This window comes from Argentina silus (genome assembly GCF_951799395.1).
Source record: "Argentina silus genome assembly, chromosome: X".
Taxonomy (NCBI): Eukaryota; Metazoa; Chordata; class Actinopteri; order Argentiniformes; family Argentinidae; genus Argentina; species Argentina silus.
Window position 1 is genome coordinate 10,265,313 of NC_139653.1, and position 144,179 is coordinate 10,409,491.

At 42.9% G+C, this 144,179-nt stretch overlaps 7 protein-coding genes across 13 annotated transcripts in view; 4 read left to right on the plus strand and 3 right to left on the minus strand.

Moving 5' to 3' along the window:
• The window catches only part of unc5b (unc-5 netrin receptor B), a 47,936-nt gene extending 41,033 nt beyond the window's left edge, over positions 1-6,903 (plus strand). Inside the window, exons 11-17 of the mRNA XM_083695446.1 lie at positions 630-717; positions 1,119-1,293; positions 1,486-1,725; positions 1,825-1,974; positions 2,245-2,409; positions 2,561-2,739; positions 3,137-6,903. Coding sequence (XP_083551572.1) covers positions 630-717; positions 1,119-1,293; positions 1,486-1,725; positions 1,825-1,974; positions 2,245-2,409; positions 2,561-2,739; positions 3,137-3,302 — 1,163 coding nt within the window. The 3' untranslated portion in view covers positions 3,303-6,903. The remainder of the gene's footprint in view (positions 1-629; positions 718-1,118; positions 1,294-1,485; positions 1,726-1,824; positions 1,975-2,244; positions 2,410-2,560; positions 2,740-3,136) is intronic.
• Positions 6,904-14,638: 7,735 nt separating this feature from the next.
• On the plus strand, positions 14,639-25,743 carry slc29a3 (solute carrier family 29 member 3). Of its 2 annotated transcripts, none has more exons than XM_083694535.1 (6): positions 14,639-14,688; positions 17,512-17,845; positions 18,648-18,730; positions 21,693-21,919; positions 22,130-22,292; positions 23,019-25,743. In XM_083694535.1, exons 2-6 carry the CDS (start codon positions 17,519-17,521, stop codon positions 23,677-23,679), a joined length of 1,461 nt encoding a protein of 486 aa, XP_083550661.1. In that variant the 5' UTR covers positions 14,639-14,688; positions 17,512-17,518; the 3' UTR covers positions 23,680-25,743. The 2 variants fall into 2 exon arrangements, with proteins under 2 accessions (XP_083550661.1, XP_083550660.1); XM_083694534.1 differs by lacking the exon at positions 14,639-14,688 and adding an exon at positions 14,709-14,979 and having other exon boundaries at positions 17,421-17,845.
• Positions 25,744-26,282: 539 nt separating this feature from the next.
• Positions 26,283-35,507, minus strand: psap (prosaposin). The gene is made up of 14 exons (XM_083695325.1): positions 35,394-35,507; positions 32,063-32,196; positions 31,769-31,843; positions 31,530-31,655; positions 30,956-31,150; positions 30,705-30,851; positions 29,816-29,872; positions 28,624-28,788; positions 28,391-28,483; positions 28,094-28,277; positions 27,826-27,989; positions 27,556-27,636; positions 27,294-27,401; positions 26,283-27,082 (listed from the first exon to the last, which is right to left on the minus strand). Exons 1-14 carry the CDS (start codon positions 35,425-35,427, stop codon positions 27,050-27,052), a joined length of 1,596 nt encoding a protein of 531 aa, XP_083551451.1. The 5' UTR covers positions 35,428-35,507; the 3' UTR covers positions 26,283-27,049.
• A 2,680-nt stretch (positions 35,508-38,187) lies between these two features.
• On the minus strand, positions 38,188-38,876 carry mrps6 (mitochondrial ribosomal protein S6). Its single transcript, XM_083695970.1, has 2 exons — positions 38,423-38,876; positions 38,188-38,307 (listed from the first exon to the last, which is right to left on the minus strand). Exon 1 carries the CDS (start codon positions 38,782-38,784, stop codon positions 38,425-38,427), a length of 360 nt encoding a protein of 119 aa, XP_083552096.1. The 5' UTR covers positions 38,785-38,876; the 3' UTR covers positions 38,188-38,307; positions 38,423-38,424.
• Positions 38,877-39,181: 305 nt separating this feature from the next.
• On the plus strand, positions 39,182-47,303 carry nolc1 (nucleolar and coiled-body phosphoprotein 1). Of its 3 annotated transcripts, none has more exons than XM_083695706.1 (14): positions 39,182-39,315; positions 39,603-39,658; positions 39,843-39,985; positions 40,129-40,238; positions 40,790-40,910; positions 41,133-41,254; positions 41,439-41,565; positions 41,659-41,796; positions 41,876-41,965; positions 43,404-44,030; positions 44,413-45,324; positions 45,500-45,627; positions 45,906-45,989; positions 46,134-47,303. In XM_083695706.1, exons 1-14 carry the CDS (start codon positions 39,205-39,207, stop codon positions 46,290-46,292), a joined length of 2,928 nt encoding a protein of 975 aa, XP_083551832.1. In that variant the 5' UTR covers positions 39,182-39,204; the 3' UTR covers positions 46,293-47,303. The 3 variants fall into 3 exon arrangements, with proteins under 3 accessions (XP_083551832.1, XP_083551833.1, XP_083551834.1); XM_083695707.1 differs by having other exon boundaries at positions 41,692-41,796; XM_083695708.1 differs by having other exon boundaries at positions 45,929-45,989; positions 46,134-46,271.
• A 1,936-nt stretch (positions 47,304-49,239) lies between these two features.
• micu1 (mitochondrial calcium uptake 1) lies at positions 49,240-90,844 on the minus strand. Its single transcript, XM_083695848.1, has 12 exons — positions 90,704-90,844; positions 80,942-81,106; positions 78,129-78,318; positions 75,434-75,596; positions 66,074-66,117; positions 56,640-56,754; positions 55,486-55,568; positions 54,712-54,912; positions 53,476-53,613; positions 51,824-51,932; positions 50,248-50,337; positions 49,240-50,127 (listed from the first exon to the last, which is right to left on the minus strand). The coding sequence occupies exons 2-12, from the start codon at positions 81,103-81,105 to the stop codon at positions 49,964-49,966; spliced, it is 1,461 nt and encodes a 486-aa protein (XP_083551974.1). The 5' UTR covers position 81,106; positions 90,704-90,844; the 3' UTR covers positions 49,240-49,963.
• A 5,525-nt stretch (positions 90,845-96,369) lies between these two features.
• Positions 96,370-144,179, plus strand: part of mcu (mitochondrial calcium uniporter) — a 48,844-nt gene continuing 1,034 nt past the window's right edge. The window contains exons 1-9 of one of the 4 annotated variants that reach the window (XM_083696349.1): positions 96,370-96,719; positions 119,354-119,467; positions 133,543-133,606; positions 135,010-135,180; positions 135,705-135,809; positions 135,956-136,116; positions 137,491-137,694; positions 140,410-140,526; positions 140,718-144,179. The exon at positions 140,718-144,179 is cut by the window's right edge and continues 1,034 nt beyond it. In XM_083696349.1, coding sequence (XP_083552475.1) covers positions 96,603-96,719; positions 119,354-119,467; positions 133,543-133,606; positions 135,010-135,180; positions 135,705-135,809; positions 135,956-136,116; positions 137,491-137,694; positions 140,410-140,526; positions 140,718-140,798 — 1,134 coding nt within the window. In that variant the 5' untranslated portion in view covers positions 96,370-96,602 and the 3' untranslated portion in view covers positions 140,799-144,179. Of the gene's footprint in view, positions 96,720-112,517; positions 113,187-119,353; positions 119,468-133,542; positions 133,607-135,009; positions 135,181-135,704; positions 135,810-135,955; positions 136,117-137,490; positions 137,695-140,409; positions 140,527-140,717 lie in introns of those variants that run through there. The other 3 variants (XM_083696350.1, XM_083696351.1, XM_083696352.1) reach the window with 3 other exon arrangements.

The window sequence follows — 144,179 nt, forward strand, 5'->3', positions numbered from 1 at the left end:
CCGCTCAAACACAGGCAACATCTTTTTACATTTTTTACATTTAGCAGACGCCTTTATCCAAAGCAACTTACAACAAATACATTTGTCTAAGTAAGTGAATCATCTTTCCATCAGTCATCATAAGAAAACAAATCTATGCTAGGACCAGGGGCTACTGGGAGTCACAATGCAAGAAGAAGGAAGAATTATTATTATTATTATTATTATTATTATTTATTTATTTATTTATTTATTTTTATTAACTGTAGTGTTGTCAAGATGAGTCCGGAGATGAATATCAAGTTTACCACTTTAATAACACTAAAATAATAATAGTACAAGATGACTTGCTAGTGTGACTCAACTTGACCTGACGCGGACTGACATGTAAACATACTGTGCACTGACGTCGCTAATGTATAAAAACACGGTACATTCAAAGGCAAGATCAACTAGGCGCATACAACACATTAACCACATACATTTAAATAAGTACTCGGATACTGGTAAGACAAGCACACCAAAGCTGTCATCTGATAACTAATATCTATCTCTCTTTCTCTCTCTCTCTCTCTCTCTCTCTCTCTCTCTCTCTCTCTCTCTCTCTCTCTCTCTCTCTCTCTTTCTCTCTCTCTCTCTCTCTCTCTAAGGTGTGAGTCTGTTAGTTCCCGCAGGAACCATTCCCCAGGGAAAGTTCTATGAGATGTACCTCATCATAAACAAATGGGAGAAAACCACGTAAGTCACTGTCCAAAGCCACATACCTTTCACCTCAATCAGAGCCAGGAGGTTGAATGAGAGAAGTAGTTGCTGTAGTTCAAAGATTCTACAGATCAGACTGGCACTAATTAAAATTCCTGTCTGCATTCAAGTCATTTAGCCACTGTGAATCATCTGTTGCTACCTTCACCTTCTTGGCACCTTTTTTAGTGCTAACTGTGAGTTAAAACTAGAGGGGGCCTTGATATACTTGGAGCTAATTGAAATTCCTGTTTGCATTCAAAACTTCAAACCACGTTGAATGCATAATTCAACAGACAACTTTGCTTCTCACAGTTTCATGTCTAGGTGCTAATGTTGAAATGTTGTGGTTTGGTAACTCAGGAAATAACAGGGAGTGTTGTCCCTGTGTGTCTCAGGTTGCCATCGGAGGGCAGTCAGACTGTCCTGAGCCCTGTGGTGAGCTGTGGTCCTTCTGGTATGCTGCTGAGTCGCCCTGTAGTCCTCACTCTGCCACACTGCGCCCAATTAGACACACCTACACCTGACTGGACCCTCACCCTTAAGACCCAGACCCACCAGGGTGCCTGGGAGGTGAGACACGCAACAGAGAGAGAGGGATGGTGGAATGGGGAGAGGAGTTGGGAAAGAGTGGAAGAGAGAAAATGTAAAAGGGCTATAGAGGGGGATGAAGATTAAATAAGTGTGGGGGACATGGAATGGACATATTGTGGAGGCTTGTGTGTGTCTGAGCCCCTGGTGTGCACTACCCTGCCTTGCCTGTAGGAGGTGCTGACGGTGGGAGAGGAGAGCCTGTCATCTCCTTGCTATCTACAGCTGGAGGAGGAGAGCTGCCATGTCCTGATGGAGCAGCTCGGGACCTACGGCCTGGTGGGCCAGTCTGCCCCCCCACAGCCCGCCTGTAAACGCTTGCAGCTGGCTCTGTTCGCCCCCCGTGCCCCCTGCCTCTCCCTGGACTACAGTCTGCGCATCTACTGCATTCACGACACCCCCCACGCACTCAAGGTATGTCTGTCTGTCTGCCTGCCTGGCTGACTGGCTGTCTCTTAGTCTGTCTGGCCACATTCTATGTCTCTGTCCTAATCCCCATGGTTGTGTCTGCAGGAGGTTTTGGAGTGTGAGCGGAGTCTTGGCGGGGTCTTGCTGGAGGACCCTAAGCCCCTCTATTTCAAGGACAGCTACCACAACCTGCGCCTATCCATACATGACATCCCTCACTCCCACTGGAGGAGCAAACTGCTGGCCAAATACCAGGTCAGACACTCACACAAGCCCAACTTGATGGAAGTAGTCATTATTTAAGTTGAGTAGTATCAACTGTCAAACTATTGAGAGCACATTTCATACATAGCTTTACAGGAACATAAAACAAACATAAATACAAATGAGGATAATAAAAGTATTACAGCTAGTATATACTGGAAAGTTTTCGCACATTCTATGGGCTTCCTCTGGATAATATTGCTAATAGTTTACAACCCCTCTAGCTCAGCTTCTCCATTGATGTGTTGGTTTGTGTGACAGGAGATCCCATTCTACCACATCTGGAGTGGCAGCCAGCGGCCTCTGCACTGCACCTTCAGTCTGGAAAGAGGCAGCTTGGCTGTGTCCCAGCTCACCTGCAAGATCTGTGTCCGGCAGGTGGAGGGAGAGGGACAGATTTTCCAGCTGCATACAGACATCCAGGAGGTACAGACATCAACTGCTACACACTAACATACTGACTGACACAAACAAGATGAAAGTAACAGAAACATTAAGTATGATGCCACAGCTGCTTGAAGATATACAGATGAAGGATATTGTTTTGTTTTCATTATTTTTCATTTTTGACCTTCAGACTCTACCGCCACACTCACCCATCCCCTCAGGGGGCACCTGCCTGCCCTCCTCCCAGGTGGGGCCCTATGCCTTCCGTTTGCCCATCTCCATCCGTCAGAAGATCTGTGCCAGTCTGGATGCCCCCAGTGCCCGTGGCTGTGACTGGAGACTACTGGCACACAGCCTGGGCTTTGACAGGTGAGCACTGCCACAGGGTATTTCTTACTGTGTGTGTTTTTTCAATTCAATTCAACTTTATTAATCCATAAAGGCCAAATTAAGATGGCATTGTCAGAGCAGAGACAAACAGCAATTACATTAATAAAACATATCAGCATACAGTACACAGAATACATTCAAGGGAATGGTGATTTGTCTTTCACATAGTGTGTGTGTGTGTGTGTGTGTGTGTGTGTGTGTGTGTGTGTGTGTGTATGTGCACACATCTGCATGTGTCTGTGTGCGTGCATGTGTGCGTGTGTATGTGGTTGGTTAAGGATGTGTGTAGTTGTGTAGCTGTCTGTTGATAAGGGCTTGATAATGTCCCTCTGTGCTTTTGGTATTCTGTAAAAAAATGTTTGACATTCTCCCTCAGGTATTTGAACTACTTTGCAACGAAACCCAGCCCCACAGGTGTTCTACTCGATCTATGGGAAGCCTGTCACCAAGGTGATGCAGACCTGGTCTCTCTGGCAACTGCACTAGAAGAGATGGGCAAAAGTGAGGTGCTGGTTGTCATGACGACAGACGGGGATTGTTGATTGGTGAAGTAAAAGAGAGCAAGCGAGAAACTCTGCCATCATGAAGAAAACACCGATACTTGCCTATGGATATGCACAAAGATACCACATCCTCTGCACAAACCTAACACCTATAGACCATTTAGGTTACTTCACCTGTATTACCTTTGCCCCATCACCTCTCAGCACCCAATCACCTATAGATAGATATTCACCATAGACCACTCCCACCCCATACCGTGGTAAATACTACCCAGCTCAGCATGAGGCCTACGTTCTGAGCAATGTTGCACCTTTTTTGAGGGTGAAAACAGAGTTGCAAAGTGTAAAATAGGTGTTAAAACATCCCAATGACATGTGTGAATTGTGTTCTTTTAACAGAAAAACAAAAAGTATTATTGGTTTATTTGTACATATTTGCTTGGGGAGATCCCACCCATGCATTGAAGCACATACACAAACACACACACAGACACAGACACACACACTCTCACTCAGATATACTTGAGGCCCAGTGAAAGTGTATGATTAAACACCATCTCACCTCATAGTAGGGGCTTTGTTTCCGAGTGACTGTTTGATGTTTTTAAGTCCCCATCGTCATGCTGTGCAGCGAGAGACAGGCAGTACAGAACTGTCTCAAACCCCCCAGGCTATGGACATGCAAACAAAGACAGACAGACAGACAGATAATCTTTGCTTCTCAATCCCCTCAGACTGAAGCAGGAGAGGATACATTGTTTATAATGTTTTGACTGATGAGTAATCATACCAGGAGGGATTCGCCAACTTTGATTTCACATGTATTTAATTTTATTTTGGGATTGGGGAAGATTGTTTGTGTTTTGATGCAGCAGAGGGTTTGATCTCTCTTGTTTTTTGGAGGGGTGGGTGACTGGACAGACTGATTCTTGATATTGTACCAACAAACGCCTCAAAGCCTTGGCATATCATTCAGATTCACAGGGGGTTCCTCTCCTCTGTTTCATTTCCATGCATTCCTCTATCTTTTTGCTGTGCTCTTATTTTAAACCCTTCAGAATAAACAGCTGGAGAGCTTTCTGGTCAATCCTTAAAAGTTTCCTTTAGGGAACGCTCTTTTTAAGTTATTATCCATATTTGTGGATTATTCTTTTTCACTGTTGTTGAACAGTCATTGTTGTTATGATCATGACTAGTTTTTTCATCTGTGCTTGATTCCTGAGCTACTGTGTTATGTTTGTGTTGATACTAGAGGAGGCCACATTGGAGAGGTAGGGGCACAAAGGATGGCTGAATTGTGGATAACAAAACAAATGTTTATACAATTTGTTATTTTCAATATTGTGTATGTACTCAAACTGTTAAATCTAATTTGTAATCCAAAATTAGTTATGGTGAAATGTCCGGTGAATATGAGCTCTAATTTTCAAAGTTGACATTCTGCTTGGCTGTAATTTAGCAGAGGCCAGTTTCTACTGGTATTATCATAAACCTTACCTCAAACGTTTTACAATGTTTTTTAACCCCCTACCCTAAATATGACTCTCTGTCTTTCTGTTTGTTTGTTTTATTGTTTGTTTGTATTCCTCTCGTTTTGCCTTTCTCTCCATCTTTCTCTGCCACATTATGCCTCCATCCTTCTTTGACAGTTGATAACAGATTGTTTAGCTTTGTGCTTAACTGCCTGCTTTGTGGTCAGGGTCCTCAAGCTACTTGCATTAATATAGTTATTTCAATTATTGTCACAGTCATAGACAGCTGGACATTTGAATGCTGTCATCATTAATGTTGTAATTGTCCCCCATCGATGAAATCTGAGAGATGACTATGATTCGGACTCTGTCAGTTCGTATGTCATAAGCTTTTTCTTCAATACCACTGGGACAATTTTGTAGAAACTTGGGGGAATGATGGGTGTTACCATACAGATGGGACATGTACAAAATTACACCGATTGGCCCAATTTTGACAAAACTACGGTGAAAGATGCGTCTTGCCATAGAGATTGTTTCCAGGTGACTCTGATTCATCATTAAACACATCATAATAGGGTGCAATGTGGAGAGCTAGGAGTGTAGCCTAATGCAATAGGCCTATAGCCTAACGAATTTGGGAATAATATTTTGGGAAATCAACGCAAAGCTGTAAGAATCAAGACTGATAAACAGATCAAATAAGTACTACAGGTTCCGGTGACTTTTCTGACTACAAATGCAACTGTAGGAATGTAGCCTAATGCAGAATTTGGGAATAATATTTTCTGAGTGAAGTCTGTTATGCAGCATAATTCAATACCGACACATGGCCTATATCAATACGAAAACCAGAGTTGTGTAACCTAGGTTTATAGCCAGTCGCATTTGTAACCAAATAATTTGGCTGTGTAAATATTTTCTCCTAGCCTATTGGTGAAATTTGTGTTTGAAGGGAAGGCGTCATATATCAATACAGTTAGTACGATAGTAGCCTAATGGCGCCCAAATATTTTTTCTCTCTTTCTTCAGAAGGTGATCATACCAAGAGAAAATCACTACCTGTGCTCAACTGAGACTCATAAAACAGAGACAGCCATATTGTCTTAGAAAAGAAGTTTATGAACAATAATGAAAAAATGTCTTGCTTCATTCAAAGGCTTCATTCCATCACTCTCTTTTTATAGAGGGGTGCTACATCATTCGTGGGTGACAACAAGTTTACTGTACACTTGTTAATTTATATTTTTATTTGAGTTGTTGGGTTTTCTATCACTTGAAGCAAAGTATTTAACTCTTTGAGACCGCATAAAGAAAACACAGGCAGTATCTCATCTTTCATCTTCAACAGTGAGCCATCTCTCTGTTTTTTTTTAATTTAACATACAAACATGAGGTTATGTGTTTGTGAGTTGCTCCTATCTCAAGAGTTGTGTGTCATTCATCATTGTAAGTACTATGCAAGTACAAAAGAACAGTGAATCATTGGATTTCCTTTATTCCCTGGAAGAGTTTGTATATTTTTTCAGTAAAAGTTGGGGGCATATAGGCGGGGTTGAATTTAAGTTTGTCACTCAAAGTGGTTGAACATGGTATAGAAACGAAAAACACCTGTTATTCTTATGTGGCTTTCTTTCTTTTTTGTGTGAAAAAAATGCCAACTTGATAACAAGAAATGTTGAACACACCCAACAACGAGTGCTATCACTACTAAAGCACACTGAGAAGGACTAAAGACACTGGGGTCATGATGACAACAACAAACATGGCCTGCAGGATCTTGCCCAACAGAAAAGATATCTAAACAGATTACCTTGGAACCCTTGAACACCGAGTACTATTCGCTCTCCCACAACCGTGAACTATTTGGTAAAGAGGTTTGTTAGCAGTAGAGGTTGAAGAGAACGGTATGATTAATCCAGACAAGATGTTTCGTCTATCCACTGGATCTTGGTCCACACCTCCCATGGGAGTGTACTCACTGTCTCCCCCTCAGGAGATACCTGGAACTGAATATGACTCACACTCCTGTCAATGTGAAGAATAGCCTTCAGTCCATGTTTTTACAAAAAACTGAATTCAGAGACATTGTTTCATTTAACTACGTAAACTATCAATTGTAAATAAATGTCTAGCCTTCTTACCTGTAACTAAATATAATTTTTATGCAATAAATTATATTTCCTAGTTTAACATGAACCCTGTGTGAGTGTGTGTGTCTTGTCTTGGGTTGGAGCATAAGATGATTTGTTTAATGAAAAGGCAAACCAACAGATGTGGGGGCTGATGTTTCTGTGGTACTTGAAGGGTCACACATTAGCTTCTATAGAACTCTCAAAGGGATTTGTACTACTTATGGCTGTCTTAATGATTTGCAGCCTGTTTCTCCAAATATTAGGCTATATAGAACTGTATGGGGCTGAGCTACTGAGCTTGCTCTCTTCACACCTGGATGGAAGATTCCCTTACAGTCCTTTGGGCTTTAAAGGTTTCTAACTGACATCAAAAGACTGTCTCAACCCTAAACTAACAAGACTTCAGAGAGTGCATGAAGCTGATTTGATTCAGGGTGTAGAACTTATCATCCCAGTCTTTATAGCCTTATCTTTTTCAAATTAATTTCCTCCATAAAGAACAAACGCCCCCAGAGATGAGAGAGGATAGGGAAAGAGTGAATGTTTTATAAGTATGACCAGCTTGGTTTAAGTTTGATAAAGGACAGCATCTCTCTCAGAAAGTGATTATTCAGGTCTGGTGGGGAGTCTGAGTCGACTTCAATTCTGAGAAGAATCTGTCACGATTCTGTGACTCCAAATTCCAACTGCTAATTCATGTCTGAGACAACAAAAACGGTAGAGAATGTCTTGTAGAGAATGCTAATCTTCTCCCAATGCATCGCTGGCTCAGTCAACTCATTTTTAAACATATGCACACACCTGGCATTGCAGTTTTAGTAATTTTCTGAAAGTTTGCTATTTTAGAGTCAAGAAAGAGTCAACTCCCTAAATGATGGAGTTGTACACCACTAGTCTGCAGAGCCTAGATGATAGTAAGTCCGGTAATCTAATATGATCCTCTCTCTGTGCATTGTTTCATTTCACTATAAGTGTACACAGTGAGTCAATCTTAGAGAACATCTGAATGAAATTAGATAATATCAATTGTAGTTTCTTTGCTGAGATTACATTTACTAAATCCTGTTGCATGCTATGAAAGTTTTTGTTTTTTTATCCTTTTGTTATGTCAGAGTAACAATGATGTAGCACAAACTCATGTTTCGAAGTTCACCTTTCAATGTAAAGTGAATTAAATCAGCTTTAATTCATTTATCGATTTTCCTCTGCTCAGACTGCTTCAAGACTGATTAGGTGTGTATTTTTGGTGGTTGACTGACAGTCCATCTAGCCAATCAATGTTACAGGTTGTTGCTAGCTAGTACAACCAACCCATTCAACAGTATGCTATTTCACAATTGACTCTACTTATTACAATTGTAGCATACCTGATATTGACTGGTCCACAACGTCTAGCAGCAGGGATATTACATTTATACTAACTATTGCTAGCTATTAGCTATGTCTACATGGTTGGGCAACGTTGTTTACAGTTGAGGAATTCACTAATGCCTTATCATGATTAGAGAATGCAACTGTTGTAATTCCTGATGTCAGAAGTCACAGCTATTTATAATGCTATAACATTGTACACGCTGCACATGCTGCGCCCAGGTGTCACTGTAAATGACAATGTCATCCAGGTAGGCAGCAGCATAGGAAGAGTGCGGCCGCAGAATGCGGTCCATGAGGCGCTGGAAAGTGTCTGGGGCTCCGAACAACCTGAAAGGGAGCACCGTGAACTGATATAACCCGAGCGGAGTGGAGAATGCAGTCTTCTCCCGGGATACCGGCGAGAGGGGAATCTGCCAATATCCCTTCGTGCAATCCAATGTCGTAAAAAATGTGGCTGTGCCAAGCCGGTCCAAGAGCTCATCAACCCGGGGCATCAGGTAGGCATCGAATTTGGAGACATCGAATTTTAGCTATTTATTTATATGTCAGAATTCCAAACTTGTACAAGGACCACTTTTGGAGAAGAAAATCACAGTCAGCAAGCTGTTAATCTGTAACCAACCCTCCAACAATGGATGCATTCAAACAGTCAAACAAAGCATTTATAGTATACAAAATGATTGTGATTGTCTATTTGGTTGGGGAGGAACCGCGGTTTAGACTTGGCATCCCTTGTTGTTCACGGGCTGGTCACACCATTCATCCCATCTGTGGAGTCAGCACCCTGTAAGAGATAAGATACCTACTCTGGTATGTCCTCCCTAGCACTGTCCTCCCTAGCCTGGTACTTTTCCACTATAGCTCTTTGTGTAAGTGTGTGTTGCAACATCTTTCTTGATGACCTGGCTTAACCTCTCCATGTATTAATCCAACGTACCATGAGAGGACTAATGCTTGATTCATCTCTCATTTATCAACAGGCCATCACATTAGTAAATTTAGTAATGTATTTTTATTATAGCAATAATAAACTGTTTTTATAAAAATAATTTCTAACAAAACCCTCCTTTCACACCTTTTAAGGTGTGAACCAAAAACATTTTTTTATAAAAAAAAATCCTCAACAAAACCCTCCTTTCACACCCCTTAAGGTGTGAATCAAACCTTTACCACAGGAGTCTTGGGTGTTGCGGTCTCGGGCTCTGCCTCCACCTGCCGTACCTGGTTAGACAAAACTCGGGACAAGTTAGTCAATGCATTCATGTAGTCATTGCAATTTATTTGCCAAATGTCTAAGGACGGCAGGTGGCCTCCATCTCTTGGAGGACCTGGCATTTGAGCGACCTGTCAACAACTCATGGGGCGTTAGATGTGTTTTGCTGTTTGGTGAGTTCCTCATCGACATCAGTGCTAGGGGAAGTGCATCTAGCCATTTGGCTGTCTCTTTTTTACAGGGAGTGGCTTCCACCCACTTAGTGAGCCTATCCACCATTACTAGTAGGTATCTGTAGCCTTTCACTCTGTTGTCTGCACCCATATCTGATGTCCTTGAATGGTGCGTCTGGTACTGGGAACTTTCCCATGGGACACTTGTAGACCATCTTTGGGTCGTGGTCATTGCATGTGTCACATTCTGTCACATAGTTTTCCACCATGCTGGTCATGTGTGGATGAATTTAGATTTTAATCAAATTAGTGTCAATCAGCGGCCTGTATAGATGGGGTCAAGCAGTGGTTCCAAAACCTGAACACTATATGGAGCTAATCAGTAATTTCTGAACTTAAACACTAAATGGAGCTAATCAATAATTGCTGAACTTGAACACTAAATGGAGCTAAACAGTAGTTACTGAACTTGAACACTAGATGAAGCCAAAACACTAGTTGCTCTGTTTTAAGGAAGTAACGAGACAAAGAAAACTTTTCAGGGTGGGGCCGGCCTCCCACTTACTGAACAACAAACAATAGAGCTCTTGCTCTCGCACAATTTTTATAACAGTTTACACCAATATGTTTTCATCAGTATGTCACTTTCTTTTACCTTCATACACAATTACTCTCCAAACGCTCTCACCTCCCTCAGCTTTAATGCTTTACTTATTCACACAACCTGGTCCCATAAGCTCTCCACTCACAACAAGATTAACTCTAACACACAACAACATTTACAGGACTTTAACCTGAAAGGATTTTACCCCAGAACAATAGAATTTATCAGGACTTTAACCCGAAAGGACTTGAACCTGAAAGGACTTGAACCTATTTATCAGGACTTGAACCTATTTATCAGGACTTGAACCTATTTATCAGGACTTGAACCTGAAAGGACTTGAACCTGAAAGGACTTGAACCTGAAAGGACTTGAACCTATTTATCAGGACTTGAACCTATTTATCAGGACTTGAACCTATTTATCAGGACTTGAACCTATTTATCAGGACTTGAACCTGAAAGGACTTGAACCTGAAAGGACTTGAACCTATTTATCAGGACTTGAACCTATTTATCAGGACTTGAACCTATTTATCAGGACTTTAACCTGAAAGGACTTTAACCTAGAACAATAGAATTCTGACATATATGGCTTTGATTGTTAAATTTTCATTAACGGTTTCATTACGTAAACATAGATTTATAAATTTGGTAGTTGGTTTACTCTTACCTCCTCCACACTCACAGTCTACAGTATTCAAAATTAACTATGCAGAATTTGGTTTATAACAACAGGTTTCTGCTTACCTTTTGTTTTTGGCGCCTCTATGAGTGGTGAGGGGTTACAAGAAAACAACTCCGTCTGGCTTCCGTCTCCCGGACTTCGCCATCGGTTCAATTCGGTCCAATTTCTTCTCTTCAAATCACGTCGGGACGTCACCAAATTTGTGAAAACGTGTTCTTTATTTGAAGGAGAAGACAAACTACTTCTTACTTTTAGCTATTTATTTATATGTCAGAATTCCAAACTTGTACAAGGACCACTTTTGGAGAAGAAAATCACAGTCAGCAAGCTGTTAATCTGTTACCAACCCTCCAAAAATGGATGCATTCAAACAGTCAAACAAAGCATTTACAGTATACAAAATGATTGTGATTGTCTATTTGGTTGGGGAGGAACCGCAGTTTAGACTTGGCATCCCTTGTTGTTCACAGGCTGGTCACACCATTCATCCCATCTGTGGAGTCAGCACCCTGTAAGAGATAAGATACCTACTCTGGTATGTCCTCCCTAGCCTGGTACTTTTACTTTTACCACTATAGCTCTTTGTGTAAGCGTGTGTTGCAACATCTTTCTTGATGACCTGGCTTAACCTCTCCATGTATTAATCCAACGTACCATGGGACTAATGCTTGATTCATCTCTCATTTATCAACAGGCCATCACATTAGTACATTTAGCACACTGCAGTAATGTATTTTTATTATAGCAATAATAAACTGTTTTTTATAAAAAAAACATGGTCGATAAACGTAGTCCGACCGGGCAGGGGAGAGAACACGTCAGCGAACCTAGCTTGCAAATCTGCAACGTCCGTGGCCTGGCTATCAGAGAGATGGTTATCAATACCGACCGGAGTGCTAACTTTTGATTTTGGGACTTCCGGTTCGAACTCATCTCTCTCTGGAATTATTGTAGCCAGAGCAACAGTGACCACGTCGTTTTTTAAGGAGATTTACGTGATACACCTGCAAGCTATCCCCCCGGTCCGAGCGTACTACCTCATAATCCACGTCCCCCATGCGTCGTGTGACCACAAACGGCCCTTGCCATTTAGCGAGTAATTTCGTGCTGGAGGTGGGTAACAGTACGAGCACCTCGTCTCCCGGTGTAAATTCTCGCAGGTTAGTTGCCCTGTCGTATAGGCGCTTTTGACGCTCCTGGGCTTGCTGCAAATGCTCGCGTGAGATAACCCCTAGGGCGTGGAGCTTTGTGCGCAAATCCAGAACGTACTGAATCTCATTTTTACTGTCGCTAGACCCTTCCTCCCAATTTTCTTTAAGAAGGTCAAAGACACCCCGGGGCTTACGCCCGTAGAGTAATTCAAACGGGGAAAACCCGGTGGAAGCTTGAGGAACTTCCCGTACCGCAAACAGCAGGGGATCTAGCCATTTATGCCAATTCCGACTATCCTCGTGCACAAACTTCCGGATCATTGATTTCAAGGTCCGATTGAACCGCTCACAAAGGCCATCAGTGGCCAGGTGGTAAACACTGGTTCGAATCGCCTTGATGTTCAACCCGTATAGTTCCTTGAGGGTGCGTGACATAAAATTGGTGCCCTGGTCGGTGAGAATCTCTTTCGGGATTCCCACACGGGAAATCACTTGAAACAATGCCTGCGCGACACTCCTGGCAGAAATATTGCGCAGCGGTATTACCTCGGGGTATCGGGTTGCGTAATCTATCAAAACCAACACAAATCGATATCCCTGTGTAGACCGATCAAATGGCCCGATAATATCCATGGCAATGCGGTCGAATGGGTTCTCGACCAATGGTAAGGGCCGCAAGGGGGCCCGTGGAATGGCTGGGGGATTTAACAATTGACATTTGCGACAGGAAGCGCACCACCTACGCACCTCTGCCCGAAATCCCGGCCAATAAAATCGAGCCATTATACGGTTTAGTGTCTTATCATATCCTAAATGGCCCGCCACCCCGAGATCCTCGCTGTCTCCTCGAACACTGCCAGGAACGCCTCCGGGTCGTCCAGGTCCCCCATTTTCTGGAGGTGGACCTTGGGGGGACCTTGTGCCGACCCGGGCGCCGGCCCCGCCTTGATGGCCCCGACGAGCTCCCGGAGGAGGGTACGGTCCTCAACCCTTGCCGTCACCATCTCCCCCACCGCGGCCTGGTGTTCCTGCTGGAGGTGGGGCTGCTGCTCCAGTACGAGGGCCATCCTTCCGATGGCCCTGCTTAACGCCTCCATTTTCCTCTGCCTTCACTCTGTGCCCCACGTTGGGTGCCACTGTAACAGGTTCCGTGACACAGAGGCGGACTCGAGGTTCCTGGTGTGGGAAAATCCCGTTTATTTTTATAAATGTTTGTTAGGACTTTCCAGTCCCCGCTTTCCAGCCGTTCCCCTCCAAAGCAGAGGCACACATATCTTAAACCATTTCGTCAACGAGGCTTCATTCGCAACAGGTGCGCAACGAAGCCTCGTTTTCGTAAACCCTGGCCACGGTCCTGTAGCTCCCTCTACAGGCCGAATGCTGCATGTCCCTCCACAAACATATAAAAAGGGGTGGCCTCATGTTTAGAATTTGGTGGACAATCCTTCACATTCATTGACCCCACCAGACGCTGGGTATCTGTTGTTTGTTTTGAGGTCTTTTTGGCTAAAATCTTATCATCAGGAAATGAAATGAATGTTCATTTGGATTTCAATCTGACAATTGACATGGCCAGTCAAGACCTTTCCACTTTTTGGCCCTAAAAAACTCCCTTGTTACTATGGCAGTATGATTTGGGTCATTGTTTTACTGTATGATGTAGCACCATCTAATGAATTTGGAGGCATTTGCTTGCACTCAAGCAGACAAATTGTTTCTGTACACTTCAGAACACATTCTGCTTCTGCCGTCTGTAGTTACAATCATCAATTCAAACAAGTTAGCAAGTAATAGTGGCATCATGTTTCACAGATGAGGTGGTATGCTGTACATCTTGGGCAGATCCTTTCTTTTTTTCCCCTCCTCTGCTCCATGGTAATATTCCTCTGGTGACCTATTCTGTGGATGGTATTCTCTGACACATTCACGCCTCCCTCCTGGAGAGTGTTCCTGAGTGTTTTTTTTCTCGATTTTTCAGCCAAATAATGGCTTTCTTGACTTTCATTGACCCCTCGTTGGTTCTCTCTTGTTGGTTCTCCTCATGTTGACAGACACCAATAGCAAACTCAAAAGGCAAATGCTTATATTTGTTAAATCATATTTTTTTTAAAAAGCATAATTGTTGATATGAGTGATTTTTTTCCAGAAATGTGTTATTTGGGGTCTCCTTTGGCAGTCCTAATTATTTTTTATGCAAGCAAGGAAAACTGGCTCCGGGTATCTAAAGGTTAACATTTTCGCGTGTCCTTCTTCGTAGACAACTTGGATGACACTTTGAAAGTCAAGAATTACAATGAAAAACGAGTTATGGAAGTTTAGTGATCATTAAACTCATCAATAATTTAGTGATTTCCATTTCAGTACAACATTAACGTTTCATCTGGTGTAGAAAAACAAGCAGACAATACTCTGTTATATAGTAACATTGCTACTATTCCATTACTAGCCACCAGGAGGCTGTAAGATCCACTAGTAGGTAGGTTACTGTTGTCGTATGGTATGTGCAGACGGCACTTGCTGCGGCTAGGCTTTCGGCAGGAGAGCCGCGTTATGTTGAGAAGAAATAGAAATATTACCGGTGCCTATAATGTATTGATATACCAGGATATCACAACGGTATGTGTAATGTTCTTTGTTTCTTTTTTGAGGTGAGGTGTTTTAACATCTATGCCCTCATTGGTGTATTGGAATGTCTGCGACGACTACTCTGCCTTGTGTGTTATGGCCTATGTAGTCAGGAAGTTGAGTAAACACAACGGGAGGGGCGAGTGAGTGCAAAAATAATAGAAGTCTATGAGCGAGTCTTGATTCGGGTCTTCTACAAACTAAAGCTACCGACATCAGTGGATGCGCGTTGGCGTAACAACAACGATGGGTCGCTTTTACAAAACACGTTTCGAATAGTGGGTGAGTAGCTGGTGACACAGGCTAGCAGGTTTACATTGTTGAGCAAACACCGCGCGCCCACTATAGTATACGTGCAAGGAACACTTGCTTTGAGATTGCTTTGATGTAGCTTCGTAAGTTCACTAGCATGTTCCACTTACTTGCCGACAGATATAAAGACACATTGAAACTCGTAATGATGACATTATAAGAAACGTCGTGCAAGTTTGATACATTGTTGTGGCTAACACGTTCCATAATGGATCCGATAAAATGATTACTACTGCTGCAAGGTTGCTGTGAAGGAACCACTTTGAAAGCTGCTGTGCCTTGTGGGATGTATAGTGATTGGTTGGCTCTGATGAAACATTTAGGCTACAGCAGTCTGATGAGTGCGTGTGTGTAATGCTTCCCTCATCAGTGTCAACATCTGCTAAGGGATGCAAGATCAGCTATTTACAAACCTGTCACAGTCGTTGCCGCCTTTGGCTTGCTCAAAAGGGGTAGCAAAAGTCGTATTGTGCAATAATAGCTGCATAATAAGCGTGATGTGACATCTGACCGTCTTTTTAAGGACAAGTTCTATGTCAGCTACTTGTTTTGTATGTACCTTGTTCCTATCACACACATGAATCAATCAATCGATCAATCATGAATGTCCATGGTGGATGTAGACATTCAAAACATATGAACAGTCTTAAGGTGCTTCAACATCAGCAACTGTGCCCGATTAGTATACTAGTCACAACGATGGGTGGAGAAATGACTCAGTCACAAGACTATAGCCAGTACATTCATCTTCATGGAATTTCTCATCCTGGTATGGCTGTCTCTGTCAGAGTCAAGGACAGATAAAGCCTTCCAACTATGGCAGGGAGTTCACATGCCACTAAAGAAAGGCTACATCCACAGCACATTTACAGTTGTAGTGCTAAGTAGAGGTCCATACACATGCTGCGGTAGAGGTAGAAAATAGGGATGTGTTGTTCACATTCCACCTAACTGAAACACAGGGACCTATTGTTTACCACACGTCCTGCTCTTGCCTCCTGCCTTACTGTGACATCTTTTTTTTCATGCTGTTGAAGAAACACACATGTACCAGACACATGATATACAACTATGTCATGTGTTTGATAGGGATGGGCATCGAGTTAAAAGTTGATCTTTAACCAGAGATCACAATTTTTCTGGTAACGGTCCCTCCTAAAGACCTCTTCGCCCCCACTACCCCCTTGTACAAGTTTCTCTCCTGTTAATAAAAATAACATTTAAAAATCCTTCTTCTAGCATTGTGACTGCCTATGGCCCTGGTCTGAGCATTGATTACTTTATCTTATGATGACTGATGGCTAGATGATTCACTTACTTAAACAAATGTATTTGGATAAAGGCGTCTGCTAAATGCCATTAATGTAAAAATGTAATGTAATGTAAATGTTCTGCATCCTACTGTAAATTTTAAATATGCTTGCTCTTGTTTTTTTTGCAATGTAGATAAGCTAGGTTGCTCTATGTATTGGTTGTGACTAGGGCTGCAATGAACGATTATTTTGTTATCGATTAATCTGTAGGTTATTTAATAGGTTATTTAATAGATTATTTAAAACGATTAATTTACCAAAAAAAACGTATTTTTGAATGTAGTTATATTGCTACATCTCTACAACGGTATACAGATTTGTCTGTATCCTTTTCTCAAAAGTCACTAGAAATTAGCATTTAAAGCTATTTTTCAAAACATTTAATCCCAGATATATGCCCCCAGACCCCCAAGCAAAATGCTAATTTTAATTTTCGGGAGTTAAGATGCCTCCTGTTTTCTTTTTTGATCACTGCTTGTCTCATATGTTTGGATTAAAATTTTGTGGGATATATATCCATATAATTTTCAATATAATTCAAACCCAAATCCAATTTGGACCAAAGTCCTACCTGATAATAGGAATCCAAAACATTGGTCAAAAGCTCCTTTTGAAGATTTGTTTTCTTTTTTCCAAACCCCTCCTTTACAAGATTTTATCAGCCAGTATGGAATATCAGTTCTCTATGTCTGACTATGCAATGTATATCTGGTTAATCTGGTAATCTGGAGGTTGCCCTGCCCAAAGGTATTACTCATTGAAGTTGTGTGTCTAATATACAGTGCGATAGTACCAGAGTACTGTATTGTACCAGATAGTACCAGAGTACTGTATTGTACCAGATAGTACCAGAGTACTGTATTGCCCTGTCTCTGCTATTATGAGCCAGATAGGGCTTGATCCTTCACTGGATCCTCCAAGAACACCCTCAATAATTTCTCCCCAGCAATTGATGAGGCCTATGTGTATAATGCATTACTTTTTTTTTTTTTTAATTTTGTATTTCTAGTATAAATGTGTGATGACTATTTATCCTGTCACCTCCAGCTAATCCCATCCTGTCCCTGTGTTTTCCTACCGTTCCCTCCCTTTACCCAGACTCCCCCTCTCCTTATCTCCCTCCCTTTCTCTGTTTGGTCTGTGTCTCTCTCCCTGTCTCTCGCTGTGTTCCCCCCTCTCTCTCCCTCAGCGTAAGGATGGATGGTACAGAGCCGCTGCAGGCCAGTGTGAACTCCTCCTACGTAACTGCTGTCCACTCCTACATGTCTGAGGAGGAGGAGGCTGAGGGCCAAGGCCCAGATGTCGACAGAGCCCCTCTCCTGCCCAAGCTCCCAGCGGGGCCCCTGGCAGCACGTCACTACCCGCAGGACTCCTACTGCATGGTGTACGCCATCTTTTTCCTGATGGGCATCGGCTCTCTGCTGCCCTGGAACTTCTTTATCACAGCCAAACACTACTGGATCTACAAGCTGAGCAATGGCACAGACCCTGCAGGCCATGAGGAGCCACGCTCAGACCTCAGTGTAAGTGGGGGCATTTGGTCAGAGTGTTTGTGTGCAGTCAGGGTCTATCATTCTGTGAGAGTGAGTGTGTATGCACGTGTCTGTGTCTGTGTGTGTGTTTGTGATCCCATGACAACTGTGAGAAGAACTGAGTGTCCTTTCACATCTCACACAGATCCAATGCAATACAATTATACTATTAGAGTGACTGAATGGGAGAGCTAGATAGAGAATGAAGGAGGGATCTTTATGGGTCTGAGGTCAATAAAGGTCAATAAAATCATTCTCACTGTCCTTTTTCTCTCTCTCTCTCTCTCTCTCTCTCTCTCTCACTTAATTGTCTGATTATGTACTCTAATACATATATATAGCATCTATATATATATAGTATATATAGCATCTAATACATCAGTCTTCTACTCATTACATCTAGATGCGATGTGTACATGCAAACTTAGGATGAGTATCAGTCCTGAAGGAGACTAAATAAAGGAGTGCTGTGTTACTGTGGATCATCTCAGGTGTCCCTCCTGGTCCAAGTCGCAAAAATCATGGATCTCCATGGATCCCTAATTTTATGTCTTATGTTTTTAAGGATAAACTTTGACCCACTGATCACAGTGAGGGTGTCGTTACACTTCTCTTATGTTCTCCCACTTCCCTTTCTCCCCCTTATGAACTAAGGTAGAAGACGAAAAATATGGTGTGTGAGTGTGACAGTGCTTATACTTTTGCAAAGCTTTTGTGCAAAGCTTTTATGTTTACTGTGTTATGTTGTACTTGTTGATACAGTGTAAAAGTATTCTCCCTATGATCCTCACAGGACTACTTTGAGAGTTACCTGGCCATCGCCTCCACTGTACCCTCTGTGCTGTGTCTGGTGCTCAACTACCTCTTGGTCAACAGGTCTGTGTCCTCCCTACCTGCCTCCTTGTCCCATCACACACCTCTTCTCTTCCTCACACACCCCTCCCCTCCCAGTCTCTCTCACTCTCTGTCACACACACACACACACACACACACACACACACACACTTCCCATTCCTCACACTGACTCACTCAGACACAAGACAATCAATTTGCCTTTGTTATGTTCTACTTTTATTGTTGAATCGCAAGAGATATGTTTTTACCACGCACACAAACTATCTAGTCTAGTGGTTGCTTTACAGGGAGTATAGAGTGTCTATTTAAGTAACATCTTCAGCACAGTGTAGAATGCCCTTGGTTCACTGACTCTAGCTAAAGATACTATTGGTGAAAATGAAAAAAATCTATGTGACCTCATGAACACACCAGTCTTTGTCCGCTAGATACAGGCCACAGACTCCCTAGAGAACATAACATGAGGGACTAGATTAAATCAGTCTGTCTATAAACATTGAAGCCTTTTTTTTTTACTAATCAGATGTCTTGAAGACAGGGAAAAAGTACAGCTGAGTAATAAAACTGTAAAGTTATACAAAGCGGACTCTACATACAGTGAAAGTGGTCACATAAAACTGACACAAGTTAACAATTAGATATATCTGACTTCAATGTAATAATATTTGATTGCAATTTAATTATATTAATCAGATTTATAATGACTTGCTCCTCCCTGCATGACAGAAACTTATACCTGAGCTGAGGTGATCAGACAAGATTATCAATATGCTATGGCGATAGGAAAAGTTGTGTACGGCACAAGATTAAGTCTGATAACTCTCAGGTATTACCAATTATACACAAACAATAATGTTAAATTGAATTGTAGGTGTACACCTGGCCACGAATATGTTGTGCTGTGGAGCAGTTACCATTAACCCACAATATTGACTTGAGGCAAATAGGAAGAATGAGGAAGCAATTGTATCAATACAAAATAATACCTTTAAAGTTACAAAGAAATATACAAGAAAAGACTGTTGTTAATGAATGGAAGTTTAACCTTAAAGGAGCAGGGCGTTAGTTTGTCAGAAATCTGCCACCTATGGCCATCGCAGCGAAATTCAGTTTGAAGTTCAAACAACAATATCCTCTCTAATAATAATATAATCCTCCGAAACGGACATTCAGTGTCGGACATTGGCTGTTGTGTTTCTGCACGCATGCACGATTCAAAGAAGCAGTCGCCAGAGACAGAAAGAGACAGAAAGGCGCAAAGCGGTGACTCCACTCCCATAGAACACCTGTTTATATGCAAACCAAGTGTTGGGTAGGACACTCCATTTTAGAAAGTGCTTTTTCCGGACCGAAACAGTATTCATAAATGAAATATTTCTTTCAAGGGATCTCATTCCATGATGATTATACATCGTCATTACAACCATTAGGGTGCTATTAGAAAACTTGAATGTCCTGCGACACACAAGTTGGTTCACTAGGCCTAAACCAAAACTCAACCAATGTATTTATGTTCCCTCATTATATACAGTACCTTCCTAGTAAACAACAAGTGTACATGTTGTCCCCCACGAATGATGTAGCGCCCCTCTATAAAAGGAGAGTGATGGAATGAAGCCTGTGAATGAAGCAAGAGGTTTATTTATACTCTTTTTACAATCACTTTCTGTGACCAAAGATAAAAATAATTTGGGCGCCATTAGGCTACGATCACACTAACTCTATTTATATAAGGCACCTTTACTTCAAACACAAATTTCACCAATAAGCCAAAGCCAAAATATTTTCTCACCCAAATTATTTGGTTACAAATGCTACTGGCTATACACCTAGGTTGCACAACTGGTTTCTGTATTGACAGGCCAACTGTCTGTGTTTATTCTGCATAACAGACTTCACTCACAAAATGCTATTCCCAAATTCATTAGGCTATAGGCCTACTGCATTAGGCTACACTCCTACAGCTGCATTCGTAGCCAGAATGAAAAGTCACTGGAACCTGTAGTGCTTATTCGATCAGTTGATCAGTTGCTTCTTAGAACTTTCTGTTGATTTCTCAAAATATTATTTCCAAATTCGTAAGGCTATATGCCTACTGCGATACATCTTTTAATATTATTATTATTATTATTATTATTATTATTATTATTATATAAACAAACAACACAAACATTGAACATTTAATGTCTCCTGTCTCCAAAACCCTCTAAACTCTACACAGTGAATATAGTAACTTCAGGGGAAGGGTATCAAGAAAAAAACATTTCTTTGCAGTTCTTCAGTATGTGGCTCTTCAGTATAAGCCTGAGACAAGGTAGTGGCCAAAGGAAGATGAATATGAAAATAGTTCAGTCAGAACAAAATGTCCTGTTATATCTGTAATAAGTTCAAGTAGCAGGTATGAATAACATCCTGTCTCGCTCATGTGTTGACCAGTGCAAAGTCTTAATTTAATCTGCCCAGAAGGCAATTGGACCTCTTACTCAGTGTGAACAACATGTTTTATACAAGCCTTGCCTTTGATTTAGTTGTTTTATTATACCAATCTCATCACATCACAAGTAGAGTTTCCGGGCACGCTTGGATGGTCCCCTATAGATGATCTACAGTGGCTCAAACTATCTTCTCTGTTGATATGCAACTGCTTGCTAGGCTTACAATTAAGGTTAGGTTTAGGGTAAGAGTAGAGGTTAGGGTAAAGGTTAAGTTCAGAGTTAAGATAAGGGATGAGGTTAGGGCTAGGGTTAGTGGATAGTTAGTTGAAATGTCTACTGAACATCTACAAACCATCTATTTGAGACTATACAAATAAAGTGTTACTCAGTTTACTTCTACACTACATCTAATGGCTCCAGTGGTATCTCCGATGGCAGTTTACTCTTCCATAAGGCAAATCTCTTACCCCTCAAAGATAGCTGCTAATGGTTACTGTATTACTGTAAGACACTATATGACGTGTGTGTGTGTGTGTGTGTGTTTCCAGGTTGTCCCCAGACGTGCGGATCCTTACCTCTCTGTTTGTGATCCTGGTGGTGTTTATACTGACCACAGTGATGGTGAAGGTGGACGTGTCTGGCTGTAGAGGCCAGTTCTTCTCTGGGACTCTGGCCAGTGTGGCCCTGGTCAGTGGGGCCTCCAACCTCTTCTCTGGCAGTGTGTTTGGTATCAGTGGACACTTCCCAATGAGGATCTCACAGGCCCTCATATCAGGTACTCCACAGATAGATCCATCTGTCTAGATAGTATACCAAAACAGTTCACTTCTCTTTTCAGATTCTTGTAACTTTATTACCTCACACGTATTAAGACTACTGAAGTTTGATAGTGTAATGCACATTGTGTTGACGCTCATTAACATCTGTCCTGTCATTGGTCAAACCCAAAGTGCAGCCTAATACACATGATACTGTTCCCTCACAGGCCAGGCCATGGGGGGCACTCTGAGTGCCGTGGCGTCAGTGGTGGATCTGGCAGCAGCCAAGGACGTGACAGACAGTGCACTGGCCTACTTCCTGACTGCAGATGTCTTCATCCTGCTATGCATTATCATGTATCTGATGCTGCCCAAACTGGCTTACTCACGGTGCGTATCAGCACAGCACATACCCATGTCAATGCACAGTAATAACACTCTTATAAAGTTACACATCCTAAGCACTGTAGGTCCTTGTAAACATCATTAATCCTCTGGTCAGTATTGTACCAATGTCAATACATTATGTTAAATCAACACACACAAGCAGAAAGAAATTGTTGTATTTATTTGTTTGTTTATCTATTAACATTTTATATCCACAAACAATACAAATGAAAAATAAGTTAATACAGACATTTGAAGATGAGGAACCCAAAAGGGCTTATATAAAAGAAATTAGCAATTCACAGTTATACATTTAATAATCAAAATTAAATAAAGGAGACAGAAAAGAAAATGGAAAGAAAAGATAAGAATGGGAAATAAGATGTAATGCACTACTATAGAAACAGTAAGACTCAGACTGAGAGTAGGGGAGAGAAGAGGAACTGTTGCACAGTGACTTGATGAGTCTGTTAGATGAAACTAATCTTAACACCAAGGAACCTGTCTCTATTGACACTGTGTATGGGAAGTTCCCTAAAAGGAATTTGGGGAATCTCAGGTTCTGTCAAAAACATTTATACAAACCTTTATTTTATCAGAATTTGTGTTTGCAAGATATTCAATTAACCTTTTGCCATAGCCTTATTTTGACCCCATTTCAGAATCCTAGCCCCAAGGTTTACTTGACTCAAAGGGCATCATTATCACCACTCTCTCTCTCTCTCTCAGGTACTACATGCTGGCAGCAACGTTTACCAGCCCAGGGGTTCTGACAGAGGGATCACTGCCCCGTGATGAGGCTGATGTGCAGGGAGCACCGGTGGGAACAGCAGGCACAACCTCTGTCCCACCGCTCCTGCCCATCCTGAGAAAGATGTGGGTGCTGGGCCTGTGTGTCTTCTACGTCTTCTTCATCTCCATCATGGTCTTCCCTGCTGTCTCCTCTGGTATCGAGTCTGTTGACAAGGACACAGGCAGTCCCTGGACCACCACCTACTTTGTGCCCCTCACCAGTTTCTTTCTCTACAACGTGGCAGACTTCTGTGGGCGGCAGGCCACGGCATGGCTGCAGGTCCCAGGCCCCACCAGCAGGCTCCTGCCTGCCCTGGTGCTGACCCGTACCATCCTGGTCCCCCTTCTCATATTCTGTAATTTCCAGCCAAGGGACCACCTCCACACGGTGCTGTTTACCCATGACCTCTACCCTGTGGTGTTCATCTGCCTGTTGGGCCTTTCTAACGGGTACCTGGGCACCCTGCCCATGATCTACGGGCCCAAGGTGGTACCGCGAGAGCTGGCAGAGCCAGCAGGAGTGGTTATGTCCTTTTTCCTCACACTGGGACTGGCTGTGGGCTCGGCCTTCTCTGTGCTCATTGTCCACTTTATCTGAGCACAGGATGAGGAGGAAGACTTCACTACAAACTTTCTCATGGGTTTCAAGACTGAATGTTATACTCCTCATATACCTACTCACTTGAGAGCTGTTTTGTGCAATATATTATGGGACATGACATGAAACAAGACAGTAAGGCACATAAGGGCATAGCCAGCAAAGCAGTCTTGAGTGTATGTGAGAGGCACATAAGAAGCATGTATTTTCATCATGCACTACAAAAGCCTTATCCTTATTGATACCTCTTGGTACAGTTACAGTACTATTGTGTGATGTATGGTGTTGGTGTGTTTAATACACTCTGTTATGGACTGGATGACTGCTTTAGCCCCAGTGATGTCGTAGTCTACCATTGAAAATTTTGAAATAAAACACTGAAGACTAGAGGACGGGTTATAAGACATACATATTTATTCCCAAGTACAACTACAGACGGTTATGGACATGATAAAGCGAACTCAATACAAGTGGTCACATGACCAATTAACACAAGTTAATGTTACGCTATATCTGACTCCAAAAGATATTTCATGGTTACTAATGTTTGATAATGCTTTGTTCATCCCTGTGTGAAAGACAATCATATTAGATCCTAGATTCAATTAAGAATACCCAAAATGATATATTACCACGCTCTCAAGTTAAGATAAATCGGACTGCAAGGAGTTTACACTCAAGCCAATATCTGAAGCTGATGACTCACTCTACGTGTTGTTAATGACGCATGCAACATTAGACATTAAATGTTGCTGGTCACAATTATGTTGTGCCGTATTAACAGAACCTTTATCTAGCACACAACATCACATTAATTCAGATAGGAAGAATGAGAATAGAGTATCAACAAAATAACCAATTTAACAGTTTCAAAGCAACATATGACTAAGTTTTAACCATACTTTTAACATGTGTCAAGGACAACACGGAAGAGTAACTCAAAGGACATCTTGCTGTCCTTCTCCTTAAATATCATTCCCAACAAAAAGGACATAGGTGTGAGACACATTACAATCGCAAAGGAATTGATCATCCTTGAGATGTTTCTACGACTTGATTGGAGTTCAATTGATTGACATGATTTGGAGTGGCACACACCTGTCTATATAAGGTCCCACAGTTGACAGTGCATGTCAGAGCAAAAAACAGGCCATGAGGTTGAAGGAATTGTCTGTAGACCTCTGAGATAGGATTGCGTCGAGGCACAGATCTGGGGAAGGGTACAAAAACATTTCTGCAATGTTGAAGGTCCCCAAGAACACAGTAGCCTCCATCATTCTTAAATGGAAGAAGTTTGGAACCACCAAGACTCTTCCTAGTGCTGGCCGCCCGGCCAAACTGAGCAATAGGGGGAGAAGGGCCATGCTGTGGGGATGTTTTTCAGCGGCAGGGACTGGGAGACTAGTCAGGATCAAGGAAAAGATGAACAGAGCAAAGTACAGAGAGATCCTTGATGAAAACCTGCTCCAGAGCGCTCAGGACCTCAGACTGGGACGAAGGTTCACCTTCCAACAGGACAACGACCCTAAGCACACAGCCAAGACAACGCAGGAGTGGCTTTGGGACAAGTCTCTGAATGTCCTTGAGTGGTCCAGCTAGAGCCTGGATTTGAACCCGATCAAACATCTTTGGAGACCTGAAAATAGAGGATCTGCATAGAAGAATGGGAGAAACTCCCAAAATACAGGTGTGCCAAGCTTGTAGTGTCATACTCAAGAAGACTCGGGGACTGAGTGAAGGGTCTGAATACTTATGTAAATGTGATTTACATTTTCTATTTTTATTAAATTAGCAACAATTTCTAAAAGCGAAAACAGGTTGTCATTATTGGGTATTGTGTGTAGATTGATGAGGAAAAAATTAATTTAATCCATTTTACAATAAGGCTGTAACATAACAATGCAGAATAAGTGAAGGGGGTCTGAATACTTTCCGAATGCACTGTACATGTCCTTTTCTGGCGACTATGCCATTTGACTTATTGATAGAGAATCTATGGTCTACGCAATTCTGTAATTCTGACTTAATAGAAAGGACTGGAAAGACATACTTATCTTGGAATATCTGCAGGTTGTGTATAAATGTGTCTCCCATTCATAACAAAATAATCTCAATCTTAAGAAAATACATGGAAATAATTTACAACTCTATCCGTAGAGCTTCAGTGGCATCTTCGTAAATGTGACCTCCATGCTCACCGGATGTCTTGACTGAGGTGGGTGGATCAGAGCTGCTACAGTCTACACCCGCTAAAAGCATTGAGACAACATTTTATAGTAACCTCTTTCCACATTGTCTTTAATCACAATCATTGAGCTTTGTGAATTTATACTCTGGCACCATCTAGTGTTGTCTAATCCTCTGTCATCGAAAGCACTTTCAGAGGGGCAGAAGGTAGAGGTGGCCGGTAACAAACTGGTGGGGGTCATACCTTTTCATCAAAATATTGGTTACATCAAGTAGTTCAATGACTGAAGATAGACATCTGAATGTTCCTCTGGACCTGGACTAAGGAGTGTTCATTGCATGAATCATGACTCAGTCTGCTGAAAACACTGAAATTACATTTAACAGTCTTCAAAAAAAAAAAAAAATCTCTGAAGTAGATTTGGGATCATTTTATTTCAATTGTTAAAAATTTGACAATGACCTGACATTGGCTCAGGATAAACAGTGAAGCTGACAGAGATTGAATACAAGCTCTCATTACATTAGAAACACATTCATTAACAAAGTAGGTGCATCAGTTAAGTAGGACAGTGAAAATGGGGAGGTCAGTGGGGCCACAAACATGTCAGAGAGCATCTTTACCCTCTCCCATTAAAAACATATACACCATTCAATAGTTTCTACAAAATAGAGATTAACTTGTACTTCACACCGTCAAAGCAGGTCTTTCTATTTTCAGTTGGATATCCCAGGGAGAGCAGAATTTGCATGGGTCTAGAGACCCACTGACATCTATTGAGGCCCTGGACCCCTCTCTCTCTCACACACACACACAATAGCTACCCATCCATCCGCATCACATACTGTGTGCTATATGTGAAATCATAGTTGGAGAACTTTACACAAACCAAACCACAATAAAGAATCAGTACAGTACAACTAATGCAAATCTGAAGATCTGCAGTGGAGGTTTGTCCAAACTGCCCACAATGAAGAGATTGACCCCATTCCATAACGCCAATATCTCACCCAACAGCTCCACTCAAATCTGCCTGTTAAATCAACTTCAACATAATTGCAGTAATTTTACATTTTTAAAAGAAAACAGGACCAATTTATTAAAACTGAAAAGCAGCACTAAAGTATTTCTCCTTAATTTCCTAAAGGTTCAGATTGTGCTGGTCTTCCTCTTGCCCTTACATTACCACACATGACGTTTGCAGTGAGCCACCGCCTGAAAGACAAGACCAATGGGTTAGACAGGCTCCCTGGGGGATAATGGACCCCTGTAATATTCTTTTAGATCTCTGGTCTAAGATTCATGAGTATATTGGATACAGTACATCAACATCTGGAACATTCAGTTAGAAATTCACAGCCCTGTCTCATAGTAAAGTACAGCTCAAATGCACACAGTAGCAGTAAATGTTTGTGGCGGCACTTACATTGCAGCGGGTGGCTGTCTGCATGTTCTTGCACCAGAAGGCAGGCCCCCAGCTGCACTGTTCTGATCCTAGGAGCCTGCGCACGGCCTCAGGGCACGCCCCTACCTTCTTTAATACAGAACAACCACACACAACCCACTGTCAGCCATTTTATTCAACCAACATTCAGTTCAAACCTCTTCCTGATTATTTGAGGAAATAGTTCCCATATAATAAATACACTTTATATTAGTAACATGAATTAACATAATTCAGCCCTCACCATGCACACAAAGTCTGGGTCCAGCATCTGTAGCAGCAGCTGGACAAGCATGGGCTCGTACTGCTGAACAAGCTGGTCGCACTGTTGGCACAGGAGAGATGACAGTTAGAGAGATAGTGCCTAACAGTAGGTTACAAAAAATTAATAAAAAAATATTTTTATTTTTGTATTACAGAATTTAGTCTCCTGATAACACGCTGCTCTCAGTGTAACAGAAGCAGATTCAGGTCTGGCTCTCTAGAGGCCAACAGAACATCATCTCATCCCCACCTCGCTTCTGACAGCCTCAGGCATGAAGCTGCACACTTTCCTCACTGCATCCTCAATCTCTGCCTCTGTGGCATTCTGCTCTAGGATCCCGTCGATGTAGCGCACAGCCATCTTACACACGTCACAGAAACCACCTGCCTCAAACTGGGCCTGGTCCATCACCGCTGAGAGAGGGAAGACAGAAAACAGTGTTCTCATCTGTAACAACTACAGGGCCATGTCCATCTACTTCTGTGCTGAATTTCAACACATTGAACACAAGACTCACGGATGAATGCGCGGCTGGCCTCCTTGCACAGCCCCAGCACGGTGCAAATGGTCTTGGGGTCAGCCTCCTGAACCAATAGCTCGATGATGGCCTGGCCGTAGGCCTCAATCAGGTCCTTGCACTGGGCAGACAGAGAGGCGGGCAGCACAGTGCACACCTTCTCCACAGCATGGACCACATTCTCCTGAGGGGTACATTTGTGTACATTTGGCTCACCGCAATTTGGACTTAACAGTGGAGCACACAGCATTTCATGACAAATGTGCATACTGTAGCTTGTGTGCAGTGATGTCCTACCTCAGTCTTCTCATCCTCCAGCATGCCCTCCACCTCCTTCATTATAAACTCACAGATGGCACACTGGGGAGAGTCACGGGCACGCACCATGTTCTGTCAAGACAAAAGTCAGCTAAGAGAACTGTACAAATGCATTAATCACTATAAAAACCATGATTCCTTAGACCTTAAACGCTCCTTTGCTGATGTGATGCTATTAATGGGCATGTGGGTTTTGTCCAGTACTGGTTTACCTTGGCAGGCTTGGTATTGACAGACACCTTGGTGGCAGGAAACAGCTTGACAGCAGGGATCGACTTGGCAGCAGGGATGGACATGGCAGCCACCAGCTTCCTCATGGGAACAGAGTTCTTGACAGCAGCACAGAAGCCAACGCGGGAGCAGATATCCTTGGGTTGCTGAGGGGAGAGTCAACAGTTAGACACATACAATGTGATGGAGCCCAACCACACCAAATGTGTCACATTCACATCACATGCTGTTGGGATGGAATATGCATACATTCATACACAATCCACATTGTCACCATATACCAGCCATGCAATGGTTTCTTCAGTTGCCAAGAACCACCAAATATATACAAATGTGTTTGACAGAAATGCCGGGTTTGTTCCTTTAGTCATAACAGAGCAACATGCACCAAGATGGTTCAAGACAATAAGAGACTTGCAAGATTACATTTCAGCTTCTCACCACTAGATTCTGACTACATTCAGACCCCAAGTGTCACGTCAGGTGAGTTAACACCTGTATCATTTAACAGGTGGTTTGAGAATAGAGGAGGCTTTTATGCCCACTTCAGTTTATAGTTTCCCTATAGTTATTGGTTCACTGCTGATCAAATAGGTTATAATTTTAAATGAGCTGGGCAAGATGAAGGCTATGGTGTGGACTCATTCTTTAATCTAGTATCAGCTGCATAAAATATACAAATGTGTTCCCCACATATTTGCATCCAACACAACTAGACAACAAATTTCCATGCAGGTCTACAGCAGCAGAGGTGAGAAGCACTAGTGGACAGTATAGAAAGCAAGAACTAAGGGTGAGAGACTAGAGGCCAAACCCAGAGACCTACCTGTTCCTGGAGACCAGCACAAAAAACCAGAGCAAACCCAGAGCAGGAGAGACAGAGCAGGATAGCAAATTAGTGGAGGGAAGAATAAAACAAATTTAAAAATCAAGTGATTAAAGATGTGAATGAAATCAGCAGGCAGGTGGTGCTGTAAGACTGGGTACAGGCTAAACATGTCTCAACATACAGTTCAAGTTAATTTGACCCATGCATCTAGTTCACCATGTGGTGTTCATCAGATTATTCATATATAAGCAACTTACACCAACTACTTTACAAAACTGGAGTCAACCTTCTCTACATCAAGGTCTCCTTAGGATAGAAGAATGAGAAGACCATGAGTGACTCACCATGGACATGAGCTGCTGGACAATAAGAGGAGCGTACTGGCTGATGTACTCCTTGCACTGTAAGAGACCGTTGGACACAGTTAGAAAAAACACAAGGCAGCCAACAACATCCATCCCCAGTTAAGGTCAAAGAGAGAAAGAACCCCCTGGCATTACATTTTCATGTTCATCATCTACAGAGGGCTATACTACAAATAGTGCTGATCATATTCAGGATTATCTATCAAGTTAGCGGGTTTGAGTTATCAAGTTCAGGTTCAGGCTTCTGTGATGTAGATCCCGATTCAACACCTGCTGCTAATTCAAGTCAGTCTTGAGTAGTGCTGCTCCTCAGTCGATAGGCTGTTAAGCAAATCGAACACTGATGTGAATGCATTTTGAGTGACATTTTCATTGTGGCCGAAAACAATGAACATCAGCTTATTTAGTTTGCTTGAATCCATCTTGAATTATCCGTCAAAACACTTCCTTCATGGTGAAAATCTAAGCATCAAATGCATTCTTAAGTTATTTTACTTTATTAGCCTAAATGTATCAATGATAGTTTTGACAACATATAAGCACATGATAATATTTAATGAAAATATATATATATTCTTTTGTGCAATAAACCTCTGATGGCTTTTAATGGAATGACAGTTATTTGCGAGTGGGGGGGGGGGTGTTCTGGCACGTGGCATAGGACACAAATTCAGGATAATGTGCAGTCTGTCTACCCTGGAGCAGGTTAGAGCTTCAGGATAAGTTGTTATAGGAATCTAGCTGGAGCCACCTTCATGATGTGGGTTATCCCGAGTTGGAACAATTTGGTCAAAGCTGGCTAACTCCGTTGCCTCACTTTGCATATATAACTCAGGACCCAGGGTAATGATAACACCAGTCCTCTCACCAGGTCAGAAATGCCAGGCCCCAGCTGGTCACACTGGCTCTGAATCTGCTCAATGAGGGAGTTGACAAAGGTGGTATTGCTCTTGGCCTGCTCCTGGACATCTGAGAGGAACTTGACACAGTCCTGGCACACATCACCACTCTCCTCCTACAGGGGAAGAGGGACAGGATTACAGTGTGGAAAAGGGAGAGTACATCAACAAATAAGTCAGTAATGGGTGGAGCAGCTTTGGTACTGGTACTTCAGTGTACCTGTTTTAGGGCCTCCTGTTTAGGGGTCTCCTGGGGGTAGAGGAGCTGGGGGATGTTGAGGAGGAAGGGGGATACATTCTGGGCCAGGTCCAGCTGGGGGATCTCATTGGACTGGGTCTGAGCCTGAACCCCAGCCAGAGCTGCTTGCACGGAGTTACACAGCCCCAAGGCTCCACACACCACGTTAGGGTCCTCCTGCAATACACACACCACATTTAAGTGACCAGTCTCTGAAACAGACTAAACTGAACTGTCAAGGTGACCATCTCAGTGACCATTGCAGGTGAATATTTGAACAAAGTGAAAGTTGCATCCTTTAGATTGTCAGTCACAGGAGGCAGTGTAGTCCCACAAAAGCCTAGTCTGTGTGAGAGCACACCATCTGGCATCCAGTAGCCCCATTCTCCCCATCAACAGCGCTCATTCAGTCCACTACGTCTCTCCTAACAGACACTCTACTATGTGCTCTCTGTCAAAAGGACAGATGGAGCTTCACTGCAGTCTGAGGAGGCGGGACAGATAAACTGACAACACAGACGAAAGCAATCAGCATCGAAAGGCTCCCAGTGCTCACCAGTTCTCCAGTGATGATGCCCATGAGTATGGGGTAGTAGCTGTCCACCATCTCCTTACACTCTGCAGACAGGCCCTCGTCAGGGATCAGCTGGCAGGCCTTCTCCAGGTAACCCAGGATCTCAGACTACACACACACACAGGGTTGACAAGCTCAGCTATAGCTGGTGTAGCAGTGCATGAAGTATTCTTAAAAACAGGACAGGGCAACCAAACTCATCTATTTCCTTCCAGTCTCACCTCAGTGGCATTGTCCTTCAACAGCTGGTCAACCACAACCAGCACCTCCTTGCACAGATCACATGGCACAGATTTCTGAAAGAGAAACAAGATAGATAAGTAACACTACCAAGGTTCAACCTCCTCCTCTGTTTTGGTGTTTGCTGCATCTGAAAGAACAGTATAAAAGCTAAATCATGATAGCTAGAAACTCACCAAGGCCCACTGAAAGGAAAGATGGACTATCCAGTTCCAAAATAAAGGCATTAGAACATTTGAAAGGCAAGCAAAGATGCAAGAAAGGTTCATTCTCACCATTTGGGGCTGGTTCCATACGTTCTGTTGGCAGTGAGCTACAGCTCCACAAATGGATGCCGTCTTGACATTCTTACACCAGTAGGGAGGGCCACGGGCACACTGCTCAGTGCCCAGAAGAGGGCTAGCCACAGCTAAAATAGAGAAGAGAAAGGCTTTGGGTTTCCTGACAAATAAATAAGAGAGGAGGCTGTATGATTCATGGCACACAACCTATGGGCAGTTTGACCCATTTTCTGATTCCATTGTTAGAACTGCTCCACATCATAGCATTCTTGGAATCAACTTTGAAAATTAAACCAAATACTTGTTTTTCCAAGAGCTCTCTAACCCAATACATGTTAGTTAAGACTAAGACCAATCAATGGCAGTCCTGCTAAGTTAAGATAAAGGTGTAGCCTGGAATGTGAAAGAATAGTCATGTGGTTCCTGAGGGGGAATTCCATGATTAACGTCCTCATCTGATCATGAGGGTATACATGAGTAAACTAATTCTGAACACATCCATCATACCGGAAAACTGCATGCAAAAGGCCTAGACTACTCATCAGCCATCTAAACAGGATTAAAAAAAGCAAACTCAGTTGCATATGAGACAAGGTGTAAAATAGCCTGACCAGTCTAGATTTTGCTTTAGCTTCTCTGAAAGGTAGCAGAAATGTTGTCTCGACTTGGATAGGGGTGCAACGGCACTTAGGCTGTACTCTTGAGCCTGGTATTAAAATGAGAGAAATTGTTAGTTTAGTCCCCAAATAAAATAATCTAGGCTAAAAACTTTCAACGCAACACCCATGTGATATAACAAAATGGGAACTGAGCAATCAACAGACCAAACATGAGCTGCTGGAGTCTGGACCCATAAGAGTGGGCCAGATAGGACAGGCTACCTAGACAATAGACCGCCCAACTTTAAGCATTGAGTCGTGTTGACAAGCTGTAATCCTGTTACACTGCAGTCAATTATTCACTCCTACACATAAAGTTACAGTATAGGGCACAAGCACTGACCTCATTTCTCTTTAGTAGTCACATGATAGCTCAAACAAAACAGGCTGTTGCAATCTGACATATTGACAAGGGCAAGTTTTATTGCCTGTATTTCTGGGACTCAAAGCCATCATACCACCCTAACTGCACAAAATCATGGTCATATCCACAAAAGAAATTAATCACTGTTAGAGCTGAGACAGTACAGTGTCTCATCATGTTGGAACATGTTAGGCTACAGCTTGAATCTAAATGGGCCTGTTTAAAAACAGCCAACCAACAAGTCATGGTAGAAGAAAATAATACTTTATTGTCCATATTGCTTAGGTGAAACTAAAATTGGTCTTTTTGCCCACCTACTCAAGATACACCCTTACATATGCACATCCCCAGGAGGTCAGAGCACAGGGTCAGCCACAGTGCAGTGGCCCTGGAGCAGTTAGGGGCACAACGACACCTTAGATATGATGCCAGCAACCCTCTCTGGCTCACACCCTCCCGCCAGCACACTGGGGATCAAACCAACAACCTTCCAGTTACTGGCCAGCCTCTATTACCTAAGGCTACCTGCCGGTGCCAGACCCTTACTGTCAGCTATGAGGCATTCTCCTTGATCAGCACAACTCTAAGATAACACTCACCACTATTGTGAGTGAATCAGAATCACATGGCATAGTGAAGCAGAGTGATAAACAAATGTAGACTCATCACTCATGCACACTCTATTTTACCAAGCCTAACTGTTAGCACCACTCTGATTCTCACAAGTCTGAGGACTTTGCAACAATAGCCGGTTTATTGTGGATTATCTGTTGTTGGTATTGCCACATGTACTTTAAAAAGTACACAACCTCCCATTTAGGCCAAATCTGGTCTGTGTGCGCTTAAATTGGGATTTCATGTTGCAATGCATAGTGCACAATAAGCATTTCAGGAACCGATTCCATGTCAAAGCTCTGCATGAAATGGCTGCTCCAATGACTGACAGCCTGATTAGAGAAGTGAATTGATTTCAGAAGTGTTCAAAGTCAAGCCAGCAGTTAGAAACTGTTATAAATAGGCTGGACCTCATAGCCAGTGTCATGCAAACACGCAGCTTGTATAGCAGCATTTTTCTCTCTTCTTGTTCAATCTCCTGACAACTAAGACACTGAAGCATAGTTAAGAGAAAAATAGGCCAAACTACTCATGCAAGTGAAGAAAACGCATAAGTTTAACTTAAGGGAAGTGAGTTTTACTTGGCTGGCATAAGACAGGCCTGGTGTCCTTTGAAGGGGAAGTGACAGAATACGTTCCTGATTAAGGGAACATGATTGCTTGTAATCATCAAAAAGACAGTACCACTAAGGGTCCCTTTGATTACAACATGGTACATGCTACATCTCTAAAATCTGTACTACGAATGACGCATACCAGACGAATTTCACATGATCAAAATCTGAAGTGAAACCAAGTTTCACCAACATTAATTTCCACAGGAAAACATAACAGGAAGTCAAAATACCTACTGGAGAAAGAACTGTCATGAGACAATTCTGTTTCGCATTTCCAGAATGAAAATGAATGTACACGGCTGGCACTCTACATTGAGATTTCGTTCAAGCTAAGCTTTATGAGACTCTCTGGTTAGTCTCATAAATGCAAACTTGAGTATCTTCAGACTGACTGTCAGTTTTACTATGGAACTTTGCTTGTCTTTATGCTTTTAAAGTTTGTCAAAATGAATCTGCACAGTTCTGCTCTGCTGCTGTGTGTGTGTAGCATTAGCTAGCTAGCTATAATGCGTCACGGCAGAGCAGCGAGATTACTTCATTAGCCCCCCAGCTAGCTACAGCCTTTCTTGGTTGGGCGTCGCTGGTCGAAACCATTAGCCTGAAATTAATGTATACATGGTAGAATGCCAGCCAACACTAGTATACACCCTAAAAAGAATAACTATACGGTAATGCGAGAACTCGCTAGCAACCCACACTGTCACTGGCTAGCTGCTAGTACTAGGTTCTTACATCTGACATGAAGTGGCTTATTGTTGTCAAATATCACCAACATAGCTTGCCAAAAGCAAAACTTCTCTAGTAATAGCAAATCTATAGCATAATCTGATAGTACGGTGGCTATGGATATAATTAAGAAAGCACTCGTAATGGCACCAATACTGCTTTGTTGTTGACTTTCAGTCACTTTGTTTACCAAACACTGCTTCCGCCACAACGGACGGAATGTCCTACTTTGTTTTCTAGGACTTAGTATTCACTAAAAAGTAACAATTGTCTAACCATATATTCAACATCACACCGAGTAAAAGGTACATCGCCTTTATATGTATACTTAGCTCGGTAGTTACCTGTGGAAACGAAGAGCAAAGCGAGAAGCAGCATGACTCCGCTGTTTAGGTCCTCTGAAGTCCTTTTTTCTAGAATGTTTGGATGACGCCGTCGGTTTCGGGTACTGCAATGCAGGGCAACAGCCTGGTTGATTCTTATATCTCACGGCTCTTCGTCAGGTGACTTCTGAGCTAGACATGTGACACTCTGGGCGTACTTATTTGATCAGTGAAGCTTTCCCCTCTTATATGTATGTATGTATGTATGTATGTATGTATGTATGTATGTATGTAATCTAGATTCTAATTTAAATGTATGGCATTTAGCAGACGCCTTTATCCAAAGCGACGTACAACAATACATTTGTTTAAGTAAGTGAATCATCTATCCAACAGTCATCATAAGAGAAAGTAACCATTGCTCACACCAGGGGCCATAGCAGGAGAGAACTTGTACAGGGGGGTAGCAGGGGAGAAGAGGTCTCGGGGTTAGGGTTAGTAAAGGGGGGGTAGTCAGTCATATATTCAGTATTTTCCTAAATGAAATATATCCTATATGGGTCATTCTACACGTTTGTTCTGAGTCATTAAACAACATATTGATTTACCAATGTAATACAAAATCTGTGTTTTTATACCACTTTGCGAGCTGTGCGTCCCAGCCATGGGCAGTAAAATTCCTATTGAAAAATAAAGCAGTTAAAGAATTTTGTAACCTAGCCTTAATCTATATCAAGTCAATAAAACATCTTCACTTGTTTTCATAGAAAATGTAAATATGAAGATATATTTGACAGATGTTTTACATTTAGAAAAACAAACTCTTAAAGATGCTTTCCCCAGTATCGAAACACAAAAGCCTCAGATAAAATATGCCATAAATCACAGCCTCAATAATATGACCAGAAGAAAGAGGTAGCATCCCTCCCAATTATGACCAAACGATGATTGGTGCATTTGGAAGATTTCTACCAAAGCCTCTTTAAAGAAAGCCGATGTAAAGGGAAATCCGACTCGGTGTGCTCAGATGCTCGGGTAGCGTCTATTTCCTGGTCATTTCCGGGTTTTGATGTTACGCAATAATCTGAACTATGAGTGCATCTGTATTTAATGGACTTTTCCCGGTGCAATTTAGCTAATATGGGTTTGTATTTATGTATCGTAGATTAAATGTCATTTAGCTAATATGCGTATGTATCGAGCTAGTTTTATGTAATGTGGAGAGTCACTACAGTATGTATCCAATTAAACATTAGGCAGCCATAAAGCTATTCCCTAGACCTGGCTGGTATACACTCAAAACACAATGATATGATGGTCCACCTGGAATAAACCCTAACCCATCATTCAGCCACGTTTCATCAAAATTGTCTCAGTGGTGTCGGAGAAAAAGCTTGTGACATACGAACGGACAGTCTCCGATTTCATCGGTGGGGGACAATTACTTGAGGAGCATGATGTAACAAAACAATTCTCAAGTTAACACAACCATTGTCAGTTTCATCACAAGTTCAAAACCAGCATCTCTAAAGTTGTCTTTTTGACTAAACTAAACAAGGCAGGTGATTTTGTGTTTTCTTTTCTAGTTTCTTTTTTTGGTCTGTATAAATAGGGTCCTTTACAAACGTTATTTATTCAGGTTGCTTGGTACATCACATAACCTTCTGTGGAGTATACAAACCTGAACAAACTTAAAGTTTGGGCATTTCCAGTGGTATAAGGATAGGACATATCAGTGTGAATTAATAATAAATACAAAGGGGAACAGGGGCAATACAATTTAAATCAGGCTTTAGGCCAGGACACTACTATTTCAACTTGTAATGAATGATATTTGTTGTGCCCTAGATAAAAAGTAGCATTGTGCTGCCCTGTTTATTGACCTATCAAAAGCTTTCGATACAGTGCATTCACTGTTAGTGAGTAGACTGTCTTAGGTTTTCAGAATGCTTGTCAGTGGTTCCTTAACTACCTCACAAATAGAACTCAGTGTACAGTTCACAATCTCTAGAGATCACAAAGGGAGTGCTAAGGGTTAAATTTGGCCTGTTACTGCTTACACTGTATATAAATGATATTGGCTCTTTAGTTACGGACTGTAAACTGTATTTTTACGTGGATGACACTACACTTTACTCTACAGCCTCTTCTGTGGATGGAGCTTTGTCTAACCTACAGACGTTTTTGACACCATTCAGTAATCACTTGTGGACCTGAAGTTAGTACTAAATGCAGCCAAAACAAAGTATATGCTCTTGTAAACTCTTATACTATCTTACATCCCATCACCTTGAGACCTAGCACTTATCAGACACAGACTCAAGATTGATTAGTCCTCGAGGTCCCACATCTCCTCTGAGCTGGTTAAAACTGCCTTTAGTCGTTGCACTACTTGGGCATGGAATGACCTGCAGGACACTAGCTAGGAAAGGCTTGCTGCTTTAGTATCATTGGGCCATTTTAGGAACCTGATTAGGATTCCTGGAGGAGTGCTGTTGTTATAATTGATTACTGTCTGTAAAAAGAAAATTGTATTGGCTGTGTAAATTGTGTCCTTTTAAAATGTTAATGTAAATAATAGTTATGTGTATATATTTTGTAATCAGGGCACCCTTGAAAAAGAGACCTCAAATAAAGGATAAATAAAGGATACAACAAATAATAATATAAAAAAATACAAAGACATGCATAGAGATGTGGGTTTGATGTATTCACATGCAGGGCTTTCTTTTAGCTAATGTCAACCAGGGTTTGGGGTCAGTTGAACTTCAATTCAGTCAATCCAGTCCTCAATAAACTGAACTGTTACTATTACTGAATTTTAAATTCGAGTTTATTAAACCATCAATTTTAAAGTAAATTACATTTAAAAAAAAAAAAAAAAATACAAAGCTCAGGAACGTGAAAAATGATGGTCTTCAAGATCAGAAAAGCCCTGTTAAGACAAGGAACACAATAATTATCTTGTACATCAGGACTCACAGGGTAAAATCACTGATGTGAGCACTACCCCTGACACTGCTGCATGCCATCATGTGTCATGACCTTACATTCAATTTTGGATGGCGTCCTCGTTATGAGAAGAAATTGGCCCACAGCAATGTGCACTGGAGACTTCCGTATCCGTCTTCAAGACCGTGGGCCTCACCATGTCCACGTCGCGTTCTAAGTGATCCAACAAACCACTGACGATACCAGGAGTGGCGTGGAAATCAATCAAAAAGTAGCCACCACGAGCGTGGCGCTGATTATGTTTCGAGATCTTGTAGGGTAGCAATCGCTCACCAAGGTTTTCCAAACCCCTCACAACAGCACCTCGTTCCATTAAGGTCTCCACTGTGCGCCGTAGAGCTGCCGCTGTCTCCGGCCTCTGCATGGCCTTCATAATGAGGGCAAGTTCGTACCGAGGCATGGCTTAATAATTTGTGACAATAAAGAAAGAAAACAATGTAATTCAAATGTTCTTCATTCAAAGGTAGAAACACCACATCCTCTCAATATGGAGACGCGGCTAGCATGGGGAGAAGGGGAGGGGTTATTATGATTACGTATCAGTCAGATTATACCAAAATGGATGTAGCTACGGTATTAAGCATTTTATAGACATGACACAGTACACAATACGTCCGAATAGGACACATATATATATATATATAAAATTAAAAAAAAACGTTTTTATTCAGCACTTGGAGTTTGGCGAGTTCTGCCCAGATCTGTGATTCTGTCACCAACGGCATATGGGATTTTGTACCCCCCTGTTGACGTACTTATTATGCGCCTCCTTCTTCTGCACATGTGATTTAGACAATTCTTCCAAACGTGCGTGGTGAAGATGGCGGAGCAGAATTCGGTGCCTAGTGATCTTTTCAAACATGTTTACTCATTTCTACTGGATAACAAGTTCTCCAAGGCTGCTCAGCAATTTATGAAGCAGGCTAAAGTGGTAAGTGCGATACTGACTCGTGTACAGGTCCCCCCCACTTCCAGTTGACGACGTTTTATATCGGTGGGCTCGTTAGCAGCTATGATGTACACGCTGTGTTCCGTTGGGAACACGTGTTAGTAACGAACCAATTTCTAAATTCTAATGGTGCACGCTTGCAAATTATTGACAGCTAGTTGTAAATTGTCCTTTAGGTCCCCACCGAATTCGAGTCATTTTAATGGTGGAGCTAAGTTGGGTTGCTACTTCTTCAAGTTAACTGGTTTACAATTCTTATTTCTCAACAGAAACCCCAGGATCAAAATGATGAAAGCCTAGTTGAAATTTTCAATTTTTGGGTGAAGTAAGTACACTTCATTTGTTTCATCAGTTGGTGGAAATGTAACCTTTTTACAGCAACTGGGGAGCTAAACAATACAGTGCACATACACTACAGGTACTTTACCTGTGTTATTTAGTGCCTCAAAGTGATGTCCTGGTTGCAGGTTTTGAATACAACACTGCTTTTTTGTGTTAAATTCCTTCAGGTCTCCTGAAGCCAAGAAACGCAAGGCAGCAGCCAATGGCCCATCTGCTAAGAAAGCAAAGACTGATGCAAAGAGCTCAAGTAGTGAGGACTCAAGTAGTGATGAGGAGGAAGCTGCTCCACCAGCCAAAGCTGCCCCCATAGGTACACCCTGTTCTGTGATTTTCTATAGTCCTTTCTAGGATTGCTACTTTCATTTTTTCCCCCACTAAAGAGGCACTGTGGCATTGGTGGTCAGAAGACCTTTTTTGTTGTCTCTAAAGCAGTATCTCTGCTTGTTTTCTCAGCAACCAAGGCTCCACCACCTACCCAAGCAGTGACTGTTAAAGCGGAGTCAAGCAGCAGTGATGATTCAAGCGACTCTGAGGATGAGGCTACAGCAAAGGCTCCAGTGCAGGTATGACACAGTCTTAATGAGGCCTGAGTGGAGGTTGTTTTAGCCTTCTTCACTCACCCATCACGGTTGAACTTTGATCAGGTTTTCCTCCAGATATGTGAATAAATCCCAATATTTACTGGGTTTATTTTTCACTGTACAGTAACCATGTATGGGGGGGGGGGGTCACATTTCAAGCGCCCACCGTCTTGAGGTAGTCATGACAACAACATAAAGTGTCAAGTCGCGATGAGGGACATCATATCATATCTACTATAGAGAACTCCCCACCCCCACATTGCAAAATGTTTGTTCTCAAACGATCAAGAGATTTGAAAGAAAATACAGCTCAACGCCAGACATGGTTAGAGTACAGTGGAAATGTAAATATATTGGGATTTATTCACGTATCTGGAGGAAAACCATCACTGTTGAACTTTGATCAGGTTGAGTCGAGAAGGCCGTCCAACTCCATGGCAAGTGACTTCGAGTTGGATAATTGGGCTAAGTTTGTTTGTGTGGTAGCTCTGTTCTAGCATATTGAATGTGCTCCATTTCATGTCTGTTCTCAGAAACCTGCAGCAGAGAAGGTCCCAGTGGGGCCCCCAGCAGCTGCTCTTGGCAGGAAGAAGGACACCAGCTCTAGCAGTGAGGAGTCTGAGGATGAGGAGCCATCTAAAGCCCCTGCAGCCAGTGAGTTCATGAATACAAACATATGCCTATTGTTGCATAAATGGCTGACTCCTGATGAATGTAATTACTTTGGGCTGCCATGACAGCGTGCACTTTCAGATCATGCAGTTAAATTGGGACTGGAAATCTCTGTTGCACTTATGTGTCAACTGGATGAGTTGTTTGATTGCTTCTCGGATGTTGCATGTCTTACTTCGGGTCTGACTTATCTATGATCTCTAGAAGGAAAAGCTGCAGTCATGACACCCAAAGCTGCTGTCCCTCCTAAAGCCACTGCTCAGAAGAAGCAGGAGAGCAGTAGTGAGGACAGCTCCAGTGACTCTGAAGATGAGGAGCCAGCTAAGGTACTTTTTCAGCGCCATTGCTTGCTTATCACTAACAGTCCTGATATGTATTACACCAATTTCTAACACATTTTCTACTTTGGACCCAGTGTAGTTTGGAAATTGAGATGAATCATGGTGCACGAGAAGCAAATCATACCTGTAGACTGTTTGCCTTCAAGACTGACCCAGAATTTCTCTTTAGACACCAGTGAAGCCCTCTGTCCAGGTGAAGACCACCCCTGCTAAAGCCCCCACTGCAGCTAAATCCAGCAGTGAGGACTCATCTTCGGATGAAGAGGAGGCTCCTCCAAGCAAAAAACCCAAACAAGGTGTGTGTGTGTTTATATTGGCACTTTAACATGCCTGAATACTGACAATCAGGAGAGTGACTATCCAGAGGCTGATGGAATGTGTCTCTGTAGGATCTTACAGTGCAGTTCCACCTCCTGCTGCAGTTCAGAAGCCCCCGGCTCCTACAGTGCCCAGCAAGGCCAAGGACAGTGACTCCTCAGACAGCAGCGATGACAGTAGTGATGATGAGGACAAGAAGAAAGTGGCAGGTAAGAGCTGACACCAAGATGCCATGTTCTCTACATCCCCATCTCAAAGGGTTGTCTGACAATGTTTTATGCTTCATAGCTAAACCTGCCCCTGTGAAGATCACCCCAGCAAAGCCTGTGACCCCTAAACCTACAGCCAAGAAGGCAGAGTCCAGCTCTGAGAGCACAGGTAAAAATAACTTGATTTTAAAGCTTCAGCCACGTTCCCAAACCTTGCCCTAAAGGGCTAACAGGTACTGCCAGGTTTGCTTTGATTGAAGTTGCATAACATATGTTTGGTGTGAAATTGAAGTGGTTTGCAGGCGAAAGCCCTATTCAGACAGGATTAGTTTTACAAGGGGAGGCAGAGTAATGTAATCATGGTGCCTAAAAAGCACTTAAGCTGGCTCCTCATCTTCAGCGTCACTGGAGCTGTCCTCACTGCTACTCTCCTGCTTCTGGTTATCTGGTAATTTTAGTCCTGTGCGAATCGGCACATGTCAATAATTTTTACAAACTATGCATAGTGAGTAATCCAATGCGAATCAACATCTATGTTTTGCGAGTCATGTGCAGGGTGTGAGCAATAAACGGATCTTCACAATTGACACTGAAAAGTCCTGCACATATATTTCATGTCTGAGATAAGTTTATCAAGTGTCCATTAAGATATTATGTCTTTGGACAATCCTTTACAGGGTTTTTCCTGTCTTGAAAAAGGGTGGAGTCAAGGCTGCTAGGAGGGTCCAGGGGCATGGCCCCCTGGGATGATTTTTTTATTTTTTAGGAGACAGCCGTTAAATGGTCAATTCTGGTGGCTTGAAATTAATGCTAGACCTGGCTGGTATACACTCAAAACACAATGATATATGGTCCACCTGGAAGCTGGTTTTACATCGCTGCTATAGAATTACTAATAACCTGAATTATAACCTATCCCAGCTAACTTGCTGCTGACTATAGTGATTTAATGGTGCTACATTCAGAATCACTTTAATTGCATTTAACATATGTTAATTACAAATACATGAAACTGGTAAATTATTATTATTAGTCAATTTGGTGGCTGTGTGCTTTGAAGGCTACTCTTCACCTTGCTTCAACAAGTCTGGCCATTGCTAAATGATCACTCTATTAAAAAACGAATATAGACACTAACGTTATGCACACCTCAAACTGTGTCAACCTAACTTTTCAATTTGTAGTGTTCAAATGATCTACAGCCACTCAAGAACCCCTCAATACTCACCACCTCAATACCCACCACAGTTGTCTTGCCGTTAGAGCTAGAGTGTTTGTCAAGGCTTTTTCTGTTCCTTTTAATACTACCTGCAGATACACTCCAAGTACGCACTCTACCACCAATCACCCCCTGCTGGTTGTATAACAGCATTGCATGAAAATATGTCTTGAATGGAGTAAATAGGGAGCGCTTTCTGCACACTTTTAGGTATTTTCCTTAGGCGGACTGCCCAAAAATGCAGGAAAAACCCTGCTTTAGAATGTTGCCCCAATAAGTTGAACATCATAAAATATCTCAACTGAATCATACATATATACATATATATTGATCTATGTTCGTCTCCACATATTTTTGTTGACATGGGGTTCTCGTGATCTTCCCTTAGACTCAAGCTCAGAGGATGAAGAGGAGGTAAAGAAACCGGCAGCCAAGGTGACTGTGACTCCAGCTAAAGCCACCCTGGTCAAAGCTGCCCCAGCTAAGGCTGCCCCTGCAAAGGAAGATTCTTCCTCCTCTTCCAGCTCAGAGGAGGAAGAGGAGGTAAAGAAACCTGCAGCCAAGGTAACTGTAACTCCAGCTAAAGCCACCCTGGTCAAAGCTGCCCCAGCTAAGGCTGCCCCTGCAAAGGAAGATTCTTCCTCCTCTTCCAGCTCAGAGGAGGAAGAGGAGGTAAAGAAACCTGCAGCCAAGGTAACTGTAACTCCAGCTAAAGCCACCCTGGTCAAAGCTGCCCCAGCTAAGGCTGCCCCTGCAAAGGAAGATTCTTCTTCCTCTTCCAGCTCAGAGGATGAAGAGGAGGTAAAGAAACCTGCAGCCAAGGTAACTGTAACTCCAGCTAAAGCCACCCTGGTCAAAGCTGCCCCAGCTAAGGCTGCCCCTGCAAAGGAAGATTCTTCTTCCTCTTCCAGCTCAGAGGATGAAGAGGAGGTAAAGAAACCGGCAGCCAAGGTCACGCCAGCTAAGGCTGCACCTGCAAAGACACCCTCAGCTAAGAAAGACTCCTCAAGCTCAGGTAAGAGAGACTAATAAGAAGTAATTTGGGTAAACATAACTGTAGATGAATATTTATTTACATTACAAGTATGTGTTACAAGTCATGCTCAAACATAGTTTGGTGTTCTATAGACACCAACATCAATGTTTCTGTTCTCACCCCTACTTAGTTGACGCAAACCAATGCATAAAGTTGCCAATTGTGAAATATTTGTAATTCTTTATTAATGCTTGCTCTAATTTGTCCTTTACACAAAAAACATTTTCAATGATCCAATTGATTTATTTCTAGTGTGGGTGATTTTAGAATTTTGGTTGTGTGTTTGATATCACACAACCTCTGCTAATTACTTTACTTAAATTTCAAATGCTGAAATGCTTATCTGTGTGTTTGTGTGCAGACTCTGACAGCAGTTCTGAAGACGAGGCGCCAGCTAAACCTGCTGCCACCAAAAAGCCTGCAGCTCCTCCTACAGCTGCCTCAACCCCCAAACCTGCAGCAAAGGCTGCAGCCAGCAGCTCTGATTCAGACTCCTCTGATGAAGAGGAACCAGCCACACCCAAGCCTGCCGCTACACCTACAGCCACCTCAACCCCCAAACCCCCAGCAAAGGCTGCAGCCAGCAGTTCTGAGTCCGATTCTTCCTCTGAAGACGAGGAACCAGCCAAGACTAAACCAGCTGCCTCAGCCTCCAAACCTGCCACTCCTGTTAGTAAACCAGCACCAGCAGAGAGCAGCTCAGACAGCGATTCTGAGGATGAGGCCGCTGCAGCCAAGCCCACCAAGCCTGTGGCCAAGAGTCCCGTGGCCACACCCACTACTAAGATCCCAGCTACATCTGCCACCAAGCCTCCTGCTGAGTCCAGCAGCGGTGAATCAGACAGCTCCAGTGATGAGGATGAGGAGGTAAAGGAGGCTGCAGTGGCTCCCAAGCCAGCACTGGTGAAGGCAGCAGCTCCAGCTCCAGCACAGAAGGCAGCAGACAGCAGCTCTGACTCCTCAGACAGCTCTGACTCTGAGGCAGAGGCCAAGACGACACCAGCAAAGCCTGCTCTCCCCAACGGGAATGCAGCTACACCCAAAGCTGCCACCCCTGCAGCAAAGGCACCAGCCAAGCCTGCGGAGTCCTCCTCCAGTGACAGCAGCTCGGAGGAGGAGGAGGCGGCATCCAGTAAAAAGACTGTAAAACCCCCCACTACCCCAGCCACCACCCCCAAAGCCAAGGAAACCAGCTCATCAGACGGCTCATCTGAGGACGAGGAGGAAGAGAAGGCTAAAACACCCACAGCAGCCACCACGCCCACCACTAACGGTTAGTGTTGAAGGCCACTTCAGGGCCATGAGAATAGACATTGTAGTAATTTCCCTAGAGAAATGGAATTGGGCCATGCTTTACAGCAGGAATATTGGTGGTTTGTCACCAACGGCTATTACTTGAAGGTCATGCTTGTCTGTTTTTATCGCCCCCCTCCCCCTCTCTTGCATAGGCACAAATGGCAAGAGAAAAAGGGATGAAGACTCATCTGACAGTGAGGAAGAGGAAGCAGAAGTGAAAACTCCTAAAACCAAGAAAGTAACAACCACACCACAAACCTTTCCCAAAGTCAAGCAGAAGGTAAGGCTAGTGGAGGTTCTTTATAGCTTGGCTTGTATTAATGCTGATTATCTTAACCTCATTCATTCTCATACTCAGTTCCATCACTGAAATAGGCGAAGTAAATTGACTATTAGGTACCACTGAAAGGCATGTCTGACTTGTATAAAGGTGATGGGTTTCATATAGGTGTATTGGGTTGATAGAGAATTGAGTTGTATGGGTTTCTGGGACTAATCTAATGTCACATACTCACTAAACACCTTATCTTTGTCCATCTCTTCTTGTTCTCTATAAAGACAACCAATGTACCTTTCCGTAGAATAAGAGAGGAGGATGTTGAGGTGGACAACCGCCTTGCAGACAACTCCTTTGACGCTAAGGTGAGCATAAGAACATACGTAAACACAATTACACCACCTCCAAGTGGTACAGGCTATATTGTAGTTATACAATAACTAGTTTGTGTGTGCAGCCAGGGGTGTGATTGTGCATGTTTTGACCTTATCTCTGGTGGTCTCTCCTAGCGGGGAGCCAATGGAGACTGGGGACAGAAAGCTAACGACGTGCTCAGGTTCACAAAGGGCAAGTCTTTCCGCCATGAAAAGACAAAGAAGAAGCGTGGTAGTTATCGTGGAGGAGCTATCTCCACCACCATCAACTCCATAAAGTTTGACAGTGACTGAGGTCTTTCTCATAACCCTGTTTTCCCTATACCCAAACCTGCTTGACCAGGACTCAGAGCTGTCTTTCTACTCCTCCCACCATTGACAATGCCCCCATTCCAGCAGCAGCATTCTGACTGAGGAACACAAGCCTATACTGACAGCCAGATGTAGCTGGCTGACTGTAGTTCTTAATGATGACCAGTCTATTAAACTCTGATTTGAAATAGCCAGGCTGTAATGGTGTAATTTAAGCAGATAAGGCTCTAGGGGAGGGGGTCTCCTCTGTGCCTTATTTACATGATTTGCATGATCACAAAGGGGAATGTCTTTTAAGATGCAGTTACACAATGTAGCCACCAGGTGGCTGTAGGCTACAATTATGTTAAATGTCAATATAAAGTCTATTTTGGATTTATTTTCTTTGTCTTGGCCCTTCTGTTGCTTGTTTTGACATTGTGATCTGCATTTACCCATCTGTCAAGTGTTGTTTAATTTGAAAAGCTATGTTATTTGTATATCAATGTTTGCATCGTCAGTTACACAGAAACATTTTCTTTTGGTTTGCTCGAGGCAGGAATTGGCTATAATATAGGTTTTTTTATTAATAATGTGATTTTGTTAGTATCTGGGGGTTAATATGAAATTTGATTAGTTTCCTATAATATGACTAGGGTGAGAACTTCAGGCTCTTTCTCTTGAACATTTGAACGTTCATCAGTTAAGATCCTCAGTTTTATTCCATCTTGAAGTCTCTCATACCTGATGTTAGAAGATATATCCTGACAGTAACTGTTCACCCCTGATGAACTGAGCCTGCCCCATGTTGGTCATATCTGTTTATCAATGGCCAGAGGCGCTGACCGTGTCTTCCTCTATACAAGCAGTGTGATTTGACAGCTGGAGTAGTCATATCCCCCACCCTGAAGTTGTTTTAATTTTGTGAATTTCAACTCATTAACTCAGATATACCCCTGTCACTTTGGTAGGTTTTTTTTCTTATTGAGTTGTATTACTGTCATTAAAGACTTGACAAAATCCTACTGTCTGTGAATTCTTGTCCTGATTCGATCATTAGGATGCAGCTATTCTTAGTCTCTTTCCCCTCTGGTTTTCCCCCAATTAGAGCAGAAGAAGATTCTCTCAGGGCTCTGTTCACTAACGAAGAGTGCAGTCTCACACCTGGCTGGCTAACCAGTAATTCCTCCTGACTGCTATATCTTGTCTGCGCCTTTATGATTGGTACCAAACACATTAGGCTGTTTTAACTGTTTACTCAACAACTACTGTGCACTCATTTGGGAAAGTGTATAGAATCAGGTATCTGCAAGCGAAGATGGGTTGTGTCCAATTGGCCAATAAAATACTCAAAATGATTAGCTTAGGATTTATGTTTCAACCAAGTCTGACTATTATACAACATTAATGAGATAATGCATGTGAATAATACCCCCAATTCACACAGTTGTCTTTCATCATGACCACCATAGAACATCACTTTTTGGGAGTAGCTGAGACAACCTAATATGGTATTTAAGGTCATTTCCTAGAACTCCATTCCACATTAGAATGTCAAATGTATATAAGGTAATGTGGGGGTTGGGAAAAATCACTAGTGGGAAAACAGGATAGTTTTACATTTTGATTAATAAAATCAATCCATTCACTCAACAAAATGGGGGTAAGAAAGGACAGCTCATGCTTCTGTTGTTATAATAGCCACTAGTAAGGAACGTCCAGGTCACCAAAGGCAGCCTGAAGCATGAGTCAATGACCTGAGAATGATCCGATGATACAGTGTACCCTTCATGTGAACTGTAGCATAGCTGAAATACCCCCATTAAACCCCTTGATGGCAGTCTGATGACTCCTATTTCCACTGTACTGCCAACTATTAGGTCTGTGTTCCTGCCCTCAGTCCAGCCTATCTGAGCTGTCACTTTACTTCGTTTAACATGATGCCATAGGAGGGACTTGGGGTCACTCTTTAGGACCAGGTAATGGATTTTGACCAGAGCAGTGCTTTCTAAGCAGCTGTCACTTTAGCTTTGTGTTCCTGTGCAAATAAAGGGGCCGCAGGACTAGGCAGATTAGTGTGAGGTGGAGGGCTACAGTAGATTGATGTACAGTCCAACATTACATGACAGGAGGCACATTATATCTTGCCTTGTGGGATGTGTGCACACATGCATTTCGCATGCAGAAACAGTCTGGCTCTAATGTAGACCTAAAGTAAAGCATGGTAAGATCTAATTTACTGAGTGGGTTGTTTATGTTTACATGTCCAATAAATTAGTGTTGTGTCTTTCTCCAAATATAACCTTGCTCCGAAACCTAGACACAACACACTGAAGTGTGTTGCTTCAGTGACACACTCAAGAGTAGGGCTTTTTATGTAATGGTCTACCAGGTCTCTGGTTGGGCAGGGCTGTATTGCTTAGAAAAAATAAACTTGAGCAGGGTTCTGCTGCTTTGGGAAGTTGTTGAGCAGGGTTCCGCAACTCCGGGAACCATTGTTGGGTTCTATGGTAAGCAGACTACAACATTCCATTCTCCCTGATCCAGTTTGAAGCAGTAGTTCCCGCTCTGTAAGACTATGGACGTGGCACAGTGATGATGAGAGCTACCTAATCTGAACCCCAGCAGTCACCCCCAGAGTACCGCTACAGTCTATCAGTCTTGTGTGTGTGTGAATTTGTTTCAGGGTACTGCAGCACTGTGTGTGGAGGAACCCATCCTGTCCATTTAGATTAGAGACAACTGCTGACTACTGAATCTCTCGCGCTCTCTCTCTCTCTCTCTCTCTCACTCACTCACTCACTCACTCTCTCTCTAAATGGCCTCACTCGGAATTAAGATTTTAACACTTTAGATTAGTCTTAAATAAGTGCCTCGTCTGATGTCAGATGGGAAGTGAAAGCAAAAATTAAGTACAAAAAAGTAAAAAAGGACACTCAGTCTGTTTAGCTATGAAAAGACAACATTTTTTAATAGCGCCATTCTTTTAACATCATTCTTATAAAGTAATTCAGTAATAATAACACACTCTTTGTGAACAGAATATTAACAAGTTGAAGCAGAATACGTACATGGTACAGCTGTGGAACATCTTATTGAGAGGAGAGCACATGACCAAATCCATCACTCCATCTCATTTATTTAGAGTCCAAACCGATTATTGAGTTCATCTTCGAGTTGAAGGATAATTACAATTATCGATTTAATTCCTTGTGTAGTGTTTTGGGGTCTAATGGTAAATCATAAACTATGGTTATAAAAGTGTTGTTTTTAACTTGGGTGTGCAGGTTGGTTAGGATGGTGACTCACTGAGTGCTGGCATTGCACTACTCAAGACATTATGGAAAAATATACAACATTCTAAAGTCCCAATATCCACAATGCCTTTCACAGACGCCTATGTAAAGCCCCCCAGGACACACTGTGCTGCTTCAAACTACAAACTACCATCTAACCAAATTGGTATGCGTGCATGATTGATTATGCTTATCTAAGTTGCTGTCTTAATGAGTCCAATGCACATAAGGAGGCCTTTTGAGGAGTACTCCTTTGGTGGTCTTTGTGTAGTCCCCCCACCACACACACACGCGCATACACACACACACGCGCGCGCACGCACACACGCGCGCACACACACACACACACACACACATACACACACGCCTCTCCTGTCCTTACTGCTGCTTGGGCGTGGCAAAGTCCCAGGCGGTATCCTGAGCACATTTGCACATGGCGCGTACCAGGCGGGTGAAGCCCATGTCCTTGGGTTTCTCCAGCCCGCGCATCAGCCTCTGTTTCATAATAGCTATGAACTCCTTATTACTCAGCTCTCCATTCCCTGAGAGAGAGAGAGAAAGAAATACAATAGAGAGATGAGAAAAATTTAGTGACCATCAGTCAACAGAAGATAGAAACTGCTCCACACAAGAGAACAATGAAGAAAAAAAGTCCTACCCACCATCACAGTCGAACAGAGCAAACACCACATCACACACATGGTCCGACAGCTCTACCTTCGCCACTGTGCGAGCCACCTGCTTCATAGTGGCTAGAGAGACGACAGAGGGGGCGGGGGGGAAAGAAAGACCATTACTGCAGAAGAGTAATAAAGGTGCAGACACAGATCCCCATGAACATGAGCCTGTTCATAAACTGCCCATTTGGAGGACATAGTGTGAGAGTCCTGCTTCCCTGGATCAATAGCAGACGGAGCTCACGCTCACCAGGGAGACTATCAGATAGATAGAGGAGAGGAGAGGAGGGGAGAAGTCTCCATCTGAGATTGTGACTGAGAAAGGGAGCATGGGGGAGAGAGAGAGAGAGAGAGAGAGAGAGAGAGAGAGGTGAGATGCCGCCTACCAGACACAGCCACAGGGTCAAAAAGAGGAAAAATAAAGAGATGACATTGTGATAAAAAGCTCTTTGGTCTCCATGAAGACCATTGATCTTCAAAGGAGGAGGCAGACGAAGAAGACAGAGAGAAATAGATTGAGTATGAGACATGAGAAGGAGAATGATAGTGTTTTTCTGAGTTTGAGTGAAAGACATAAAGCGAGAAAGGGAAGGAGGGAGAGAAAGGAGGGAAGAGAGAGGAGACTAGTGATCCCCCTGGCCTTCCCCAACTGTGAGGAACAGTGTGAAGGCAGGGATAGTCCTGCTCTATAGTTACAGACATATATAAGGCAGGAAATCTTCAGCCACAGGCCAGACTGCTCCTTTTCACCCGCTTCACTGATGTGCTCTGACTGCCTTATTACTGCGAAGCAAACGTGCTGCTGAAATGATGTCCTGATAAGAACCAAGCCGACACGTGGGGCTCTCGACAGCAGCTGTGAGATCAGTGAAACAGAACTAATAGACCTGCTGACAGAACACGTCTGTAATCCTATTGAAAGCCCACCACAATCAATGAGGGGAGATTGCCTCATAAAAAAACAGAGTGCTATCAAGACAGATTCTGCTACTTGTTATTCTGTTACTAGCTTTTGCAGTTGTTGGCGAATGAGGGATTCACACACATGTTGAAGAAAGCGTGGGCATTTTGGTGTGTTCTTTAAAGACATTTTGTCTTGAATCTGATTAAATCGATCAGAAACTGAACTAAGTGAGTGCTGGCCTCTCTGATTCTTACATAAAAGGGTTCAGACTGAATTCCAGAGATGTGGTGAGGGTGCACATTGGAGGTGTTCTCCTACAATGCTGTGGTTGGCTGTGTCACCATGGCACAGTAGCCTGCTTTGGTCAGTGGGGGCGGTGTGTGTGTAACATCAAGGTGCTCAGGCACACATCAGCTCCAGGCTAGAAGCGCAGAGGGAATAACATAGCAAATAAATAAATAAACGCATGGATGGAACAGAGGAGAGCCGAGCCAGGAGCAAAGCATGGGAACTGGCTGGCTGAGTGTTAAACAGGCTGTCTGCAGAACACAGGGAACGAGGGAGATGGAGAGATGGAAAAAGCAGAGATAAGGGGGAGAAGAGGGGGGGGGGGATTAGAATTAGAGAGTGCAAGGGGATGAAAGGTCATTGGAGTACCTTTATCGATGGAGGCTCCAGCCATGTGGTAGAAACTTAGAGCTGTGTCCACGTCATTCACATTCTTCAGAAACGTGAAGAAATTCTCCACCTCTTCAAAGGTGATGCCCTACACAGACAAGAAACATCACATATCGGGCGTGGAGGAGAAAAGAGAAGGGGGAAGGAGGGTAACAGACAAATGTGCAGCATAGTATTCATACATTCATTCATACTTCAGAGCACTTGAATACTGAGAAAATTAGACAAACGTCATCATGACAGACGAGCACTGATCACACATCTCCAGTCAGGAAGCAGCTCAACAGTGTGACAGAGTGTGTGTTACAAAGATAACAGGGGGTGGGTGGAACTCTCTCACACACATGGATGAACGTTAAGATACAGCTGACGCGGTAACTGTCCGTCTCTGTCAATGTTGATGAGCTAATATGCACAGTTGGGAGAGCAGCTGGCCTTGTTCGCTGAATAATACACCCACTTCATTTACCTTGCAGGTATGGCAGAAAGATAATTCCAGAGAGAGATACAGAGGGAGGGAGCTAGGGAGGGAGGGTTGAGCATTAGAGCAGGCCAATCCCCTAGGAGACTCTCACTGTAGGACACAGGCCAGACTCTCACTGCAGGACACAGGCCAGACTCTCACTGCAGGACACAGGCCAGACACACACTGTAGGACACAGGCCAGACTCACACTGTAGGACACAGGCCAGACACACACTGTAGGACACAGGCCAGACTCACACTGTAGGACACAGGCCAGACTCTCACTGTAGGACACAGGCCAGACTCTCACTGTAGGACACAGGCCAGACTCTCACTGTAGGACACAGGCCAGACTCAACCCCTGGAGGGATGGAGGATCCGTTCGCCTTTTCTCTTCTTTTTTTCTGCTAATCGCTGCATGTTCACCTTAACATAACTCTGGCTGACATCTCTGCAACGCTTATGCAAATGCTTGCCATCTCAAAAAAGCTAGCAATTGTACTGCAGGGATATGCATAGGTGTACAGCTAATTGACTGATTAGACTCATTAAAATCAGTGGAAACGGCTAGGACAGGAAACTAGTGCTTACTATGCTAACCACTGGGAGTGGAGAATGACATAGTAGTCATGATTCCTGTCACTTCTCTCTCTCTTTCCTCTACTGCCTCCTTCCCTCCATCTGTCCCACAAGCACTGCTGCCTGTCTACTATAGGGCAGCCATGTATCTGACAGGGAGAGAGACAGAGAGATAGAGAGACAGAGAGAGAGAGATAGAGACAGAGAGAGAGATAAAGAGAGAGACAGAGAGAGATAGAGAGAGAGAGATAGAGAGAGAGACAGAGAGAGAGAGACAGAGAGAGAGAGAAAAAGAGAGAGAAAGTGAGAGAAACAGGTGAGAGGCTATGAAGAGAGGGACAGAGTGAGGGAGATAAGCTCTCTCAGGACTTATTGAGTAGCTCAGAGTAAGTCAAAGAAAGCCCCTATAGAGCAGTGGGTGCTCTGTATGCAGCTGACGTTACACAGAGAGAGTTTGTGAGAGAGAGATGGACAGGCAGATGGAGGAGGGCTCTGACTGTGCCGTCCTCTTACAGTGATGTATTACCTTTCATTCTGTCACGCACGCACGCATGCACGCACGCACGCACGTATGCACGCACACGTACCTGGGCATCCTTGAACATCTTCTTCAAACCCTTCTGCATCTGTTTGAGTTTACGGGACTGGACCCCACTATACGCTAGCAGCATGCCCCCAAACTGCCTCTCTGAAATCCTCCCATCCACAGGGTCATTCCTCTCAAACTGGAGGGAGAGAGATGAAGAGATAGAGAGAAATTAAGAGAGGGGAAAGACTTCAGGATGAATCATGGTTGGAGCTGGTGTGGTGACATTACTTCTGCCTGTGAATTTGGATCATGTTCCACTAGTCATGTCCCTGTGTCAGGTCAATAAGGCCAGGTTAAATTTAAGACTAGTTGACCACCGGGCCTTGCCTCTCACTAGCTCTGCCAGGAATATACACACAGAGCTCTCAAAATGCAAATTTCATCCTCCTTTCTGACACTCAGTTCATGACTAAGCACAAACAAGCCCATGTCTACACACCAATGCAGACCATCTCATTCACGGTGCAGGGGTATTCCCCATGTCCCTTTCCCCATCATCATTTCTACATTTAGAAGCTTCCCATTGAATTTGCTCTGACGAGGTTTAAATTTCACAGTAGCTGCTAGACTCTGCTAGAAAGTGTACAGTATTTACCAGTTAAAGGGGACAGAGAGGGAGAGAGGGAGGGAAAGATAGATAGAGGGTTTTTCCTGCCAAGAAAAAGGGAAATTAACCCAGGGAGAGCTGCTGCCTCAGCACAAGAGAGAGAGAGAGAGAGAGAGAGAGAGAGACAGAGAGAGAGAGAAAGCGAGAAAATAAAGTGATGGCCAGAAGGAGAGTGATAAGGCCTGTTAAAACACAGTGCTGTCACAGTACTGCAGTAACTCTTCAATGTTATAATTTCAGTCATTGCAATACCAGAATGTTGAAAGATCATTAAGAGGTGTTGGATACCGACTGTGTTACTTTGCTAGAGCTCCAGAAACATAACAAAAACATCATTATTAACAGCAGGCTATGAACTGAGCTATCTTTGTGATGTTTAGAAGACTATAATGTTGCTGCGGAGGCAGAAAAGAGTAGAGATAGACCCAAGATATGGATGAAGGGGCAGAGCTCAGCTCAGATGCCCAACTGTCAGAGCCCTAAGGGAGTGACATTCACTGACACTGACACCAAGTCATCCTCTCTCTGCCTTCAATCTCTAACTTCTCTACTCCTCTCCCTCCTCTCCATGTCATCATCTTATCTCATCTCATCTCTCTCCCTCCCTCCCCTCCCTCTGTCCCTCACCTCTAGTTTGAGCACGTCGTGCTGCAGTTTCCTCTGGAACTCCAGGAAGCTGCCAATGGTGAGCTTCCCCTTCAGGTCTGCACCAAAGAAGTAAGTGGTGAGGGCAGAGCTGCAGCCGCCAGTCTTCAGGGTGTTACCCGTGGTGGAACGGTCACGGTGTCGCATGCCCATACTGGTCTGAGAACGAATTATACTCTGGACCTAAGGGGGGGGGGGGGGGGGGGGGGGGGGGGGGTAATAACATTGAACTGTTAAATCCATTAGCAGTGATTCTATTGCAGAAATGTAAGGAAACGTTGAAAATAATGAAATAAAATAATAATAACATAAAAATAATGAAATAAAACTCAATTATTAATTTAACTATACAAAATGACACATGAACCAGGCAAAAAACTGAATCGAACTGTTCTAAGAGAACATGGGGTAACTTGATGGCGTGTAAGGCCAGAGCAATTATTTCACTGCTTGCCATTTCCAAATTGCCTAAAATCTGGTCTTTCAGAAAATGAGGTCTGACTTTAAACATGTCTGGGTAGGGGATAAAAAGAGCAGCTGTCATACCGTATATTTCAAACCCCATCAGATCATACAGTGTGTGGATAATTATATGGGGCGCAATATGAGACCACTTATCTTTGTCCTTTAAGAGTCTTTTTTGCTCACCAGTGCAGGGGACAGCCTTATTCTGTGTGTGTCTGTCTATAATGGGTAACTGTAATGTAATCTAGGTGTAGGGTTCTGTTCTATTGGTTCAGTTGACCGTGTGCTGACCTGCTCAAACTCCTCCAGGTCCACCTCTCCGTCTCCATTCAGATCAAACATCTTAAAGGCAATCTCAAAGTTCCTCTGGGGAGCTGGACGGACAAACACAGACACAGACACAAACACAGACACAAACACAGACACAAACACAGACACACAAACAGGAATCAATGCGTCAGAGCAACCCAACATGTGTGGTCAACACTGGATCAACCTAAAACAGCAGGTCAGGAGTTCACTATTGACTCACAGATGGATACTATTTGTTGAGAGTTGGAGGTTCTATATGTGCAACAATGGAGGCTAATGGAGGCTAAATATTGGAAGATGGGCACATTGTAATGCATGGAATGGAATGAGGGATGGTATTAAACACACATGTATGATACTATTCCTCATTCTGTTCCATGCATTACAATGAGCCCATCCTCCGATTTCTACCTCCACCGATATGCAATTATACTGGTAAATCTGAAGGCTATGGAAGCATCCTTGACCTTTGGTCTCACAATCAATATCTTTGAAATTCCATAGTGTATATACAGTCATATTGATCTTGACAATATAAGAAGGTGTATATTTTGATGTAGTGAGGGTATGTGGAAGGTATATGTCATCACGTCCTGTAGAAGTAGGACAACTCATATAGAACTGCGTTACAGATGTATTCATAGGTTCAGTGTGGTTCAGTGTGGTTCAGTGTGGGGTAACTTTTATTAACTTTTATTTTATCAGTCTGTCCCTCTGATGTCTGCCTGTCTGAATGTGCTAGGGCCAGTGTGAGGCCCCCTCAGTACTGACGATAGAGAGTGTTAAATGGACTGAGACTGGGCATGAAGCTGTCGGCTTTTGAATGACTTTATAAAATAGAAAAAACTGAAGTGACTTTGTCCACATGGGGGGATAAAACTTTTTACAGCCTCAAACGCCTGAGTCAAGCTTTGGATAAAAGTTTACTGGCCACTCAAAGAGATGGAGCCCCTAGAGTATGGTTAGTGAAAAGTGTAATTGTCTATCTGTGCCTGACGTGTACTGCTCAAATGCACCAATGGCTAGAGGGCAGATACAGATACAAATGGTTGATGCCAAGCCGGCTGTTAAAGACTGATTTCAAATGTGTCTATATGTGGGACTAATGATGGTACATAGAGACCTATACTTACTAGAGAGCACAGTGGTGAGGAAGATGTAGTCAGAGAAGGAGATGAGACCACATTCCCCTAGTGTGTAGAATATACTGTCCTCATCTGCAAACTTCTCCCGCTCCTGGGAAATCTTCTGTTCATCCAGAATAGACAGAGAGAAGGAATGGAGAGAAGGAGAAGGAGGTGGAGAGAGTGTCACTACTCATGGCCCATGTCACAGAGAGAACCTCCCAGCTACACAGCAGCCCATGGTATCCATAGAGCACAGCAGTCTCTCAGACTGGGAGGCTCCTCAGTGTGTGTGAGGCCTGAGGGAAAGGTTCATTCATTGAATCCTCCTCTCACACACACACACACACACACACACACACACACACACACACACACGTGAACAGGAGAAACACCAAAGTAACATAGTCATGCAAGTGCTGCATACACATGAAGCCATACAGGCAGGGGAGGGGGGCAGTGAGGAATAAATATTAATCAGTGTACCCAATACATTATGAATGGTGATCCTACATATAATGTTAATATACAGACACACAACATCAAGGAACACTGTGTCTGTCTCTCACTCTCACTTTCACTCACTTTACAAACAATGTCCGAATACACAACATAAGGTCTTCACGACATATATTCACAACATATCTTGAACACGCACACTAACTCACAGAGGAAAAGTAATAGAAAATGTTATTGGTTAACACGTATCTTCAGCACTATATTACAGAGTGATTTATAGCATGCACACTACACAGTGATACACAGATCAGTGTCTCACTAGAATGTTCTACCAAACACAGAAAGACACAGAGCATGCCTGGGGGTTTGGGCTGAGCTGAGCCCAAGAGGAGTTACCTCCGTCTGTAAGAGTTCCATTCAGAAGAGAGGGGGAGGAAAGAGAAGGGGTTAAAACACAGCCTGACCTCTAGTCTTCACCCCACACACACGCACGCACGCACGCACACGTGCATACACACACACACACACACACAAATATCCTGTCCTAAACACATAAATTCACTCTATAATCAAGTGTAGACATATTCATCCATAAACATATATACAAAACATGATCCTTTCCTAAAACAGACACAGACTGGTAAGGGCATCTAACATAAAAATGAACACTATCCCCAATAAGCATTAATCTTGACATACAGCATACATCATAGGTGTAAATATAGAAAATTTGGTTTCGACCATAACATTAATTATTTATGGTCTCTGCATTTATAAGGGGAGGAGTGGTGGCTGAGAGGGGGGTGGGTAGAGAGAGAGAGAGAGAGTTATTTTTGGACCATTGCTCTGACTGAAATGGAGAGAGAATCCAAGGTGGGGAGAGGAGGGCAAGAGGAAAGCCAGCTGGTGCAGCAGGAGTTGATGTGAGAGTGAAAGAAGGTGTCTGTGTGTGTGTGTGTGTGTAGGTGAGAGTAAAATTGGGGTAGAGTGTGTACACATAGGGGTATTGACTCTTGAGCATGGGGTGAGGGGGAACAGAACAGCCGTCTGGGCCTGAGGCAGAGCCCGTCCCTCATATCACCTTCTCATTCACTCTCACTCACTCACCTCACACACACACACACAGATCTAACCACACTGGGCCTCATTATGAGTATCAGAGTGGGCGCAGCAGACTGTACATTACACTATACTGTACAGTAAGTCAAGGACAAACATATCTCAAAAGTGTAAATTATATTTAACGTGAACAACTTTTCAAAACAAATGAAATATTAGAGACTTTACTAAATGGTCTTTGAGCTACTTGTCTACTGAAAGATACCGGACACACACATCAACGCACACACCCAGGCATACACACACCCAGGCATACACACAGCTAGAGCAGAGTGTGTAAGCAGGCTGTCCATGCATGGGGAAGGTGAGAGTGATAGTCCTCAGACTGCCCTGTCTCAGTCTGCTCATCCCAGCTGCATCTGCCCCAGTCTGAGCTGCAGAGCTGTCTCTTTAAGAGTATACGGCGCAGTGACTGATGGACTGATCGGAGGAGACACGTGGCCCACTAACACTCTCCCTCACTCTCCCTCACTCTCCCTCACACACACATATTCATCTGCACAGGCTGCACTCTTTCTCCAACATGAAAAAACCGTACATCATTAGACATTCTGCACACAGACATAAATTGTGTGTTAATGGCATGCTGTGCCGGTGGTCTCCTTCAGGCATTGCAGTCTGTGTGGCTGTGGGGCGCTGTAAGAACAGAGCTTACCCTCCCTTCATCCCTCCATTGATCTCCCTTTCTCATGATATGATGTGCTGTAAGACTGCATCCCCGGTGGAAGCTCTGCTGGGTCCTGGTTCACCGAGGCAAACGCATCGTATCACACAGCTGACCCTGATGAGCATCCAGACAGGAGCCACAGGCTGCCCTCTCTGCTACAAACAGACTCTTTCCTGAATATCTGCACAATTTCTCTGTTTTTGAGTCAGCTGCCTAGAGGACACTATGCTTATGAGACATGTTGCTAAAATAAGATCTGAATCATCTCATTAGGTTGTTACTAACCCTTTCCCTATATGCTCTGATCTTCAAATGAGTAAATCCTAATTGCCGCAGTGCTGAAGTTAATTAAGTAGTGTTGCCTCCCCTGTGTTTATGTGTGTACATGCATATGCCTGGGTGTATCAGTCACGCTATGCCCGGCCCTAAGGTCTATGTCCAGATGATGGGCTGCACACTGCACAGTGTGATTACTCCTCTGGGAGCTCAGGCAGACGGCAGAGCAGTCAGACGGCCTTCCCTCCCCACCCTGCGTGCTGTCTCACACTCTGTGGGTTAAGGGTCCAGTCAGGCACATCTCCCCAACGCACCAACACACGTGTGAGATCAGCCCTGAGGAGACCCCACTAGCCAAAACTTCAAGAGTCAATTTATAGTATCTGAGCACAGCCAGCAGCTTGCATGCAGAAAGCCTAGTCCAACTCTTTATTCAGTACACATCACTGGCTAAGAAACACTTTCTATACACACCATCTCAAAGACAAATGAAGTGCTCTTTTTGTGGGGGGAAAACACATGGACATAAGAAGTCCATTACAGTGGGGATGGCAGGATCAGAAGCCAACAGACCATCTCTGGGGCTCTCTGAAACAATCCCATCAATTTCATGAGGTGGTGAGCTCCAAACAAACCACCAAGACAGTCTCCCAGACACCAGAGGGAGCCACTTCCATCAATGTTTTCTTCATCAAGGATTCACTTAGCTGTTGTATCCTTTCCTCATGATAGATTGTTCCCAGAATAAACAAACATGTCACATCATATTCGGTAGCTACACTGACTAGAATGCTCAGACATAAAAAAAATATCATCAAAGGTCTTGAAACCATTGAATCACAGCTGTCCAAGCCACACCGTACATGAGAACCTTTGTTTGTTTATGATCCCGAGAGCACAATGTCTTTTACAATGTGAGTATGTGGACTTTACACAGACAGAATGGCATAATAAAACTAGCATACACAACTCCCATCCATTAAAGGCGTTCTCTGTATTTTGTGCACACAATGAATTTCTGTGTATTCCACAATGAAAATGTGTGTGTCTGTCAAGCCTGGCGTTTGACTGCAGTAGTAGATTTTACAGCCTCATTAATGATTATCAGCTTGCCTTTCCAACACTGCAGCTGCATGAGCCCAGATAACAGAGAGAGAGGGAGGAGGAGGAAGAGAGTGATAGAGATTTAGGTGGAGTGAAGAAGTGAAGTAGGGTGTGGGAGGTAAATTCAACACAGCCACACATGCTTCAGCTGGATCTCAGAATGTGTCAGTGTCTGCGTGGGAGTGTGTGTCTGGTGTATGTGTGTGTGTGTGTGTGTGTGTGTGTGTGTGTGCCCATGCCATAACCTCTATTGTTGAGCCCCCCAAAAAACATGCTATTTCTCAGCCACAATTTATAACAATGACCTTGCTCCAACTGTGTCTTTCATACAGGTCAAGCACTAGTACAGAGTATGTTATTCAGTTCCTGTCAGGTAGAGATATGTTTCAGGATGAGATCAGTTCTCTGTCCCCCTGTGCATTCTGAGAGATGATTTTATTTGTCTGAGCTGGGCCTCCTGCCTCTGAAGATGAAAAGGGTAGGCTGTGGGGAAAGGTAGTGAGAGAGAGAATACAGTCAGGTGGGAGGGGGTAGAGACATCTCCAGTACACAATACATGCATGTGTGAGGCAGGGAGACTCTCCTGGGCTCTAGCTGTCTGGGCAGGAACAGAACAGCAGATTCCATTATGACACAGTGAAATGGATCAGTGCAGTTATAGCCCCTTGTGCTGCCTTGTGTGATGCGGCAGCACTGGGATTACAGTCACTTTGGCGGGCGACATGAATGATTTTAGCTTGGGGGGCGTGGGGGGAGGGGGAGAGGGAGAAGGGGGAGAGGAGAGGAGAAGAGAGAGAGAGAGAGAGAGAGAGAGAGAGAGAGAGGGAGAGCTCACAGTGACCTGATTGGGATTGTGGGGAGCCCCAGAAAGAGGCAGCCAGTGGCTGATGTCTCTGATGTTAGTGACCAATAGTACATCAGAGATCTACTACCAGCACAGTGACACAACACTCACAACCTCTCTGACAAAAAGCCATACACCCAAAACACAAACAAGACTAGACTACTTCCACTAGACCTCGGACAGTCCACATACCTCCACATACAGAATCACTCAGACTCAAACCACTGACAGTAGCAAGTTGACACTTTCTTTAAAGTAGAAGTGGTAAATCATCTTTGCCCATATCTCACCTGTATTATAAATCAATGTTATATGTCTGCATGGTATTAATGACAGGGCAGAATGGTGACTATGGGTTGTCCTACTCCTAGGGGGAGTGAGGTACTAGCTTTTCACCTCCATCCTCATGGGTAATTCCAGAGCAGGTGTGCTGCTCATAACTTCTCAATATTCAGAGCTTCTTCAGATTAATGAATCTTTGTGAGCAACATTCAATAAACAATTATGGTAATTACGGTGTGGCAGCTGTCCATGAGGAGAGCTGCACCAAATTAGCTAGCCAGGTGTGCAGCCACCCACCCTGTGGGGTCTGGGAAAGGGATGTGTGTGTGTGTGTGTGTGTGTGTGTGTGTGTGTGTGTGTGTGTGTGTGTGTGTGTGCGCGTGAGAGAGAAAGAGCTAGTGTGACCAGCATAGAGAAAAGGGTAGGAAGGTACAAACGGCTGTCCTGGGAAAGTTCCTGCTGAAACTGAAAAAAGTCAATGTGACAACGATTTGTGCAACAAGGTAAAAGGCTTGCAGCGGCCCCTTCAGCATTCCTTGTGAGTGACAGGCTTCCCCTTTAGATCAACACGGATCACATGACACAGAGTAGATGCCGTGGCTTCACAGAGCAAGAATTCGGTTCCGATTTGAGGGAAGGGGTTTCAATTTGGACACACAAATTCAAAACAGCTGTTGATATTCAGTCAATCTGAAACATGCTCTATGGTTTGTGTTCATGCAGCACTGAGGTCTGGACATTCCAGCAAATAGAGCAATGAAAGCCAACAAGCACAAATTGGCTGATTGAGCAATTTGCTGGGTCCAGACCACCCTGTGGTGCCACCATGCGCAGAGAGGGGGCACTGCATCTGCCCTTCTACAACTACCGTCTCCCCTTCAGACACAGGCAATGAACGGTGCATGCTGGGAAAGAGCTACAGCGCCAAAGCATGGGACAAGGCTCGTTGACAGAGTAGTTCAAAGAGAAAAGGAAGAAAATAAGAAAGGAGGAGGAGCAGTCAAATAGAGTGAGAGAGAGAATATGGGGAGGAACCTGACTCTTCTCATTCAGCTGTCGACAGGGATATGTTTCTTATAAAGAGGCTTGCATCTCAGCCTTGCAGGTGTTGACATTTGTTCAAACATTTTGTCTGTGGAGAGTCTAGTTAGTGTGTGTGGCAGTGTTTACTACTCCATGCATAGGGCACAAAGGGTAAACTCTGCACTTTCAATAATTCAGCAGGCAGCTGGGCCATAGAACGGGCAGGACCCATTGTATGTGCATAAAGACAAAAACAGGCCATGGGTGTGTCTCTCTGCTCAACCCTCTGGGTGTCAGGTGGACAGGCTCTAACCTGCCTGTTGACTTCATATCTCTGGGTGTGTCTGACTGTCAGTCCTCAAGACCAGCCTAGCCCAAGACTCTCCTACCTGCACAAAGGTTACCTATAGTAACTGCACCTAACCTGCTACATAAGGTCTATAGGCTCTATGGAGGCACCTACACCTCTGGTAACTTGTGCAATGACACCACAAGTCAGAACTACTGTAGGTCACATCATACTGTTAAGCATGGTATTCATGTCACACACACGCGCGCACACACACACGCGCACACACACACGCCCGCACACACACACACACTCTTATTGCACTGTAAAAAGATGCTCAGTCAGTATTTCATTCTGCTGAGCAAAAAACCTCTTCTACTCTAACACAGCTGCCAAATGTAAACTCAGGAAGGTTTTATTACCAATCCAATGATTTTCTTAAGAAATGTATACACTTTTAATGCACTGTTTGGCTTTTGTCCTATCCAGTGTGGGTGTGGGTGTAATTAAGGCCATGACTTTGGTTAAGCACTTGCTGAGTCTGAGATGCAATAAAAACAGAGAAACTTCTGCAGCTGTTGTCCCAGACTAACAACTAAATAGATGCCCTCCACATTCCCAGGGGAAGGAGATAGAGAAGGTGAGAGTGAGAGAGAAAGAGAGACAGAGACAGCAGAGGGAGTAGGTATAGTGATTATAGTGCAGTTATCAGTCAGGCGCACACACACGCATGCTTCTCAACACACGCCCCATACCTGCCAGAAGTCCTGCAGAGAGGGAGGGGCAGAACAGGGATGGGGGGCAGAATAGGGGATCAGCGGGAAGGGATGGTTGGGGAGGGGAGGGGAGGGAAGGGGAGGGGAGGGGAGGGGAGGGGAGGGGAGGAGGGAGTGATTCATGAGGAGGGAAAGGGAGAAGAGGTAGAGAAAATGGAGGGATTATTGGTTATATGGAGGAGAGAAGAAGATTGCGAGAGCACGAGAGATTAAACAGTTAACAGAACAATGATAACACGTTACATCACATTATAACAGCTGAGTGAATACACACGATGTAAGAGGAGGAAGAGAAACAGAGTGTGAAGAGAAACCAAATGAGAGTGACCAATTTGGTTTAAAAGATGCAAATCAAATCTGTTTAAGTGAGTGGGAGTACTGTAAATTAAAAAGAAAAAAAAAAGAAAAAGGAATACTGTATATACAGGCGAGAGAGAGGAAGAGAGAGAGACAGAAGGGAATATACAGCACAGTTAGACATCAATATACAGTCGGTGCATAATGTAGGGTCACATATACAGTACACACAGGGCAGGGCCCTCCACTACATCAAAAGACAATTAGTGTATCAAGGAGGAGAGGGATAGGGGCTGGGTCCAATACAAACACGCACACACACACGCACTTACTCTGTGCACTGTGGTTAAAAAACTATATCTTGATTCGCTGCACAGTGCCTGAATAAAAAATCAATAGTAGTTCACATTTCCCCCCCTCTAAAACCCATCCCCTCCCCGCTCAACTCCTGATTCGCTCTACCTGTAAAAAGTCACTTGGAAATTCAGACATGTTGATTTTATGTTACAGTAATGTTGTAATTCATCACAACATTCTACAGTGTGGAGTGGATTTCATGGCTTCTTGGAGAGAGGCGAGAGAAGGAGCAGTGTTCAAGCGAGGCTGGTTTCTGCGCTAGCCAGAAGAGGCTATGAAGCCAATCAGGCGTTTGTGGGGGCATAGAGGGGAGGAGGGCAGGGCAACACTGTCCCAGGCCTGCTGGATGGCTGGCTGGGAATCTCAGGGGAAACCACAACTGTAAATCAGGAAAACTCATGTCTACAGAGATTTGCCTGGCAAATAAAGCAAACAAAAAGCCCAGAGATATGGGCGACATTTACAAGAGTCAGACATCTGGTCCATTTACAGTTGAAGGAAGGGGTTGCCATTACAGATCTTCATATTCATGCTCAATCAATCTGTATCCCAGCTCTTTTCCCAGGACATAAATGTTTTTGGTATGTGGGCACATGAGGGCCATATACAATATTCTTCTGGTGCATTTACAGTATTAAACAAATAAAGACAATCCAATACTCTACAACATATATCACTAATTTACATAAGTCATACTTCATACGTCCATTAAATGATTACATTTTAATCAAAATCCTACTTGTGTCAACTTCTCATATTCCAACTAGCAGATTTGTTCTGAAATTCCAGTTTTGTTTGTTTGTCCAAATCAGAGACACTTTGGTGGCTGTGCCTGATTGAATGTGAAGGTGCCTGTATTGAGCTGAGAGCTGCCTCTGTCTGTATTTGTATTACTCCTGGTACGTGTTGCTATGGTTGCATACATAACAGGGCACCTTCCATTCACCTTTAGCCAATGAACAGGAAAACCGATCACCAGGCAGTTTGTGTTTTAATTTATGGGAGACCTGTCTTATATTCAGGCTTCATGTCTTATACCTGTCTTATATTGAGGCTTATATTCAAGTGACATCTGAATTTCAGTGGGAGACTCTGCTCTCCACTCACCCCAGTTTCATATAGTATACTATAGGTGGCTTCTCTATGCTACTTATGACTCTTAACAGCTTGTCTGTCTACGGTTAACCTACCCTAAGTGCCTTTAAATTAGTCATTATATCCTAGGAAAGGGCCACTTTGTTTGTGTAATGATTATGGTTAAAAGGAGAGCTGTTCCTTCTGAGAGCAAGGCAGACCTTGAACTAGGGCTACACGATTCAACCCACCCAAGGATAGGAGACATGGACAGTCAACCTAGGTACTGGGCAGGGGTACTCCCAGTGCACATATTGATGAACGTCATGGTACTCTGCCCTTACCCTCTCCTGTTAAAGGTCTCTGGCAAGCAGCCATGTCTGCTTAAGGTTGATAGATTGCCAATGAGAGAGAAAAATGCTCTCCTTTCAGGGGTACTGATGCAGCAAAAGGTGAACGTCTAAGACATTTAAGAGATGACAGTGCATTTTTTATAACTCAGGTTTTATATTAGCTCATCGGTGCCACAAGCAGCACTGACCATCAGACGAAATATTGTGTCACCTACAAGTTTGATCGGGTGAGCAGTGATATTCTAATAATCTTCTTCTCCTCATCATCAACATCAGAGAAGTTGACAAAAAATAAGAACATTTAAGAGATTTAAAGGAATGGAAAGTAAGAGCCCACTCCAGGTCTGAGCTGAGTCTAAATGAGTTTTCTAAGAGGGGGGGGGGGGGCTTTTATGAAGCAAGGTTATGAAAGAGCCTTCTGGCGTCATTCAACTGGCCCCCACAATAGCTAGGTAACCGTTCTCTTGTTCCCATGCCCACCTGCCCGCCCGCCCGCCCACACACCCATGCGCACAATGCTTACCTTTCCATCATAGCGCTTCACATGGAACTGATCCAGACCCAGGTCTGAGAGAGAGAGACAGACAAAATGAGATAGAGATGCACAGGGAGAAAAGGAGACAGAAAGAGAGAGGGGGGAGAGAGAATGGACTGTTAAGGTGTATAAAATTACATAGAACCATAGATCCAGACAGAGAGGAGGGCAGACCACATTACATGAGTATTTAAATCTGTCTGCCGGTGAGTGTCTGTGTAGCTCAGAGCCCAAATGTATTTATAGGGGTGTCATTACTGTAACTCAGTGGTAATCACTGACATGAGCCAGAGATTAATAACTGCCATTAACAAACCATTTCCATTTTCCACTGCTTTCAAATAAACTCTAATATCGTTCAGCATTGATTCTTCTGTTCATTAATCATCAGTTAAATTCTAAAATGGGGATTTATTTCTGCTGGATGCCAGTGGTCCTGAGTAAAGAGAGTGCTCTACAAAAAGCAAAGTGAAATAAGGCCTACGGTGTCAGATGAGTGCCAAATGTCGAGCACGAGCAAGATGGTGCTGTCGAGCAAGAAACGTGCTCATAGCGAGCATAAACTCAAGCCAAGCAACCAGAGAACAAGCTGTAAGAACCAGCGCATAGACTATATAGAGTGCACATAAGCAGTGTTGGGCGCGTGTTAAACTTGAACGCTTGTAAGTGTGACGAGCAAGCTGAAAATAATTGTTGCACGCAATAAATTAGTCCAAGAAGAGATAGTCAATTTTTTATTATTTTTTAATAATAATAATTATTATTATTATTATAAAACAATTGTTACAAACTTTCAGACATTTCAACCTGTAGAGTCCACATAGATGATGTTTCTTTGTCGTGGTAAGCAAGCTCTCAAGTTTAATTTGCACGCCCAACACTACCTGTGTGCTCGATATAGTTTATACACTCGTGCAACTGGCTCTCTGCTGTTTCTTGCTTGACAGCCCCATCTCACGCATGCTCAACATCTGAGGCCATAGAGAAGTAGTGAGGACTAGTGATGCACGTCTCCACACCTGAAAGTTGAGAGGTTAGGAAGCCTCGGAAGCCCCTACATGGACATCCTTGTCTAAACCACATTTCAAGCACATTGTCTGGATTGATTGAGCAAGGTGGGCATGTGTGTCAGAGAAAATCAATGTAAATATGCTACTACAACATCATGAATAATGAAACAGAATGCCTGTCAGCAAGATGAATAATGGATTCCATCTGCTCTCCTCTGATTTCCTTCTACCTCACTCCCTACTCCATCTGTCTTCACCTCTGACCCAGCCCCTGACCTGGCCCAGTGGCCCAAGTGCACCTCTCCTATGACATCACACCCACTCAGGGCACTAAAGAGGTGCTCTCCGTCTCTTACTCTCTTGCTTTCAGCAACACATCAAACAAAAGATTATGGGCTCTTAAGACAGTGCTTCTCTGAAGGAAAATGGCCCTCAACTCCTCTTGACTTCAATGGGCTACATACTGTACTAGAGAGGGATTTGACAATGTGCAGTGTGTGCTGATATGTTATCTATATATAGAAAATCAACATCTCAGAGCCTAACATAGAAACTACACTGGCTGAACACGCAAAATTCTCTACCGCTCCCATTCTATTCAATCATTTCATCCACACCGCTTGCGTGCATCTGCGAGCACCTGTTTTTACTCTGGGTCTCACATAGAATCTGGTTCTATTTAAGACACTAGGCTCCAAGCTTGCACGCTCGTTGGCACACAGTGTAGTTTACGTGTAAGAGATCCAACTCTTTTTTTTCTTTTTTGCTCACTTCCTGTCCACAGGGAGACACAATCAAATGGACCATGATGCCAACCTGATGTCCAAGCCCCAAATACTGTAACACGTGAAAGAGCAGCCTAGATTTCCCAATACTTATTTCCCATCATGAAATACTTTCCATTAACTAAAAACTGCTCCAATGGCAACAAAGGTTACTCTGTTGAGAATAATAATGAATTATCAGAACTTGACATTTCCCAATTCTCATTAAATGTATCCATTTGAAGAGTGAAGATTCAATTAGGCTACAATAAAAGAGAACATTTACTCAAACATTAATCAAGCAATTCATAGTGTTAAAAGTATAACTATGTGGGTAATTCATAGTGTTAAAAGTATAACTATGTGGGTAATTCCGTGTCAAGACAACGGACAAAAGAGCATTTCGACACCCACAATCTCAGAATGTTCTCAAATGGTTTCTGTAGTTATAATTATAAGTTATATTATATAAATAAGATAAGTATTTTTTAAATATAGTTTTATCCCTGATAAATAATATATTTGGATAGGGCAACCACCAGATTGCCAGAGCCGCAGCTTCATATGATTTGTCAGACATAGGGAACTGATATTCCATACTGGCTGATAAAATCTTCTAAAGGAAGGTATTGGAGGGTTCATGAGTGACTTTTGACAAATGTTTTGGATTCCTCATGTCTTAATCATTATCAGGTTGGATTTGGGGTTTATTATATGAATCCCAGAAAATGAAAATGGCCAATTTGGGTACAATCAATTCGTTTATTTCTTAGGGATGAAACTACATTTCTACAAAATAATGATGAAGGAATACTTATCTTATCTGTTTCTAACTACAGAAATAATTTCAGAACAATATGAGATGGTGGGTGCCATGGCTTGTTGTCATGGTCAAAACAATATCTCTACCAAACCCTATTTAGTTGTCATACTGTAAGTAAAATAATCCTTGAGTTTCCCCTGGGATGTCTAACAAATAAATAATTGTGTATAGCACAGGGTGAACTGACCTCACATCCACCTCCTATTCAAAGTCATTTAAGACCTAACAAAAAAGAGGAAACCATCACTGCACAGAATGCCAACAGAGACCCCAGCTCTCTCGAGGCAGTGTCCAAATAGACAAATCAAAATGAAATAAATAAGAGTTAAGGCTGGTTTATCATTTATTCATCCAGTATTTATCCAAGGGCTAGAAAACCAACTCATCCAGAAAACAACAATGGGCAATTTATCAGTGGGCAGTCAGCCTCTGAAGTCTTATTATAACACAGAGCCTGAGTCTTGTGCTGGATACTCTCACTGTGTGAGGTGGCAGGGAGAAGAAGTCATTCTAGGCAGGAGGAAAACATGCTGACGAAATCTAGTGTGGAGCTGAAACCTTGTCCATGCTAAGATGACTCTACCCACCAACATAGACACCTTCCAACCCTCCCCACTCAGCTGTTATTCAAGGCTCATGATGAAATATTTCTCACTAACTCTGCGTGCCACTGCTAAGAACTCTCACAGTCCAACACGCTAATTAATATAACAACTGCTGTGTCGTAATATCATCCTCTCAATGTCACCCACTGCTCAACCAATTGGGCAACTCATGGCAGTGAATGCTCCTCCCTGCTGCCCCCCCCCCCCCATGTACTTATGAACATGACATGAGGAATTTAAACACAGCAACTGGTGCACTGCCTTAACTGTTTACCATTTGCTGTTCCTGCCAGCCATGAGGTGAAGGGGAGGGAGGGGGCATTGAGTCCGGTCTGCCCAGGCAAGTGAGATGCCATTCGGGGGAAGGGGAGTGATGTGATCAGCTTGGCAGTGCCAGCTGGGAACATCTTGCCCTGAAAGAGTAAATCACCCCATCTCATGTCCCCAGTCCACAAGATTCTGACACACCTGACAGACACACTCTCTCAAGAGGGTACAGGCCAGATCTAACTCAGGAGCTCTCCCTACAGTGTATTTATAACCAATACCAACCATTCTGGTTCACTGCATATGTAGGCTGCAGGATACAAGCATTACTGAAGGGGCACAGAAAAAGGACAGGGAGAAAGAGAGACAGCTGGAGAGTAAAAGAGATAGAAAGAGTGAGTGTATATTGTTATGGAAAATACATTCATAGAACTATTTTCAGGTTATAGACTTTCATATGACTGATACAACTTGTGTAACTACTGTGATGCCACACCTCTAAAGTTCTATAGCCATTGTTCTGAGAAGCACTGTATGATTTACCATATGAACAGCGGTGATCTCTGAGGGAGTGGTAGGAGAGAGCAATAATGGGGGGACAGGCGCATCCTGTCGATAGGTGTGAAATGTTGAACGGCGATTAATCAGTAAGAAAGCCTCCCCATTGTTCATTCTCTCCCGCCCTTTCTCACGTAAGCACAAGGCCATCAGCCGATAGCCTTGTAGGCACCTGGCAATATGTTCAAACTGTATAAAAGACAAACCTGATCATTGTCTCTTTAGACTTGTGCTGAACGGACCCCCGGTTCTACGCTGGGCTGCTGTTACGCTCTTGTCTCTTGTTTGCAAGCAATAAATACCGGACTCAGATATTGTGGCTACTCAGGACTTGTTTCTTGATTCTTACCTCCGAAGAGCTAAAGTACAGAGTGGTAAATCCTAGACTTCCACCACAATTTGGGGGCTCGTCCGGGATCGCCTGCCCTGAGTTCGTCGTCTCTCTGCCAAGAAGGTCAACTCGTATACGGTCAGGATATATTCCTGGAGCCGAAATCCTCCCTTTGAAAGTTCAGAACGCAAAGGTTGAGAGAAAAGGCGCCTGAAAGGAGAGAGACGGCGTTTTCAGGCACGGCGAGTCCATCATAAAGACATTGAACTCGGAAAAGGTGAGACCACAATATTTGTAAAAAATAAAATAAAATAAAAAATATTGGGTTGGATGCCCACACGGTTAAAGGTCCGTGTAAATTCTATTTAGGCTGGAAGCGGTTAGATTCCGTTGTAAATTCTATTTAGGCTGAATGCGGTTAGATTCCGTTGAAAATTCTATTGGGTTGGATGCCCACGCGGTTAAAAGTCCGTGTAAATTCTATTAGGTTGGATGCGGTTAGATTCCGTTGTAAATTCTATCGGGTTGGATGCCCACGCGGTTAAAAGTCTGTGTAAATTCTGGTTAGGTCTGCAGTTTGTTGTTTGTGTGTGTTTCTGTTTTTGTTTTTAATCTAGATAAACTTGTTGCTAAGAGCCGACGGGCTGATTGACACTTCGAGAAGTGGTGTTGAGGACACTCAACGTGTGGAAGGCACACATATGAATATATACATATATTTTCTATTATAATTTTTTGGTATACCTAATAGTTAGAATTTGTATGAAACGCGGAAAGACCGTTGAGGAGACACATGAATAAAAGGTAAGGAACTCACCTATTGTCGTTGACGACACTTAACCTTTTTGAAATACCTGAAAAAGTTGCTACACTAATTGATAATGGGGAAAGCGGCCAGTAAAGCCAACCCGCTGCCTTCGAGCACGGATGGATGCGCTAAGATAATGATTGAAAAATATGGTCGATGGACATGCGAACAATTGCCTATGTGGGAGATTTTGGGTTTTCCATTGAACGGTAGCTTTAGCCAACAACAGATTAACATGCTAGAAGACAGGCTTGAAGTATTAAATTATTATGCTCCAAGTAAAATTAAGAAGTTACAACAAGGGTCACGCCGAGTAGATTGGAAGGCGTTTTGGGCATGGAAAACAGAGGGGGCAATTAGACAGTCACAACAAGAACAGGCTGAACAGTTTAAGAAGGTAAAACAAGTCGAAATAGAGAAGGTAAAGCCAGTTGAATCAGGAGAGGAACCACAAGTTGAGTCAGATAGGCCAGGGTTTTCTAACCAGTGTCCTATAGTATTCTTGTCCGAACAGGTTGATGCGGATCTCGACTGCTCCTCTGTCCGTCCTCCACCCTACAGACCCCTAACAGCACCACGGGCAGATCTGGCTCACCCGAACCCAGCGTCGACTTCACTAATATCGAGAACGAGACAACACCACCGCGACCCGGACAGCCAGGGTTTTTTCCCCATGGTGGAGGTGACTAATCCACAAGCCGGGGTAGACGGTCAGCCAAATACCGTCCTGAGGTATCGCCCCGGGACGCCTGCCGATCTGAGAGAGGTCTGGCCATATGTTAAACATGCCGGGAAGGTGATAGAAAACCAGAAGGCCGAGAAAGGGAAAACTAAAGAGAAAAGGGAAACGAGGTTGCAATTGGCCCAACTTAACCACTACGACCACGCCAGAGGAATACGTGATCGGGGGCGAGGAAAGTTCAGAGGCAGGCGCAACAAGAACGATCATTACAGGTACAAGAAACGGCATGGGTGTTTCCGCTGCCTAGCGGAAGACCACTGGATAAAAGACTGTCCCGAGCCAGCGGAAGGAGAGAAACGGAGCTATAAACAAGGGATTACTGTCAACAATCCGAGGGGAACGGAGCGAGAGGGCGGTTGACGGTCAGAGGAGGCGGGAGAGGTCCCATCGACAGCATAACCCGGTGAGATAAAACCAATACGCAAGCACACACGTACACCACAACTAGACATACAGGCTATTATGAAAGAAAGTGCATATGAGGTACTACCTAGAATAACATTGAAGGTGGCTGGCAGATCGGTTACATTTGTTAATAGATTCAGGAGCAGGGTACTCTGTTTTAAGAACAGAGGATTGGCAACCCCCACCGAAACTCAGTGGAAGGGTAATCACCATAGTCGGAGCAGAGGGAAGAGGGGTAAAAGAGAGATTCACAGTGTATGATGAAGATAGTTATCAATATAGTAAACATTCATTCATATTATCTGACTGCTGCCCAATCAACTTACTAGGTAGAGACTTGATGTGTGGGATAGGACTAAATCTGTGGTGTTCAGAAGATGGAATTAGAATAGAAAGACGTGTAATGCAAAATATATCGTTGGGTAATGCACCACTAAATTATTTTTACGGATAGAACTTGCCCGTCTCTCGGCTGAGATCAATTGCACAGAAATTGGTGGCGGAAGCCGAGCTAAGAATTAGAAATTGTAGGTTCACGGATAAAGATAATTTTCATTGTACAGTTAAGGTCTCGGAAATCCAGGACATATTTCTCAGTGGTCGACCTAGCTAATGTGTTCTTTAGTATTCCTGTACATAAGGATTCCCAGTTCTGGTTCGCATTTCGCTTTAAGGATAAGTGATATGATATGATATGATATATAGATAGATAGGTATAGATAGATAGGTTGATTGATTGATTGATTGATTGATTGATTTATAGATAGATACATGATTTGTTTTTGGGCCATAAGCTCACCAGGGAGGGCAAAAGCCAGAGTACAAACAGAATAGACACATTTACTAAAATACCTAAGATAATTACTAAGAAACACCTGTTATTTTTTTGTTTTGGGTTGGCCTAAAATGATAACCCATGTTTACCAAAGTGTTGTCACATGGAGAAGATCATGTGTCAAAAGGGGGGATGACGGATATTGTAAATAAGCATTATTCACAGAATTTGGCATAGTGTAGAAAGAGGGCAAATGGTTCCCCAATCAAGCCATCCTCCCCCTGATGGCCCATTTGATCATGTTATGATGAAACTTTGTTGTTTTGTTGAGTTAAACCCCTGCGAGGGAAATAAATATTGTTTAGTTTTTGTGGGCATGTTTTCTGTGAAGAAGTTGGACTGAACTGGGTTAAAGCTTTTCCATTGATCCTCACAGCTAGGCGAGGGAGGCCTAGGGCAAAGAACGGCCTGTTTCCTCATGGGACCCTGACTGGTAGACCAATGCTACGTGAATTACTCTATGCTAACATACTGTGCTAACTTGACCAGAGTTTCAAGAGGCATCCACAGAACCATGAAGGAGGCACTCCTCACACCACTAGGGGGACCTCTCCATGACATCCAGCAAGGGGAGTGGGTGCTGATCAAGAACTGCAGGAGAAAACACTGGAGCAGTCCATGGTGGTTGGGTCCTTTCCAGGTACATCTCGCCACGCAGTCTGCAGAGAGAGGCACGTGGGTACATGTCACACACGGCAAGAAGGCACCACCACTGGAGAGACCAGTGGGGACGTCAGCGGGCAGACACGGAGTGACCCAGTGAGACCAGCCATCAGCAGGCAGACCAGGAGTGACCCAGTGAGACCAGCCATCAGCAGGCAGACCAGGAGTGACCCAGTGAGACCAGCCATCAGCAGGCAGACCAGGAGTAACCCAGTGAGACCAGCCATCAGCAGGCAGACCAGGAGCGACCCAGCGAGACTAGACATCAGCGGCCAGCCCAGGGGCAACACGACAGGACCAGGCGTGACCAGCCAGGAGGAGAGAAGTAGCAAGGCCCAAGACAAGGACAACACTGAGCCACCGCAGGGCTCCAACAAGAATCACGTGCTAGTAACCTCTGATTCCAACATAATTGAAACACCATGAAGCCGCCGAGACGATTGCGGCCTACGGAGTGGCTGTATATGAGCTACATAATGTGACATACTGTTCTCTAATAAGACAAGGGGCAAATTTTATCTGGGAAAGAGTGATTGTTCATGATAACGCAGGAAACCAAACCCAATTCGACCTCACCGTAGCTAAACCACTGCCAGAGCAAGTGTACTTAGTCTGCGGTCCAAAAGCTTACAGTTGTGTACCTAAAAATGCAGGTGGAACTTGCTATTTGGCCTATGTGACGCCCTTAATCAGGCAAGGCATGTATAAGGAGGGCGGCCACCCATATAATGACAACTAACATGGTACTCGAACGAATGGAGACAAGGGATGACCTTTCTAACCTGGATCCCTTTCCCGGGTTTAACTTATTTGATGTGGACGAGGAGGATATGAGAACCTCCGTCCAGTGAAATATGATATTTAGGCTGAAGTGTTGTTAACATTCAAGGAATTAAATGTTAAATGGAGGGATTGTTATGGAAAATACATTCATAGAACTATTTTCAGGTTATAGACTTTCATATGACTGATACAACTTGTGTAACTACTGTGATGACATTTTCTCTTGCCACACCTCTAAAGTTCTATAGCCATTGTTCTGAGAAGCACTGTATGATTTACCATATGAACAGCGGTGATCTCTGAGGGAGTGGTAGGAGAGAGCAATAATGGGGGGACAGGCGCATCCTGTCGATAGGTGTGAAATGTTGAACGGCGATTAATCAGTAAGAAAGCCTCCCCATTGTTCATTCTCTCCCGCCCTTTCTCACGTAAGCACAAGGCCATCAGCCGATAGCCTTGTAGGCACCTGGCAATATGTTCAAACTGTATAAAAGACAAACCTGATCATTGTCTCTTTAGACTTGTGCTGAACGGACCCCCGGTTCTACGCTGGGCTGCTGTTACGCTCTTGTCTCTTGTTTGCAAGCAATAAATACCGGACTCAGATATTGTGGCTACTCAGGACTTGTTTCTTGATTCTTACCTCCGAAGAGCTAAAGTACAGAGTGGTAAATCCTAGACTTCCACCACAATATGAGAAAGAGAGAGAGAGAGGTTGTGGAAGAGAAAGAAAGTGAGATGTAGAAAGACTCACTCTCTGGTTGCTTCTCATTGGGGGTGATGGAGCGCACAAAGTCCTGTGGTGTCATGTAGACCTCGGCGTCACCATGCTCACTGATGATCTTCAGTGTAGCAAAGTAGCGGAAGATCTTGTCTGGGGTGGAATAGGCCCTTATTCGGTTTTCATACTCCATTACCTGGCAAAAGGAGAGAGGGAGAGAGCACACAACTGCACTGTCAGTGACCATCCAAGTCCAGGTATCTAGACAGGGTTTAGCTAGAAAGGTTTCTCCACACTATTTCATACATTAAATGAAAAGGAGCCTACACAGTCGATGAAAAGGGTGCAAACATCTAAATGAATCTACAATTAAATGTCAAGTCAAAACAAACAAAGAAAACAGTGGAGTCTCCAAGGGCAACGCTTGAACATTGCACTCATGCCAATGCTGAGAAGAGGGTCAGATGTAGAGAAAGGGAAAGAGAGAGGGAGAGAGTAAAGAGCACATATAAGGAGGGTTGGGAGAATAGAGGAACTGATGGCAGCAGGAAACAAGCTGTCAATCATGATGAAACAGGATATTACCCTCTCGCCTCTTGACTCTATTACCAACCAATCAAAAGGAAAAATTAAACAAATCCTAGGGATCTGTGAGGAAGACTGACTGGGGGGCATCACATCAGTGACAGGGAGACATATACAAAAGAGAAACTAGGATGTGTCATCAATACATAGAAGACAGTTGGAGAGAGAGGGGGAGGAGAGGAATATATTTTGCCCAAAGAAACATCTCTGCACACAGACACACAAACAGTTATTCTAAATATGACTAATGCATCAATGATTTCAGTACACTTAATGCCCAGAGGGCTGTTTATATGTGTCAATGAGACAACAAGCAACACACCACTGCTCTTGGAATCAGATTCTCTACAGTTCAGAGGCATACGCATATGCCTGTAGAGTCCAGGTCACTATTGAAGAAGAGTTAACAAATCTCTAATTTCATAAACCTCACACTTTTCAAGACAGCTTTAAATTCTAAATTCTAATTCTAAAATTGAAATAAATCAATAGACATTTCCATGTGGGCTACATTGTTTTCTAGATGGGTTCCTTGAGCATCTCACTCCCTGAAGTCAGGCAGGAAAACAGAGAGACTGGCAGCAGCTGTTCTTATTAGCTTTAAAGGGATTTTCACTTATTATTATTATTATTATTATTATTATAATATATGACATTTTGAAAATTATTATTATTTAGATTATTATTATTATTATTACTTATTTAGAAACTTCTCCATTGGTCTTTGACATTCCTGAAGATGTAGACAAGTATGTTCAGCCTCAAGCACAGGGCTATGCTGTGGCACTAGAGAAAAGGTATGTTCTGTGTGTGTGTGTGGGTGGATGTGTGTGTGTGAGAGAGAGAGAGAGAGAGAGATAGAGATGCTGGACCACTTGGTCTTTGGGGAAATCACAAGAGGGTGTGTCCCCATGAAGGCAGATATTAGTGGCTAATTGAAGAGGTGCAGGTTGGTGGTGCCAGGGCCAGGCTGAGTGATGGGCAGTTTTGTCATCTCTCCCAGTCTCCAGCCAATGCTGATGGGGCTAAAGCTCTCATTCTTTAACGCATTCTGGCATTCTCACTCGCTCCCTCACACGCACACACGCACAAACAGACTCAATCCTCAGTAGTCTTTCTCAATTTTCGGAGGTCCTTGGATAGGACTGTAACCTTAAAGGTGGCATCCCCATTGATAAACCTCTCTAAAACTGACTAGTGCATTCATAACTTAAAAAGGTCCAGTATGGAACATTCAAGCTTTCTAAAAGCTTCCTAAATTTTATAATGACTATGTTTAAATCATTAGTGATCAGTGAATCCCTTGAAAGAAATATTTCATTTATGAATGCTGTCTTGGTCCCTCGAAAGTGCTTTCTAAAATGGAGTGTCCTACCCGATACTCAGGTTTGCATACAAACATGTTGTTACGGCCAGGGATGTTTTAGGGGAGTAGACTAGGGAAGACGATTTTCGCAAACTTACACCCTGCTCCTTTAATTTACCATGGTACTGACGATGGTCTGGTGCAGCATAATCAAACTCTATTGTAACAAGTCTACCAAGTACCTTGACAGGCTAATTGGAATTGGAAGAAGAAGGGGGGCCTGCCAGGATTGCCTCTATAAGCAAGACAACATACAGCATGACTGTGAACTTCTAAGCTTCATTTTCTCTGATACTCCAAACTGTATTTCACGTCACTGTACCAACAAACACTATCAGGCTGATAGATTCTGTCTTACACCAGGGATGCAGGCAGCCATACACACAGCAAAATCCTATCAGCTATTAAATTGACAGACTCAGACAGAAACACAAACACACACAAACACCGACCTCTGGTCAAAACCAGATTTTCAAAGGACCATATTACTTCATACAGACAATATAAACTGCACACACACACACTCATCAAATCAAAGGCTACTTTTTGTCATTTGTCCACCAAAACATAATTAACATAAAAGCAATGAAAGTGTATGGATGTTTCTTTTATTTATGAATGAAGATTTGCATGTTGATGAGAGACTCAAAATATACTGACACTGGCTCATTGGACATTGATTTTGAAAGTACTGAACACATCATCCAGAGGACCAATCAAATGACTGACTGATTGAATGGATGATGTTATTGTGCTGATGTTTTAGCTATAGATTACCTTGCGGTCACGGAAACCTGATCGCGGTTTCTTCTTTTTCCCATCGCCACCTGCCTCTTCCTCCTCTCCACTGCTGACTTCCACTGAGCTCTCCGACTCTGCCTCAGACTCCGCCTCTTTCACAAACTCTGTCTCGTTTGCCTCTGGTCGCTCTGCATGTCTGACGGAAGGCCCTGCATCTGCATAGGCTCTGGATTTCAATAAGCAAACAGAGCAGAAGTTAAGACCTGAGGGAGCAGTGGTGAGATTGTCATGCCCTGTGGCTGGGATGTTAATGAAAACAAGAACCCAGAGAGGTGAAGAGAAACAGAGCCTTATAATTACAAAACTGTACTTCATGTATTCCAGTGATTTCCCCCAACAGCAGATCCAACTTTGGGCATACTAATTGTGTGTGTGTGTGTGTGTGTGTGTGTGTGTGTGTGTGTGTGTGTGTGTGTGTGCGATTTATAAACTCCCATTTGGCAATTATTGACTAAATTTAAAATTGAAATACTAGTAATAAATAACTGAGTTCTGTCTGGGGGGTCATCTAAATAATTCAGTTTAATTAGACAATGGGAGAATGAAAGCAGAGGTGAGGGAACGGTCTCATCCCACTGCTCGCAGACGCCCTGAAGCCTCATCCATCACCATTCCACATTCCTCACCCCAACACAGACAAACACCCAGCCTACTGTTTACACCTTAACTAAACACAACTGCTCTCCTACGTATACTCATAACCCCTTTAAGACAGAATGAGTGGATGATTGTAATGTGGTGAAAACTCCAAGTTGGTTTGACTGGGGTAATAGAGACACAAGGGAAAGAGTGAGAAACTCAATAAGATTAGTTTCTGAAAGGGATGGTATCTTAAAGGGAGCCTATTTTCATGTTTAGGTGGAATATCATCTTACCCCGAGTTGTCCTCATAGAGTAGGTAGGAATTGAAAAAGTCCCCACTGGTGTGACGATGTCGCGGGAGTCCTGCGACATCCATTGTGATATGCAAGAGTACTGTACCCGTAGCTTGCTATATAAGTTGTTTCAAACGAGCTGCGTTTGGTACAGTATCATAGCCTCAGTAGGCTAAAAAGTTTGGTCTAGCTTTATATAGTAGCTTAACTTTAAGGTGGTGATAAGAGCTGTGAATGATGTTTGCGCTGCGTCTTGAGCCATATAGCATCGATAAGCAAAGTTTGGTCTAGCTTAACTTGGATATCCGATTAATTTATTTAGCCCAAGACACCGGCAGTCTCCACTTGTATCAATACAAAAATCACTGACAGGTTTGTGTGGTGATTTTTTATTTATTTACGGTCTTATTCAGATGTTTTCAAATACTGATAACACATTTTTTTTTCGTGCATATCTTGTATTGGATACATGTGATGTGTGTAAAATACCTTTTTGAAGGTTGTACTCATCATAATAAAATAGCTTGATCGTTTCAGATTAACAATCAAAGCAGAACAGTTGAGGTATAGTTACAATGGGGGAGGGAGAGAGCACTCGCTCACACAGTCACGATCAAGCAAGAGAACGGGAGTCGGGATTTATTTTTTATTTTTTTCACGCTGTGTTGCATATCACATACTAAACAAGCAATTCTAGTAACTTTTGGAATATTTATATTATGGAGGACAGGGGGCGGCGGGTACTGATTACAGCTAACCCTACTGCATGAGTCGTATTATTCCTTCTCATGACAGTCTTCCTACAGTACGTCCCTTCCTCCAAGTATTTGAGCAGAGCGGGAGTGAGTCAGTATTAATGTTAGTGTTGAAGTGTTAAACCAGGGGTGCCCACACTTTTTCGGCTTGCGAGCTACTTTCAAAATGACCAGGTCAAAATGATCTACCTACATTAAAAAATGCTATATATATTACACGTGACCCGTAGAAGAGAAGCGATCTCAGACTGGCCGCATTGTACGCCAATCAAGTGGCGCACTCACACTGGCTCAATTGCCTCGTACCGTGCTGAAGCACAAATGTCCGTCGTAAAAAATAATAATAATGTCACGCGATCGACCCACTCTACTCTCGCGATCGACCGGTCGATCGTAATCGACGTATTGGGCACCCCTGTGTTAAACGGTCTTTGCTTTGTGAGCGCGCAGTGGGGTGGCAATATATACAACACTTATGAGAGCTGTTTATAGGCCTTGTGTCATAAACCTGAGATCCGATCATTTCATGCTTTTCACTCACAGTAACCACTACATTATTCTCCCATCAAAAGTAACCAGATTTGCTTGTTTAACAATATTTTCCCGTCCTTGATACTGTATATTAGCTTCAAAACATGGTGTTACAGTAAAACTGTCCATTGGGCTCTGACAAAGGTATATCTTTTCATGTGAGATCATCTTCCATTCACAATTTATTGTGAGCTCATTAGTGATCAAAATAATTGACCAAAACACTTTCCAGAAAATTAAAATAATCCAATGGTGGTTATTGTTTGAGCGCACTGTGAAATGCGCGCTGACAAATGTAAACAAACATGGATGTTTGGAAGTGCAAGATTCATATCCCATCCTTCACAGCTCTTGTCACCACCAATTTCAACAATGCTAAACTAGTTACCATCAGAATCCTGCCTATTGGAGACAGTGCTGCTAACTGTTAGCTTGTGTTGCGGTAGCAGAGTAGAGAATGGAGATCAGGAGAATCTTTCACTACTGGCCTATGAGGACAACTCAGGATAAGATGATATTTCACCTAAACATGAAAATAGGCTGAACCATCCCTTTAATGAGATACTATAACATGGTCGAGAGCAAGATACAGTAGAGGTCAAAAGGTCACGGACAGCCCCAGTCATACCTGGTCCAAAGCAGTCCTGCGCTGGCCGACGCCCCAGTCACGCCCACCAGAGCTGCTAGCATCAGTTTCTTGCGGCCGGGCCCTCGCACTGCCTCACCGTAGTATCGCCGTGACAACTTCACCAATCCCACGGATGCCGCCGACAACGCCCGCAAGCGGAACATGCTGCAGTAGAAAGAGAGGGGAAACATTAAACAAATGAGTAGTCCAGTGAAAACATATCGAATTTGTGTCACATTTGGACAAAGGCAGATGAAATTAGCATCACCAAAGTAAGAAAAATCGATAGTATGTCTCTTGAGCTTTATTTGAAAGTACGGTCTGATTTTTTTTTTTTCGCATCACATCGTCGCTCATTAACATCTGCCAACAACGTGTTGGCAGTTTTCTAATCCCTCCAATGACCAAAAAGAGAGGATTTTCTCCAGGTGTATCAACACATTCAAAAAGGCCACTCAGGTTAAAAGAAGTAAACGAGCAGCTTTGAAAAGAAGCATATAGCCATGTAATAAGTGAAATTGTGGTGTTATCAACTCATCATTAGTTTGCATCGCGGGTCAGAGAGAAGCATGCGTTTTTGCAAAGTTCCCCTGCTATCTAGCTAGCTAACGTTAAAAAGCTAGGAAGCATTTTGCTCATACAGAGCTAGAGGTTATGTGATAGCTAGCCTACTTTGTTTTCGTAGTTAATAGGCTGCAGCAGTAGCAACTACTGCTAGACATCTGCATATCGTGTTCGGTAATGTTCATGCTGCAACCAGTCGGCATGCTCTTGTTTTCCGGAAATAATTGTACATATAAATGTAGGCATTAAATGAAGCAGTTTTGTTAATAAATAACTAATAATAATAATAAATAATATCACAACAGTTTGTTGTTACCTAGGGATAGTGTGCAGCTGAAATCAAAGCAATTGATTTGGCTGGACTGGCCCTTTAACATTGTTATAATCTTGATTTAATAGCACATGATAATAGCAGTTACAATAATAATCTTATAATGTGTCAGCTGCAACAGTATCCTTTGAGGATAGTCTTAGTCCCTGATAAACTGTCTATGATGAAAATGTCAGTCATCAAAATTCATCCAAAGACTTATAATCACATCTGAGAGAGTTGTAACTGTCTCAAATGGAACAATAATATTGAGATTCTGTCTATATTGAAGTAGGCTTAGTGGATAATCTGAATCCCCACTAAAAGTCATGTGGGGTGCCAAGTCTGCTGGCACTGCAGCATATCTCCCCATGGCTAATTGTAAGCCTCCACTCTTGGGTGAGGATTAAGAACATTTCCTCTAAAAACTAATTAACAACCACCTAAAAAAGCAACTCTTAAAACAATAGTCTGCCACTCTTTGTAGGCTACCTCCTTTGCTAATCAATACAAAATGTCCTAGATTCATCATACCCTTTAATTAATAAACAAGAGAATGACCTAAGCGTGGTCACAACCAATTTCCAACAGCGCAGCTAATCTCTAAACTTAATTTGAAACATGACTGTCATTCAATTCACCAGTGTCACGGAAAGATGACTAACAATTAAGAGAGAGGCTCCTGTGCTGGCTTTCTGGCTCCCATGTGTATATGCTTCATGGTCAGGAATGGAGGAGTTCACCTCACTGAGGCCTAGATGCCACCTGTCAATATTACCGATCCAAGCTCTGATTGTCACACTGATTCAGCATAAAAAGTGACCGATTGGTAGTCTGTGACCAATGGGAGTCTCTGTGATACAGGGATGCTGCTTGAACGCATTCTCTCTCATACTGCAGAGAGAAAGGTGAGGGGTTCAGAACAAAAAACACAGTGCCCACAAGGCCTGAGGAGAGGACTATAGTGCAGCAGTGGTGTGGACCTAGGTCTGGTAGACAGTAGACACATGTTAGTCCTAGCCTAATTGTATAAAATATTTGCAATTAACTATGCTGATGAGACTAACTTTTACTTTACCACTTTACTTGTGGTCTTCATTATAACAAAAACAATTATCGACACTTTTGGCACCAAAAAAACTATAATAAATAAATAAATAAATACAAGGATGCCTAGGCCTGTCATGTGCAGACACACACAGACAATTGTTCCTTGTTTGCCTCAGAGATCCCCACTGTAAAATAAAAAAAAAAGGTTATTTATATTATTCTCTGCAACCAGTGTTGGAAGGACCCTAAGAATCTGTTTTAGGACACCACACACGTGTCAATGTGCTCTTTAATGATAAAGACAACATGTACAGTATGGGTAATTCCATGTCAAATCAACAGGCAAAAGAGGATTTCAACACCCACCATCTCAGATTCTTCTGAAATTATTTATGTAGTTAGAAACAGATAAAACAAGTATTCTTGCATCATTATTTTATAGAAATATAGTTTCGTCCCTGAGAAATAAGTTCATTTATTGTCCCCAAATTTATCATTTTCATTTTGTGGGATTCATATAATATTCAATGGAATTCAAACCCCAAATCCAATTTGGACCAAAATCCTACCTGATAATTATTGAGTCATGAGGAATCCAAAGCAATGGTCAAAAGTCACCTATGAACACTGCAAACCCCTCCTTTAGAAACTTTTATCGGCCAGTATGGAATATCATTTCTCTATGTCTGAAGCTGCAGCTTGGTGTGTTGTTAAACAAAACAATGTTTCATTAGCCACGCAATCGAATCGAATCAATTGTTGTAATGTGGTCATTTTTTGCCATCCCATCATTTTTTGCGAGGATCCCCCGTGAAACTTGGTATTTAAAGCTGTTAAAAGTTGACTCCTAAAACGACCGGAAGAGTGCGGATATCCTTGTTAATTCACACCTCCAGTGTTCTAAACACCCTATGGCACCTTAGAATTCTGCAGTGTTAACACACCACATCATTTTTGTTCTCTCAAAATGCTCCCACACAGAGGCTGTAATTCTTTGTGACAGGCATATTCGGCTGTTGTCACTGCAAACTTTCCTTGGGGGAATGACTCTAGCAACCAGGTCGTCCATAAATATTTGCCCAGGAGTTCACAACATTGCTGCTTGAATCCCTATAGCAAATCTGATGTGCCAATCCCCCCAGTTCAAATGTGAAATGTCTAGTCTATAATTATAATTACAAGTTTAATATGACAACATAGGAATACTGTTACTGCTGTATTTCTCATTTAGCCAACTAGTTAGTCAGCTAAATTCTCTCATAAAAAAATAATCTTTTATGGGAACTAGCAACAGCACCAGTTGTCCTGGCTTGTAGAGTAGCTAGTGAACCAGTGTGTGGTTTGCTAACATTTCTCTGACGCTAGCTATCTGTTTAACTAGAAAATGACAGTGGAGCCAAAAAATCACTTGTTAGCTAGTACGACATCCAGCTAGTATGACATCCAGCTAGTACGACATCCAGCTAGTACGACATCCGTAGGGGTATGACATCCGTAGGGGTAGTGTTATTATTATTTGGTCCTCATGGGTCCTTTTACACAGAACTGCCCCTAACAGAATTGATTTCCTCCTAAAGAAGAGTTTTGTATCCACTAAAGAGACTGTGATACCCCTTTCCACCACAAAGAGCCTGACCTACCAGTAATTTGCGTACAGTAACAAAATTCAGTAGCTAAACAGGTTTGGCTCATTAATATGTATGGTCCAAATAATGATGATCCACTTTTCTTAGAGAATATTTACAATAATTTATTGATCACACATGCAATAAATGATCCTAATATAATGGTAGGAGACTTAAATACAGTCTTAAATACATCAATGGACTGAAAAGGAAATCTTAAAACTAACTACCACCCACACGCACTTAAGGAGATATTAAAAATAAATATATATATGAACACATTAGAGCTCGTGGATATATGGAGACTCAAAAACCTGGGTCGGGTGAGGTATACATGGAGGAGGCTTAATCAACCTACTTGATTGGATTATTTCCTTGTGTCTTTTTTTAATGGCTCCAAAAGCTTAAAACGTATTAATAGCAGATAGAACGCAATCAGACCATCACTTAGTTGGCTTACACATAACTCTTATAGAATTTCTACAGGAAAGGGGATACTGAAAATGTTATCAAAGCTTAATGACAGTATCTCTGAGTAAGACATTCATTTTTAACTGTTTTTTCCCTGCATAACATGAATTCAGCAGTCATTCGCCCACTTACAATATGGGATACTTTCAAATGTCTCATTAGAGGCCATTCCATTACTCAGCCCTAAAGCAGTTCTGGTCAAACGAGTTAAGGCTATATACTAGATGCACAAAGAATTTTCAAGAACAAACAAAAAGAATTGGAGGAAATTATTCAAGAAAGATCAAGTATTATATATTACAAACACAGAGCAAACTGGATGGAAAGTTTTTCTGGAACTTAAAACAGAAAAGAAACCAAAAAGAACATACAGTCATGAGAAAAAATTAGGACACCCTATGAAAACCTTTGTCTTCTTCAACATATTCAAATATATGGACATTTGATATTCATTTGAACAATATTGAAAAATTGAGGTAATATAACTAAACAAATACAACTGAAACAAATTATTTAAAAAATTATTGGTAAAATGTAATTAATAGAAATGCAATCTTCTTGTGAGGAAAAAGTTAGGACACCCCTACATTTAGTTCCACTTAAAATGCCTAAAATTATAATAAAGAGCACCACATCAGGTGCAAATGATTAGAACATCGTTACAGAGGATTTTGGAGGAGCCTGTCCTATTTAAACCTCAGATATTTAGTTTGGTTTGCTCTTGATTGTTGAAGTGAGTTGCATCACCATGGCGAGATCAAAAGAGCTCTCTGAGGCCTTCAGAAGAAAAATTGTAGATGCATATGAGTCTGGGAAGGGATATAAAAAGATCTCCAAACTATTCGAAATTGGCCATTCCACTGTCCGGAAAATAATTTACAAGTGGAGAACATTTAAAACCACCACCAACATGGCCAGGTCAGGCCGCCCAAGCAAGTTCAGCCTAAGAGCTGACCGAAAGATGCTTAAAGAAGTCTCCAACAATCCCAGAATGTCATCACGAGACCTACAGGTATCTCTTGCCACAATTGATGTCAAAGTACATGCATCCACCATAAGAAAGAGACTGAACAAGTTTGCATTACATGGGAGGTGTGCAAGGAGGAAACCCCTGCTGTCAAAAAAAAACATCAGGGCAAGACTAAAGTTTGCCAGAGAACACCTAGAGAAAGACCAGAACTTCTGGAACAATGTGCTTTGGACAGATGAAATCAAAGTTGAACTATTTGGGCACAGTAAGAGTAGACATGTTTGGCGCAAAACCAAGACAGCATTTGAGAACAAGAACCTCATACCAACTGTGAAGCATGGGGGTGGAAATGTCATGGTTTGGGGCTGCTTTTCTGCAGCAGGGCCTGGTCAGCTCACCATCATAGAATCCACTATGAATTTTGTATTGTATCAGAGGGTGCTTGAGGAAAATGTGAGACCATCTGTTCGAAAGTTGAAGCTGAAGCAGATGTGGACCATGCAACATGACAATGACCCAAAACATTCCAGTAAATCTACCAAGGAATGGCTCAAGAAAAATAAATTGAGAGTTCTGGAATGGTCAAGTCAAAGCCCGGATCTTAATCTTATTGAGATGCTGTGGATTGATTTGAAACTGGCTGTGCATGCAAGACACCCCTCGAACATCACACAGCTGAAAGAATTCTGCAAGGAGGAGTGGGAAAAACCTTCTCCCAATTGATGTCAGAGACCTGTAGACAGTTATAAGAAACGTCTTATTGAGGTTATTTCAGCCAAGGGGGGCAATACTAGCTATTAGGGCATAGGGTGTCCTAACTTTTTCCTCAGTAGGAATTGGCATTATTGTTAATTTTTCGTTAAATAAATGATTACAAAGTTACATTTTCATAGTTTTTTGTTCAATTACATCCCCTTTATCTATAGACATTGTTAGAAAGAAGATAACATATTGATATGTCCATATTTTTAAGAGAATAACTTAATATTTTGGGGGGTGTCCTAACTTTTTCTCATGACTGTAGAAGGAATAATTAATGAATCTACAGACAATTTTTTATGAATGGAAACGAAATATTCTCCAAACATATGTTCTCATTCGAGTCTGAACTCAAGTACTATATCGCGAGCATGTTTTAATCGTTTTTATAAAAATGGCAGTTTATCAGACACACAAAATGGTCTGATCTCACTATTACTGAAACAAGATCCAGATGGACAACATTGGAGGCCCCTCACTTTGCAATGCTATGATGCCAACATATACAGAACAGAATATAAAAAAGATATTGCTTAATATTATTCACCATGATTAGGTTTTTTACCTGGACGTTACTAAAAACTATAGAATATTACGAAACCTCAGAGAAACCAGGCCTGGTCTTCAAAGTATATTTTGAAAAAGCCCATGATAAAGTATGCTTAGAATGTATATATAAATGCTTGGACTTCTTTAACTTTATAGATTCTCTTATCCAATGGCTTAAATTATTGTATCACTTCTCAGAATATGTTTAATTGTCAAGAGGAGTAAAACAGGGTTGTACTTTGTCTCCATACCTACTCATTACAGCCATTGCAACCCTAACCCAGATCCAACAATAACATCAATGGGCTAGAAATCAAGGGCTTAAAAACAAAAATATCAATGTATGCTGAAGACTCAAGCTTTCTGTTAAACCCACACGCTAGAACCCTTTCAAATTTCCTCATGCCTCCTGAGGAGTGAGGATAATGATAGTGTTTTTGCTGATATCGATTTTGTTTAGGAATTAATAAGTGATAAAAACTGTTAATTCTGTTACCAAATCGGTAACAAAATTACTGAAATTGAATTGGCTACTTTCACTGATTGTACAGGTTGTACAGAACATAAAATGGTTATTTGGCTGTCCCTGTGGGAGATCCCTTTAGGAACCCTTTTGGGTTCCATGTGGAACGCTTTTGGGTTCAATGTAGAACCCTTTTCACAGAGGGTTCTACATGGAACTTAAAAGGGTTCCAAAATGGTACTGCAGCAGAAAAACATACAGTAGTAGTTACCACTGCATCAACATCCTCATCTCATGCTCCAATAAATGGAGACTTCATTGTTGTCGAGTACAGTGGGGAAACCAAAGCCAGCAAATTACACATATATATGGCGCAAGTAACTTCCATTGAGAATGATGACATACATGTTGTACACTTCTGCAAAAAGGACATCAAGGGATTTATTTATCTTCATCATGAAAGAGTGCACTGACACAAATGGTGTGGTGTCCCTAAGACAGAACCAAAATTATCTTAAAAAAACAGGCCAAAAAAGAGTTGAAGAGGATCATGTGTGTAGCCTATACTGGTAGCTGTTCTGTATGGTTGACATCCAGAGATACTGCTGTTGCCAGATGAATGGAGGATGCATATTAGAAACCTGCACAAAGTAGACATACACAAGACTAGACAAACACACTGACAGACACAAACAAACACACACCAGTTTTCTTTTCCATCTGAACACCTTATAGAATTGGTTGCCAGCTGAAGTCAGCTCATATAGTGGAGGCGAACACACCTGGGCTTTGGGAACATGTCGACTTCAAGGAAATTCAGCTTTTAAAAGTGAGCTTTACACTTGATTTGAGCTCAGTGCTGTATTGGGGAAATTAGATTTTTGTTTGACTGGGTCTAATAAGGGCCTTCCACCTCGTCCCCATCAACCTGCCAGAACTTTTCTATCGGGCCAGGAGCTCTGGAAATCCCAGCGTTATCCTCTTTGGAAAATCCCTCATAACAGCACCAACACAATCAGAGAGGCCCGAGGGGCAGCACAGGGGCAACAGGGGCAATCAGAGAGGCAGAGGGGCAACAACTAACATTGTTAGTGAGTGTTTGTGCTGCCCCTCGGCCTCTCTGATTGTGTTGGTGCTATGATGAGGGATTTTCCAACATACAGTTAGGTCCACATATATTTGGACTCTGACACAATTTTTTGTGTCAGAACATGCGGTCAAGGGAGCTCTCAATGCAAGTGAAACAGACCATCCTTAGGCTGCAAAAACAAAAAAATCCATCAGAGACATAGCGGCAACATTAGGAGTGGCCAAATCAATAGTTTGGTACATTCTGAGAAAAAAAAGAACGCACTGGTGAGCTCGGCAACACAAAAATGCCTGGACGTCCACGGAAGACAACTGTAGTGGATGATCACAGGATCCTTCACATGGTAAAGAAAAACCCCTTCACAACATCCAGCCAAGTGAAGAACACTCTCCAGGAGGTAGGCATATCATTATCCAAGTCTAACATAAAGAGAAGACTTCACAAGAGCAAATACAGAGGGTTCACCACAAGGTGCAAACCATTCATAAGCCTCAAGAATAGAAAGGCCAGATTAGACTTTGCAAAAAAAAAACATCTAAAAAAGCCAGCCCTGTTCTGGAACAGCATTCTTTGGACAGATGAAACTAAGATCAACCTGTACCTGAATGAAAGGAAGAAAAAAGTATGGAGAAGGCTTGGAACTGCTCATGATCCGAATTATACCACATCATCTATATAACACAGTGGCGGCAGTGTGATGGCATGGGCATGCATGGCTTCCAATGACACTGGGACACTAGTGTTTATTGATGATGTGACAGAAGACAGAAGCAGACGAATTAATTCTGAAGTGTGTAGGGATATACTGTCTGCTCAGACTCAGCCAAATTCAGCAAAGTTGATTGGACGGCGCTTCAAAGTACAGATGGACAATGACCCAAAACTGCAAAAGCAGCCCAGGAGTTTTTTAAGGCAAAGAAGTGGAATATTCTGCAATGGCCGAGTCAATCACCTGATCTCAACCCGATGGAGCATGCATTTCACTTGCTGAAGACAAAACTAAAGGCAGAAAGACCCAAGAACAAACAACAACTGAAGACAGCTGCAGTAAAGGCCTGGCAAAGCATCACAAAGGAGGAAACCCAGCATTTGGTGATGTCCATGGGTTCCAGACTTCAGACAGTCATTGCCTGCAAAGGATTCTCGACAAAGTATTAAAAATTAAAAACATTTTATTTATGATTGTTAATTTGTCCAATTACATTTGAGCCCCTGAAAATGGGGGACTGTGTATAAAAATGGTTACAATTCCTAAACGTTTCATACGATATTGTTGTTCAACCTCTTGAATTAAAGCTAAAAGTCTGCCCTTCAATTGCATCACGATTGTTTCATTTCAAATCCATTGTGGTGGCGTACAGAGCCAAAATTATGAAAATTGTGTCACTGTCCAAATATTTCCGGACCTAACTGTAAATGCTGTAGCTCGGCTCTTTCTGCAACAACCCAACAAAATAATCTCGCTTCCACTCCAAATATTGGCATCCAAACAATGTCGCAGTATAAATGCCATCAAATTCTTGACATGGCATAAATGTTTTTGCCATTATAATCTCTATCTGTGTGAGATGAATGGCCTGCTGTCAAGTCTGCCACTACAGCCTGATGGCAGGCCTTGAGTATAACAAATCAAATAAACGCTGATGAGCGAACGACTGCAGGTAAGCCAAGTCTCTTGCTTGCTTTACAAAATCTACTTTCAAAGCATAGCTGTCCATTTATGACTTATATTGACATAAATAGCTTGCTACTGCAAATCTTTCTCCTCCTAGCAGCCGCTGTCAGTGACATTGTCAAACTCGGGAAGGCAAGCTATCAATGTGCTACAAATGCTATCGCTAGCTGCAAATGGATAACTTGCTGTCCCGAGGACTAATTAAAGCAAGTGAAATTACCAGCTGCTTAACTTACCTTTTGTTTTAACAAAAACACGACAGTTCTTGAACCGATTCTGAGTCAAAATCAATTATCTTTGACGATTCCAGATGTATTTTCCCCTTTCTGCACTCTGACGTGCTTCAGACCAAAACACAAGTTCCGCGTCTACGAGAGCCCCCGCCCCTGCGCACGCCCCTTCTCTTTCCAACTAGTCCGTTTAGGGGTGGAGCTGAATCCCAAAGCGCCACCCATTGCGGTGTGGCGTCACTTGTCTTACAGTAAACATTTCCTCTGAACTTGGACATGTGTGTGTTTTATGCTGTATGTGAATGCATTACACGGCCATATGTGTTTTGTCTGTGTATGGATTTTAGAGCATATGGCTGAGTTACAGGTACTGCATTTGCTTACAGCCTGCAGTACAATTAATCATCATAATTTACTTTAATTATGCTGCATAATACCTGTGATATTACCTCACAATTTGAACCATTCAGAGAATTTTCACTGTCATTGATGTTTTAAGTATTTACAAATAACGACATATTCCTCTTTGATTATGATAAATTTGACTTCTAAATACCTTAATAGGAGCTGTTGTCTTACCTTATCGAAACCAAAGAAGTAAAAAGGACATATTACTACAGTGACATATAGCTTCAAATCAAGTTTTGAAAAAGTAATGCTGCATTTATGGAACTGCACTCACTTTGAGCACAAGGTATCATCTGTTGAGCACAAGGTATTATCAAATCTAGTGCTATTAGCATGTCCACTGTTTACATTTTGTTAGTGGCCCTGCATGTAGTAATCACTAACATGCATTAAGAGCCTATTGACTTCCAAATCCAAGCTAAGTGCCACTTTCCAACATGCCTGTTGGATAGGAGTCGTGTTGTTATCCTAGGATGAATAAATAATGCCTGAGGAAATGCTGGAGACACCTTCTCTGTGTTTGTGGTGGACCTGGGGCAGCAGAACCACAAATCATCTTATCATAGCCGGTCAACTTGCTGCACAGCAAGCACTGCACAGCACATGCTCACATTACTTGACTTATTGATAATCTTGATGACATAAATCATTAGCAGCCACATTACTTTGTCACACAAGCACATGCATACAAGCAGACCAGTCCATGCGTGTACACTTGGTAAAGCATGGGGAAGGCCATAAATAGCCACACTAACTTTGCTCATAGCGTGCTGGATGTCTCTCACACTGTTCTCTGCAGTTGATATGAAATTTGTCTGAAAATATAAACCCTCTTTGGAAAATTTCCTTCTAAGTTAGCCATGCATGAAACAGGATCTGAACAGGCCTGGCTGAATCTAGTCTGCCCCACACATATTATAAAGCATCATTTTTAGCAGCACTTAGAGCCATTGTGAGATGCAAGCAGCTCTAATAGTCATAGTTGGGTTTATACAGTACATGAGTGTATACAAAACACTATTAATCTCTGAGGACTTTACTTATCTGGGACCATAATAGTTTGCAACTATTAACATAAGGCATTTGCAATCAACAAACATCATCTTGTTTTCAGAACAGAGAGAGACCTGAATAAAGGCAATCTGTCAATGCTCCCCTGAATCAATAGCGCTACCACAGACAAATTGATCCCACACTCTCAAGGGTGAAAGTGCATGAACAGTTTGAAGTTGTAAACATTTTCCATGAATCTCTAAACTGATGCAAAATATGTGTGTGTGTGTGTGTGTGTGTGTTTGTGTGTGTGTGTGTGTGTGTGTGTGTGTGTGTGTGTGTGTGTGTGTGTGTGTGTGTGTATGTGTGCGTAAGAGAGAGAGAATGAGAAAGAGAGAGAGAGATATTTAAGGGTTAACATGCTAAAGATTCTTTTGCAAACATTTTCTGTTTTAACTCCTTTTCATTGGGCTTTTACCGCTTACCCTCTTTATCATACTGCACAATCTCTCTTCATTTTCATGTTCATTCTCTCTATCTATCCCTGGTCCTCCTAACCATGGTCAGTCTCATTTATATAATCTCTCTCTCTCTCTCTCTGTTGGCCACAGTAATGAGAGAGCCCACTTCACTGTGCTTGCGGCCCCTCAGCGGGAGTCTCATTAATGTGACCAATTTGTCACAAGGACCCTGCACTACGTTATGTCGACTCTCTCCAAAATTAATCTTCATCACAATGGCTTCAATCCACAGCTGCACACCACAATAACACCCACACCACGACCCTGATGCCCATGGTTGCTGTGCACATTCCACTAATTCAAAGCTATCTATCTCATTCCAGTTTCACAACCTAGATAGATAGGTAGATAGATAGGTACTTTATTGATCCCCGAGGGGAAATTAAGGTGTTACAGCAGCTCACATCACAAACAACAACAACAAAATAAAGTGACAATAGAAAATAGAATAAAAATAAAATAAACATTATATACAGTAAGAACAGTACAGTATTTATTGATTTTTATGATTTAACATCCCCCAGCCTGACTCTGATCACCCTGATTGAGCCAGCCGGAGGAGGAGTTGTACAGTCTTATTGCGGCAGGCTTGGATTTCTTGCTCCCTTGTAGTCCAACCAGTGAGACAGGGAGGACAGAGATAGCAAGTTACTGTATGCGACAAGGCTGCTAGACAGAATGTTCTGAGATATGTTTGCACTGTCACAGTGCCATATTGAACCATACAGAGTGGACAGAGGTCTTGGTTTACTTCTGTACCTGTAGTAACAGTACCCTACTTGAATTAGACCATTTAACACTGTAGGATCAGTTAACAGTTTTGCACAGCCTCATAGCTCACAACATGTCCTCCTCAGGTTTCCTCTGCTGTGGCTCCAGGGCAGGTCATTAGCTGACTCAAGTGTTGCTAAACATTGAGTATAGAGCCTCTATTTACGCTGCTTACTTCAGTGTGATAATGTCACATATTCCTGGTTGTAGCGGGCTGCCCAGCATAGCACACGGCTCAGTATCACCCAGCCATTGAGGAAGTTTAAAGGTGGAACAAGAGATAAGACAGGCCTTAAAACTGCTTTATCAGCGTAGCTGTCCATATTAACCACCCTGATGTTGTGTACTATCAGCACTGTGTTTAGTTTGAGTGGGTGTTCCACACTTGATGTGAGTGCAGTAATTGTGCGCACTTGTATATCCACAAGCGATATTGGCCGACTTTGGTGCGCAAATATGCGTGAACAAGACAAGTTAAACCTGAACTGCTCAATGGAATAGAAATAACACTGTGGATCTGTGGCCTTTTGTCTGTATATCTTATAAAAGATGGCTCAGTTAAAAACCTGCATAGGACCAATGAGTGAGGTAGTGTTTTTAAAGACAGAAGCAGTTTCATATTACAGCACATGTCATACTGTGTGTGTGTGTGTGTGTGTGTGTGTGTGTGAGTGTGTGAGTGTGTGAGTGTGTGAGTGTGTGTGTGTGTGTGTGTGTGTGTGTATGTGGGTGTTTATGGGCGGAAGGTCGGGAGATGGCCTTTCTTTTGCCTCATTACAGTAGCTCCCTGAGCAGGTGTTACCTGATGAGGATTGTATTACATTATGATGAAATTAATAGATCTTACACCCCAATCTTTTACTCCCCAAGTGAAATGATTTGTTTTATGTGAGCTAAGTAGGGTGTGACCCGCTCAAGCTCTGTGCCACTCCATGGGAGTGACTCATTTATCAGTTGCTGACAGACATTTCAATGGTGTTGACATTTCAACAGCCCTCCCCCACCTTTGTGTGGACTTTACTGCATAATCCAAAACTGACCTTGGGATGTGGGCGTCAAGAGCACTGTGCCAAAGAGTGTTTAAGAGGAGGGACTTCTCCCTCTCCTATCCTCATCTACTATCCCTTCCTCTATCCTACATTCACCTGTTTCATTACAGGAAACCTTACTTTGTATACTGAGGAGAAGTGTCTATTATATTCACACAAAGGATAAGAATACCTCACACGTGATAACATATTCATTTCACAGAGTATTTCATGCTAAAAATATACAGATTCCAACTTTTAATTTACCAAGGATAATAGGAGTATTGCTCAGAGCAAATACCCACACAGACCATTGTCAGAACTAGCATGGGAATAATTCAAAACCAATGTCTGAGCATGCAATCGTTGGTGACAAAAGGTCACTTGCTTGTGCTGTATGTGTTTGTAATGCATCAATAGGTAATTTCTGAAAATGTAAGAACATCCACTTAGCTGGAAATAGCTGCAGAACTCCAGATATTATACACCCTACTTACTACACAACTATTATGGTTTATGTTGTTGTGATATAAAGACAATAACAAGGCGCATGCTGTTAGGTGGTATGGTGCAGTGACAAATGTATACAGTAAGTGTCTACTGTATACTGTAGCTATGACATGGCTAAGAAATTATCTTTTAAGATAGCACAAAACTCTCCAATCACCCAGGTAACACATGAGTATTCACTCCAGGGATCGATGCAGGCCACAAAGGACTTGAGCAGGCATGGTCCTTGTCCCAGCCCGTGAATTTGCATTTAAATTGCATCACCCACACAGTGTGGTGCACTGCACCTGGGGAGGGACTGTGAGGTGGGTGAAGGGCAGAGGAAACACTTGTGCCACAAAAGATGCCTGCAAACAACAGTAATTTCAAAGTAATTCCACACGATCAACTGCAGACAGAGAGATACTGTAGCGCAAAGAGACGGGGTGCAATGACTGCTTTGCAAAAGCTGTATTCAGCTGCCACCTTTCTGTGAATGAATGAAATTATGACATGCATACATGAAATGCATACATGAAACACATATTTCTGAGAAGACATTGTTCCATAGTACCAGGACTGTTCAACAGTAGCTACAGCAATGTACTCTGGAATTACTGTTTCAAATTAAGCGGTCGGCATTACTATTTTCACACTTGACTAACATGCAGGTGTGACCATGTGAATGTAAGCAGACCAATAATAGACTTTTTACATTCCACCTAGGAAGTTCTTCACAGATCATTAACTGTCCCCTCACCAATCCCTGTATCTTGGAAGCTGATTGTGTATTTGTGTTATTGTATTGCAACAACTGTGAAAAATCAATATCCATAAACCATAGGTTTTGCTTTGTACATTTTAGGAAGTACACAGCACATGGTTGACAGATCAATACAATTAGATTTGATCCTGCTTTGTGACAGATAGCCACAGGAGGGATTGAAGGGCATGCTAATAATAGATAAAGTAATAACATAATGGAATTGATGGCCAGGACAAAGACACCTCGACTGCCAACATTTAGGGGTAAATTACACAGAAACATATACAAAGACACAATCTGCTTCATATGTGTGTTGCTATGTGAAGGGCTCTGAGAGTTAGGGAAATGTCTTCAGGCTATATAACGGAATAATAACAACACGGGCATGTGTATAACTTGTGAGCATGTTCTTATTGAGAAACCTCAAAGACAGTCACTACCATCCCAGGAAAGAGTCCACAAGATTCTTGGTTGCTTGAATGGATCTTCCCACAGTGTCTGATTGGTGGAGGGATCATTCTGTGCTGAGGAAACTGAAGCACGACGGCTAGCCTTTTCTCTTATTGGATGGAAAAGCATTGGTGTCCACCCTCAAGATGACTGTTTTCCAATATTATGTGTCGCTTCCTTAACTTACTTTCTTAACAATTTCTTTCAATGATAGGTTTAATGTTTTTCACAATATTTAAGTGCTCATCTACTGCTATACGGTCGCAATGTAATTGTAGAAATTATGCAATTGCTTTGTGATTTGGCCAGACCTGTCATACGGAGTTATAGAGGAAATGTTTGTGGGTGCAACGCCCGCCTCTGCGAATTCAAGCGGTAACCCAACCCCGCAACCCGCCTAGCACCCTCCCTCTCCGCCGCCACTGTCTGTCTTGGTCCGCCCGCAGCATTCGCCTTCACAGCGAGTTTTCACTACAGAGATGGCTGCGAAAGTGTGCAGATCAGTACTTCTCTTGTCCCGGAGCAGAGGAGCGGTGGCAACCAGCCTCCCTGCACTTATTATCTCCTCACAACGACATAATCAACACATAAGACCGGTAAGTCTTCGGACCTTCATGCGTACGGTGTGGGACCAGGCTGGGCGGCGAGGATATGAGGCGGTAGTGGGGTGTACAATCTCGGTGTTGTGTAATGCTAAGGAAGTAAAGCTGACTAGCATATTTGATAGTTCCATTCGATCATCTACTTTAATAATGTGTAAAGTTTAGCTATGGCTTTATTGCGATTGCAGTTATTGAGGTGTTTGCTACAACTAAAATCGGGGACAGCACAACAGCAGTCACCGTGCTGTGGCCGCAGGCGCGCACCCGATCTTTGACAGCAACAGCAATGCAGTTTTTAGGAATGATTTTAGGCACAACACCCTTCTACCCCGCCGTGTACTGCAACGGTGTCCATTATTCTATAATATCTCGTGCTAGATATCATTTCGTCCCTAAACTTATCGTTAAGATAATTGTATCTGTTCATTCATGATTCGTTGTATGTTTTTGCAAGGAGCTGTGCAACAGTGGGCTTCCAACTTCAATGTTGACCAAGTGCGAACAGCTGCAGGTATAGCCTACTAATGTAGCCCAGTGTGGCTTTTACCGACGAAGATGGACAAATCCCATTTGTATGGTTGACTAATTGCACATCCTACACTGGTGACGTGGCTAAGGCTATCCATTTAGTCTTTTCTATTAGATTTTGACCCTACTTGTCAATCGATTAGACCGATCCTATGTCCCCGTCTTCAATCCTGTATGGTATGAGAGGGGTAGTTTTTCTCTGCAGCGTGTCTGTATGACAGTGCGGCAGAAACTCTGGCATGTGGTGAGCACAGAATTCGTGCGCCTCCATATAAGTGTGAGGGAACTACATGCAGCGGGATAAAAGCAACACACACACACACACACAATCATGGAGTTCCACACTTAGTAATGCCAGACTCTCAAGCCCAACCCTCCCTACCTCTCTGCGGGTATTTCCCCATTTAGCTGGGCGCTCATGGGTTTCCGGTGAGATCAGGGCCATGGGGAAACCACATTATGTACTGCATGTGCGCAGTCTCACACACCCCGTCATGTATGCTTCTTCCTCAGTCCCTTACTGACAGAAAGGTAATTGTGTTTATGGGCCCTGTCAATACTTTCTTGGGTGCAATAATTACATCCTCTGCCTCACCAATCCACTCTACAGCTTTAACTCTGAACCCTTTCAGTAACTGCCAGCGGAGAGAGGATACAGACTGAGGAATGAGGAAGTGAAGTCATTTCATGAAAAAAAAACAGCAGTATGATTGCTGTGATTTGAGACTCTTCACTGCTCAAACAAAGGGATGTGTGAGAGAGGGCTGTCTCAGCTCTGAAACTAGTTTCTATGTTACACACACACACACACATACGCACACACGCATGCACGCACGCATGCACGCACGCACGCAGAAAGCTGTCTTTTGAAATTAGGTCTACCTCTCTGAAACAGGACCACTTTTCTTCATGGCTCCCCTCTAATGCCAGACTGCTGGATAAGTGGCTGTTAGGATGGATACTGAGGTCCCCATCTCTGCTCCAGCCTATGGCTCTTTCCCCGCTGTGAGCTATTACAGTGGAACACATTTGCCCCTGTTGCGAGCTAATATTCTCCTCTCTTCTGAAACAAATACTTAAATGTAACTGATTTAGCAGGGAGACCATTGCAGAGTTATCCTTTTTAATTGCCTTTTTATTCTACCTATCACTCAGGTACTATATTTTGTATTGTCTCATTGCTCAGTTTTGCGTGACTGCCACTGCTCCTAGCATAAACCTGTCAGTGTGTGACGGTGCCCTGTCAGGCCTGTGACAGCAAAGCTGCTGTGTTTTCATTTGTTAGCTTCATACTAGAAAAGACAGGAACTCCTTCCATAAACTCATGGCTGTAAACCTACATTGTCATGCAAAGCACTTAGTTGTGTTCAGAGCCAGCTCAGTGTTGCAGTATGGCACATCTTGTTGAGGCTGTTTGAGCCCATAGGTTAGCAAGAAGGCATGTCCCTCTACTTGTCACTTGCTGATCAGCAGATGTGTTGTAGGATATAGTGTGGGACACCCCCTGTTTAGTAACCCACCTCTCTGGACCCGTACGCTGAATGGATTGTTAGTGAAGGGTCAGATCCCTGGTGTAGAATGGATGTGGTACCCTAGAGAGACGCACTTAACCTGCATTGGCTGACTATTGACTCAGCTGTCCTATAAAAGGGTTCCATCTTAACCCGTGACAGGGGAGGAAAGCTATTGTGAATAAACTCCATGGGAAAAGACCCATAAATCACAGGCTGAAAGTGGGGTCTCTATGCGCAGGGAAATTGAGCCTTACTATCTGTGCTAGTGCTCCTCTAATGTTTGCATTTGTTCATAACCATAACGGTGAACATCAGGGAAATGCCTGTTGAATTCAGAGAATGCTCCATTGATTGATATCATGTCACTTTTTAAACTTTTTCCTTCCTATTAATTTTCTCATTTATATATTCAAATTAGACCAGTTGGTCTACCTAGTCATCAGGACCAGGGGGCCAGGACCACCTTCTGGATATTAATCCAATAAGAATAGATCTAATTTAATTAACCCCTGCTGCCATGATCGATTCTAAAGCTTAAGTTATCCGGATTAGTAGGATAAGAGACTGTCAGCTTTGTGGGGAGAAAGTCCATTTTTGTTGTCCCTAGAAGGGTGATATGATGATTGATAAACCTGACCACAAGAGCTGCCTGATTAATTTAAGCCAAACCGCTTTTTGAGAGCTCACATGATCCAACTGGTGCACATCCCATGAGGTTGTACACATATTGCTGGTATAATTGGGAGAAAGCTCTTGTTTAAAGGACAACATGATGTGTGTCTGACGTTGCATAATGAATAGAGGAGAGTCACATTTAGGTGTTATTTGATGTTTTAGGTTCAGTTGATTGACAGCTGCAGACCCCTCTTACCTAGTTTGGTTGTGACATTGACCGATGTAGCATTGGAATGATTGACGTTTCTTCAGGGATCAAATCTGATTGGATGTTTGTTTATGGCATGTGATTCTTGTGCCTGGTTACCTAATCTCAAAGCTAATTATATTATATGAGTCCTGCATGCGTCTGCTAAAGTGAAGGTAATCCCTTGTCACCTCACTACAGACTTTTAATTTTTTTAATCGATACAGGATTAGGCTCGTTATATGCAGATATTATCAATATGCAAAATGATACTCATGGTTTAGTGGGTTTATTTCAGTAGGTTAGAGTTGATATAAAGTTACCCAGAGCTGTAGGTCTAGGCTATAAGACATACTTGTATGATATGAATTGTAACTTGAGATATTACAGGAGATGACAGATTTGCTTTCAGGATATTCTTCTTACAGCTGTGTATCATGTTTATGAGTTTTGTCCCTATTGTCTATTGGCAATATTTAGAAAATGGTTAGTTGTTGATAATGAACTTTGGACTAATCAAATGTTACAAGAGTCCATAGGCCCTCAGATGGGCTATTGTCATGGAAGTCATACAATGCAGGTATGAAGTTGTAAGGTGGTGACATTAAGATCTGCTTAAATGTCTTTGTTGTGTTTGCGCTGGTGTTTGCATTGGAATTTGTCACAGGGTGTGTTTCTATGGTGTTTGTATTGGATACGGCTGTATGATTTTTTTTTAAAGGTTGTGGCACCTTGATTAGTTCAGTTTACTTTTTCATTTACTATGCTTTACGGTATGATTGATACAAAATAAAAAATAAAATGCTGCAATATGCTGTACTTGAATGTCTGAGACAATTGTATGTCACCTATTGTACGTGTCAAAGGATCAATACATCCACCTGTCGATCAATCAGCCATCCAACTGATCAATCAATTAATCGATCAAACTAGTAGTATTCAGGGGAATCATGATTGATGGTAGTAGGCTAGATCACCAGGGGTATACAGAGGAATGGCACCAACATCATATTAGAATTTATACACATACCATACATTACATGTATTTATGGCTTTGTGATTAGTTGATAGTTTCAGGGTTTTAATATATTTTTCTAGATATAACATTGAAAGACAGTACATTTGGTTTTTTTAGACTTGTCATCATTACTAATCCCAGCCTGAGCAGTAAGAATTCCCAAAATAATATATTAATTTGGAAGATAAATCTTTTTACAAACCTTCCTCTTTATGAGGTTATTAATGTCTGACCAAAATACTTGCGATTGCAATCACAAAACAGATGAATAATAGATTCATCCTCTTCCATGCCGAAGGTGCATGAGGGGTCACCATCCCTGAATTATCAAGGTGATGTTGCTATACAAGTAGAATGAAATATGATGCAGAACAGAATGGAGGGACTCATGTTTGTTACTTGGTTATAGCCTAAAGTCTTCATTGACCCATACAGTACAATGCCATAGCCTTGTGACCTCATTAGACCATTTTTTAAATTAGCAATGGCTAGTAGGACAGTGAGTGTGGGCAGCAGATGCCAAACTCTTCAAAAGACCCAGCTGTGCCATGGATAGTCTGAAGTTATAGTCAGGTTTGGGAAAGCTACTCTGAAAGTGTATTGAACTAGATCACCAATTACTTTACCAGGAAAGAAGTTACAAAACTACACTAAAGATACCCTTGAGAGAAATATAGTTTGTCAAACTGATGTTACTTTGAAAAAATAGTTCACTACATCAAAACTACTTCATCCATCACACGACAGTCAGTTACTGAAAGATGACCGGTCCATGTGACAGAAAGTGTGCGACTGAAGTGCTCTGAAATCACTGAGAGAAAGAAAATGGTGAGATTGAACACAATGGGGAGACCGGAGGCAGTGAGGGAAGAATAAGTAGGGAAATTGAAGTTTAAGGGCTAGAATAATAGTTTAATTCCAATGTTTTTTTTTTGTTTTCTTTTGGAAAAATACAGTGAGTAGTGAACGTAGCTTACTAGACCGCTACATGGCAAAATAGTAGTTAACTACAGGAAACACTACTAGGATTTGAATTTAATTTAACTGAGACTAATATTTGGATTTAATTTAACTACCACCAAGCTACTGCAAAATGTAGTTAAACTGGTAGTTGAACTACATGTAGTGGAACTACTCCCCGACACTGGAAAATGTCCATCAGGCTTTTTAATAATCTACTGATTTATTTAGATGCCTAGATCTCAGAGGTCAATTAGGCCTAGGTTAATTAGGCCTCCAAGCAGATTTGACCAATTTAATTCAAGAAGGTGGATTTCCCTCTCTTATCTTTTATTTTTTTATATTTTTGCATAACACAGGCTACATGTTAGTCAGCTGCCACCCCTGTAAAAAGCACCTTGATCATATTTCCCCTCATGTTCCTAACCATATGCTTGTGCGGGTCCCGTGCACCCTCTCTCACTCACTCCCCTGTGCTCTGTTCATCACGCCGCTACCACCTGCTCATCTCACGCTGCCCTCTCTCTCTGTCACACTCACCAGATGTCTGTCCTGTGGGCATAAGACAAGGTGAATACCGTATGTGTTTAACTATTGGATTACTGAGAGGACTATTGCATTGAGTTGAGCATGTCCACTGGTAATCACTAATAATCGATCACTTCCCACCTCAGCAACAGCGGCTCTACACATAACGTCCTAAACACATATATAGAGGAGAGGGACAACACTAGTGAGAATGATCTAGAAGATTGCTGTTTCTATACAGCTTATGGTCTGGCAGGGTGTTACTCTACAGCACATAGAGACTAACTGTTGTGTGTTGGGAATGTGGCCTTGTGCTCCTATTGTCATCAATACATAAAAAAATCCATTATGGAGGTAGTTTATCAGTGCCCAGGATGGGAGTGTGTTGATGGACAAGATTAGTATTCTGGAAGGGAATTCACCCAGTAAGATATAACTGACTAGTAAAACCCTTGTGCTGTGTAATTTGGTGTTTCCATGTTGCTGTACAGGTCTAGCCGAGCATCTGGGAAGTCATCTTTGATAAGGACATTAAACTAGGCCAATAAGTGTAATGGATGATGGATGGAGTTAAGCTCCTGCATCTGTGGGACGTCTGCATTGAACGCCCTCAGAAGGGGTGATGCTGGAACCTGAAGGTCGTAAACAGCCCGAGCTCAGTTTCTCAGATATTAGATATGTGATGGAACTCATTATTGTGACAGGAAAACAAATCTCTGGCAATACAGCGTCCAAATCAGCTTACTGAAGCAGCTTAGTAAATTACACCTTACATGAAGGTCACCTGTGCCGAAATCTCTCTCAAATGTGTCTGAGTTGCATACATGATGGCACTGCCAGATCAGTGTGTGTACATTGTGTGTATGTTTGTTTGTTTGTCTGTGTGGCTAAAGAGTGTCCTTTACAGACCACTCTCCTCCATTGCCCCTGACAGTCCCCCCCCCTCCCTGTGTTAGCTCCATGCTCCAGCTGCACTCTACCCAGTACCCACCCTGGGTGTCCCTCCTGCCACCATTGATCTTCATTTCTCTGCTTTATGTCATTGAAAAAAAATATACTAAATCTGAAGGATTTGATTCGAGACAGTTCATCATTTTAAGGGCCCCTGAAAATCCATAAATGGTTCATCCAATCGTGCAACGATGAGCAGAAAAACAAACAGTCCCTAGCTAAATGAAGAGGAGGAAAGGGAGAAGGGGATGAGATGCTACGCCATGGAAATGGAACAGATTGACTTGAACTTGAGTAGCCGAGGCAGTATTAGCTAGATTTTTCTCCTCAAATGGAATCTGCGAATTCTTCTACGTTTTAGCAGTGTCACCACATAGATACGTGTAGGTAGTATACTATAAGAGGGAGATGGGAGTTAGTTAGTTACTGCTCTCCACAGACAACCCAAGGCCTGCAGGAAGTGATCATCTTTAATGATGAAGACATCATTGCTGTCCTTTTTGTATGTCATCATTCTCAATGGTTGTTACTTGCGCTACATATTTGTGTGATTTGCTGGCTTTCCCAACTGTACTCAACAACATTGAAGTTTCCCTTTTGTGGAGCATGAGATAAAGATGCTGATGAGGTGGTTTGTAACTACTACTGTATGTTTTCCCAGTTTTTCGGCTGTCCCTCTGGAAGAAACCTTTTGGAACCCTTTTAAGTTCAACGTAGAATCCTTTTGTGTTCCATGTAGAACCCTCTGAAAAGGGTTCTACATGGAACTTAAAAGGGTTCTTCCATCGTTCTAATCAATTATTAATTCATAAACTAAAACTATATCAGTAAAAACATTACATGTATTTGGTAGGTCTAACTGTACCTCTTACTTTTGTTAACTTCCATTCTCCACACACCTCATGAGGCAGAGAAATGTGAAAATATAGATGTTTTTCTTTCTGGTAGATTTCTTAGATGCTATAGTTTTCTTAGACGTTTTTCCATATGTTTGACCAGAAGTCAAAGCCTTTGCTTATCTCTATTCTTGTGATGGAAGATGGTTGAGAAATGTATTTCTGATTTAATTTCCACAAAATATAGACTCTTAGCTTTCATTTGGCACCCAATTTGATATGCTCTGATGAATGTCACATTTTGATCCTCATGGGTCCTTTTACACAGAACTGCCCTGCTACATATGTATACTAACTGTAGGCACCCAATAGGAAAATGACAAAATATTTAAAATCATTGAATGAATTGAAGTACCGTCTTTAGACAATAAATTGGAAATTTTAGATCTGATACATTGCCCGTCCTCATAAGTAGTACCATCGTCACTGTTGGATCAATACGCAGGGTTAATAGCGAAAGGGCTTCTAGTTTGTTACACTTGGTTTGTCCTGGTGATTTGAAGTGACAGCCAGTGTCACTTGGAATGAACTTAGCATAACCCTGTGATCTGGAGGACAGATAAGGCCCTGCTCCGACCAGAGACATCTTTAACATGGTGCTTTGCAGATGCAGGACAGGATGTTGCAGGGCAAAATGTGGGCTCTTTGACATTACTATTCAGGTCACTACTACCAAAGAAGAGGAAATGTCGTGCCTCCAAGTATGATACGTTCTGGCCCTTTCTGAATAATCTTTTGTGCAATTTCTCGCATCCTCTCTTCCCGTCCTCCAATCGCGTCCTCCTCGAAACGTCACATGGAAACGACGAGAGGAATTGAGGAGAGTGAACGAGGAAACGAGGATGAAAGGAATCATGGTCGTAAGAACTGAGATGTCCTTGTCCACTCCCGCGTCATGTTGTCACCGCCGTTTCCACTGAGATGTAGGTGCATTGGCGCCGCACAAATTGGGATGCCTTGGTGTTATTTTTATAACTGAATTACTGGTAGGCTGTTATGTTTGCAATAAATCCTCCCCACATACGGTGAATTAGTGTGGAAATTATATTTATCGTAATTCAATAGGGTGTTCACCCAGTCTTCACAGAGTGAGAGAAAACTTGCTTTGTTGATTACATTTCACTTCCTAATGTTATAAAATATATTTTACCAAAAAAAAAAAGATTCTTCATGTTGTGAATTGTTCACTGAGGTATTTCTCTGACATATCATTAACATTTTCTTAAAAAAAAAGTTGTATTTCGTAACCTAATACATCCGACAAAGAGCACTGAGCATTGTTGACAGAGCGGTACCGCTGTCTCACTGCAACTTTGTAGGAAGTCTGTATATTCTGAAGATTTTATTTTACTGTATCTACTGTTATTTACTGTTACTACTTTTAATGCTCATATTTATGTTTTTACTTATTACACTGTATTGTGTTGTTGATTGATGTTGTAGAGCTGCTCTGCCTCAAGCATTTCGTTCACACATCAATATCAATATAAAATGTGCACAAACAATCAGGGTATGTATGTATTAAGTTAAGCACTATAATTAGCCAGGCACTCACTCAGCCATGCTAGACACACACAGGGGATTCACCATGTGTGTGTCTAGGAGGAGGAAACACACACACACACACACATATACACACGCACGCACGCACGCACGCACGCACGCACGCACGCACGCACACACACACACACACACCTACGACCATTCCAGGATTTCCACCACTCAGACTTAAGCCATGGAGCTGCCTGCCTAGCTTTTGTTTCCATTTGGTTACCTGCATCACCCTGACCTGCCAGACATTTGACTACAGGTTCAGTCAGCCAACCCAACCTATTGTGAATGTGTGTCTGTGTGTTCTGTGAGCCTCGTCACTCGCACAGCAGCAATGCTAGGCCCTCCCCTCCCTCGGGTTAGTTCACATGTGGACAGGGAGTCTGTCTCACTCTGTACTGCTGCTTAACTGCTAGTTTAAGGGAAGCAAGGGGGCTGTGCACTGAGCCCCATCCCTTTTAATTAACTCTTATATCAGAGCAGGAGATCAATGAGTGCATCCACACATGGCCTAATTGTGGTGTCGAGCCATTCTCAGGCGCTAGGTTGAGGTGTGTGTGTGTGAAAAGAGGTGGGATGCCGTGGGGGTCGCATGCTCTCTTTAGCTGGTTCAGCACACTGAAACACCACTCACCGCAACGCTGTGCCATCTATAGTCATTCTAATGGGCTGCTTATGTTGATGGGGACTGCCAGGTTCGACGATGGAATCCCTATGCCCTACAGAGAGACACAAGGCTATTGTGTGCTATGGTAAAGATCCCTCAGGGCCCTTGCTATTATACAGTGTTGAAAGTCAGTGAGGGTAAACGTAGGTTTGATGTGTGTAAGATACAATCTTCTCTGTGCTCAAAGGCACCTTTGGGAAGCACGTCAGCTAAGCAAATTGCTTATGTAAATAGCCTAGGAGAACCTGTAATCCATTGTTGATGAGCTCTCCAATATGAAGGCCAGACGAAAAGATTTGACCATTGTGTGTTCCCTTACATAAATCACTCAGGAGTCAAGATATGTTGAAGAGGGATTACAACAGAGAAAGGTATACGTCCTCCTCAAGCTCAATTAAAATAATAGGGACCTGCAGTCTTGTTAGTAGTCAACTTTATCTAAAGCAAGTGTGTGCAAGTTGACGCTACACTGTGGGCACTTCTTATTTTTAGTGGTGCAGTATTATGCATGACATTCAAGTAGGCAAATGCTAATGACTCCAGTCAGCTACAGAGGAATATGATAAGGACGATTGTTGGTGTAAGCAGCACCATTTGAGTGTTACAACGTGTCGCTACAAAGGCATGGGGAGGGGGGGGGGGGTCAACATATTTCACTTTACAAGCTGGAGCTTGCATCATGTAGGTGGAAGGCCTCCCTGTCAACCCAGGTGTGCGTCCGTGCGTGCGTGCGTCCGTGCGTGCGTGCGTCCGTGCGTGCGTGCGTGCGTGCGTGCTACTGTGCATTAGCCAAACATCCCAAACCTCTGTACTGTACTACTAATAGAAAGGACTGTGTGGGAGCGAGAGGGTTAAGAAGGCTCTGTCTGTTCAGTAAGAGTGATGTATGTGTGTGTGATCGCAGCTGTGGTTCAGACCTCTTTGCAGGTAGTGATGGAGAGAAACTGTTAATCCAGAGGAGCCATGTGGTCCTCTCATCCTCATTCCACACACGGCAGGAACACATCACTGAGTTGTACGACCTTCTGGCTGCCAGAGGAAGTTAGCCTCAAGCAGGAGCTGGTTTCTTCCCTCAAACAGCCTGCAGGCCAGGCCCATCACCATCTTGACCTAATTTACTCAGGCAAATACACCTCTCCTTTAGAGTGGGGAGATTAAATACAGTATAGTCACAAGACTGCATGTTCCCTCCTCTCCATTTGAATCAGGCAGAGCTGTGAATTAGAGAAGAGAAGGTAAGGAAGGAAGTTTACTCTCCATTTTCCAGCTACTGTACTGTAACATTGCTCAACTATAAATAGGATGGTAGTGGAGATGCTGGGGGTGGAAGCTGTTTCAGCAGCACATTCATTTCCATGGCGACGAGAGTCTGTGTGTGCGCAGGCTCATGGCTGTGTGTTGTGTTGTGTGAGCGATGTGTGTTCTTGGGGTGTAGAGCTGTTCTGCCTCGGTGGAGGTAATAGGCTGGGGATTGTGTGTTGTGTCCCCGGGCCTCTGGGGGAATCTGGCTGTGTGATCTGGGAGAGGGAGGCAGGAGCTATCATAGGCCTTGGCGATACCACAGGGAAATATAGCCTCGCTGCCCCATTGGTCAGTCCAGCAAAAAAAACGCCACCACAAACCACCCTCACTGTGCTCAATATACACTCTCTCATTTGTGTGCACACAGACCTATTTGAATAGGACTTTGGTAATGTGATAAATCAAAGCCAGGTCATACTGAGACTGAGACTGAGACAGCAGACTGGCTCCATGCTTAGATAACCTCACCCATCCTCAACCTGCGCAAGGGACATGTTGTGACTGTTTATGTATCTGCCTGAGGTTATCATGTGCAATGTACACTGTACAGTATTGGGATCTCTGTGTCCTGGTATTGTTTTTAGTCTTTATGCCTGTCTCTGCTCCAGTTGTTGTTTCTGTTCATGACTGTTTCTCTACTGGGGTAGAAAAAGTAGAGTCACTTTGTTGGTTTGTTGATTATTATTTTGAATGATTTGCATGTATTAGTTGGTGCATATGGCCTTCTGTTGTGTGTGTGCGTGTCTGTCTGCATGTGCATGCATGTATGTGAGTGCACTGTGTGTGCATGTACGCCTTCATCCTGGTCATATTGATCTGGGTAGGGTTTTCCAGAGCTCCTATGGCGTGAGAATTAAAGAGTGCTGTGTGTTTTCTCACTGACTGAGGCCTCTCCCCGTGGCTGTAATAACTGCTCACCTCTCTGCCCTGCTCTGTTGATACTGGGGTTCCTGCTCTATTGACACTTCTGCTCTGTTTGCTGAGTGTGTGTTTGCAGCAGGCTTGGCAGGCACCAAGGCATCCCTGTGTTTCATGCAGTGAGATTGTGACACAACATGATTAGCTGGATGCCTTGTGTTAGCCTATGGACAACCCCAGCAGGAGGATAGCGCCCTGTCAGTCAGCCAGCCAGTCAGCTGGGCTGCTCCTATTTTCAGGGAGAAGGAAGGGGAGGTGTGAGAGCTGAGCCACAGAGCACTGCACCTCTGCCTGGGCTTCCAGCAGTCAGCCTGCAGCTTTGTTATTCACTACCAGGCAGGGGATCCCCAGGGACATCCCTGCTCTACCCTGAACAGGAAGGGAGGGGTAGTGAGAGGGAGGGGAGGGGAGAGGAGAGGAGGAGAGAGAGTGAATTAATTAGTGAAAGAGTTGTTTGGGAGGAACTGGCAGATTGGGTAAAGATCCCCGTTTTGTGACAGAAAACTGCACAAAGGGCTCATCTTAAAAGCAATTTCTAGCTTGTCTCTGTGTTGTCAACCCTGCAGCAGCTCCTGTAATGCAGTGGAGCTCTTTTAGCCTCGTGGTGTTGTCACTCCCACGGTCTCGTTTATGAGAGGGCATCGCGGTCCCTCAGAGGCTGGCACGCCAGAGCCTGTGACAGAGAGAGCAGCCATGGGAGAGAGACGCAGCCACATGTACCACAGCCACCAAGAGCCGACCTACAGCTCGAGTTGCTGTGGTAACGCTTGGAAAATAAGGACATCCTTCAATAGAGTGAAGGTTATCTTGTTCTCTCTCTCGCTCTTTCTCTCTCTCGCTCACACTCTTCTTGCTTATGCAGACGTCCCTTTTCTCTTAGATCAGCTCGGCTCTTACAGAGCTCCCATCTTATTTGCATTCTCTAAAGGTAAAGAAGGGGGCTGGTAACTGACGTGCACATGTACCTTCACTTTCACTTGCACTGCCATTCACAGCCTTAGTTGAATATTGATGTAACTGTACAATGCAAGGCAGCAGTCCAGCTCTTTTCCCTTGAATACAATAGATTATTGAATTAACAATTACCTATGCAGCTCATTTATACTCTATCTTGTACCTTCTTTTAAAAGCACTATTTTGTCAAAACAATAGGTCCTAGTCTAAAACACCCCCACACACAGTGAAGCAGCACTGTACTGTAAGGCTCTCACTCTAGTTATGGATGTTGGACAGGCTAGTGGGACTGTAAAGAGATGGGTAGTAACAGTATGAGGTATGTATAGCTCAGGTTTCCCAGTAAAGTTGTTTATTCAAACGTTGGCTCCCTCCTCCTCAGCTCCATTCTAGACTGTATGTTCTCAGCCTTGTGATATTTTCAAACGTCTTAGTCATCGGTATTATTGAGTAGTAATATTGCTTTGATGTATTTGAAGAAAATCTCTTTCAGTGTGAACATGCATTTTTAAAGTGAACTACTCCCTCACCTATCTCTTCGTGTAGGTTCTGTAGATTAGACCGCTGTCCTGCTCTGAGCCTCTGGAAACACTGCACTGTGCACTGCTCTGAACAATGAGCTGCAGCATTTGTCAAATCATGCCTCTTAGTAATAATGCTAAAAGGAGTGTTTGGACAATCAGACCCAGGCTAGGCTAGGCTAGCTGTGACCCTGTAATGGTGTCGGGCCTCTCAGCCAAGACAGCTACAGTAGTAATACCATGAGGAGCTGACACCATGCAGATGGAATGTAGTATCCTTGTGGGCTGGCTGTGTGTCACACTGCAGCCTTGTCCCTGAGCAGAGCAGAGCCAGGGGCCAGCCAGGCCCCACCCACCAGTCCAGTCAGTCATGTGACACTTACTCACGTCTTCACAGTATGCTGAAGGGATGATTAGCGGCAGGTAGGAACATATTACTACATGTTCTTGTTTTGATGCCAGCCTGAAAGGCAGGGAGTGGGGTTGTGCTGTGTGTTCTCTGGGTTAGGGGTAGGCAGGAGTGCTGGAGCTCTGAGAGAGAGAGAGAGAGAGAGAGCTCCATATTTATCTAAGATTACAAGAGGCAGTTATTGTCATTCCCATTGTTTCTCTCTCTCCCCCTCCCTCTCTTCTACAACCCCCAGTTCAGACACCTGGGACAGGACTGCTGTGTAGCTGTATTACATAATGAATGGAGTCAGTTTCCAGCCCACCCATTCATCTCTACTGCTGCAGGAGCTGCCAGTCTGAGACATTCCCCATTCTCCTGTGACTATGTGTGTGTGTATATCTGCGCATGAACAATGCTCAGTAACCAGCAGAGGAGGAGGCACGTGTTTTCTGTGTGTGTTAGCACGTGTGTCTATGAGACTGAAAACCAGAAGAGTACACATCCTCTCCCCCCTGTCTGCTGGTTATTTAGTGTGCATTGGCAGGTAACTCTGTAGCTCCTGCTGTGTGAGGAATCTCCTGTCTGACTGCAGACAGGACTGCTGGTGCCTTCCTCCTCCACTCTCTGCCCAACTTTGCTGCAGAGCAACACACACACACAACACACACACTTACAGTACGTCCTTGAAGGAGGTCACACGTTATAGTAGGATCCCTGGGAAGAGAAAAATGGGAAATGTGTGGCTGTGTATGTAAGGGTAGCACACATGAGATTCCAGAGTAATATTGATGATATGAGTATGTTTGTAGGCTTAAACAGCTTTGTGTGTAGTCTGCCAGCTTGGGACATCCAGGGAACCCCTATACTACCAGATTGTCCCCATTCCCAACTGAAACCTTCAACATCCAGAGGACACACAACCAATAACAGCCCAACCCCCCCAGCGTGTGTGCAGTCACTGGGTAACAGGCCTGCTTAATGTGGTGGAAATTTCATTTAACTCTCCTCTCCTCTCCTCTCCTCTCCTCTCCTCTCCTCTCCTCTCCTCTCCTCTCCTCTCCTCTCCTCTCTTCATGTCTTCTCCTTGGCCAAAGAGAGGGTGATTGCCTGCAGTCCCCCCCCCCTCCTCCTCCTGTTCCCTTGGGGGTGCCTGCTGCTCTCTCTAACTGGTATGTGAGAGGCATAGAGCAGAGAGAGAGACAGAGAAAGAGACATGACATCTCTGAATGAGAGAGAGGTGTGATGGAGGAGGAAGACTGGATAGATTATGGAATTATAGAAAGAACCATGGAAATTAAACCAGGCAAACACCTCTGCTCCCCCCTCTCTACTCATTGTGGGTTTCATTTAACATCTGCCAGCACTGTGTTCAGCCTTAAATCACTTAAACAGAGGGGGACTAATACACCTATAGGCCAAATATATGTTTGTAAACATTGGGGATACGCGCGCATCACGGTTGCAGAAAACTCACGTTGCTAAGGACAACAAAGGACAAATGAAGAGAGGAAGACAGCTAGCGAACTAATCCAATGTAGCCTACGTTATTACTTAACGTAATAGTTGTAGATTTTAGTTTTAAAATGTTCTCCGCTTACTACAACTGTTTGTCACCCAGTGATGGGCACTGTTATGTTACAAAATTAACCATGATGAATGGGACGTCTTGCAGACCCATATGCATTGGCCTGTCAATGATTAAACGACGAAACGAAATGGCCAAGCCTTCTGTGGTCAGACATACATACTTACCTGATCGACACTCCAAGTGTTTACCAGGAGAAGTTAAAACCGTACAAGTCGCTTGATGCGTACAATTTTGTTCTTTGTCGTCACGTCTAAAACATACAATTTCACGATTACCAAGTTCAAAACTTTGTAGTGCTGAAGACTGAGGTGCTGCCTAGCCAAAGACAGGGCAAGAAGACGGAGTTGTACAAGGCGTGGGTTATTGTCAACAAGACAAACAACTGTATCCAGACTGCGAACTGCACCTGTATGGCTGGGTATGTACCTAACGTTAATTTACTAAATTATCTTACCTTTCCATTATTATTTGCCCAATCCACTGTCAGTGTCATTCATTTAGTCTAATAAAAATTCACTGCTCATTTGCTGCAATCATACAGATGTGGTTATTGACATATCTAGCCAAGCACCATTTAAACCAATGTGTTTATACATTAGATAGCTAGGAATAATAGGAATCTCTATACCATTTTCCTGCAGGTTAGGGTCATGCTGCAGCCATGCAGCTGCACTTATGTTAAAAGTTGAGCTGTGGGTCAGGATGGGAAAGACAGAGAAGTCTTGTACTTCAGGAACTAATATGTGGATCCAATATGTGGATCCATACATCCAAGAGAGAGGTGAAGCCAGCCGGACTGAGTGAAATCAGCTTCAGAAAGCCTAAGAGGACAGACAGCCAACTGCAGCCAGCCAGAGCAAAGCGTAGAAAGACCAATGTCAAAGGTTATATTTGATATATGATTTTTGGGTGAACTATCGCTGTAAGTATTTTAATACTCTATACCTGTCTAGAAATGTAGGCACAATTTGAATGTAGACAAGATCAGGTCATGGACTTGAAAAATGTAATTGCATCATGTAAAGCCATCACTATCACTCAGAATTAATATAAAAACGTCATTATCAGTGCCATGTAACAAGTTAATGACCCATGGAACCAGCTGTGGTTGCAATTTGTATTAACCAAATAAGTTATCTAACATTTCTTTTATTATGTTTTCAGATCTGACAAATGAAGACAGCAGAACTGAAACTGCTGGCACCTAAAGCAATAGTATGCAAAGTCGGGCATTTTTATTGAGGTTCTCGTTCCAATCTTTTCTTCTGAGGGCTTGCAACCAAAGACGTCTGCGGTTAGCATTAAAAAGAGCGTGAGTTGATGGTATTCGGTAAAAATTAAGACCTTTGTTAACAGCTTTTCGATTCTGGCATCCCAAATGGACATGCACAAATGGACATGGTTCGGACTTTCAAACTTTCTTTTTGCAATCGACATGCACATTCAAACCTGCGTGATGTCAGTGTGAGTCTGATAAATCACCTATACTAGTTTTTCGATAATTTCCACCTTTGTCCCCCCAACTGTGCCCCTGGACTGTTTCGGCACACACACACACACACACACACACACACTTCTAACCTGCTATCCCCCCGGAACACTCTGTCAGACCCTTTCACAAACGGAACAGAATAACTTGTGTTGTGGTAGCGCCACACCATCTCAGTGACATTGCATTGTATTTAGTCTTGTTCAGGGAACAGTGTAACAGCCTCTACAGCCCCCAACAGCCAAGTTGAACTGCAAAATGTATGAGCAATCACCTTCCAAGGTGCGTTTCTCCACTTTCTAGTGCAGCTGAATGTACTGGAGTGTGGAGTGTGAACCTGTGGTCTGGTGCTGCTGTGTGTTGATAGAGCTTAGGGGTTATTGGGCTGTCATGAGGTCGTGAGTTGAAGCTGCTGACCGAGCGGTCATGCTCTCTTTCATTTTAAATGAAATAGGTCCGGAGCCTCATAGTGATTGAATTTTAGCTGAGTACTGTATTCTGATTCACCCCCATGTGTCAGTGCATCCGCTGCTATGAATTGATGTCACACTTGTGTGTTTGATTTTAGAATCAAACCGTTCTGCTACAGACATTGCTCTGACATGGCAGAAAGCTCTTCCTCATATAGCAGGGTTGACCACCCCATAGGCACATTGCTTGTAATGTCCTATATAGATTAACCTAGAGCCAATTTGGTCTTTTCATAGTCTTACTCACTAACTCTCATTAACATTAACTAACATCTAACATACTAACATCTAATATTATATGTACATGATATGGTGTGTGTGTGTGTGTGTGTGTGTGGGGGGGGGGGGGGCAGCTGAGGTCTCTCAGCCTGCTGACGCGGAGTCTTCTTTAATGAGAGTGAAGTGGTGCAGGGGAATGTGCAGTGAAGAGAGATTAACCAGGGTTCAGAAACCTCTGAAATTGCCCTGGTATTACATTTGCCTGGATCAGATGGTGCTGCGGTGTCAGGCAGAGTGCTTTAACAGCTTGTAAAGAGAGAGTGAGAGGGGCTACCTGAGAAAGCTGGACAGGACCCCTGCCATGACATACATGTGAGATGGAGATAAGATTACCCCGCCTGCAGTAAACACACAGGGCAAGAAGCCAATCAGTAAATTAATCCATAGTATTAGATGCAAATTTTTCCCTGTGATATGTCATTGAGCCACGTGACACTGATCATGGGTAGTTCCATGTAAAAGGCACATCAAAAGAGACTATATTTTTTGGGCAATGACGTCAGAAATACAGGTATCAACCATCTTCTATCATAAAAATTGAGATAAGCAAAGGCTTTGACTTCTGGTCAAACATACAGTATGGAAAAGTGGCTATGAAAACATCTACCAGAAAAAGTCTTTAAGAGTTCAGAAAAACATCAAACCTTTCAGTAATGTTAAAGTACAGACTCTGGTAAACTAATATCAACACATATTTAGTTTTTAGGAAATTGTTATTTTTTCGAATCGTGAGGAGCGAGGATAATGAAAGTTAACAAAAGTAAAAAGCATAAATAGACTTACCAAATACTTGTAGTGTTTTTACTGATATTGATTTAGCTTATAAATTAATAAGAGATTAAAACTGGTCATTCTGTTACTAAAGTGGTAACAGAATTACCAAATAAAATCTGTAACGGAATTACTGGGCATTTGGCTACATTGACTTATTGTACAGGTTGTGCAGGACCTAAAAGGGTACTTTGGATGTCCCTGTGGGATTACCCTTTAAGGAACCCTTTTGGTTACATGTAGAACGCTTTTGGGTTCCATGTAGAACCCATACAGTAGAAGTTACAAACCATTGCATCAACCTCCTCAACAAGCCCTGCCCAATAAATGGAGACTTCATTGTTGTTGAGTACAGTGGGGGAAGGAAAGCCAACAAATCACACAAATATGTAACGCAAGTAACTTCCATTGAGAATAATGACACATGTTGCAGACTTCTACAGATGGACATCAAGGGATTTATCTTCATCATTAAAAAGAGACACATGTGGTGTGGTGTCCCTAAGACAGATTCTTATGGTCCTTCCCACACCAGTTGCAGATAATAAAGAACGTTTTCATTTTGCAAAAGCTATCTCTTAGGCAGACTAGGAGCAGATTGGGTGTTTCATTGTGTCTCAACACAATGACAGGCCTATTTGTATTTAATTTTTGCCAAATCAGGAAATCAGTTTTTTTGCTGCCAAAAGGTATTTATGTTTCTTAAATTTTGTGAGTTTTTATTAATTTCCCTTTTTAATGTTATATTGTATATAAATTCATGAATTAATACATTATTATTTTAATGAGAGTGTCTATTGTATATTTCTACTCAAGGTATCATATGATAGCTAACATCCCAATCTTTCTGCAGACATATTTAAATCTTAATTAGGAGCAGGTATTTAATAGAGGAAACGTGGTTACATAAAAAACCCAGGGAAATTTTATGGTAATTCCGCTAACAAACTTTTAGGGTCATTCTGTTCCAAAACTTTGAACCTGCACGATTTTCAATTGGAATTGTTAGAAGTAGTCCTTGTGTATAGAGTTGTATAGTTTGTTAAATTTTGCTATCAAGGGTTTTTGTTTGGCATATGTTTGAAAGTGAAAAATTGAGTCCCAGGGTCATTCTGTTACCATGGTATTGGTCTATGGTCTATATGCCCTCATATAGACTTAGCATAAATACTGTAGTCAACTCCACTAAACCAGAGATTGCTTTTAGTTCACTTGTAGTGCCCCTGTTTTGTTGCAGGACTATAGTCACTAGAGAGTTGGCCACCTGGGCCCATACTGCTAGGAGAGTTGGATATAGCCAGGCCTTGTGTGGATTGTTGTGGTTGTAATCTGGTGGGAGCAGCTCACTCTTTGACAGGCTAATCAGCAGAAATAGACTGGGCTGTCCCTCCGAGGGCCAGTGTTCTGGTAGCACAGATAGTTTATGAAACCACAACTGCTCAAGTGCAACTGCTCTCACAGAGCAGGCACTCCCCTCTGTTTGTGCAGATCTATATACTTTCTCAGTACTCTGACGTGTGTTTATGTTGAACTGAAGTTAAACCCTGGATGTCCTTACCCTAGCTATTTTGTTATTAGTCAAACAGTCCTTTAGAGAACTGGTGGGTGAATATTCTAGATTTCATAATGGGTTTCTTCACCTATATTATCTGTTCTGATACTGCCCTACTAGAATTTATTTCCTTGGTAAAACATTTGTCTTTATTGGAGGTTCCTCCTCCTCTCAAGTAGCCAGTAATAACTAGAAAGAATGGTCAAATCTTCCCCAATCTATTGTATCATTACATTGTTTTATTGCCTCCGGACACAAATGTCCATAAACAGCCTCTTTGTTGTCTTTGAGGCCCTGATAGGAATGTTATTGTGGCACCACTTTATCTAAGGGACAATACTCCTCCTTAACCCTGAACTAAGTACACCCTGCCAGATGTGCCAGACATTGTTGAAGCGATTGGGAGACCATTGCAATTGGTTAAGTTGGAGGAAGGGTTTATGGTTTATTCTTGCAGTTTTTGCTAGTCATGGATATTTGGGCTTGTGAGAGTTGGTTTAGTAAGAGTTTAGAGTGAGAGTTGAAGAATACTGATGACAGAGCTATTCTTTTCTCTCAAATGAAGTTCTGAGTAGGACCTGTGCCTTAATTTAGTGGTACCCATAGCCTGCTATGAAGTGCTTCCTTATTGCAATATTGAGATCCTGTTAGCGGGGTGATCCCTGTAGACATGTTGAGTAGCCTTGGTGACACGCTGTTGTGGTATACATAGTCTTGCGTTGCCGTACCTCCAAAACAAATCGTTCTAACGCCTCCTTTGGAGGTCTGGAGAATTTTACTTTAGCAGATCTGGCTTGGATTGAACTGGATGGAGTGATGAGAGAATGTGCTTGCAATTTCAATTACATTCCAAGAACCTTCTGCCACATACCCATAGAATGGTTGCTTGTTGTTATGCAAGTCATAATTTCCGACCCGGTAGGACTATTTTTCCAGAAAGTTGTTGCCTATAGTTGCTTGCAACATTGATGAAAATGGAAGGAAAAACTGAATTCAATTTTTTTCTTGCTCCGCCCAAGCAAAATATTTGATTGGTTTGAGGTGCTGTGTGTCGTCACTCATTTGAACAGGTCTCCACCTTTGAAGCTACTTTCTGCGAAAGATTTCCCCAGGCTTTCCGAACTAGGTCTCAACAAGGTTATGGTATACATGAACCCTTAAAACAGTTTATGTCTAATCTGTACTACAATCTAATCTCATATCAGTGTCGTTTATTACAGTGTACATACAGTTCCCTGCGTAAGTAATGGGACAGTGAAGCATTTTTTCTTCTTTAGCTACACTCTAAAAGTTTTGATTTTAAATCAAACAATTACTATTAAAGGTTTAAGTAGGGATTCTCTGCCTTTATTTGATGGTATTTGGGTACATATGGGTTTCACCATTCAGAAATTACAACACTTTTTAGACATAGTCCCCTTATTTAGATGCTGGGTATCTTCTCTGATGATGCACTGCCAGGCCTCTACTGCAGCCATCTTCAGTTGTTGTTTGTTTTGAGGACGTTTTGCTTTATGTCTCCTTCTTCAGCAAATTAAATGCATGTTGAATAAGATTTATATTTGGTGATTGACAACTTTCCACTTTTTGGCCCTGAAAAATCTAGTTGCTATGGCAGAATGTTTTGGGCCATTGTCCTGCTGTATAATGAAGCATCATCCAATGAGATTGGAGGCATTTGCTTTTACGTGGGCTGGCGAGATATTTCTGTGTGCTTCAGAATTCAGCAGTTACATTATCAATGATGACTAGTGAGCCAGTTCTAGTGGAAGCCATACTGTACATGCTCAAGCCATAACACTCCCTCCACCATATTTCACAGATGAGGTGGTATCCTGTGGATATTGGACAGTTCCTTTTCTTCTCCACACTTTACTGTTGCCATCACTCTGGTACTTGTTCATATTTGTCTCATCTGTCCACAAGACCTTTTCCCATGACCCTGCAGGCTCTATTAGGTACTTTTAGGTTACGTACCAAACCGTAACCTGGCCATCCTGTTTTTGTGACGAACTAGTGGTTTGAGCCTTTGGGCAGTGTAGCCTCTGTAGTTCTGCTGGTGAATTCTTCTGCGAGTGGTAGTCTCATCACATTCACGTCTCTGAATGGTGAAGCCAATATGTACACAAATACAAGCTGAGAATCTCTCTACCAGAACCTCATCGTAATTGTTTGATTTCAAATCCAAACTTTTGGAGTGTAGAGCCAAAGGAAGAAAACATTTGATTACTACTTACACAGGGCACTTCTACACTCTCATTCACTGTTGGGTGATCTGAAGTTCACCTCTAATCTCTCTATACCCCCTCTCCTCATCCTGACTCATGTATGCCCGTGTCTCATCTGGTAAGAAGGGCTTACATTAATTTTGAAGATGAAAGCATTTCAGGCATCCCTATCCTCAACCTATTCTCATCCACCCACTCACTCACTCTCTCACTTGTGTGATATTAGGTGAGTTTGAGGATAATTAATAGATAGTGGATCTAACGATGTTAATTCTGGCCAGGTTGGGCAACAGCTGCAGGCTCAAGGACTCATCACTGAGTGACAGGCACAGTAGTGGAGCCTCGCCCCCCTCCCTAGTTTACACAGGAAGTTATTCTGTTTTTATACACACAACTTTGACTACACAGTAGATTTGAAATGGAAAATGGTGGTCAGCTCATTCAAATAGCACATGGTTTTATAAAGCTCTTCTCAGAAATGTATAAAGCAAGCTCATCACATATTTAGAGATCTCATCTCAGCGAAACTCAGTGTATCTAGGTGGTCTCTGACTCCCTGTGTAGAAAAGGTGACATAAAGTCTAGTAAATTGAATTGTTACATACTATAGGGAATAGTCTAGCCCAGTGCATAATGGTGTGCTAGCCAGGTGCATACACTATGCTCATAGCTGTCTCTCTCTGTCCCTAGCAGGAGGTCGTGTCTTCTCCCCTCGCCCACCAGACTGTCAGGAGAGCACATGGCCTACGGTCAGCAGCCCGTGCCGCACTCTTCACCCAGACGGCCACCTCCCTGTCAACCCAGGTTTGTGTGTGTGTGTGAAAAGTGTGTGTGTGTGTGTGTGTGTGTGTGTGTGTGTGTGTGTGTGTGAAAAGCGTGTGTGTGTGTGAAAAGCGTGTGCGTGCCTGTGTGTGTTTTGTTTTGTTTACACGTGTGAGAACTCCTATCAAAATTTCAGTGGATTATGGTGGAATGGAGTGCTAGGATATCTCTTTGTAGACATCATCGATTTCTAGGCTCATAAGCCTCCAATCAAACTCCTGTATGTATTAGTCCTGCAAGTATGATTGTGTGTGTGGGTGGATGGGGGCATGGGATCAAGGGGTCTTCTTGGATTGCCTTAGTCACACAGAGAGTGTGAGTGAAGGAGAGTTGAATACTGTATGTTCTGTATTCTACTTGTATGTGTCTGTGCCTATGTATTCATAAGGGAGTTGTGTTCTTGTCCCAAGGTGTCTAACTAAGTGAATATGTCCAAAAGTCCTAGAATAAAAAGTGGCCTAATGGTCTTCTACTTCTACATTGACAGTCCTTTTCTTCAGTTTCTCTCAAAGTGAATATTATCTGAATCAGATGTCGGCTAGTTGTCCAGTGAGGCTTTGGTTAGCTGTAGGCCCAAGGACTGCTCTGCTCTTTGTACTGTACTTGGCATTCTTGTGAAGAATACCTGCTTGAATCCAGTAAAGTGGATGGATTATGTTAAAAAGATCAGCTCAAGGTTAAGTGTGTATATTTTTCACCAGGAGAAGCGCTCACCCTTCCAACAAGCTGCCATGGAATGAAAATGCTATGATGAGAACAGGATATTTGTTCCTTGAGTGCTTGCAAACCCTCTGCTGTGGACAGCAGTGCATTAGCTAGTGTGTTCTAAAATGCATAATTTAGCATCATTCTGTTATGATGTTTTATGGCACACCCAACTAAGTCAGAGGTGTGTGTGTGTGTGTGTGTGTGTGTGTGTGTGTGTGTGTGTGTGTGTGTGTGTGTGTGTGTGTGTGTGTGTGTGTGTGTGTGTGTGTGTGTGTGTGTGTGTGTGTGTGTGAGAGAGAGAGAGAGAGATTAGGCTGAATTAAATGGAAATGGGAGGTATGCCTAGTGATGGTACATTATGTTTGTGTGGAAGTGGCTGTGGCCAGTGTGGAATGAGAGGAGGAGGCTTCCCTCGGCCTGTGTTTACATATGACCTACAGTGTGGAATGAGAGGAGGAGGCTTCCCTAGGCCTGTGTTTACATATGACCTACAGTGCCTTCAGTAAGTATTTATTCCCCTGGACTATTTCCACATTTTGTTGTGTTACCATCCTAACCCTCTTTTGTAGAAATGTTTATAAATTAATTTAAAATGAATCCCATTGTGTGAAGAATAGTGGTAGCTATTTCATGTTATGATTATGTTCGTCACCAGCAGGGACTGGGCGGGGGGGGGTTGTCAGGATCAAGAGAAAAATATGAAATTTGCTGAGTTGGTCGTGACAGCCTAATCCACAGTGTAATTGATTCCTATGCAAATCAGACACCCTATGAAAACAAAGATATACATTCAGAAATCACATGAGCTATTATCATGCACTCATAAGCTATTATCCTTGGACTCAATTCAACTTATTGAGTGACTTCTGCTTTTGCATTTGAGGAGTGTTTTTAGGAGTGTCATAGCAAAGGGGGTGTATACCTATTTACTCAAAACATTTCAGCTTTTCATTTTTCATTAATTTGTAAACATTTCTAAAAATGTACTTTGACAATATGGGGTATTTAGTGTAGATCAGTGACGAAAAAATCGAATTAATCTAATTAAAAATACAGTGAAGAAAAAATCTATTAAATCTGTTTTAAAGTCTGGTTGTAACACAAGAAAATTTGGCAAAAGTCCACAGGGTGAATACTTACTGAAGGCACTGTATCTGTGAGCTCAAATGTTATGCACTGGGAGATGGTGGGAAATATGAGCACAGGAAATGTGCTCATAAATCTGGGGACTTGGTTGTATAACACTGACTAAAACAACAGGAAGGGTTTCCCCTCTCCCTGAGTGATACTCTACTTTCTGGCCTTCATAGAGGGCTGTTTGTACAGAGGGGAGCACAGGGTAGATGTGAATAAACTGGGCTAGGGCCCTCACTCAGACTACATAGCACAGCAGAGGAGAGATTCCACTAGAATCTGATGTGCGCATGCGTGCATACATTTCCTTTTGGGTTCCTTTCATCCTATTTTCTCTCTCTCTCTCTCTCTCTCTCTCTCTCGCCCGCCCTTTCTTCTGTACAACAGCACAAAACCCCATATATATCTGCAAATAACCAAAAGCCTGCCATGACCAGATGCTGTAGGTTTGTTAATCACATCTCATTCTTATTGCCAGTTCAATTTCATTCTCAGTGCTATTGAGACTCAGTAGATGGAAAGACATGGTGGCATTCTTTACCTTTTCTGCACTGCTGTCCTTATCTCAATCACAACCCATACTCATACTGTAATGCTCTCTCTCTCTCTCTCTCTCTCTCTCTCTCTGTCCTCCCTCTTGCTCCCCCTATCTCCTGCATTGCTGCAATGCTAGTCGGTAGCGCCCGCTGCCCGCTCCCCTGGCATCCATCACCCCTGGGTGCGGCTCCTCTCCTGGGCTGACAGGTCATGGCAGCAGCCACAGAGTGCTATTAACATGGAGCTTCAGCTTAGACAAGTCTCATCCCTCAGCTCTTAGAGAGAAGATTAGAATGTAAGGGGCATGACCCAAAAAATAGCATACAGATACAGTAGGGAAATCCAAACTTCTCATTTGCCCAAATATAGAGATGAGGAAACACCATCAGTTCCTGAAAGGGAACCAATGTCAGGACTTCTTGTCCAGTCCAGTACATTGTATTGTAGGATTCCATAGCCAGAGGGACAAGAGAGATGGACGAGAGGTGGCAGTAGGAGAAAAGACGAGTGTTGAGGCAGGAGCCCAGTGGCGTGAGCAGAAAATGGAGGAAAATGAGAAGCAGTGAAGGCCCAAAATGAAGTTGTGTTTCTCCTGGTGACAGATAAGAAGAGAAGATGGTGCGACTGTAATCCGTAGGGCTTTGGGGCAGGGCAGAATTGAGAGGCACTTTGAGCTTGTTACTGTACGTAGCTCTTGTTTCTGCTGGGTACTGGCCGGGAGTTAAAATTATCTCTCCTACAGTTTATCTGACAGGGATAGTTGCTCTACCTTCCACTGCCTCTCTCTTTTATGGCTTATACTCAGCAAAACCATGTGCCATGGCTTCCATTTGGTCTGATTGACCATAAATTACAGTATGTGAGGGAGCTCTTCCAAACACATAACTCATCCCACTATTTGCCTGCATTCAGAGTCGTTCAGGGTCAAAAGTGATTTCGTTTCAGACTTGTCCAACTAAATTTCCTTTCCACAACCCATATAAAGCCTTGAATTATTTTTAGCCGTATATACTATAAACTGGACAGGGTTATGGGTAAAAAGTTAGGAAGACGTGATTTGTTAAGGCTAAGTTTTGACATTGTAGCAAGTCTAATGACTACTGTCCTATCTTTTTCAGTGATGGTTTCCAAAATAATCCCAACTGATGGAAACTACAGTGCCTTCGGAAAGTATTCAGACACTTTAACTTTTTCCACATTTTGTTGTGTTATAGACTCAATTTAAAATGGATTAAATTAAAAGAATCAATCCACACACAATACCCCAGAATGACAAAGCGAAAACAGGTTTTTAGAAATTTCAGTAAATTTATTAAAATTGAAACACAGAATACCTCTAAGTATTCAGTATTCATAATTTTGGAATTAATATCTTTGTTTTTATAGGGTGTCTGATTTGCATAGGAGTCAATTACACACGGTGTAGATTAGATGAACAAAATTACATTAACAATTATCCTTGGATTAAGATGGACTCAATTCAACTTATTGAGTGATTTGTTGATGACATTTTTGCATTTTAGCTAATTTTAAGAGTGTCATAGCAAAGGGTCTGAATACTTATGTACACAAGGTATTTCTGTATTTCAATTTTAATAAATGTACTGAAATCGAAAGTTTTCGCGTTGTCATTCTGGGGTATTGTGTGTGGATTGATGGCAAATTCTTTTAATTTAATTCATTTTAAATTGAGTCTATAACACAACAAAATGTGGAAAAAGTGAAGGGGTCTGAATACTTTCCGAAGGCACTGTATACCAACGGGCTCATCTCTCTTCTCAACAATCACTCTTCTTTTTATTAAATTATATCTCCTCTCCTTGCCTCATGAGATCATTGTTGTTGGGTCCCAGTATCTCCTCTCTCAACTCCCTCAACTCTAGCCCCAGCCCCAGAGGATCCCTTTTAGGAGATTAATGCCCTACCCCCTCCCTGCGTCCCTGAGAAAAGCTTTTCTCAGCATGACACATCTACTTGCAGAGAATGTCTACCATTTTAGCATATTGGTCCTCTATTGTACATTTTAGCTTTCATCATTATCGTAAATATACAGTAGTGATGATAGATACTGTATATTTGCCTGTAAGATATGATTATGTGAAGACTTAACAGTGTGTGAGTTTTGGGAGAATTGACTGGGGTAGGACATAACCTTGATCAAGGAAGGACAATGAGGGCACAGACATAAGATGCCTGTCTAAACAGCCATAGTGAAGTTGCCCATTGATCAGACTGTGGAAGTGTGGTATTGCTCTGCCCTGGTTTGACAGGGGGGCACAGGAGGGGGCTGTGGTCCCAGACAGTGGTGAGACTCAAGCGAGTCAACCTCTCCCCAGGCCTGTGACCCCTAGCAGCCCCTAGAGGCCCTGCTCTGGTGGCCCTGGGGCTGCTCTCTGTGGGGGAACATGGTGCCGCTTCCTGACCCAGTCTCATTTACACTAGACTAGAGAGAGAGCAGGAGAGAGGGCGAGGGAAAGATGGCGAAGGAAAGAGAGGTCCTTGAGGAGACTGAAATCAAATCCAAATCCAAATATATAATAATAAATAAATAATAATAATAAAACCTAATCCCCTGTTTCAAAGTGTTGTGACAGTCAGTGTTGTTATTGTGTTTACAGTGATGTCATTGATTCGACCAACTGGGATTCTTAGACCCCATTCTGTTTTGAACAGGCTGGAAGAACAAATTATTGTGGATCCTTTTTTTCTAGTTATTTTCATGTTTTTTTTTTATTTTCTATTCTCTGTATCTTACCATAACTTTTTTTGTTCAGAAAGTACCTTGTGCTGGACAGATGTGGCGAGGGATAAGACATTATCATTTTAAAGATAAATAATGTATTCTTTAGGAGAGAGAGCGGGCTATGTGATGTGTTTTCATTTCGCTTCTATGGTACAGACTCCACTTTTAGACCATATGCTTGTCCAGTCCAGCCTGATTTAGTGTGCCATTCATTAGTGACCTGCTCTGCCTTTGGTCCAGTCCTTACAGACAGGCATGACCCACAGACTCAGCCAGCCTAGCCATTTCTCTCTGCCTGAAATATTGTACAGTCAGAGGATGTGAACATGGCTATAATGGAGCTGGTGTAGAATGCTGGGAGTTGAGATTGCTCTCCAGGCTCTCCAGGCTTTTCATTTGAAGGACTGCCCTGCACCTGCTGTCCATGCCTGACCCCTGGCTTGGTCAGTGCAGGGGCTCTGGACACTGTGGAGGAGACTCGGGGCCAGAGGGCTGCAGCAGTGACGTCACAGAGGCCATGTCTCAAAAGGAGCCTTCATAGGCATAAATCACTGCAGCTGAAGCACTGGACAGCCTGTGAAATACCCCGCCTTGCCCTGAATGTCCTCACATCCCCTGACCAGTCTCAGCACTTGGAGGCTCTCTTTCATCGTGTGGTCATGTTGAAATATACAGTCGGTTGTCGCACTAGGCCTATTTCTAGTTTATTGTACTAGGCCTATTTCTAGTTTATTGTACTAGGCCTATTTCTAGTTTATTGTACTAGACCTATTTCTAGTTTATTGTACTAGACCTATTTCTAGTTTATTGTACTAGGCCTATTTCTAGTTTATTGTAGTAGGCCTGTAGACCTATTTCTTCTTTCTTCTACACACTCATAAGATATTCTCTCTTCACTCCTGAGGATTATCTTCAAGGCAAACTTAGATTTTCAGATAGTAATGATTCAGATAATAATGAATATTTTGCTGTAATTATAAATGTGTTTTATGGGCCTCAGGGGATGAATCTATTTCGCCTTACTTATGTTCTAAAATGCATAATTTAGCCTAATTCTGTTATGTTTTATGGCACACCCAACTAAGTCAGAAGCTGGTGTGGATGTGTGTTTGCTAACTGAGGCTGTCCAATCACTCCGTCACTCACTGCAGCATCTCCAATTATCTCTGCAGCACTCAATACTGCGGCTCTAACACACACCGGCTCTTCTCGGTGTGTATGTGTGTGCCTGAGCATGAAGGTTAAAGGTGCTTTGACACATAATCTCCCAGAATGTAGTAATGTAGTACAATGATTGACTGACTGTTATACCATGATATACTACTGATATACTAATGACAATGTACTAGGTCCTACCCCAGTGCTCAAAAAGAAATCAATCTTCTAAGTGACACCATATCTCAATTTCAACTAAATATTCGTGTTACAAGATAAAAGAAAAACTAAATCTGAGTAAAAGCTCTACTCTTTCCTCTCTGCCTTCATACCAGAAAACAGACAGCTTACTGTAGAGATGGACTGTACTGTCATTGAGTACTGACAAGATGCCACTCACTCTTGTCTCCCAAACTAAAAAGAAAGCAGAGAGCAAATGAGAGTGACAGAGAGAGAGAGGGAAAAAGGAGCAAAGAGAGAGAAAAGTGAGAGGGCCAGAGAGAGGAATAGGGGCAAAGAGAGGGGGGGAAAGGGATAGGGGCAGGGGGAGAGGGATAAGGTCAAAGAGAGAGAGGGCAAGGGAGAGATGGGCAAAGGGAGAGATGGAGGGAGTAAGGGAGAGTGGCAGAGAGATAAATGGTGCTGAAGCAGTGCTGATTGGCCTGTGATATGTGTAATGTGCAGCAGCTCAGGAACTGCTAAGGGCGTCTAACCTCAGTTTGAACAGGGCTCTAAGGATCTGTGTGTGTGTGTCTGTGTGTGCATGTGTGTGTGTGTCTGTGTGTGCATGTGTGTGTGTGTGTCTGTGTGTGCATGTGTGTGTGTGTGTGTCTGTGTGTGCATGTGTGCCCACGTGTGCGTGTGCTTCTGTACATGACTGTGTGCGTGTTCCAATTACCTATAGTCTATACCTGTTGAGGTTAAGGATTACTGTCAGAGACAACAATGAAGCTGGAGAAAATGAAGAAATTAGATGGAGGGAAGAGGAGGAGAGTGAATGAGGAAAATAGCACGTGGATGGAAAGAGTTCCCTAATTTACTCACATGAGTAATGGGGTTATGTTGCGTGATCTGCACAAAAATTAACATTGGCACCAGTGGCTACCACCATCTGTCTATGCGCAATCAGAGAGTATCCCACTGTGTAGCCAGACTGACCACACATAAGCACAGGCACTAAGCAGTACACACACACACACACATCAAGCAATCATAGCTTTCAACACAACTCAGCTTACAAAAGTAAGCCTTTATATTTCCACATTAGTCAGAGGAAGCTGTGAAATGTATTTCACACCATATGTTGTGGTTGGTGTCCCTCTCTCACTGTAGCCTGTTCTCACTCCTATGAGCTGCAGTGTGTCTCATCTCAGAGCCATCAATAATGTATCAGATTTCTATGTTATTGGGCCAAATGAAGGGGTCTCTCTGGCCCACTCTACATAGCTGACCTGAACCTGCCTGTTTGAAGTGGCTGGAGGGTGAAACCCAGGGTGACAGATGTGTGCTTCAGTCTAAAGGAATCCATCTGATGATCCTATGGATTAAGTTAAGTAATTAAGTTGTGAGCAGGCATTCATTGATCAAAGCACCATGCCTGTGGTCTGAACCAATTGTATTGAAAATGGATTGCAGGTTAAAGGAGTACGTTTGTCGGAAATGTTACACCTCTGGTCATCATGGCGAAATTCAGTTTGAAGTTCCAAACAAAAACATCCTCCCTAATAATAATATAACCCCCCCGAAATGGACTTGCAGTGTCGGACATTAGCTGTTATGTTTTTGCGTGCGCACACAATTTGAAGAGGCAGCCACCAGAGGCGAAAATCGGTGAATCCTCTAGAACACCCCTGGCAGTAACAACATATTTATATGCAAAACGAGTGTTGGGTAGGACACTCCATTTTAGAACCCTTTTTTTTTTTTCTGACCAAAACAGCGTTCATAAATGAAATATTTCTAATTTCTCTCTCATCTCATAACATGATTGCTACCAATTAAACATAGTCATTACAACTATTAGGAAGCATTTAGATTAAGATTGAATGTTACATACTGGACCTTTAAGAGGGAACTATTGATTGCTTGGTGTATCTCACACTGTTTTTGATGTCGTTGAATTGTTAATTAGAGCTGCATTGTCTTGATTATCGTCTTATGCTAATGCTTTGCCATTTGAGGCCATTGTTCATACTGTGGTATAAGACAGCGACTGCATATTACATCAGGTGTTAAGAGATTTTTACTGAGATAGGACCACAGGAGATAGAAATGCAATATTTCTTCTCTGTATATGAGTCTGTCTTTGCTGATGTGGTAAAATGACAAATAGAGAGGTCACACAGCACAGAGATTCACTGCACAACAGGAGAGCAGTTCAGCTGTGTAGATAGGAGAGAGCCTAGCACAGCCCAGTCCACACTGGCTTTGTATTGATCCTGTGTGTAGACTCTCCCTCTCAATACCCTGACCTCTCCCTGACTGTACCTTGACCATGTGCCATCCTCTCAATACACTGACCTCTCCCTGACCGTACCTTGACCATGTGCCGTCCTCTCGGTACCCTGACCGTACTTTGACCATGCACCGTCCTCCCCAGGGGATCTCTCATACCAGGATGATGGAGGTGTTCACCTGCTCCTGACCCTAATGGATCACTATGGTGATGGTCTCTCGATTTTAAATCTCTCTTATGTAATGATTTATTCCAATAAAACTCTGGAAGGAATGCATGTATAAAATAGGAGAGTAGGGTGTGTGTGTGTGTGTGTGTGTGTGTGTGTGTGTGTGTGTGTGTGTGTGTGTGTGTGTGTGTGTGTGTGTGCGTGTGCGTGTGCGTGTGCGTGTGCGTGTGCGTGTGCGTGTGCGTGTGCGTGCATCCCTACCTTATCAGATCTACTAGGCCCATAGCCAGGGTTCAGACACATTACCTAAGAGATGGATGTGGTCATTATGTAGATTAATGGCAGGGGTTGTCCACACCCCCAGAAGAACATTGTGAAATGGGAATTATGTGCCTGACATCACCTTCTCTCCTTACAAACACACACCTTTCTTTGCTTTGCCATGCCCCGTTCCTCTCTCTCCCCTCTGTGTGTTTGAGGATGAGGAGGAAGTGTTCAGAGAAGAGGCTCCGCCTAAACTACTGTGTGTGTGTGTGTGTGTGTGTGTGTGTGTGTGGATAATGAAGTGGAGCCTCAGGGTGATTCATGAATGGATTTGTAAAACTGTGTGTTCCCTTGCACAAAGGCATTCATAACCATCCCTGACACAAAGCATTTAGGAACAAGTATTTATATTGTATTTTTGTGTGTTTGTATTTCTGGGAGGTTGTGGATGTTTTAGTGTGTGCTGGTGTGTAAGTGTGTGTGTGTTGCTGTGTAAATGTATTTGTGTTGCTGTGTAAGTGTATGCATTGCTATGTGTGTGTGTGTACGTGTGTCTGTTGCTGTGTATGTATCTGTGTTGCTTTAGTGCAAGAGTGTAATATAGTGGACACACACACAGTTATGATATGCAGAGGAAGTTTCAGCGCAGTGCAGAGGAGAAAGGACTGGAGCCGATCAAACAGGGAAACATCAAGAGGGAAGAAGGGGAGGGTGAGTGTGAGGGGGAGGGTGTGTGGGAGGGCTAGAATGAATGAGAGCAAGGGGTAACCCCCCTTTCTAGACCAGGGATTCCTTTACTGCAGTGATCAGCAGTTCTCCCAGTCTCCCTATTCTCTCCTCTCCCCTCCCCTCTCTCTTTCTCTCTAGCCAAGACTCCTCCACAGACACAGTTACGCACACACGCACGCACGCATGCACGCACACACACACACACACACCCTCTCACATACCTACAGTTCAGCCAGCCCAGGCACGTTTTCAGTACAGGAGCAGGAGGAATCCGTCTGCTGCAGAGTAGCTTACACATGCGCACAGGGCCAGACACACACCCTCACGACTCATGCTGTTTTACTACAGTCTCCATCCCTCCCCTGCTGCCGTCCATTCTTGCCATTCCTCTTCCTCCACTTCCTCCCTCCCTCCCTCTCTCTCTCTCTCTCTCTCTCTCTTTCTTTCTCTCTCTTTCTCTCTCTGGGGCTTTATTAGCATGGGAAACAACAGTTTACATTGCCAAAGGAAATGAAATGACAAATAAACAAAAATGAAATAACCAATAAAAATCTACCAGTAAACACTACACACAAGTATCAAAAGAATAGTAACTAAACATAAAACAATGTAAGCATTTTGGCATTTAAAATGTTATATTATGGATGATGGTCAGTGTTTTATCAATGTGCAAATAGTTAAAGTACTCTCTCTCTAACAATGATTCCAAGGTTGCTGTGCTATTGAATGCCATGCTCTTTAATATTTCAGGCAGTATTTCAGTGGCTGTGTGCTGGGGGAGAGAGGGGCTTCTGAGCTGCTCTGCTACAGCCTGTGGCCCACTTACACGCACACACACACACACACAAACACACACTGCATACACATATTCCACATGCACTGCTACAATATACCATACAGACTCTCAACACAGTCGTCTCCTCTCTCAAATTTGCGCATACACACACACACACACACACACACAAACACACAAACACACACACACACACACACACACACACACACACACACACACACACACTGTTTTACAAATAGAGGCAGCCATTTGTAGCCTGTAGTGGTTGTCATTAATCCCAGCAGAGCCTTGGCCAGTGTAAGCAGTGATATTGTGGGTATTCATTGGAACTCCTTTAGCTGCTGAAGTTAATGAATGGTCTTTGCTGGGTTCCTCTAGCTGCACAGTTATTACAGCCCAGCCAGAATGCCTCTCAACGCAGAATTTGATCAGCAGCTATTTAGTGTTCGAGTTGTACTTATTACACTGATAGCGAGGTAACTGTGTGCTGTCACAAACCAAACACACACACACACACACACACACACACACACACACACACACGTCCAGTGTGTCTGTCCAGAATAGCCATAGTAGGGTGTGGAAGTGAGAGTGTTGCATTGCAGGTACTTGGCTCTCCTGGCTCTCTGCTCCCTGCCTGCCTGTCTCTGTATCTGTCTCCTCCTGTACATAGGCACAGTGAGAGAGAGAGAGAGAGAGTACACTCAGCCCATTGCAGAGAACAGTCTTAAAGTAGACTATCATCACTAATTAATGTCACCACTCATCTGAGATCCACTGTCAACACATCAGCACCAACAGCTAAATCTGCTGAATCTGCCCCCAACCTGTCCCTCCCTACCACCCCAGCCTAAATACTTGTCACCAAGTGAGTGTGTAACTAAGTGTGTTAGTGTATTAACATTCAAAATGCAGTTCTGAACAGTCTAACTGGGCAGGCTGGGCTGTTTGACTTATCGTGTTTTGGGTGGACAGATGAGGCAGATTGATTGGCAGCAGCATTCTCTGATTGGCAGAAGATGTTGATTGACTGACTGTTTGCTTACCTGGAGCCTGCCTCCAGAGCTGCGCCACATTGGCCCACTGCACACACTGTCACGATTACGAGTTATTTGATGGGTGGCTGCACAACTTTGCCCACTGTGTTGTCACTGTGCAGATGCCATATGCAGTGATGGGCCAATTTATTCCCCAAGTCCCAGCCTGCGTCATAGGGCCCTGTTCAGCTACTCAGTGGAAACAATGAGATGTCTCCTGTACTTCCACTGTTTGTGTTGACATCACAAGAGGCAGGCATGAGCAGTATCCATGATACTGGGCCAAAGAGGTTTGGGATGGGCTATGTTTGGCTCTGATTCAGTCCACAGTTAGCCTAGCTTTGGTCCAGGTTCTCTGAGGTTGGGCATTTGCTGGCTCTCTATGCAGGGGTTCTGTTCTGTTCATTTCACAGATGACAGTCACCAGGACTCAATAGCAAGTTTAAGTGGTCTTTGTTGTCTAAATAGCCAGGAAATATAACAAAATGTGCTTAAATAAGTGAGAAAATAGCCTTTTATCGGACCAGGAAGTAATATGTTTGAATAATGAAATCCTAGAATGTCGATAGATATTATGGGGTAGCGTGGTGCTTATGGATATCAACAAACCAGGCTGTAGCTGATTCAGACTGGTAAGCTCACTCCTTCCCAAAGCTCCTTGTAGTTTTCAAAACCATGTGATTACCCCCAAATATGCCCAAATAAGTCACTCAGGGTAAAATCCTCAAACTAGCAATACCTAGCTTTTTTTTTAGGTCAAAAATCGGTGAAGTGTCCCTTTAAGCAAGCTTCTTTTTAGTTTAGTGTTCCTACCCCAGGACAGAGCTGTGCCAGACGGGTCACAATGACAGCCTGCACTAACATACACACCTGCTATCCTCTGAGAGGATCCAGTTACCCTATATCACAGCTGCTGCGAGAGAGTGAGACAGAGAGCTCTCTTTGTTCATGAGAGAGAGAAAGGCAGAGAGCTCTCTTTGTTCATGTGTGAGTATAGAGGGAGAACAGTTGTGTGAGAGAGTGATGTAAGAGGAAGTAAAACACTATGACACTAAGAGTGTATTTCTGCTTAGCTATTATTTGATCGTGGGTGTGTGGGTGTGTCATTGGGTGGGAGAGAGCCTCTGTGTGTTCAGCTCTTTATATGCTGTAGTGTTAGTGGGTGTATACTGTAAGCTAAAGGCTGAGATCTGTAGGATTGGAGCCTGGGTGTACAGTATCATATTCAGGTTGCTAAGGTGAGGTATTTGCGTGTTGAGAGTAGTAGAGTAAGGCCTATTTAAAGGCTGGAGCAGGCCCAGGATGGGAGAGTGTAGGCTCTGGGTGGGTGTACTATACACAGGGATGTCTATTTAAGGCTGGGTACAGTGTGACTGCTGACTACTGTGGGGACACGCCCAGCTGAGGGCCTGTTCCCTTCCCTTCCCAGGCTGGACTGGATGGGACTGTGGGCTACCTACTGGAACACCAACCATCCAATGAATGATAGCATCCTATGACCCCCAAACACTCTGTCTTTGTCTTTGTCTCTGTCTCTGTATCTGTATCTGTCTCTGTCTCTGTCTCTGTCTCTGTCTCCGTCTACGTCTCTCTTTCTCTCTCTCTCTCTCTCTCGCTGTGTGTGTGTATTCTAGAATAAAGCCATAAAAGGCTCGGTCTCTGCACAACAGAAAACGTGACGCATTCTCTCCTAATTCAAAACATGTGGAGACCATATGGGCACTCTTCATTTTACATCTACATTGCACTGCTAAAAACAGTCAAAGGGAGGGAGTGAGAATGAGAGGTTCTCTTCCCCAGCCACTCTCTTTGAATCTCTCTCTCCTCTCTGACAGGAAACTGGTGTTGCCTGTCTCTGGAACAATTGCTATAGCCAAAACTATTACTCTGGCATTCAGCATGCTATTTCCCTCATTAATATTCAAAGTCCTGTACAGCATAGGCTGTAGGCTTGTGTGTGTGTGTGTGTGTGCGTGCGTGTGTGTGTGCGTGCGTGTGCGTGTGCGTGCGTGTGCGTGTGTGTACATGCTTAGCACAGTTATACAGGTTTTCCTTGACAGGGCAGGTCAGCTCTGTGTTTGCGTGTTCAGGGTGTGGCTCCGTTTTGCCCAGGGGAAGTTGTTGAAAATGTACCAAAGGGAGACACCAACCCACAGTACTTTTTTGGAAACACATACTGGTAGGTCTATTGTACACTGTAAGCACCGTAATGTTGTTACATATTGGTATACCAAGTGAAGTTGTCAAGGAATTGTCTTCTCATTTCAAACACAGCCAATATAGCCTAATAGTTAACTGATTAACTAACCCCCCCCCCCCCATGTTTCCAGGGTTGGAGGGGAGCCCCCTTGTGGCAGGGCCAGAGACTGCTGTGTTCCTCTGCAGCTCCAGAAGGTAAGTGTGTTTCTGAGCTCCTTTGTCCGTATGCAGCCCTATCTACCCCCTGGCACAGAATGCATCCTGGGTAATGTAGTTTGAGGATTAGTCTGAGTATAGTTGAGTCAGTAGGTGGATTCAATTGTTTGGGTTGAAGAAAAGTGGGATTCCCCCGTCAGGCCCAGACACGGCTCTGTTCTGGAGAGACAAAGTAGTTCAGCACTGGAGAAGAACTCTGCATTGATTAGTTGGGACGCTCGTTTGGAGTGAACAGCCAGCAGTCATTAATTTAGAGGGAGTTTGAGGCTGGCATCTGTTCTGAGATAGGCGGTTTGAAATGGAGAGAGAAAGCAGGGAGGGGGAGGAGGGAGACAGAGAGAGAGAGGCTGAGAGCTCAGCAGCATTGCAGAGTGTGTAGATTTGTTCTGAAGTGGGTTTTAATAGCAATGCTATGATAGCAGCATGAGAGGCATAGAGACTCAGGCAGCCAAGCATCAGGGGCTCAGAGTCCATGATGGGATTGGGTAGGACAAAGGAAATGGGTATGGGAGTACTGTAGCTTGGGGCAAGGTGACAAATTGGACAAAGGAGAACCATGAGTAGGGTAGGGGATGGAGGAAGTGAAATGGAAGTGTACAGTATGTGTGAGTCTGGGTTGTGAGGAGATGGGGGTTTAGCACCTTGAGGGGTAGATATGTTCTCAGTGAAACTCCAGATTAAAGATGGTATCTTCTCGCTAGCCCTCATACACCTGTGGTCTCTGGAAGAGTTGGCAGATTAACTGCAGTGTTGAGGATGAAACTCAGTACAGTGTGTATGGAACGCAGCAGGGATGGTGTTCACTGTAGATATCACAATATCAGCAATGAACATGGCATCAACTCTCGTCCCCACATGAAGCACCATTAAACATATATGGATCTCATGCTATCAAGCTGTTCTCACTCAGAAGAGTTTGGCTTTGTACCAGCAAAACCATCTCTTCAAATCGAGTCTTGTTTGGTGGGTTGAGTAGTATGGATAGCATATGATGTTGCAGTAAATAGTGGTCAATGTATATTTCTAGAGAAAGAGAATATATTGTTGTTGTTGGGCTTCAGTATATCCCTGTTATTGTTATGCAAAATTCTTGTTGTTATGTGTGTGTTTGTCACAAAACATGGATGTCTGTTAAAATGAGGGGCATTATGTGTAGCCATGCTCAGTTAGGCTAAAACAGGGTTATTTCTCAGTGAGTGCATGTGTGCGTTTAGGCTATGTGTGTTGACGTGAGTGTGTGAGAAGGATGTGAGGTTGCCGCAGGATGAATTGTCGTCCCTCATCAGTTGCCAGAGTTTTAGAGATTAATTCCCACTAATGCTGCTGCTATACTGCCCCCTGCTGTGTGCTTGAAGTCCTGTTGGTTTGTCCATCTCCCTCAGAGGTGACTGTGATGTATCAGAACGGACTGCCAGTGATCTCGGTCAGTTTGCCCTCCCGGCGAGAACGCTGCCAATTTACCCTCAAGCCGCTCAGTGACTGTGTGGGAGTGTTCCTGCAACAGCTCCAAGAAGAGGACCGGGGCATCGACCGGGTAGCCATCTACTCCACAGGTACAGAGGAACACACACACACACACACACACACACACACACACACACACACACACACACACACACACACACACACACACACACACCACACACCACACACACACACACACACACACACACACACACACACACACACACACACACAGCCTATCTACCTACCAGTTATGGAGACACACTTCCTCACACTTACTCTCAGGTATTCATCCATTTTCAATGCCCAATGTTAAGCTCTCTGTAGTACTGTACTTTGTAACTGGTGGTAATACAACTGCAGTGATAATGAAATGATCTGCTCCCCCAAACTACACTATGTGCTCATTATTCTTGCACAAGTGGTGCTTGAGGTCTTCACTCCCAGTGTATGATCTCCATTAAAACTATCCCAGGCTTGCTCCAGTGCCTGATAGAAATAGGTTTAATTTTCATGGCAAGTGAAGTGGGTTTAGAGTGGTAAAGCATGTGTGAATGCTCTCATCATATCATATCTCTCCTTCCTCCCCCCCTCTCTCTCGACCTCTCTCCAGATGGAGCGAGGGTGGCCTCCTCCACAGGTATAGACATCCTGCTGCTGGATGATTTCAAGCTGGTCATCAATGACACCACACATCTGGTGCGGCCGCCCCGGAGAGGTGAGAACAGACCAGGGTGCTTGGGGCACAATCTGACAAAAGCTAGAGAGGAAACCACCTTCATACTTTACTTTCAAGAGGTAAACTAGATGAAAAACAGGCATTCATTTGTGTGTGTGGTGTGTGTCCGTCCATCTGTCCTGCAGAGCTGCTGGCCCATGAGGAGGCTGATAGGCTGAATGATGTCAAGTTCCTGGTGCAGCAGCTCTACACCACCTTGCGCATAGAGGAGCATCAGCTCAGCAAAGAGCGTGAGCTGATTGTCCGACTAGAAGACCTCAACACCCAAATCCGTCCACTGGACAAGGTCTCCCACTTTTTTGTATCTCACGTGAGACTCATTGAACATTAAAGTTACAATATAGAACTTGCAACCTCTGGGGGAGCGCTTGAGCTATATGGGTCCCCTAAATAGACAGACATTTTGTCAAGAAATTACCTGATTGGACAAACATGGGCACACCGCCCTATAGAATATGAAAATAAAACACTGAAGAATAGATGACGGTTCAAACATAAGACATACATTTATTCCCAATGATTACTTCTAACATTTATGGACATGATTGAATAAACTCAACACAAATGGTCACATGACCAACTCAAACATAACGTAATGTTAACTAACAAGTTAACATTACGTTATGTCTGACTCCAAAAGATATTTCATGATTAATGATGATTGATAATGCTTTGCTCATCCCTGTGTGACAGACAATCGATCATATCGGATCCTAGATTCCATAAAGAATAACCTATATGCTATGACCATGCTTATAAGTTACAAGAAATTGTGAAGAGTTTACACAAGGTTAAATACCTGATGTGATGACTCGAGTCTACGTATTGCTAACTACGCATGTGAACATTAGACATTAATGATAAACTCTGTGATAACCTGGTCACGATTATGTTGTGCTGTCTAGCATACAACATCACATTAATGCACATAGGAAGAATGAGAATAGAATAATCAACAGAATAACCAATTTAACAGGTTCAAAGCAACACATGACTGTAAGTTTTAACCATACGTTAATGTGCGTCAAGGACAACACGGGAGAATGGTGCCTGTGACGGGCCTAACCCAAAACTCAAAGAATATCTCGCTGTCCCTCTCCTTAAATATCATCCCCAACAAAGGACAAGGTGTGAGATACATTACAATCGCAAAGGAATGACGAGGGTGCGATTTCTTCAGACACATTACAATCGCAATGGAATTGACAAATGGTGAGGGTGCGACTTTTTCAGGATGTCCCGCTGGCTCAATCAACTGTAAATAGTTATACACATTGAAATCAAGGATGGCGCCACCAAAATCTGTCTACAGCTCCGCACCCATGAGAAAAAGCTTATTTTGCTAAAGCTTGTTAGCCTGAAACTAAACCTTAAACTGTGAGGTCTATTGAGATAACAAATCGATTATCATACTATATCATGAACCATATAGTCAACATTCAAGCCAAAATTTGTTGCATAATGTATCTTTAAATTCAAACAAGAAAAGACATTTTCTTTCTAACATTCGTAGGCTTGCTTCAGCTGATCAAATTATTTCTATGATAGAATAAGTTAAAAAATATACAGAATTTGTTATATATGTTTGGATGTGATCATCATATCCTTATTTGAGTCATGTGTTTGGACGTGACTGACGTGTGTTTGGCTGCATGTGCAGGTGAAAGAGGAGCTGAGCAGGAAGGCGGAGCGACGTACCACCTGGGTGCTGTGGGGGGGCATGGCCTACATGGCCACTCAGTTTGGTATCCTGGCTCGTCTCACCTGGTGGGAGTACTCCTGGGACATCATGGAGCCTGTCACCTACTTCATCACCTACGGCACCGCCATGGCCATGTACGCCTACTTTGTGCTTACGCGTCAGGTAAGAGGCTCACGCCACCTCCGTACCACACACACACACACACACACACACACACACACACACACACACACACATACATACAGTATATATATATATATATATATATATATATATATATATATATATATATACAGTGCTCTGCATAAGTAATGGGACAGTGAAGCATTTTTTCTTCTTTAGGCTCTACACATCAAAAGTTATTATGAGGTTTAAGTAGAGATTCTCAGCTTTTATTTGATGGTATTTGTCTACATATTGGTTTCACCATTCAGAAATTACAACTGTTTTTATGCATAGTCCCCCTATTTTAGTGTACCTAAAAGTAATCGGACAATTGGCTTGACAGGTGTTTCTGGTAAGTCAGGTGTGTTCCGTCACATCATTTGCCATTATTAGGTTGAATAATCTGAAAAATGCTGTCAGAAACATAGCCAAAACCTTAGACTTGCCAAAATCAACAGTTTGCAATGTCATTAAAAAGAAAGAAAAAACACTGGTGAGTTCAGCAATCACAATCGGGCTGGTAGGCCAAAGAAGATTTCCACAGTAGATGACCGAAGAATGCTCACCATAGTTAAGAAAAAACCCAAAACAACTGTCGCACAGATCAGGAACACTCTTCAGGAGGTAGGCGTGAATGTGTCATAAACTACCATCCGCAGAATACATCACCAGCCAAACTACAGATGCTTTACTGCAAGATGCAAACCACTAGTTATCCTAAAAAAGGATGTTCAGGTTACAGTTTGCTAAAAGGTGCCTAAAAAGCCTGCAGAGGTCTGGAAAAAAAGGTCTTGTGGACAGATAAGATGAATATTATCATGTACCAGAGTTATTGCAAGAGGAAAGTTTGGAGAAAAAAGGATCTGCCCAAGATTTACAGCATACCACCTCATCTATGAAACGTGGTACAGGGGGTGTTAGGTTTGGGCATGTATAGCTGCCACTCGGACTGGCTCACTTGTCTTAATTGATGATTGTAATTGCTGACGGCAACATTTGCATTTACATTTATGGCATTTAGCAGATGCCTTTATCCAAAGCGACTTACGACAAATACATTTGTTTCAGTAAGTGAATCATCTAGCCATCAGTCATCATAAGATAAAGTAATCAATGCTCAGACCAGGGCCATAGGCAGTCACAATGCTTTTAATTAACAGGAGAGAAACTTGTACAGGTGGGTAGTGAGGGTGAATACAGCAGAATGTATTCTGAAGTGTACAGAAACATCTTGTCTGCTCGAGTGCAAGCAAATGCCTCCAAATTCATTGGATGGTGCTACATCATACAGTAAAACAATGACCCAAAACATACTGCCATAACAACTAGGGAGTTTTTCAGGGCGGAAAAGTGGAAAGTTCTTGACTGGCCAAGTTTAAATCCAATTGAGACATGCATTTCATTTCATGATGATCAGATTTTAGACGAAAAGACCTCAAAACAAACAACAACTGAAGATGGCTGCAGTACAGGCCTGGCAGAGCATCACCAGAGAAGATACCCAGTGTCTGGTGGGGTCAATGGGTCGCAGACTTTAGGCAGTTATTGCCTGCAAAAGATTGTCCACTAAATACTAAACATGAGTGCTTGATTAATTAAAAATCAAAAGCTTAAATGTTTTTAATCAATAAGTATTCATCCCCTTTGCTATGACACTCCTAAAATTTGCTGAAATGCAAAAATTTCTTCAACAAGTTACTCAATAAGTTTAATTGAATCCATCCTAGTGCAAGGATAGTAGTTCATGTAATTTTGGAATTAATATCTTAATATGTTTTTGTAGGGTCTGATTTGCATAGGAACCAATTGCACACTGTGTGGATTAGGCTGTCACTACCAACTCAGCAAAATTTAATAATTCTCTTGATCCTGACAAACTCCCCTGTCCCTGCCAGTGACAAACATACCCATAACAGTGGTAGCTATAACAATAGCTACCACTATTCTTCACACGAGGGATGGTGCGGAAACTGCATTGCATGTGCTGGATTTGCACTAAACATAATGTTTTGTAGTAAAAACAAATAAACACATTTCAAGCCAGTTTTTGCTGCATCACTTCATCACATCACTTTTGTTGCATCACAATTCATTGTTGAAAACACAATTATTGATGTGAAATTGATTTTTCTTTTCATTAAAGGATTCTTTTTGGCCATTTGGTTATAGACCAATATTGAAAAGTGACTGTGATGATGTTGTCCCAATCGGCTGTGCTTTTTCCTCTCAGCCATTCAACTTTGTAGTCTCCCCAGGCTTCAGGGTAGCAATCCTGAGCAATTTTGTTCTTCTCCATTTTTTAATGACAACCTGATCCACACAGTGTATAATTGATTCCTATGCAAATCATAGACCCTATAAAAACAAAGATATTAATTACAAAATCACATGAACTAATATCCTTACATCAGATGGACTCAATTCAACTTATTGAGTGACTTGTTAACTTATTGAGTGACATTTTTGCACACACACACACACACACACACACACACACACACACACACACACACACACACACACACAGTTTCTCTTTCTCTCTCTCAATGTACTGTAGATAGCTCTCTCAACTGTTGGTGTATAATAGTTTGAGTTAGGATAGAGTCTGGACTGGAGCACAGGTCATGGACTAGTACAGTAGTTATCTCTCACAGGGCATGTGGATTCTGTTAACAGTGTGGTCTTCTCTCTGGCCCTCTCCTTATCTTGTAGGAGTACATCTACCCTGATGCCAGGGACAGACAGTACCTTCTGTTCTTTCACAAGGGGCTGAAGAGGACACGCTTTGACGTTGAGAAGTACAACAAGCTGAAGGATGACATTGCTGAGGTATGCAGAGGATGGTGTACAGAGATGCACCCATTATTTCAAAGGGATTTAAATAATAGTGAAGTGAATAGTGAAATAATACAAAGTGCAGTTATAGCTTCAGTACATCTACTTGAATGCCTGGATTTGTAATGGCAGTTTGGCTTATTTACCTCTTCTTTTTACCTTATCTTTTCCCCCTCTCTCTCCAGACGGAGTTGGATCTGAAGCGCCTGCGGGACCCCCTCCAGCTCCAGCTCCCAGTCCAGCAGCTCACTGCCAGCAAAGATTGATAGGAAGAGTGAGGCCCTCCTCTCCTTCCGCTCCTCCATCCCTCCTTACCTCTCTCTTTTCCGTCCACCCTGCTCCTCTCGTCCTCTTGCTCTCTCCCACCCTCTCTATTTTTGACCTACTGTACCCATCCCTTTAGCGATTGTGGGAGTTTTTTTCTTTTCTTTTTTTACTTTTCTGACTGAAAACTCAGAATTAGAATTGCAAGCAAAACCATAAAAGAGGAGGTTGGCAAAGAAAGAAAAGAAACTGATCCCATCTCGTGAGGGTGGAGATGATGATGATAATGATGATGATGATGATTATAGTAATGATGATGCTGATGCAAATGGACTCTATGTAAATGCCACAGGACTCCTTAGAAGAGGAAAGATGGAGGAAGTGACATGCCTGAAGAAGCTCCAGCAGTGGGGGCAGGGCAGGCAGAGGGGCAGCCTCTTCTCGGTGTGTGTTTGTGTGTGGGACATTCTGGGGAGACACTGGGACACCAACCACAGCCACCCCATGGGCTAGGCCCACACAGCAGCATTGGCAGGCTTCTGAAGCATTCAAACTCTAAACACACACCACTCATTTGGTTGGGTGGGGTCTAGGGAGGGACTTTATCCCCTTGAATCAAAGTTTACAGGGATCTCCTCCAGCTCCCTGCCCTCTGCATGCATGGAGGACATGGCTCTGATGGAGGGGCTATGTGACATCCAGCTGACCTTGACTTGGGGCTGTCCCCTCCTGTCTGAGTGGCTGTGGCCAGTCTGCTACCCCTCCCTCTCCAGTTCCCGCCCTTCTGTGTGACGGACAGCTGCTGAGCGTGTCGTTCTAATGATGAGCTTTATCAGGAGCCTGTCACAGCCTTTGCAGGACGTGGAGGGTGTCAGATGACACATGTCATTTCTTCCTCCTGTTGACGTCCTGTACATGCCCGGACTTAGGAAGTACTACCGACAAAAACATCACTGTGTGTTCTATTATTCCCAAAAATATTTTGGCACTTTTTATTTTGAAAGCCATACTATATTTATTATGAAAATATATATACAATCAAACAATGAACAGAGGCTAGTTTTTTCAGTGGGGGAGGAGTTCTCTTTTTAACATCCTTTCAGTAATAGCATATGTGCATCTCCTAAATATTAATCATAAAGGACCCCCATCAATAGTCTTGACCAATGCCCACTCTCTCACAAGCACCCTTACACACATTATACTACCACCGTAATCAAACAAGGCTTAGAGTATACTATAAGTAGCATTGATCTTTCATGAACAAACACGAAGTCTATCAGTCTGTGAACAGAGGTTTATCACTGTATGGACAGACAGAGCAGAACGTCTGAGAATGGTTTTAAAGGTTGTTCAAAGACACATTGCCCACTCATTGCCCACTCCTCTGAGTGCCACCCCAACTACATTTCCCATAGTGCCTCATCAGTGGCAGGGGCACAAAGTGCCATCAGAGCTATACACCTGTAGAACCCTCACAAACAGCAACGCACCTGTGCATGAATGCTTGAGCAGAGAAACCATGAAGTGATAACACGGGCATTGGTAAAAATGTTTGGGACAACAAAATATTACATGAAATGTGGGCATGAACATGTACCATTTCTGAAGATACTCACATTTTTACTAACCTCATTATGTGAATATAAAGAATATTCTGGAAGAGACTAATTGTTATATATGGAATATTAGTTTGTGTGTTAGAGGCACACATCCAGGCATGCTGTAGATTGAGATTGCTTATGAATATTTTGTCTGTGTGTATGAGGTCTTTAGGACACAAATCAGGCCACATAATGGAGGAACAGGGTTTTGGCAAATAATACAGTAATCCGTCACCTGCAGCCAAATACATAATTTTCCTTTGAAGACAAGATTGAGTCAACCCGTATTAAGAAAGTTACACATCCATTTGTATGCTTTTCTGTTGTGACAAGAAACATATACAGTAATTGATATTTGTTTTAACTGACATGAAATACATTTGCTTTAGGTTCAGCATGCAATGCATATTTCAATGACCGATACCATACCATAATCCTACATTTGATTGAATGCCAATGACTGTTGGTAAGGTGTCATGTCATGAATAGATAGGACATTCAACATCATTGGATGATCTCCATTATTTGTAATATTCTCTCATGAAAAATGTAAGCCTTGCAATGAATCAGTATGCTAGCTACATATTTTTAGAAATACATTGGCAAGTTCATAGCAAATTAACTGTTTGTGCGTTACTTAAAGTTTATTCATAGACAGCAGCTCTGTCCATAAGTAAAGTATAGTCAGAGTTCTCTCCTCCCACTGTACCTTGTAATGCCCCTGCCCCCTCTAATGGCAAGGCAAGGTAAACTGCATGCATGCAATGGTATGCCCTTAGTAGAAATTTGTGAATGTGTAGGAGCATTGTTGCAATTTTCTTCTTGCTAGCATTGGGATATGTTTCTCTGCTACTCTCAACAATATCATACCTGTTCAGATTGTTTTTCTGTAGATGATAAAAGCCATATCTATGTTTTGTCTCTTCTGTGGATTGACATTGGGTACATTTCTGTTGGCTCTGGTTTACTTTAAACTATGGGAGGGGATAGGGGTTTTGTCTGCTGTTGTTGACCGGTTATGCCTGAAAGCCCAGTTTCAGACTCTGAACTGACCATGGCCACTGTTGGACACTCTTGGGACGGGGCAAGCACAATCAAATCACCTGGCAACTCATGGGTGAAGACACTAGTCCAGGAACATCATGTTGTGTGTACTGTGTGCACGTGCATGTGTGGGGAAAATGGTGCCTTTGTGGATGGTAGGGAGGTATAAATGATTTCCAGTGCATTTGATGCTTTGAGTACAGCAGTAAGGGAAAGACAACTAGATGTTTATACTTTGAGAGGGTTTTAATCTGTTTCTGAAATAGAGACATCTTATGGGAGCTTCTTCCAATAAGATGTCTCTATTTCAGAAACAGATTAAAATCAAGCAGCCAATGGCCCCAGAGCAGAATGACTAGGAGGGAGGGCACCCTCTGAAGGCTAGTGGCAATTGGTGTGCTATCAAAATAGTTTATGTTCATGCTGAGCCAGTTCGGCCTCAAATTATTCAGCATAATTTATGTCTACATTTGAATGAACAGTGATGTATTGAAAAGTGTGCGTGAGTGCATGAGTGAGTGAGTGAGAGTGAGTGCATGGGGGCAAACAGCAGAACATTCATAATCCTCTCCCCCTAATCGCTCTCAATCGATACCAGTATAAATCAATTTCGCCCTTTCCCCACCTCTCAAGATCAATAGCTGTAAATCCCTCTTTTCCACAATAGCATAGGTTTGCAGATATGCAGTGTACACACACACACACACACACACACACACACACACACACGCACAC

Coding starts and splice junctions, on each gene's coding strand:
- psap (XM_083695325.1), bottom strand. CDS start 35,427: ATGCTGCTTCTCGCTTTGCTCTTCGTTTCCACAG. Junction 31,844..32,062: donor TATGGAACCAGCCCCAAATG/GTGAGAATGAAC, acceptor TTTCTCTTTCAG/AAATCTGTGCCATGTGATCT. Junction 27,083..27,293: donor AGACAGCCACCCGCTGCAAT/GTAAGTGCCGCC, acceptor CTTGTCTTTCAG/GCGGTGGCTCACTGCAAACG.
- mrps6 (XM_083695970.1), bottom strand. CDS start 38,784: ATGCCTCGGTACGAACTTGCCCTCATTATGAAGGCCATGCAGAGGCCG.
- slc29a3 (XM_083694535.1), top strand. CDS start 17,519: ATGGATGGTACAGAGCCGCTGCAGGCCAGTGTGAACTCCTCCTACGTA. Junction 21,920..22,129: donor CTCACAGGCCCTCATATCAG/GTACTCCACAGA, acceptor GTTCCCTCACAG/GCCAGGCCATGGGGGGCACT. Junction 22,293..23,018: donor CCCAAACTGGCTTACTCACG/GTGCGTATCAGC, acceptor TCTCTCTCTCAG/GTACTACATGCTGGCAGCAA.
- micu1 (XM_083695848.1), bottom strand. CDS start 81,105: ATGTTCCGCTTGCGGGCGTTGTCGGCGGCATCCGTGGGATTGGTGAAG. Junction 66,118..75,433: donor CAATGAGAAGCAACCAGAGA/GTGAGTCTTTCT, acceptor TCTCTCTCTCAG/ACCTGGGTCTGGATCAGTTC. Junction 56,755..66,073: donor TGAAGCGCTATGATGGAAAG/GTAAGCATTGTG, acceptor CTGGATGAACAG/AAGATTTCCCAGGAGCGGGA.
- nolc1 (XM_083695706.1), top strand. CDS start 39,205: ATGGCGGAGCAGAATTCGGTGCCTAGTGATCTTTTCAAACATGTTTAC. Junction 40,239..40,789: donor CAGCAAAGGCTCCAGTGCAG/GTATGACACAGT, acceptor GTCTGTTCTCAG/AAACCTGCAGCAGAGAAGGT. Junction 45,990..46,133: donor ACAACTCCTTTGACGCTAAG/GTGAGCATAAGA, acceptor GGTCTCTCCTAG/CGGGGAGCCAATGGAGACTG.